The sequence below is a fragment of the Macrotis lagotis genome, chromosome X (genome assembly GCF_037893015.1).
Source record: "Macrotis lagotis isolate mMagLag1 chromosome X, bilby.v1.9.chrom.fasta, whole genome shotgun sequence".
Taxonomy (NCBI): Eukaryota; Metazoa; Chordata; class Mammalia; order Peramelemorphia; family Peramelidae; genus Macrotis; species Macrotis lagotis.
The window spans coordinates 75,144,467-75,283,998 of NC_133666.1; the positions used below are offsets into that span (position 1 = coordinate 75,144,467).

The 139,532-nt window shown below is 47.9% G+C and overlaps 7 protein-coding genes across 17 annotated transcripts in view; 1 reads left to right on the plus strand and 6 right to left on the minus strand.

Moving 5' to 3' along the window:
* Positions 1–522: 522 nt before the first annotated feature.
* On the minus strand, positions 523–47,897 carry TAF1 (TATA-box binding protein associated factor 1). 4 transcript variants are annotated; one of them, XM_074207193.1, is made up of 38 exons: positions 47,619–47,897; positions 46,126–46,243; positions 45,913–46,029; positions 45,243–45,362; positions 38,762–39,003; positions 33,468–33,686; positions 32,879–33,097; positions 32,272–32,473; positions 31,660–31,836; positions 30,851–30,978; positions 30,653–30,760; positions 30,363–30,536; positions 30,062–30,235; positions 29,724–29,828; positions 27,313–27,513; positions 27,031–27,172; positions 26,750–26,880; positions 25,318–25,398; positions 24,141–24,290; positions 23,866–23,985; positions 23,447–23,622; positions 22,690–22,931; positions 21,993–22,194; positions 21,241–21,406; positions 20,373–20,584; positions 18,444–18,552; positions 18,201–18,299; positions 17,012–17,189; positions 15,169–15,236; positions 14,781–14,903; positions 10,465–10,557; positions 10,297–10,381; positions 5,490–5,557; positions 5,306–5,422; positions 4,218–4,343; positions 3,013–3,163; positions 2,342–2,519; positions 523–2,072 (listed from the first exon to the last, which is right to left on the minus strand). In XM_074207193.1, exons 1-38 carry the CDS (start codon positions 47,880–47,882, stop codon positions 1,787–1,789), a joined length of 5,871 nt encoding a protein of 1,956 aa, XP_074063294.1. In that variant the 5' UTR covers positions 47,883–47,897; the 3' UTR covers positions 523–1,786. The 4 variants fall into 4 exon arrangements, with proteins under 4 accessions (XP_074063294.1, XP_074063295.1, XP_074063296.1 ...); XM_074207194.1 differs by having other exon boundaries at positions 22,753–22,931; positions 38,762–39,006; XM_074207192.1 differs by having other exon boundaries at positions 1,606–2,072; positions 38,762–39,006.
* A 3,250-nt stretch (positions 47,898–51,147) lies between these two features.
* On the minus strand, positions 51,148–57,558 carry LOC141497804 (rho-related GTP-binding protein RhoG-like). The gene is made up of 2 exons (XM_074200628.1): positions 56,599–57,558; positions 51,148–51,845 (listed from the first exon to the last, which is right to left on the minus strand). Coding segments are annotated over exons 1-2 (600 nt in total). The 5' UTR covers positions 56,601–57,558; the 3' UTR covers positions 51,148–51,247.
* A 3,330-nt stretch (positions 57,559–60,888) lies between these two features.
* ITGB1BP2 (integrin subunit beta 1 binding protein 2) lies at positions 60,889–65,617 on the minus strand. The gene is made up of 11 exons (XM_074206675.1): positions 65,032–65,617; positions 64,776–64,825; positions 64,647–64,703; positions 64,429–64,559; positions 63,784–63,887; positions 62,706–62,764; positions 62,514–62,584; positions 62,324–62,423; positions 62,008–62,121; positions 61,851–61,913; positions 60,889–61,640 (listed from the first exon to the last, which is right to left on the minus strand). The coding sequence occupies exons 1-11, from the start codon at positions 65,093–65,095 to the stop codon at positions 61,410–61,412; spliced, it is 1,044 nt and encodes a 347-aa protein (XP_074062776.1). The 5' UTR covers positions 65,096–65,617; the 3' UTR covers positions 60,889–61,409.
* Positions 65,618–65,683: 66 nt separating this feature from the next.
* Positions 65,684–77,030, minus strand: NONO (non-POU domain containing octamer binding). 2 transcript variants are annotated; one of them, XM_074206673.1, is made up of 11 exons: positions 76,926–77,030; positions 72,917–73,067; positions 71,513–71,706; positions 71,061–71,362; positions 70,017–70,112; positions 69,628–69,824; positions 69,089–69,173; positions 68,711–68,813; positions 68,029–68,068; positions 67,432–67,541; positions 65,684–66,608 (listed from the first exon to the last, which is right to left on the minus strand). In XM_074206673.1, exons 2-11 carry the CDS (start codon positions 73,056–73,058, stop codon positions 66,474–66,476), a joined length of 1,404 nt encoding a protein of 467 aa, XP_074062774.1. In that variant the 5' UTR covers positions 73,059–73,067; positions 76,926–77,030; the 3' UTR covers positions 65,684–66,473. The 2 variants fall into 2 exon arrangements, with proteins under 2 accessions (XP_074062774.1, XP_074062775.1); XM_074206674.1 differs by lacking the exon at positions 76,926–77,030 and adding an exon at positions 76,900–76,918.
* Positions 77,031–84,756: 7,726 nt separating this feature from the next.
* ZMYM3 (zinc finger MYM-type containing 3) lies at positions 84,757–97,791 on the plus strand. Of its 2 annotated transcripts, none has more exons than XM_074206668.1 (25): positions 84,757–84,906; positions 85,614–86,270; positions 86,888–86,931; positions 87,126–87,198; positions 87,893–88,184; positions 88,339–88,513; positions 88,644–88,865; positions 88,965–89,115; positions 89,275–89,390; positions 89,489–89,575; positions 89,727–89,877; positions 90,366–90,538; positions 90,626–90,791; positions 91,081–91,175; positions 91,274–91,430; positions 91,537–91,652; positions 91,737–91,911; positions 92,041–92,187; positions 92,816–92,919; positions 93,136–93,304; positions 93,658–93,809; positions 94,282–94,396; positions 95,104–95,358; positions 96,203–96,320; positions 96,402–97,791. In XM_074206668.1, exons 2-25 carry the CDS (start codon positions 85,631–85,633, stop codon positions 96,592–96,594), a joined length of 4,086 nt encoding a protein of 1,361 aa, XP_074062769.1. In that variant the 5' UTR covers positions 84,757–84,906; positions 85,614–85,630; the 3' UTR covers positions 96,595–97,791. The 2 variants fall into 2 exon arrangements, with proteins under 2 accessions (XP_074062769.1, XP_074062770.1); XM_074206669.1 differs by having other exon boundaries at positions 84,758–84,906; positions 87,126–87,195.
* A 10,389-nt stretch (positions 97,792–108,180) lies between these two features.
* On the minus strand, positions 108,181–115,654 carry GJB1 (gap junction protein beta 1). 4 transcript variants are annotated; one of them, XM_074206678.1, is made up of 2 exons: positions 115,515–115,654; positions 108,181–109,593 (listed from the first exon to the last, which is right to left on the minus strand). In XM_074206678.1, the coding sequence occupies exon 2, from the start codon at positions 109,575–109,577 to the stop codon at positions 108,726–108,728; it is 852 nt and encodes a 283-aa protein (XP_074062779.1). In that variant the 5' UTR covers positions 109,578–109,593; positions 115,515–115,654; the 3' UTR covers positions 108,181–108,725. The 4 variants fall into 4 exon arrangements, with proteins under 4 accessions (XP_074062779.1, XP_074062778.1, XP_074062780.1 ...); XM_074206677.1 differs by having other exon boundaries at positions 115,532–115,653; XM_074206679.1 differs by lacking the exon at positions 115,515–115,654 and adding an exon at positions 115,389–115,470.
* Positions 115,655–137,366: 21,712 nt separating this feature from the next.
* The window catches only part of NLGN3 (neuroligin 3), a 15,496-nt gene continuing 13,330 nt past the window's right edge, over positions 137,367–139,532 (minus strand). For all 3 annotated transcript variants that reach the window (XM_074206672.1, XM_074206671.1, XM_074206670.1), the window contains one exon: positions 137,367–139,130. In XM_074206672.1, the coding sequence (XP_074062773.1) occupies positions 138,287–139,130 (844 nt within the window). In that variant the 3' untranslated portion in view covers positions 137,367–138,286. The remainder of the gene's footprint in view (positions 139,131–139,532) is intronic.

Consider the following 139,532-nt stretch of genomic DNA (forward strand, 5'->3'; position numbering starts at 1 on the left):
TTGGAATGGGATTGTGTTATGCAGACAAGAAGGGTCTATTGCCTTGACAAGAAGGGTCACTTCATCATGGGAGACAGAATGAAGGACACAGGAGTAGAAGGTACCTAGATGAAGTGAAATAAGGAGGAGAAAAGTAAGGGATGAAGTCCCAAAGTCGAGGGATTGGGGGCAAGGAGGGGAATGAAAAGGTTTGGAAGAGCCTCGGTGGAGAGTGGGATAAAATACCATGAACTTACTGGGTTCCGGGCTCTGTGTTGAAGACTTTACATATATTACCTCATTTATTTATTTTTATTTTTTTCAAGGCAATGGGGTTAAGTGGCTTGCCCAAGGCCACATGGCTAGGTAATTATTAAGTGTCTGAGGTTGGATTTGAATCCAGGTACTCCTGACTCCAAGGCCAGTGCTCTTTCCACTGCACCACCTAGCCACCCCCTATTACCTCATTTAATCTTCACAACATCCCTGGAAGGTAGGTGCTATTATCCCCACCCCACCACCGCCACCATTTTACCAGTGAAGAAAGCTGAGACCAGGTGCTTGATGACTTGGATTGACTTGACTTAGCTCAGGCCAGAGGTCTGACATATACCCATACACAGGAGTTGCCTCAAACTGAGTACTGGGAAAGGCAAAAAATGTAGCCGCTTGTTGAGGATGCTAAGCATAATGGTACTGTTCATAGACACAGACCCAGCTTGCGGAGAGAGTTCTGTTTTGGACACAAAAAAAGAAATGATTCCAGGCATCAAGGACCTGTTCTCGTAGCCTTAGCCTAAACCCAGGCAGACGGAGCTAAGAAAACCTAGATTTGGGTCTGTGGTTCAGCTGAAAGTACCATCTCCTTCCCAATCAGGGCAACATCTCTCAGCTTCAGGTGACAATTACTGGCCTGGGTCTTGGTAGAGGTTTGCAACCGAGAGAATTGGAAGTCCTAAGCCTAAGGGAATGTCCAAGATTACTGAGAGAGAATTGAGTGAGTCTGAGGACAAAGCGGAGAAGGGCATCTGACCTTTAGGGAGCTATAAAGGGAGAGACAGAATTCAGTATCACTGAAGTCAAGGGAAGTATGAGTGCTCAACGGTGACAAACGGAGACAGAATAAGCAGAAAGCAGGAGGACTGGGAAGAAACCTATGAATTGGCTAAAAGGAACATTGTCAACCTTTGAGCGAATGGAAAGAAGTGCATCTGAGATGGTCCTGCTGAGAATCAGAGGGATTAGGAGGGATGGGGTGGGTGGACACTGGAGTGAAAAAGCTCCGGTGGAATCAAGTCAGGAACAACCATTCTGTAGAACGTGTTAAGGAATGAAAAGAAGTCAAGAAAAGGCTAGCCTTGCCGGTGAGGGTTATTTATGTGCCAAGCAGGAAGCTATATAATTTGAGGTGAGGGGGAAGCTGGAATGTATGAGGGCAAAGGAGGCTTCATTTTTTTTTTTCAGTTAGTTAGGGACAAAAAAATCCCTAAAGCAAGTGAGGTTTTTGATAAATGGACCCTCTCTCTTCCATTCCACTCCACCCCCCACCCCCTGCTTCAAATGGAAAACTGACCAATGAGAAATGAAGTCAGAAGAGAAAAGCAATTTTGAGACAAGGTAGGAAAGGGATTTTTGGAAAACAATGCCATTCAACCTAGTAGAGTCCAGAAAGATGCTTTATTATTACTTATGGGTAATTTAAAAAGGAAAAAAGCCAACATTTGCATCTGTTGGCTCAATCAGATACTGTACATGATATGTACTTCTTGGGGGAAAACTAAAATCTCAAGGAGGACCTAAGAAAGACTCATTCGTCAGAGTCTAAATCACTATCTCCAGCAATTGAGTGACAATCCTCACTGTCCTCCTCATCCTCAGACAGATGAACTTGGCTGAGGACACTTGGCCCACCACGTTGCTCTTCTTCTTCTTCTTCATCTTCTTCTTCCTCTTCTTCCTCTTCCTCCTCCTCCTCCTCCTCTTCTTCCTCTTCTTCTTCTTCCTCCTCCTCCGATACATCATATCCACCTATGCTGCTAAAACTTGTATCCCGAGTATTCGATTTGGGGTCAGGTTCCTCATAGCTCCCATAACTGAGGAGATAAAAGTCATGGCCTCATCTAAGTTTTTAAACTCAGATTATGTGCTCCCACTCCCACTTTCCACTCCCAGATGAGCAAAGTGACTTCCCCTCGAGACCCAAAATGCCAGATCTGACCCCAAATGCAGCCCTGCTTGCCACAACCCATTCATAACTAGTTGGGAGACTTCCTGGTCAAGGAGTTTGTATTGAAGCGATTACTCTGCCACTGTGAAGAAACCATAGTGTATGTTGGGGCTTTTTGATGCTGATGTCTATTACCTGATGTTGCTGTCCTCCATCCCATGAGAGGCCTCCCCAGTGTCTCCTTCATACGACATCATGCTCTCTTCATTATCCATGCCCATTCTTGTGTTCTCTTGCAGCACGTGGGGCTGTTTGGGCCTCATTCCACCAGATTCCATGTCAGAGTCACTGCCACTCTCACTCAACTGGATAGCTGTACAAATGGAAAGGTACTGGGGTTCATTGGCCCATATCTCCCCTACACCGTTTCCCATGCCTTGGCCTCAGGATAAGCTTGACAGAATCACCACTTCTTATCCAGCCTGGCTTAAGGGGCCTCTCCTTAGGGATGTGTCTCCAAAACAATTATTCATAGATAACTTGTTTCCATTTCTTCCTTTAGGGCTCCCTTGGGCTAGGCTCCTAGTAGACAACTGCAAGATCTGAAGTTTGAAAATTGAAGCTGAATTGATTTCCTTTCCCCCAATAAGCTATTTTCCATCTGTTTTACCATTGTCAACATCATCTCCTCTTCAACATATTCGACATACCATGCACCTCTCTTAGCCCTGGCCAAAATTCAGATTAGGCTTATCTAATCACCCCTTTTGTCCCTCTCTCTTCTGCAGCATCTTCTCCTGGACTGCTACAAGCTATCTAATTATGCATGGTGAGGTTCCTATGCATGGGAACAGACTGTAACTTACAGGAAAAAGGATTATCTCCTTCATCATCACTCCCTGCATCTTCTTCCTCATCTTCGACATCAGACATAAGCAAATCTTCATACAAGACGCTAGACTGAGGCTGCTGAGCGGTCCCTTCTTCATCTGCAAGGTCACCATCCCCATCTTCTTCCTTATATATCACACAGATGGACCAAAAACTTCACACTAAGAGATGTAAATGACATAACACCAACCACCACCGATTCCACCTACCATCTCAGAAAGAGTAAAGTGCTTTGGAAAACAATGCTTGTCGAGCTGGCTACTCTGTCCTATGATCTGGGTTCAGCTTGCTTCTGTCACTTTGGAGGCAGACCGGCCCACCCTGCTGCTGATGGAATTCCCATCATTAGGACACAGGCAATCAGAGGCTTTCTACAATCATACTCACTGGGACTGCAGCCTTAGGTTTCCAATCCTCCTACTCCTACCTTGCAATCTCCATATATCAGAGTCTTCCTTGCCTAGCCTACCTTGGTCCTGGCCCATCTCAATAAGTACCACAAACAGTACACCACCGAGGGGACTTGCCAGCAGGAGTACAACATAGCAGGAATACTCAGAACAGATGTACATCATGGACTGATCAGTCAACCGAACTACAAGTGGGGGGATGTACATGGATCTTAGGGTCTGTGAACTTTGCCCTGAATTCCCTCTCTGGGATAAATCCCCAGGTTTAGAGTAGAACCCCAGTCTAGTCCATTCCCACTACTTCTTCCTACACAACATTAGGTAGAAATTCCTTTTTAATCATAAACTTTAGGCTGAATTATCCAATTCAGGTGACTAAGGAGACCTTTTAGGTTTTTCATTCCTTTCACTGTGGACCCCTAAAGAAAATTAGAAGAATTCCTGGCCTCCTGCTGCCACCTAGAGAGAAGACTGTTTTGTCAGCTCCTGAAATGAGTTGGGTCCTTACCAAGTGTGTTCTTCCCTGAAAGAGAAACCAAACTATAGTGTTTCCTTTGAGCTGCCCATAAGGTTACCCCGACATATCAGATACTTCTCACAAACCCAAACCTTTCTTGCAGCTCTGCTATGGTATCCATATGGGACCTAAGATTACGGGGCCATGGACCTGCCCCTTTCTTGTTTACATTTCAGGCCCTCTTTGCAGAGAATCAAAGGGTGAATAGTTCGTCATGGCTAAGAGCCTATTTTGAAAGGACAGCAATTCTCACCTGTACCCCCTGCTTCTCTGGGGTGGTGGTTGGTGTGTCCATGGTAGATATATTGCTTTCATCTTGGTATACTGAGGCGTCTCGAGACATACTTAGGGATGTGTTTGTATCATAAAGGTCGGGAGGCTGTGATACAAAACAAATCCCATAACATTTCTTTAGAAGGGGAAAGAAAGGGGCTGCTAGGTGGCACAGTGGATAGAGCACCAGTCCTGGAGTCAGGAGTACCTGAGTTCAAATTCAGCCTCAGACATTTAATAATAACCTAGCTGTGTGGCCTTGGGCAAGCCACTTAACCCCATTGCCTTGCAAAAACCTAAAAAAACCCAAAACACCCCCCCCCCAAAGGGGGAAAGAAAGTAAGACGAGTTTAGGGAACCCAATAGTAGGAGCATTCTGAGAAGAAAAAGGCCCAGTAGCCTGCTTCTGAAGGGCATCAAGGTAAAAAGAGAGCCAGGTTTAGAGGGATTAGCAAGTTTCCAGCTCTCCGAGCTCACAGTAGGGTTTCCTCTGTGTGCCAAAGAGCAAGCAAGTTGCTGGGGCTGGGACTGAGCTGGCATTGGCACTGCTCTGATTCACTTTTAAAATATAACCAATAATCAACATAAACAAGAAAACTAGTATAACCAATTTCTTTCTTTTTTTGGAAGCAATAAGGGTTAACTGACTTGGTCAGAATAACACAGCTAGTAAGTGTCTGAGGCCAGATTTGAACTTGGGTCCTCCTACCTTCAGGGTCAGTGCTCCATCCATTGTGTGACCTAGCAGCCCTACCGTTTAAAGTATAGCCATGCCTCTAAAAACATCAGAAACTTAAAATAACTCGTTTAAAACTCCAGAAAGAGAGCCAACATCATTCTGCTAATTCCTACCCACCAAGTATGCCAGCCTTCTGGCATTACAGCTTAGCTAAGTATAGTCGAGGATGAGTCAAACCAGGGAGGCAGCCAGTTCCCTGGAAGAGGAGCGGATCATCTTCATCCCCATGTGACATAGGCAATGTTTCAGCTAGCCAGGATTCATGGTGCTTGAAAAGCCAACTGTAACGTCACTTCTCTGAAAAGAGAAGATTCCAGGTCCTTACTCACCTGAGGAGTATAAGGCCCTGGAGTCATTGGATCTAGACTTTCTAAGTCAGCCTCTTCCAAAGCGGCTTCCTTAGCTGTGCAGATGTCTTTCTCAAGCTGGGTCAAGTGTTCGTCATACTAGAAAAACAATCAAAATGTAATTATCCCAAAAATGGATCTCAGGGGAGCAAATTTTGTCACTTACTTCAGCCAAAGTCTGGTGACAGATGTTCACAATCTCCTGAGCAGTTTTGGTATACTGACTATCAGAACCTACAAATAAAAAGGAAAAAGCTATTGCCTTGACTGCCATCAGTTCTGGAGTTTTCAAGGCTGTCACTTCACCACCCAAATAATGTGATTATCTTAGTACCCTCTGCTACTAACTACTTGTGTGGCTCTGGACAACTTACTTCTCTCAGGGCCTCAGTTTCCTCCTCTGCCAAAAAAAACAATTGAACCAAGGGACCCCTGGGGCCCCTCCGGTTCTAACCCAGTGAGACTCTGATCTCAAGTTTGATATTTGGCTTCATTATTTGGAGGTGCTTGTCAACTAAATAACAAAATTTTCCACAACTGTAGATGCTATCCCATCATCCTGTATAAAAAGACGGCAATATCTGCCTAAAACAATAACTGCTGCATTGCTCTCCAGTAGTTACCAGAGCATTAAGCAGAGATAGGGTCTGGATAGGTGAACCCCAAATCCTGTATCCCCAATGATCACAAACTTCTTTGAGAACAGAATAGTCTACTAAGATAATGGACCTCTCAGACATTCACTGAAACACGTCATAACAGGAACTGTCCGCTCCAAACTCAAATAACAGAAGACAATGCCATCAATTCCCAAGTCAATGGTTCCCCAGTACCAGCAGTCTCCAGGACCAATAGGAATCCTCTAAGTGAGGAGAGGCTGCATCTCTCATGGTCTTATTTCACCCTCCCAGGGGGCCCTCAAATACTTGGATGCAAAGAGATGACAATGAAGACACTCGGTGATAAGAGACAGACTACTACAGTTAGCAGCAGATGCTACAGGTCTCTAGCAAGGGGCAGAGTAGCCATGAGCTTCTTAAAGGATCCTCTCTATTACTTGGGTCAGATCCAAAGAGAGAATGAAGCTCCAGCCAGTGAGAGCACATATCTCAACCCACTTTTAACATGGGAATAAAGACATATGTTTGTCTGCAGATTGCCAAGCCTTTTCCTTTCCATCCAACAACTCTGAAGGTGTGCCTCCTCCAAGAGCTCGGAGTGCAGGCGCCCTAGCGATTTACAAATATTTGTTGACATTCATCACAGGAACAACTATAGTGGCCTCTTCAGTTCTTGGTAAGAAATCTACCCAGCAAATTCTTGCAGAAATTCAAGCTGATAAATCCCCTTGGAAAGGCCTCATAATTCTTTGACCTTAAAACAAACAGTCCCAGAAAGGGTAGCAAGCGATTGGAAAAACTGAAAAAAAGAGCCACCATGTTGCATCCCAGTCCTTCTCTAGCTCTGAAACTCTGAGGCTTTCTGGCCCAGATCTGCCTTTTGACTGCATCACTGTATCTTCTTTGGGCTTCAAGTCTGAGTGGGGTGGACAAGCAAATTGTTGCAGTGTTTCCTATCCAGGCAGAATTTGCTCTTAGGGCAGATCTGCAGGGTTTCTTAAGACTCCCACACTGACTCAGACCCACCCTAAGGTGAGAGTTGTTCAAAGAATAATAGGTTCATTTGTTTGAGCCCATATAACATGATCTCATTTAGAAAGCAGATTCATAGCAAATAACCCTTCCTTGACCCCCCCATCAGTATTATCACAATGTGCTTGAAATACAAATAATAAACATCTTCCTTTACAACTCATTATTTGAAGGAAATCATTTGGACTCAAAATCTTGGGCTTAGTCTAATTCTTTTTAGATTTTTGCAAGGCAAATAGGGTTAAGTGGCTTGCCCAAGGCCACACAACTAGGTAATTATTAAGTGTCAGACCAGATTTGAACCCAGGTACTCCTGACTCCAGGGCCGGTGCTCTATCCACTTCGCCACCTAGCCACCCCTTAGTCTATCTAATTCAATAGTTTCCTAGTTTGCTGAGCTGAACATATGGGGAAAGCCTGGGTCACTTGGCAGCATCTCGATTCTGATCCTGCTCCAGCATGGTATTTTCAAAAGTGTTGGCTCCTAAGAGTCAGTGAGACCTGAATTCAGAATCTTGTCTGTCACCCTTCTAAAGTGAAATTGTACCCCAAAGCTGCCCATTTACACTGCAAGAAGGTGTTCCCCGAAAGGGCGCTGCCACTGAAAAGAGGTCAGAACCATTACTTTTATAGTGACTAGAAGCAGATGACCATTTCTCTGACTTGGGAGTTTGAAACAACATCATCCCTTTGGTTTCTTCTCTTGGCACCAGTAGCTTTTTGCTCCAGATCTGCCTTTTGACTGCTACACTGTGTCTCCTTTGGTTTAAGTGAGCTGCCTTCAAGTCTGAGTGGGGAGCACAGGCAAACTGTTGCAATGTTTCCTATCCTAGCACGAGAGGTTACATTGTTGAAAGCAGGCCCATCTTTGGTTTGGAGACCAAGTTGCAATTTACAATCTTTCTACAGGAAATGTGGCTACTTGTGGATAAAGAAAGAGCAACGGAGCTGGCCTAGGAGAGATTTCAGTAAGTGCTGGGCACTCTAAAGGCCCACCAACCCCCCCCCCCCAGTTCAAATCCTACCCGGGCCACTTGCTCCCCGAGTGACCTCATAAGTAAAATGAGGGAGTTTGGCCTAGATGGTGTTAAGAACCCTTCTATTTTTCAGAGATTCTGTATTAATTTGGGACAAAACCCTCATTTGTGGGGTTGCTCTACTGCTTTAGACTCTGAGGTCTCAAGGTGCTTAGAGAAGCCTCCAGGCTGTCCCTCAGCTCTTCCCCTTCAAAGGAAAAACTTAGTGAGGAGACTGCCATGAAATGTTCCTTGGCACAAGAAAGCAAGATGGCTAACATCTTGTTTCTTCCTGAAAATTAGATTCTTGAGCCCCTGGTGGTATGGAAGGGCCCAACATTGGAGCCTAGCAATGAAGGCTGTCTGAAGACCAGCCTAGAGAGACAGGTTTATCACCAGATGGGTGGCCACATGGGGTAGGGTATGAATCCCACCCACCCCAAAAAACAAGGATAAAATCATCTACTAAGATCATCAAGGGAAAATGACTCTCTACACTAGCAGGCCACTAAGTGATCTAGTGGACATTTGAAGGTAAGAAAAAATCAGAGTGAATCTTGCCTCAGACCCTTCCTAACAAGTCACTCAACCTCTGTGCCTCAGTTTCCGCATTGGTAAAATCAGCCTAACAGCACCAGCCTCAAATAAAATAATGCATAATACACAGACAGCACTGCCAAGGTGTGCTACTGTGTAAGCAGTAGTAACAAGAGAAAAGAGAGCCCACTGAGGAAGTCACAGAACTTTAGAAGTAATATCTTTGTTCTTGTCTATGCCTGCATAATTTCTAGCCATCCCAAATTTGAGGATACCTTAAGAACTTGGGTTCCCACATTTTAGGGAAGCATTCCCACTTCTTGGGACTCCCTGGGTAAAAGTTCAAGAGAGCATTGTGATTTGTCTCCTAAGCCCTGATGACCTTCACACCTTAGTGGTTGTCTCTGCATCCATAAAATCGATGGAATGGAAGGTCCCTGAGGACATGGATGGGCAAGTTTCCTGGAATGGATTCTGACTCTCTAACCAACTTTAGAATTTTTTTTTTTGGGGGGGTTCTTTTGTACAGTCTCTCCTGATGACTTCTGGAAAAACTGTCTGGGTTCTGAGGGGCCTGATTCAGAGTGGGGGAAGGACCTATTCTCAGCCTTCTCGATTGGGATTCAAGCTCGGCCTCCAGCCCCCCCCCCCCCCAGTAACGAAGGGATTCCTGTCAAGCACAGCTTCCTTTCTTGCCACATTCATGATGGAGGGATTAGTAACCTTTAACTTTAATTGGTTTTGTTCAATTTATAATTAACTGGCCTTTCCAAAACCCATCAGCTATCTGCCTACAAGGCATGCTTAGAAATGTTGCCACAAGATTGGTGGAGGGGAAGCTGGGACCCTAGCCGGGGGAACAAACCAAAGGAATCCATGGCATTCCTGTCAGCTGTTGCTTTCTTTTACCCAACTACCCTGCCCTGGGCTGACGAGGTCAAACCTGTATCTCTGGAAAAGTTCCCAAGAAAGCACAGTGAACTGCCACCTGGCTCCCCAGAAGGCTTCCCATTGCTGCCTGAATAAGGTAGGTTGAAGATGGACAGAATGGTCCATTTCCTGGGTCTTCAGGCAGAATGGCAGCATTCACAAATACAACTTTTAATCAAATGAGCTTCTTGCAATCTGCTGCCTATCAGCAGTGAAAGCTCTCATTTGTCCCTTCAGCTCTTATCCAGAATCTTCCCCTCTTAATATACACTTTTGAAAGTATCTTTCCCCAGACTTTTTTTCCCTGTTTACGAGTTGATGTAGAACTAGATGGCTTTTGGGAGTTCCTAAAAAAAGTTATTCCGAGTACACCAGGTGACTCCTTTCTTCCCCCTGGTAAACTTCTCTAGCCTGCTTTATGTTAACCCTTACCTAAGGGGTGAGTCCATCCTATTCAACAAGGTTAGGTGGCCACATTGGTCCCATTATCCTCAGGTCTGTCTACTTTCCCACTCTATCCAATGAAATATGTCACTGGATTCCAGAGTGCATCTGAACCGCAGGGTTCAGATATGGTCTCAGGTGATGCTGAGGTAGAGTCACAAAGAACCATTCTTATTTCTGGTTTTCACTAAGCAAGACAAGCATGCAGAGGAAAATGGATCTTTCCATCAATACGGCGAAGCCCAGGCAGAAACAAGATTATCTTGTTCTGTGGAGGAGAACACCACACTCGGAGGGGCTTGGGGCTCCTGCCTATCTCTAACAACAGAACAAGAGAGCAGAGAGCAACTGAGACCTCCCATCTCATAGGAGAGCTCCAGCAAGAAATACTTGCCATTGTACTTGATGCTGTTGGCTAGGATAAGGTTTACATCATCCAGGAAGGCCTCCCGATTCTGATACTTGTGCTTTGAAATGTTCTATAATTAGAAAAGCCAAACAGTTAGGTGATACAAACTTATAAACAGCAAGTGCCAAAGATCTTGCCCACTCAAACCCTCACCTTGCGGATGGTTTCCAAGTCCATTGGATTGATGATCACTTTATAATAATCTGGAACAAATTTCTTATTCACCGGGTGATGAAACGGCCAAGACTAGAGGAAGGAGAAAAGTGAGTAACTTGATGAGATCTCCTGCTCCTCCTGTGCCCTAATCTTGACCAGCCCTCCTCCTCTCAGGTTCACACTTGAAAACAATCTTCCAGCCTAGGTGAGGATTTCAGAAGAACAGATGCTTAGAAGGAACAGCCCTGTGAGCTAAGAAGCTCAAAGGGGAAGGAAAAAGCAAACCAAACCTTAGTTCATCAGTACCAGAGTAGTGTTGGAAACAGGAGCTCTGAAGTGGAAGTCTCTTCATCGGGATGCTAGACCCGTGTACCAGGGATATTACCTGCTAATAAACCATAAGAACTGCAAATGCAGGGCTACTGCAGAAGGGTTGCACACCTCAGGGAGGGTCACCACCTAGCAGGAACCTTCGTCCTCCACTTCCATACCATCTACATTCCAAGACATCAGGAAGAATTATGTAATCTAATCTTAGCATTAGAAGGAATTTAAGAGACCCCCTCGCTCAATCCCTACCTATCTACCTACCTGCTCTAAGAGTCTTCTTTAGAACAATAGTCCTGGCTAGGTGGCCAGTTAGCTTCTGGAACACTTAACAGTGCCAGGGATCTGGCTATAACACAAACTGGCTTCATATACTGAGACAAAAATTCATCCATTGGACCTAGTTCTCTAAGGCTAAAGAAGAATTCTGCCACTTCTTCCAAATGACAGCTCTTCATGTATTTGAAGACAGGTTACTATTTCACTTGTTTTCTCAAAACAAGGATTCTCACTTTGGTAAAACTCAGCCTCATAAGAACATGGTTTTATATGCTCCCCTCACCAAACTGCTCTTTTCTGGGCATGCTCCAGCTTGCCAATGCTGCTCATAAAATGGGGTGACCAGAACTGAACCCAGTATTCCAAGTGTGGGCTGACTAGGGCAGAGGACAATAGAACTAGAATAGCTTGAATTCTAGACTATGCCTCCATTAGCTCAGGCTAAGGGCATCTGACAGTCGATCAGACCCTTGGCATCTCCTTTTTAGACAATTCTGAGAATCTCCTAAAATAGTTTCCCTTCCTTCTCATTTTCTGCCCCTGCATACACATCTGCCAAAATAATCTAAAGGCCCAGTTCTGGCTCCCTCAGATGAAACAAAACCTATTGGATCCCTCTTACCTCTCCAAAAAAATAGACACTAGCATATAATACCCACCATCAACTGACTGCAAGCAGCCTTTCTAGCCTTGGCTCACATTCCATCCCCTTCACACACTCTGTTGCAGTTGTTCCCCACACCTGGCATGGCATCTATCATATTCTCTGAAGTCCCACCAGCCTGGAATGCACACTCTCTCTTCAGAGACACCTTTTAGAATCTCTCCTATCCTTCAGGGTTCAGCTTAACTGCCATCTCCTCCAGGTTGTCTTCTTCAATTTCCTCATTTGAAAATGTTCTTCCTCCTCAAATTTTACTAGAGAATTTTGTCCAGAACTTTCCTTTATACCTATTATGCTCATCTCAGTAGAAGGTAAGCTCCTTGAATGATCATGCCATTTTTGAAATTTTTGATCTTATGAATCATGTAGTCAACTGAAAACCTGCAGATCTTTTCCCATGGAAGTATTTTAGCTCTTTTTCCCCATCCTACACCTGATAGTTGATTTTTTTTTAAACTGAAGTGCAGGATGATGTTAATTAATGGCTATTCAATTCTGTCCTGTTAGATTTAGACCATAATTCTAGTCTTGGATCTCTTTGGATCCTGATTTTGTCAAGAGTATGAGCTACTTCTCCAAGTTTCATGTCAAACACAAATGTATAAGCAGTCCATCCACTAGCAAAACAGCAGGAAGACTTAGGTTGGAATCCTGCCTCAGTTACTAGCTGTGATTCTAGACAAATCATAGGACCTCTTGGTGCCTCAGTTTTTCTTCATTTTTAAAATGAGATGACTAGGGGTGGCTAGTGGATAGAGCACCTGCCCTGGAGTTAGGAGTACCTGAGTTCAAATCTGGCCTCAGACACTTCATAATGACCTAGCTGTGTGGCCTTGGGCAAGCCACTTAACCCCATTGTCTTGCAAAAAATAAAAAAACTAAAAACAAATTAAATGAGATGACTAGACCTGACAACTTCTAAAGGCCCTTGACCTCTGAGTGAAAAGCATAATGATCAGAATAGCAGCACCCCTCCTACTCCTACCACCAGATGACTAGTGTTTCTCTTGAAATCAGCCCTCAATCATTATTCAAGGAGACAGCTCTAGTGAGAAGGTGCCAGCTCCCTCCAAGTGCCACCTACAGAACAAGTTAGCTAGCCTAGCTGAAGCCGCCAAACACTTTGAGAGGGGCAATGGGAAAGATGTGCCAAGCAAATCAAACCACCACCACCACTGACCACCATCAGACTAATGGAGATGGCCAAAGATCCTGAACCCAAGAGCCTTGGAAAGAGCCAGGCTTTCAGTCCTTACCAAAGACCCAGAAAGGAAAGGTAAGACTTGGCTACCAAAGTCCTTGACCCTGTCCACTAGCTCCATAGCAGAAACTGAGATGGCTGTCAGTGAAAATAACCTTTCAAAAGAGATCTGAAAACAGTTGCTGGGTATCTTATTATTGGCCCTGAGTGGGATAAGCCTATTACCCCAGTGTGTCTCCCAGGTAATAAATTCTATCAGTAAATTAGTATAGGTGTGCAACTCTAACAACTTGGGGGGGTGGCTAGGTGGCGCAGTGGATAAAGCACCGGCCCTGGAGTCAGGACTACCTGGGTTCAAATCGGACCTCAGACACTTCATAATGACCTAGCTGTGTGGCACTGGGCAAGCCACTTAACCCCATTTGCCTTGCAAAAACCTAAAAAAAAGGGGGGGGGGAGTTGTGAGGAATGAAGGACTTTGTTGGTCTTCACAGGGTGTGGAGGGGGCCCCTCTGAATTCCATTACAAAGGGGAAATGGCCCCAGTCAATCACAAAACTGAGAGAGTTCTCCTAATCCCATTCCAAAACCGACAAACTAGATTAGAATAGCCCAGTCTTGCCCTTCTCCTTTGCACGTGCTCAAGGAGATCTATCTGTTCTTGCTCATTAGTATAATGAGCAGGGCTGGGGAAATGTATAGGAACCAATGTATCCATTAGATCTGTGACCCCAGCCTATGGTTGGCATGAAAGGGGCAGGAACAAAGCCTTTCAAAGTGCATAAAAGAGCTAGTATGTTGGGGTTTTCCCTCCCCCTCTCCCACCATGAGAGGTTCGCCATTTTGTTAAGATATCTTAATAAAAACCATTTTAATCACTCTGAAAAAATTAAAAAAAGAGACCTGAACACCTGCTTTTGCTGCTCCACCCTAAGGTCAATAGGACCTTCACTTCCACATGATGTTAGAAAGTGAGCTCCTCAAGGGCAGGGCTTACCCCAGGGCTTGGCTCATCTCTCTCTAGGCTGATGACTGCTTGCCCAAACTCCTCATTCCATCTTCCACCTGTGTGCCAATGCCAGACTCTCCCTCAAGGTTCACTTTTTTTTTTTTTTTTTTTTTTTTTAAGGATTTTGCAAGGCAAATGTGGTTAAGTGGCTTGCTCAAGACCACACAGCTAGGTAATTATTAAGTGTCTGAGACCGGATTTGAACCCAGGTACTCCTGACTCCAGGGCCAGTGCTTTATCCACTGTGCCACCTAGCTGCCCCTCAAGGTTCACTTCTACCTTTCAGAACCACTATCTCCCTAGTAAGGCTTAAATGAAGTGGAGGCCTTTCCTCATTACCTTAGAGGTCTGTCCTTCCACTCCCAGAAGTTACCTTTATGGGGGGAAAGAGGGGTATTTATTTTGCAGGTAGCTTGGATTTACTTATCTGCATACATGTTGCTTCCCCCAGTAGAATGTAAGTTTCTTGAGGGCAGTTTGTCTGTTTTCCTAGTACAGGGGCCTGGCACCCAGTTCATATACAGGGTTAACAAATATTTGTTAAATTGAATGGGCCTGAAGATACAGCCCTGTATGGAGCACACCAGTAGAAACCTCCTTCCAGGTTGAATTCAATCTGTTAATCGACATTTTTTGGTTCAGTCATTCAACCAATTCCTGAATCCATCTAACTGTACTCTTATCCAGTTACCTCTGCCTCTTCTGCTTTGAGTGATGTCGTTGGGCCAATGTTCTAATCATCTTTAAGATTGAATTGACCACACACACACCTCCGTGCGACAAGCCCCTGACCCCTGCACCATCCTCACACTACCCAGAACAGAGGTCACCTACGTCTGGAACCACCATCATCTTCTGGGTGACGATGTTATCCAGAATGAAAGAGAATGCCACCTGGTCATCATCATCCAACAAGGGGTTAATGGCCTTCTCTAAGCGAGCCAGTTTATCTTCTTTCTGAAATGAAAGTTATTGGGATGTCTGAAATAGTAATGGCTCAGGTGCACAGCCTGCTTGCTCTCATCCTTCTGAAATTTCTCCTCATTGAGTTTACCACAGCAATTGCTGATTTCTGGTATTCATTGTCCCTGTCCCTCCCTCTTCCCATTGGTCCCCCTCTCCCCTCTCATACCTTCCCAACTTTCCCACCCCTTTGGCTTTCTGCATATAGATTCCATTGCTCCTTCCTCATTTTGAAAAACATGGGACAACGATGGCTTACCTCTTTCAGTTTTTCATCACAAAGATCCAGCATTGACTGAGAGATCTGAGTCAGTGAATGCTTTGGCCCTACAATCACACCAGGAGAGTTATAAGAGTCAGGATCATTACAATGCAGGAACCTGATGGTACTAACACCCTGAGGAGCCATACCACATGGCCTACCCATTAAGGCAAGAAAAATCTATCAATATGTAGATGTGCAAAACATTTCACCCCTTAGTTCACAGCCTGGTTTCTATGTTACTTCTCTCACTATGATACAAAGGTAATACCACTAAGGGTGATTATGGATCCAACTAAATAGACCCTGTGGGTGATGGTCTGACTGAAGATCTTTTCTTTCTCCCCATCCAAGACTCCTGCACCCTGATCAGATCTAAATTGGGGATCTTAACCTGGGCTCTGTGAACCTGTGTTATAGTTTTCTTTTAATATTCTGATAATGGTATACCAATAGAATGGATTGCTTTTGTAATCCTATGTACTTTGGGCATTGAAAAACATGATTTTGAGGAGTCTACTGGCTTCTCCACCAGACTGCCCAAGGGATCCGTGACACAAGCAAGGCAAAGAACCCCTGGGCTAGATGCTACAGTGCTTCCGAACTATTCTCAGTACCAATAGCTTCAAGGTGGACTTCAGAATATCCCTGAAGTAATTCCTTTGTACTCTGAGCTTGGTAATTTTTCTTTAGCTTACTTGTCACCTATTCTTCGAAAAGGCCTAGCTAGCCCAGTGAATAACACTCAATTCAAGCCACTGTTGCTCATCCTGTCTTGCCACTTTGTGGTCAGTCAAGTTTAACCAAGACATTAACCAAGACGTTGGGTAGGATGGCAGTGGCCGGGTCTGTTCTCATAGCAATCTATGGCTCTGGCATAGGCTCCTTAGAATATATCCCTCTGGTATACTTGGAAGTTTATCTTAGGACGGTAGATATACTAGGAGAACAATGGGTATGAACAATGCCGTTGGGGAACCTTCCACAGCTGATTTGTGGGCAGCACACAGTGAGGCTGAATCTCCAGCATTGGTGCTTCTCTCTCAAGGCTTTCTTGGCCATGGTGAGGCTACAAGATGCTGCATTACTAGCAACACTTGATGCTAGGCTTCAAATCTGTAATGAACAATGTCGCCTAGATGTAAGAGTGCCAAGTTACAAGCTCACATATGACTTGACTTGACATCAGGATCAGCCATGAACTACTGGGCTAGCTCTGCAAAACAGTCCCTGACACTGGAGAGGCTTTAGTTCAGAGCATCCAGAAACTGTTACATGAAGAATCTCAAAGAACTTATTCTTTTATGCATAATAGGCTCCTAAAATCTGTCTGAAAATGGAGTCAATGAATTCTACAAGGCACCCAGGGGCCAGAGAGAAATTGTATCAAGTCATCTTCATAGTGACTGCCCCCTATTTCCAAGGCCTTAGGTCAGATTAACTAGGCCGATCTCACAGTTTTCTGGGTAGACCCATAATTTCATCAATTGGATGAGTTCCCAATATGGAAATACCCTCCACCAAGGCAGCTCAGCAACTTGTCTCTAACCTCTTATTCTGAGTTTGTTGGTGCCCTGAGAGGCTACTAAGTTTCCACAGACAGGACCTGAACTCAGGTCTTCTGGATTTGAAGGCTGACCCTCCATCCGCTCTGCACGCTACCTCCTTACCCTAAAGCAAGACTGAACATATCACATAGTACACACTAAATCAGCAGTCTCAGTGTCACGGTTTCTTTCAATTTGCTGAGATTGGGTCTGGGCCCAACCTTCTAGATGTATAAGATTGGATCAGTCAACCTAGCCAAGTCCTTTCTAGTCAAGAAGTTGCTGTTCCTTACCGTTGTATGTTGCACTATTTTTCACAATCAGTTCCAAATGCTCTCTGAATTCCTCCCGGGATGGGTAGAGGCGCTTACGGACATTTTCCCGAAGTGTCTGCAGATCCATGGGTCGGGTAATAATTTTATAATAGTCCTTTACAACTTTTGCATTCACTGGTGTATGGAAAGGATAAGTCTGTGCAAATGAGGAGCAACAATTTCAGTTCAACAACATTTAAGGCACTGACAAGGCAAAAGACATGATGCTGGGGATGGAGGAAATCCAAAGACAAGAAGAAATGAGTCCTGCCCTTAAAGAATTAATAGCTAAGGTAGGTCCTACTGCTCTTTGAAAACAGACTGTGCTCAAGAGAAAACAAATAAGTGGTATCAAATGTCAGGAGAAATTTGAGAAGAGGGGAGAGAGACAGAGGCCTGAATGGCACTGGGAGAAAGGATGGGGGAAAAAAGAGCATCTGAGCTCTGGCAGGGAGGATTATGTAAGGAAAGGCGTAGGGACAAGACCAAGGGGCAGTCTGACTAAAACAAAAAGGATATGAAAGATGAGATAAAGATTAGCGAGAGTAGAGCCACATGGGGAAGGCCTTGAACACCAGACTGGAGTTTCCACTTGGCCTACTAAATAACAGGGAGCTAATGAAGTCAAGTAGAAGAGCTTTCAGAACCTGAGCAATGAAATGGAAGCTCAGAGGCAAGAAGACCAACCAGGAGACTATTACCATAGTCCTGTCAAAAGACGAGGATGACCTCATCCAACGGGGGAAAAAAAACAATGCAAGTGAGAGAGAAGCAAGATGAATTCTGCCCTAAGGTCTCTCCATCCTCTAGAAGCCTAATCACAATCAATTTTCCTTTCCAGAGGGAGAAGGTTCTAGATAATACCTCCCCCAAAATAAATTACTGGAGAAACATGTCCATAGTGCTAAAAGCTAATCTGGAAAATCCAAGCAGCTAAATGTGGAATCAAATCTTCCCACACTATCCTCTCCCCCCTGGCCAATTTAACCCACTTCTCAAAGAAGTCTGATGTTTTTAAAGCCACTTGACTCTGTCCCTGGAAAAACATTATCCAGGTTCATTTATGTCCTTTTATAGAAACCACCAGCTACCAACCTCCACTCTCCATGAGGTCACACAGAAGAAAGATGTTATGCCATTTTTACTCTAGTAAATACAAAGTACTCACATTGGGAAGATCTCTCATATCATTGATGATGGACTCCAGGATAGATGACAATGTCACCATAGGATCTGTCCGGCGTCGATGGATAGACTTGTGGGGTCGCTGGAAATGAACAGAGTAGAAAGCTGGTTACACCTATGCTGCTTTGGGAAAGCAATAGTAAAACTGAGGAAGGCATTCTCTCAGGCCAAGCCTGAAGGGTCAAATCTAAAGCAATGTTAGGGGGGAAAGAATACAGGAACTCACATTCAAATAATCACAATGAACAGTAGTCCCAACTCGTCGTTTCTTCTTGGGAGGAAGTTGCTGTTTAGGGAACTTAAGAACCAGCGATTTCCTTCTAACCTCATCTGCACTATAAAAAAAAAAAGCTGCAAAGTACAGGCCCATTGCAGCCACCCAGAGACCATTTCCTCACCCCCAAGAAAAGTTTCTGAAGTGCCCCCCAAAAGGGTCTAGGGTTGGGAAAGAACTTAAGTCAAAAGCCCTGCAGGCATCTCTCTTCCAAGGCTCAGCTCTCACAGGACCTCACAGTACCTACCTGTACCTAGGGCAAATTACAGCCTCTCTAGGCCTCAGTTTCTTCATATGTAAAATAAAGGAGCTAAATCAGATGACCTCCAAAGTATTTTTCCAACTCTAGGATCTCTGATTCTAACTTAGGAAAAAAAAGCCTGGCCACATACCTCAACCTGCATGGAAATAAAAGAAGAAATCCAAACTGGTGTTGGAGGATCTCAAAACACACTCTCCCCCTAATCCCAGCAAGTCGAGCCTCACAGTCCCTGCTCTCCTCCTAGAGGTGGCTCACGATTGCTCTTATTTCCCTTCCTACCTACAGTTGTCCCATCTGGCGACATTGGGCAAAAGTTATGCTTCAAACCAGTAATGACACACCTGAGAATGTGTAGCCCAAGGCAAACAATGCTATGTTATACCCAGATCTTCAGACAGTGCTATCTAGAACTAAAAAGCAAAAATTGGAAACAAGCCAAACTATCCACCAAAAGGGAAATGGTTGAGCAAACGATGGTGTATAAACCTAAGGGGTGCCACAACACTGTAGCTTTGTCAGTATCAAGCATGTGGATGTGTATTAGGAAATAGTCTGAAATGAAAAAACAAAACAAGGACACATTCGCATCGACTGCAGCTGTGGCTGATATGGGTATAGAAACGAACCAGAAGGGAGCTTGAGATGGTGTAAATAATTTTGGATAGTTGGAGTTTTCTGTGGAGATGCTGAAGTTGATTTAAAAAAATGCTTAACTTACCCCCCCACTCCAAACCCCAAACCCTGTTAAGTATATCGATATTGATTTACGGTTGCTTCAGTTACCCCTCCATCTGGCTATACAGCTGGCCTGGGTGAGTTCAAATGCCACTTCTTGCTCAAGAGTCATCATTAGTAATAGGCTGCAGCCTTCCTCTGAGACTGCAGGATTCCATCCTTCACAGTCACATAGTGTCACCAGACAAACATAGGTGTTAAAAAAGATGGTATTTTGTTTCAGAGAGAGCAAGGGATAACAGATGGGCTAGCCTGAGAGCTGGCTCAGGGAAGGCCTCCCACATGCTGGTGGGCTGCCGACAGAGGACACAGATGACTTGGGATTTGCAGAGAGCACCTAAGATCGAGGAGATCACAGGTCAAAAAAAAAAAGGGCTGCTTCTCCAGAACACACTCTTTATTCAATCCCTGGGGTAGAAGCCAGGTGGAGAAATGCACTGGAGTTCTTTAACAGAGGTGTGGCTCTAGCCTGGCCTACTCAGAGGTGGTGGAGGGCAGGGGCCCTTCAAAACTGTAGGCAACTGTGACATGTCTCAAATCACAGAAGGTTAGAATTAGAAGGAACTTCTGAGATCACTGAATCCAATCTTTTCTTTGGACAGATGAGGAGACTAAAGCTCAGAAAAAGGAAATGACAAGTTCCAAGTCAAAGGGAAGCTGCAATTGATTTAGCAAGCCCAGGGCTCCTGACCTATATCTACTCTAGCACCTGCCTCTTCTGGCATTTTGGTATGTAGGAAAGGTTCAACAGAAGGAAGGAAAGAAGGGCAGGAAGCTGACCCCCACTGATCACTGGGCACAGCCATCCAGTCTGGGTCCAGTACTGACCCACCACAGGAACATAGCGCTGACCTCCAGGTACTTCCTGCTTTGCCACCCCTTACCTCTCAATTAGCTGCTTTCCCAAGACAATTTTAGTTCCTTCCACCTTGATAAGCTCTTCATTATCATTGGGAATGACAGTTTTTTCCAGTTCTTCCTCCTGTTCCTCTGTCATGGCAACAGGGTTGGAGGGTGGAGCATTGGTTTGGTAATATAGAGGGCAGAACTTGTTTGTCCTCATGTGCCCGATGGCACCACAAGCCCCACATTTTAGCTGTGAAAAGAACAGTTACCTGTCAGAGGGGAGCAAATTCCATATTTATTGGTGCCAAGTGACTGTTCCAAAGCAAGTAATAAGCCAGGTAGAACCTCAGATTTTTTATCTTAGACCTGTGGATACTGAATCTGTCATTCAAAGGCCCCATGAGCGAGTATGAAAACAACTGTGCCAAGTTGAACAAAACTACAGTGCAAAATCCAAAAAGACAACCAGAGAAAAGATGTCCAAGTCAAGTGTGAGCTAGATGGAACTGGGAAGAAATTTGAAATAAGGGCAGGGAGCAAACAGGATCAGAATAACCCAGCAAAATCGTGAACATCACATTCCAGAAGGAATGACAAAGTAAAAGCTCAATTGCTCCACACTGGCAACCAAGTCTAGCTCGAATGGCCTAAGTCTACTTCATCTGGAAAATGGGGTTTGAAATTGAACCTCCCTAGAGGGCACCCAATAAAATTATAGTTTATAGATTTATATAGACAAATGTAAATTCATACATGCATCTATATGTACACACACAAAGAACTAGCAAATGGCTGAGGCAGAATCTGAACTCAGGTCTTGCAGACTTCATGCCCTGCACATTATTTACTGTGCCAGCTGGCAAGCCTGTCATGCCACGCATTACTGTTTTGGATGCTTAAAGTTACCTTCAAGTCAGGACGTTCCTTCATTTTCTTGGGCTTCTTTTCAGGAGGACCCTTGAGCTTCTCCTTTTCCTGGTTGCGTTTGAGCCGCCTCAGCTGTTCCTGGATCCTTCGTCGTTCCTTGCGCATCTCTTCCCGGTGTTGCTCATCAAACAGGGCAAATTTCCGACTGAAATAAACACATTCCCGGCAGGCTCTCTCAGAGTGTTTTACCAGCAGCCCAATGACGGGAGAATCTACCCAATACAATGGGTCTCGAAAGCAATGATGGTACACACCACAGGGCCTCAGGCAAGCCTAGACCCAGAAAGCCACAAATGCAACAAACCTCCCCTTCCAAAGAAGTTTCTTTCATTCACCTACAGAGAAGCTGCTGTTATAAGGAACATTCTCTTCTCATCTTACGGCAGCTCAACACCATCTCCCCAAGGACCATCAAAGCTGCCAACCAACCATCATTGGGAAAAAAAATCCACAGATGAAAATGAAAATTTCACCTTCCCCAATTTAGTAGAGGTGTTGTCATCATTAAGTCTACTCAAAGCATCTGAAGTTTGCCGAGAAAACCCAATATAAATCAGTTCTCCCAAGGAAGTGAAGGAGAACTGGATGACCTGAGCTCATAGCTCAAAATCAGTACTATTTCCACTTTGTCAATGAAGCTGAAGGTCAAACTGAGCCCCAATCCTGCCATGCTTTCCATTTCTTGTAGGACAACCATGATCCACAGCAAGGCCCAGGACCCACACACTCACATGAATTCTTCATCCTTCGTGGTCCGTATGCGAACATAGGCATCAATGACAGCAGGCTTCCGCACGGTCTCACAACGGACATACTCCTTCCCATCCTCATCTCTAAAGGTACGATAAATCTTGAGGCAGCGACCCGTGGCTGAGGAGTTAAGACTGGTCACAGAGGCTGTGTCATCATCCTTGTGAGAGCCTCCAGAACTCACTGTTGATGAGAGAAAAAGCCTTTCAAACCTTCCCCCTGTAACCCTGAGCAGCTAGCATTTTCTCTGCCTGAGTGAAGATGTGTAAGATGACAGCACATAACAGTGGTTTGGAAGAGAGTATGCAAGGGAAGGCAAGGGAAATAAGAGGTTCTGTTCATCACAACGTCAGTCCATCACTCTCACCAAGCTACCTTCTCCCTGGCCACCCTCATGCTGTTGTACACCTGAGCTAGAGAGCAGCTAAGCAGCTTTCATTTCAAGTCGATATAAACTATTGGAGATGGCAAGTTCCCACCATTCCCAATAGGGCACTGTCTCTCTCGGGTCTCTCTCTCTCTATGTGTGTGTGTGTGTATGTCTGTCTCTCTCATTTTTTCCTTTACTGAGCTTCAGAGTCCAATTTGCCTTTTTACCGACCTTCTGGCTTCTCTAATCTCATCCCCCACTTTTCCTGTTGCGCCACACTCTGCCGCATATCATGTTGTGTTACGTACACAGTCCCTTTTTGTCCTTCTTCTCTTTCTTGCCCGTTTCCTTGTCATTGGCACCTTCCTCACCCAGTAGCATTCGCTGTAATTCCTTCCGCTCCTGTTCCTCCCGTTCCCTGGATAGCTGAGAACTGGTCTTCTTGTTCTGTAGCATATTCTCAATGTTCTTTCCCATTTCTTCAAAGTCACTGTCTTCAGCTGAGCTGCTGTCGGTGTCAGTTGACAAAATTTCAGTCGATGCCAAAACTCTGAAAATAAAACCAACATGAGAACCAGCAAAAACAAAACCCAACAAAAACTAACCAAAAAACCTCAAGACAACCCACCAAGGTATAATTCATTCCAAGAGCTATAGAATTTGATCAGGGAAGCCAAGCAATGGGCCAGGAAGGGCCCATTAGCAACCATGAAGTTGCTAAGATACCCCAGGGACTCAACCAGAAAGACTGCCCAAAAAAGCACATCTGATGAAATGCTAAAGTCCTGTACCAGTTCAAGGGGGAAGCAAATCGAAGGAGACCATTGGTAAACCAATCCTTCCACCAAGTCATTCCAAAAGCCTGCCTGAATGCCTTACCACTACTTCCAGACCCAAAGAAGCCACGAGAATAAATTGTCCTGGCCCCTTGTGTCCCTGCCCTGAGATGGCTTATTCTGGTCCCTGAGACTTTTGTCTACCCAGTTACATTTCTGGGAGGCCCTGAGGATTGGTGCCCTTCTCCCCTTTCCAACTTTGGCCACTGACAGCATTTTAGCAACACACTTGTTTTGTAAGTCGAAGATCCGTTGACATTCTTCTTTGTAACGTTCCTGGTGTTCAGCCACTGAAAACCTTGACCCCCGGGCAAATTTACTCATGGGCCCCTCTCCGGAGCGAGCCTGTTCTGTTGACATGGTGCGCACAACATCAATTACTTCCCATCGAGATAGCTTCTTGATCTGTGACAATATGCACACATATACAAATTCAATGCTTTAAAAAATTCTGGAAATAGGATGAGGAACTGTGGGACCACAAAAGCAAGTGGATGAAATGGAAGACTTTGGGGAAGCTAAGCCCTGAGAAGAATATACAGAGACTCCTGCTATCCAACCTACCTTAGGAATCCCCAGGCTGCCCCTCACACCTGACTGCTGGCTTTACCCTCCACACAAAGCCCAGTCAGCCTCCTCCACACCAACCTCTTCCTCCGGCACACCAAATTTACGGAGAAGTTGCTTGGCATTTTTTAGAGAGAGGCGACGGAGATCTGCATCGGTTCCCGTGACTGTCTTCTTCACTGGCTGGGGTTCCTTATCATCCTAGCTCAAAACATAAAACAATGAGAAAACCCCAGAATATGCACTTACTACTAGCCTACCACTCTGAAGGTCACCCTCTAGCCAAGCCTGCAGTCAATGTCCCTCCCAGTGGTGGCACCTGGCACAAGCCCTCACAGCCCTGGCCACAGTCTCACCTTCTGCTGAGTTGGTTTGTTTGGAATCTTCACATAGGAGAAGCCTTCCCCACACCCTGTAGGATCTGCCACCCCAGTGACTTCCAGGAGGCACTTGCCCTTCATGGCTGCAATGAAAGCCCTCGTAGTATTCCACGGGGCAGTACGCACCTGGATCAGAAAGGAGGGTTTGGAGTGACTGTGGCACGACTCACAGGAAAGGCTGAGATTTTCCACTCATCCTCCTCCCCGTACCAATCCCCCCAAAAGATCAACTTTTAGAACTTTAAAGGACCACAGAACATTATCCTCCTTTTTCCTAATGTTTTAATGGGGAGTGGGTCAGCTGGCTAGCCATGGGGAAGACATGCTCCTCACCACTGGCCTTCCTCCACCCACAGAACCATGAGCTACTGTTCCACATCATGAAACAAATTGAAATGAGAATGTTTTCTTCTCCAAGGTGTTTTGGGGGCAGCTAGGTAGTGCAGTGGATAGAGCAACGGCCCTGGAGTCAGGAGTACCTGAGTTCAAATCCGGCCTCAGACACTTAATAATTACCTAGCTGTGTGGCCTTGGGCAAATCACTTTAACCCTACGGCCTTGCAAAAACTTAAAAAAAATGCTTGCCTTCCCCAAGCTTTTCCAATGTGAGCAGTCAGGCTAGACAAGTCAAGGCCCATTAGGTTCTTTCCAGTCTCCCCCGTTGATAAACAGTCTAATCTTCTCTGGGCATTGAAATCATTTTCCTAACCACATCTGACAGTTTGGGCAACTGAGGCCCTAGAGTGAACTGGTTTGAGGGGTTGGGTATCAAGAGGCAGAATGTACAATCAGGGGCTAATATTCTGGGCTCCAGGCTCTTGATCAAACCGGTTCCATCATTTTTCTAAGACAGCAGCTGCCCCTCTGCCCACTCCCTGCAGCATATGACCAGTCGAGAACACTTCCCTCCAGAACAAGGCTACTTTCCCTCCCTTTCCTGCTTCAGCTCTTGGCCAACTTCTCTATGCCCTCCATTACAGGCTGAAGCAGCTTCTCAAACTCACTTTTTCAATGGGAAATGGCATTCCCAGTACAGCAGGACAAAACGGGGCAATGAGGAGGCAGCTAAGGAACTAGCATGCTGGTTGCTAAGGGGGAAAAAGGGAAAGAAAAGTGGATGAGATGAGCTCCCAGGAATCAGCATAAGGGCTACCTCATCATCAATCTTCATCTGGAAATCTTCTTCATTTTCTTCTTCAGGAGCAAAGAAAGATTTTTCCCCATAACCAGCATCCTGGAGAGGGCAACAAAAGTGATGACAAGTCACCCACCCAGCAGAACCACCCTACCCTATGCCCTCAGGGCAGAGACAAAAGTAGCCACTTGAGGGCAAGCCCCTGGGAAGCTCTGCAGCTAAGTCAACAGATGCTGGAAGTCTCTGGTCTAAGTCTAGGTCTTAACCTAAGTTCCTCATAACTGCAGGTCTATGGGACAGGAAGCCAGCTCAAGGCACCTGGTCCTTGCCAGTTCTGGAAGAAACACAACTGGAAACAGCTCCTAGGCTTCTCCTCCACACACCGCCTGTAGGCCGCTGATCTGCCTGGTTAGATCCAGGTTAACAGCCCACAGGGACTTCACTGCTCCTTACAGAGATGAGCAGAACCAGAACTGTACACTATTAACAGCAACATAGGGGCGATGATAAACCTTGATGGACTCGCTCATTCCATCAGTGCAACAATCAGGGACAATCTGGGGCTATCTGTGATGGAGAATATCATCTGTATCCAGACAAAGAACTGTGGAGTTTGAACAAAGACCAAAGACCTTTAATTAAAAAAAAAAAAACCAAACCCGTTATCTTATGTCATTTTTCGATCTCTTATACTTTATTTTTCTTCCTTAAGGATCTGATTTCTCTCTCATCACATTCAACTTAGATTAATGTATACCATGTAAACAATGGAAAGACTACCAGACTGCCTTCTGTGGGGGATGGGGGGGATTGTAAAATTCAAAATAAATAAATAAATTTAATTATAAAAAAAAGCCCAAAGAAGAGAGATGTCAATCAACACTAAACTGGGGAAGCAACCCTTTTTATTTTTTTAATTTTAAAGATTTTATTTGAGTTTTACAATTTTTCCCGTAATCTGACTTCCCTCCTCCCCACCCACCACAGAAGGCAATCTGTTAGGTGTACATTGATCGAAATTGAATGTGATGAGAGAGAAAGAGTATCCTTAAGGAAGAAACATAAAGTATAAGAGATAGCAAGATGGCATAATAAGATATCAGGGTTTTTTTTTTCTAAATTAAAGGGAATAGTCCTTGGTCTTTGTTCAAACTCCATGTTTCTTTCTCTGGATACAGATGGTATTCTCCATTGTAGAGAGCCCCCAAATTGTCCCTAATTGTTACACTGATGGAATGAGTGAGTCCATCAAGGTTGATCATCACCTCCATGGAAGCAACCCTTTTTCAAAACAAATGCCTCTGAACACAGGAAGCACGCCATCCATTCCAAATGTTTTCCACACAAAAAAGCAGGCAGCCTCCCCTACCAGGGCCCTAGAGTTTTCCTCTAGAGTCAAGAGAAAACACAGCTCAGTAGCAGCGGAGGGAGGAGAAAGTAGAGGAGTTACCTTCAGCCGCTGCTCTGCAGCTATCATGCTGTAATAAGCACAGCATTGCTCTGGAGACACCATGGCTCTGATCTCTTCTTCAGTTGGCAAACGGAAATCTGTCTTCAGCACCCACCAGTTGGAGTCCATTCCTGGAAAAGACTCAGGAGGTGAAATCCTGAGAACTTGGAATCCCCGCTCGCCTGACACCATGCATGGCCTCCGACAGGACAGCCAAAGATTAAGAAGAGGACTTCAAGGGAGGTTAGGTCACAAGCACAGCTGCCATCACCTTGGTTTACCTGTGCGCTTGAAATCAGCACAGAGCTTTAATCTCTTCCGAATGCTGCTCTCTGAATGAGAAGGGAAGGCTTTCTTGATATCCTCCATACGGATCCTCCGTGGCCGGTCTCTACTCTTCCAGAATAAGCGGTAAATGAAAACCTGCCAATTGGAGCACAGACAAATGAACAATTTCATCAACAAATCTCCAGGGTCCAGGAGGAAGGTGAGAAGAACTTGCCTCCTAGAAGCCCAGGCAGCTAAGCTCCCTACCATTCCTGCCACACCCCACCAAATCAGACCTGCAGAAAGTCTCTAATGTGAGTGTTGGCCCGTTTGGAGTTGGGACCAGGAACTTCAAACAAAGGGCACTGTTGGCCAACAACAAAGATGTCAACCAGCTCCCGAATATAGTAACCCTGCCGTGTTCGAATAATCAGGAAATCTGTCTCCGGCATCTTATGAAGATAAATTGGAGCCCGGAAAAGGTTGTTCTCAAATGCCTATCAAAAAAGAAGACAGGTTCTAAAAGATATAGAGAACTGAATCAAATTCATAAGATAACAAGTCATTCCCCAGTTGATAAATGGTCAAGGAATATGAAGACATTATTTTAGTCACATATTTATGTGTCATAAAGTCATATGATAAAATGCTCCAAATCATAATGGATAAGAGAATAGTAAATTAAAACAATTCTGAGGTACCTGTCACCTCACACCTATCAGACTGGCTAAGATGACATGAAAGGAACATGATCAATTTTGGAGAGGATGTGCAAAAACTGGGACACTAATAAACTATTGGTGGAGTTGTGAAGTAATCCAACCTTTCTGGAGAGCAATTTAGAACCATGCCCAAAGGGCAATAAAACTGGGCATCCCCTTTGATCCAGCAATACTACTACTGGATCTGTATCTCAAAGAGATCATAAGAAAAAGAGAAAGACCCACATGTCTAAAATTACTTATAGCAACTTTTTGTGGTGGCAAAGAATTGGAAATGGACAGGATGTCCATCCAGTGGGGAATGGCTGAACAAGTTATGGTATATGAACGTGATAGAGTATTACTGTTCTATAAGAAATCATGAGCAAGGGGCGGCTAGGTGGTGCAATGAATAGAGCACTGGCCCTGGAGTCAGGAAGACCTGAGTTCAAATTTGGCCTCAGACACTTTATAATGACCTAGCTGTGTGGCCTTGGGCAAGCCACTTAAGCCCATTGCCTTGCAAAAACTAAAAACTTAAAAAAAAAAGCCTAAAAAAAGAAATCATGAGCAACCTGGAAAGACTTGTGATGCTAAGTGAAGTGAGCAGAACCAAGAGAACATTGTAAGATGATCAGCTCTGATGGATGCAGGACAATTCTGAGAGACATGCTATGGTCAATATCATTCACATTCAGAGAAAAACCTATGGAATCTGAATGCAAAAACTTCTATTCCTTTCCTGTTTTTCTCTTGGGCTTTTTTTTGCCCCTTAGTTCTCATTCCTCTTTCACAATGACTAATATGGAATTATGTTAAACACAACTGTACATATACAACTTTTTCCAGATTGTTCACTGCCATGGGGGCAGGGGGGAGGAAAATGAGGAACTCATAGAACTTGCAAATGGATGAATGTAGAAAACTACCTTTTGCATGTCGTTGGAAAAAATAAATAAAATTGCAAGAAAAACAAATAAAAAGAATGGGAACCCCCCCCAAGAATGAGAAATGAGGCACAGAAAAGCACTTGACAAGGAGCCTGTTCAGAGAAGCTAACCAAATCTGTCTGCTCTCTATTCTCTGTGATGTCAAAGTTGTCTCTAGCATCAATAAAAATGCCAGAATGGCAAAAGAAAATAGTGTTATATACTCAATTCATACTCGGTAGCCCATGACGGGAACGAAACTCACCCTTTAGGGACCCAGATGCACAATTCAGTCTCTCAAAAGTCAAGCTTCAGAGATTAACTGTCCCTAGAAGCCTAGGACTTGAGGGATAATTGGCTGTTCAAAACAGCAGAAGAGGAAAGCTCTTTGGCATATTGATATGGGAAAAAAGGGGAGTGGGGTCACAGGCTAAAAAGATGCTCAATGCTGGAAGTATACAGATGAAAGAAGCAACAAGCTTTAGTGGTGAGACAAAGTTAACCCAACAATTAGGAAATCTCCAAAAGCAGGCGAAATGACAAAAAATCCAACAATGATGGCAAGGATAGGTTAGTGACCAAAAGAGGACCCTGCAGCAGGACTGTCAGAAGGTTGAGTTTGAGGCAGCATCTGCAGCTCTTTGTCAAGTCTCAATTTTCCACATGTAGCAGATGCCCTTAGGGGAGTGACCATGGCAAATTTTAAACTCCACACTGATGACTTTGTGTCACTCAGATGTTTTTGAGCTCTCTCTCCCCACCTGTGCTTAGGAAAAAGGAATTTCCTTTCATCTTAGCCTAAGAATCAGATATTTAGAAGAAAAGTTTACCCCCTTAAAAAAATCCTACACTATATTCGAGACCTAAAGCTAACTTAGCTTTGATTATCCTCTCCACTGTTAGCCTCCCATGAAGGTTAGGAACAGAGGTTGATTAGAGTTGCCTTCATATCATCATTCAGAGCCTCCCATGGCTGACCCCTCCTGGATGACTAGCCCTCATCTTTACTTTTCTTTAGACTAGAACTAATATGAGGAAGGGAGGGGAATGCAGAGAATGGGGAGGGGAATTCCTTACCTGCAGAAGCTGGCCAGGGTGGAGAGAGCCCAAAAAAGGAGATGTGTGGCAATAAACTGTTTCTCCATACTTACAATCAGGGGCACCAGGGTCTTTCCCAGGTTTCTAGGAAGAAGAAAACACATCCAGTTAGGGTAAGCAAAAATAGATGGCATACCACCCCCCCAAGTGTGCACACAACCATACTGTTCCCACAGAGATATGACAAGAGTAGGTAAAAAAAAAGAATCCTGTCCCCAAAAGAGCTCATGGGCTAAAGGAGGAGAGGACAAATACAAACCTATATTATCACATCATCACCCTATGCAACAACAGGCAGATTCCCTAAACAAACTCACCCGTTTATAGTAGTTTTTTATCTTGGTTGCCATGCCAACCTGCATCATTAAGGGACCATTTTCCTCACTGTACTCAGCAAGAATCAGATCTCCATCTTTGCCTGTCAGGTCCTGGGGGGTGCGCATGAAAAACATCTCCCCACCACCTGAGGCCTGGCGTTCTTGTTCTCTCATCTGCCCAGCACAGAAAAAGCACAGGCCATATCAGAGCAGAGACAAACCCAAGGCACTTCATTCAAAGACAGAGAGACATACCCTTTCCTACACCCTCTCCAACAATGCTGCCCAGAAAAAGGCTTACCTTGGCTTTCTTCTTGATGTGCTTCAGCAGAGGCTGGACGGCATGAGGACCTGGCTGAGATAGGGCCCCAAAGGAGTACTTTTTCAGAGGTGGCCGATGGAACTGCCGGAGTTTGACAGGACCCATGTGAGTGGGGAAGAAGGGCTGCCGAAGTTCCACCGCAGGGATTGAATGCTGAAAGAGGAACATGCATGTTCTGCCTGGAGAACTGACTCCATGCCAGATGATAGCCCCCAAAGACAGGTGTCAAGGACCCACCCATTTTTCCTTCTGAAGAAAGTTGCTTTTACCTGTATAATGTTCCCTCCAAAAGTGCCTCGGAGGCCCTGCTGCTTAGGGTAGTAAAACTCATCGTTGGACAGGTTCCAAGGGTCCTTCACCTCCGGTTGGGACATGTTCTGATCATCCAGCAGCAAAGGGCATCTTTCAGAGAACTTCTCAGCTACCCAGAGACCCCCACACCCAAGCACCTGAACCCCTTCACAGACCTGCTGTGGCTCTTCCTTGATAACTCCTGTTTTCCCCAAGAGGATGCGACTCTTCTTTAAAGAAGATTCCTTCTTATTCTCTTTTGAGGGGGAATTCGATGTCGTCTCTTCCTTTTCATCAGGTATTTCTGACAATCAAGCAAAGTTGACTCAGGAAGATCCATCCCCCTTCCTGAGGGAGAACTCTGGGGTTCTAGATTAAACCCCAAGAAAACATTTCATCCATCCCTTATGTTTACACATGAGGAAAGAGGTTCAGATAAGCAGAATGGCTGACCAGTTGTTGATGAGTTCTCAGATATCTAAGATTTAAGGAAAACTGGAACTATTTCTCTGGGTTCCCTTACTAGGCTGACAAGCAGGCAGACCATAAAGAGCAACCTTCTGTACTCAGCAAATGTGGGCTCAACGAGCTCCAATTCCACTCCAGAAAATTCTATCCCCATTACCTTTAACTAATCAACCAACAACCCTGTATGTCTGTTTGGGTGTGTGGATGCCTGTGTGTGTGGTGAGTGTATATAAAATCACGTGTAAATACTACTCAAATACTTGATGGTGTCACAAAAACCATCCTTAAAAACTAGGAACCAGCAGCCATAGCAGTCACGGTAGCCATTCTAGTTTAGTCATTCCTCACCTTACACTGTTCTTCTGAGCACAATAGGAAATGGCCACTTCCAACCACCAGCCTGTAAGCAAGGAAGGCAGTATTCCTTCCTGCTTCCTCTCCCAGCGCTTCCCCCACACTGTATCCTACAAGTCAGCTACACAGATGGGAAGAATATTGTTCACAACCACTGTCATACCCAGGATGAGATTCTCATCATTGGGATCAAGGGTCAGGACGGGAGGTTCCAAGAGTCGAGGCATGGCCAAGGCATCCCAGATGATGTTGTCCTCCCAGCGGCCATACACCAATTCTTCATTGTCAATTGGAAAGATGGAGTACCAAGGCTTGTCATCATCCAGAGTGGCAGTAAAACCTATTTAAGACAGACAAGTGAAGAATGGTCACATGCTCACCCGGACATGAAGAAGGAGAGATGAAAAGAACAAGTATTATCAGGAGAGTTAGCTAGCTATCTGCATGAGGAAAAATTAACACGTCTCTGATTTGGATAAAGCAGCATTTTTCACTTTTTATTTCCTAAAGCAAACCTGATAACTGTGATTTTGTGAAGGAAAACATATTTTATAATGTTTTTTGTTTTTATAAACAAAGCATTCAACATTCAGATAGATTTCTACAGTAAAAACCTTTGAGTTTTGTTTTTAGTGAGAAACTTGAAGTCCTTACTAATTGCTTAGCAGAGAAAATACAAGGGCTAGGCCTGAGGCTACAATCCCTACAACTCCCCTGACTTTCACCATCTCCAAGGTCATAACCATACCCCAAATGGAACCTCTTTCCCTCCTACCTTGCTGAGCATTGTATGCCATGGCATTCCTGGTCATGCTGGAAGGAAGCCAGCCGGCAAGGCTGGCCCGCTGAGGCTTTGTCCCTTTGTGTTTGATGTCTTCCCCATCCCAGATGATGTCATCCTCCCAGTGTAGCTGGGTAACCATCAGAAAGTTCTCATCGGCCAGAAGATCGTCTGTTTCCTCCAACACACTCAAATCCTGCATTAGTAGAGAAGGCATCAGGATGCTGGGGTCTGGTGCCTAATATCTGGGCCAAGCAACCACCCTGCCTTCAACATCCATGTTGTGAGAGCATGCTCACAGGATTCCCATCCCATGCCTGAAGAACACTCAATTTATAAAGCTGAGTGGAAAAGGACAACACAAACAAAGCAGAGAAAGAACAAGCCTCTTCCCAACAGGAAGTCAAGCAGAGCACTCTTCTCTTTGCCACAGCTCCAAAACAAGTCAAAGATTCCCAGGCAAAGGCTCAGAGACTGACCCCACCACTAGATGAATTCCTCTTATCACCTGTTATTGAATAGCTGGCAAAGAAAGGTCAAGGCACAATGAGCCATGTCTTACAGTCTGTCCCCCTTGTCTTCCCACTTCAAAGAACCTCACCTTCTTCACCATCCCTGACTTCGTTGATAGTTCATCTGCACTTTTGAGTTTGAAGCCATAATCAAATCCACTGCCATCTTCTGGGACACCCAACATGTCATACCACAAGCGGGCAGGTCCATAACGCCACTCTGCCACCTTTGGCTTGGTATCTGTAACTTTATCTATGTCTCCAGATGACTGTGAAAATTTCGACTCCACAGGAGCCATCATTGTGATCTACAGTAGAAGGCAAAAGAGATGGAGAGGTATTTCTATATTGGCAATGCCTTTCATCAACTGAGGAAAAAGAACCCCAGCCTTCCTGTGGCTGTTGAGAGGCAAGTCACAAGGGAATGACTTTAGAGAATTTCAAAGAGTGTTTAAGCAAATGATATCCTTGACTAAGGGCAAGGATAGAAGACAGAGTGACATTTCTAAGAACACCTTACCTATTCTTTAAGATCTTCAATTCAACAATCTTTGAATTCAGGTTTGCCCTCCCCCTTAGCATATTCCTCATATCATCTGTGAGATTAAGTCAGGATTCTCCCCTGGTAACTGTCAGGAAACTCAGTTCACTGAGATGTCCAGTCTCTGTTATGCCTACCTCATCATCTGAGAGACACTGTTCTGGAGGGGGAGGGGGAGCAAATTCATAGGCCCATGGTGATTTTCTCTCTGCCTCAGAGTCACCTGGGCTCTCGCCCTCCTGGATTTGCTCTTCTTGTGTCAGTTCTCGATGTTTTTTCTTCCTCTTTCTCCGAGCACTCCGCCAAACAGAAGGAACATTCTTTCCTGGGCCAAAGAGACGAAGGAAGCGCAACACCTAGAACAGAAAGAGCATTGCAGCATCAGTGTCTCAAAGACTGAGATTGAGACAGGAGTGCATTGGACAGAAGAGTCCCCAGACTTACACAGCTGCAGAGGAAAAATGCTGGTCCAGTGTATCTACAAACAGAAGGAAAAACAATCACACCACCCACCTCTATTCTTCTTTTTTACAACTAGAAGAGCGGAGCCAAAATGGTGGCGTGAAGGCAACATTTCCGGGGAACTCCTTCCCCTACAAATTCCAAAAAACAAATGACTGTAGCCAAAATTTAGAGGGACAGAACCCACAGAAAGACTGAGTGATACATTTTTCCAGTGCAAGATAAGTTAGAAGTTCTGCAGGAAAGGCGTTTCACCAGGACCAGGGGTTGGAAAAAAAGCCACGGCAGCAGTGCAGCACAGCCCAAAGATCACCAGCAACAGTTTGAGGGGGTGGTGAGAGAACTCTGCTACATCAGAATGAGTGTGGAGTGAGGAACACAAGCTGCAGAATGCAGCGAGAATCTGGAGAAAGCAGCCTGCAACCCCAGAGACTGTAAGGGAAGTGCAGAGATTTCTCTGCTCTCCTTTGGGGTAGGGCTCTGCTGTTTGCCTAAACTCAGATCCAGGTTGCAGATTGGGCTTCCACACTAAGACAGCAGGATCCTCCTTGTAGCTCCAAGGCAGAGGGAAGTACTAGGGCCATCTACATATCAAAGCACAGGCAAGAGAGCATAAGACCTTGGAGGAAAAAAGATCCCAGTGGGTGTCACCTCCCCCCTCCAAAAAACCCCCAAAGCCTTGGGCTGAGGAAATGAGTAAACAATAGAAAAAAAAGAATCTGACCATAGAGAATTACTTTAGTCCCAAGGAAGATCAAAACACATACTCAGATGATGACAAAATCAAAGCTTCTGTATCCAAAACCTCCAAGAGAAATAGAAAATGGGCTCAGACTATGGATGAGCTCAAAAAAGACTCTGAGGGGCAGCTAGGTGGCACAGTGGATAAAGCATTGGCCCTGGAGTCAGGAGTACCTGGGTTCAAATCCAGTCTCAGACACTTAATAACTACCTAGCTGTGTGGCCTTGGGCAAGCCACTTAACCCCACTGCCTAGCAAAAACATAAAAAAGATATTCTGAAAAGCAATTAAGGGAGATGGAGGAGAAATGAGAAATCATGAAAACCAAATCAACAGCTTGGTGAAAGATAAACAAAAAAATACTGAAGAAAATATGTTAAAAAAAACCAGTTTTGGCCTAATGGAAAAAGCAAAACAAAAGGCAAATGAGGAGAAGAATGTCTTAAAAAGCAGAACTAGCCAGCTGGAAAAGGAGACAAAAAAAAAAAAGCTCTCTGAAGAAAGTAACTCCTTCAAATGCAAAATGGAACTAAAGGAAGCTGATTACTTTGCAAGGAATCAGGAAGAAATAAAACTCTTCCAAAATAGTCAAAAATTGGAAGAAAAAAGAAAAAGTTCCAGGAATATTATCCCAAATTATCCCCCAATATTATCCCCAAACTCCCAAATCAAAGAGAAAATTCTAAAAGCTGCCAGAAACAGACAATTCAACTACCGAGGCTCCATAGTCAGGATTACACAGGATCTGGCAACATCTACATTAAGGGCTCATAGGAATTGGAATATGATATTCTGGAAGGCAAAGGATCTTGGTTTACAACCTAGAATCAACTACCCAGCAAAACTGAGGATACTCTTCCAGGGGAAAATATGGACTTTCAATGAAACAGGGGACTTTCAAACTTTCCTATTGAAACAGCCAGAGCTGAACAGAAAGTTTGATCTCCAAGCACAGGACTGTGGTGAACTATAGAGGGAGTGGAAGAGAGAGACTAATTATGAGGAACAATGATACTGAACTGTTTGTATTCCTGCATGGGAACAAGACACTGATAACTCATATGAACTTTCTCATTTGTAAGAGCTGTTAGAAGGAGCATTATATAGACAGGACATAGGAAGGAGCGGAATATAATGGTATACTAATGTAAAAAAAGAGGGAGTCAATGGGTGATAAAGGAAAGTACTGGGAGGAAGGGAAAGGAGATGAAGAAGAAGCTGAGAGATTTCATGTAAAAGTCAAGAAAAAGCTTTTTTTTCTTTTTAGTTTTTGCTAGGCAATGGGGCTAAGTGGCTTGCCTAAGGCCACACAGCTAGGTAATTATTAAGTGTCTGAAGCCGGATTTGAACTCAGGTCCTCCTGACTCCAGGGCCGGTGCTCTAATCACTGTGCCACCAAGCTGCCCAAGAAAAAGCTTTTTCAATGGAGTGGAAAGGGGGAACGCAAGGGGTAATGAGTGAGCCTTCATTCTCATCAGAAATGGCTCAGAGATGAAATAACATAGACATTTAATAGGGTGAGGAAATCTATCTTACCCTAGAGAGAAAAATGAGAAGAAAGGGATGGGATAAGGGGGAATGGGGGAGGGAAGGGGGAATAGGTGATAGAAGAGGGAAGATTGAGGGAGAGGGTACTCAGATTCAACACACTTTTGGACAGGGCTAGGATGAAAGGAGAGAGAGAGAATAGAATAAATGTGAATGGGGAGGAATAGAGTGGAGGTACAGCTAGTAATAGCAACTGTGGGAAAAATATTGAAGCAACTTCTCTGATGGACTTATGATAAAGAAAGCAATTCACCCCAGAGACAGAGCCATTGTAATCTGAACACAGACTGAAGTACAATTTTTTTTTCTATTTTTGAGGTTTCTCATCTACTGGGGGCAGGGGAAGGGGTTTATGTTTACTCTTATAACACATTCAATTTACATCATTGTATGGCATGGAAACAATATAGAGACTATCAGATAGCCTTGGGGGGAGGGGAGGGAGAGTGGGGGAAAAATTGTAAAAATCCAAAACCTTACAAAAAAATGTATATAATTGGCAAACAAATAAAATGTTAAAAGAGAAAAAAAAAACCTAGAAGAGCATAAGTCCACTTCTCTCATCAATCTCTTCAGCTGCAAAAAGCCAGGAATCCTGAAGAGCACCTTGCTACTGTAGAAGTACTATCCCTCAATACCCAGAGAGCACAGGCCCATATGTAGTGTGAAACACAAAACCACTTAGAACCCTGCCATTATTGATACATCATTTTGACAAACTTTGTATCCAACCAAGGTTCACTGTGTCCTTGACCAGCCACTAGTGTGGAGCCTCGGTTCCATTTATAATAGCTGGATTGCTTTTGCTCTAATCATCTACCTCAAATGCTACTTTCATGAAGCCTTCCTTGTTTCACCTGGGTCAGTTCCAGCCTTTTCCTGCCTCTCCGAACGCTGAGCTCCGCCCTTTGTAATGCACTTACCGTATAGCTTCCACTTAAAATTGCCTTTGTAGCAACAGCTCCCTTCTGAAGCATCAAGAACAGCAGTGGAGTGAATGAAATATAATGAACCCCAGTCTTAAAGTCAGGAGGACAGAGCCTAAGTCCTGTCTCGGCAACTTACTAGCTCCATGTGGTTCCTTTTGTCTTTTTTAAGTCTTTAAATTCATTTAAAACTTAATTACAAAATAACAAAAGAACACAAGAAGAACATAAGTGAGGATTCAATATAAAGCAATAAATTTACATTTCAAAGAACCCAATAATAAATGCTACCCATTGTTTTCAAAACTGTCCAACTTTTGTTCTCCACTGCGTACTTTTTACTTAATCCCCCCCAACAATTAAGTATCAAGAAGTGTGGGTTTAGATATTTTATTTACAGGCACACAAATACCACTAACTAGGCATATACACATATGAAAAAATTATTAACATAAGACCATACACTACACTTATTTCCACCTGTCATCTATTTCTTAGAAGGGAGAGAGCATCCTCCTTCAGAGTCCAAGTCTTTCCATGCTTTTCTTTATTAATCAGCTCATCATTTCTTACACCACAGCAATATTCCAACCCATTCACATCCTATCTGAGAGACTGTCTGTGAAAGGTTTTCCTCAATTCTCTGCATTCCTTCTATTCTTGGTTGTGTAGATTTTACAAGAAAATTTTAATTTAAAATGATCAAAATGATCCATTTTACACTTCAGCAATGCTCTCACTTTATAATGTTTTCATCCTGCTACATCTGCTTCCTTTACACCCTTTTCTCCTGATCTTTTGTTCTTCCAAATATACTTTGCTATTATTTTTTCTAACACTGTAAGATAAGTTTATTTTTAATTTTCATTCTTTAAAACTTCACATATATTTTTCAATATTCATGTTTTGTAAGTTTTTGAGTTTCACATTTTTCTGCCTCCCTTCCCTCCCTTTCCCCATGGGTAGTGAACAATCTGATATAGTTCATACAGGTACAATCATGCTTAACATATTTCCATATTAATCATGCTGTGAAAGAAGAATCAGGAAAAGGGAAAAAAATAAGGAAAGAAAGTCACACAAATTTTAAAAAATGAACAGTCTGCTTTGATCTGCATTCTGTCTCCAAGTTTTTTCCTCTGGATGTGGATGGTATTTTCCATCACAAGTCTTAGAATTATCGTTGCTTACTGAAGTGCTGAGAGGAGCTAAGTTTATCCCAGTTGATCAATTTTTTTATTAATTTAATTGGGATGACAATAGATTAATTAGGCAAAATCATCATCTTTTTTATTATATTAGTTTTACCTAGGTATTTGCAGTACTGCTTAGTTATTTGAAAGGGTCTAAAACAATACTGAATGACCTGGATGACATATAGTATAGTTGCTGTATTTTTGACTTTTGATTAAATCCCATTTGATTCGATAGGGTTAATCATAATTTGGCTCCTGCCCATTTCAGAGGGGTGTGTGTGAGCAAGGAAGACTTAAAGCAGGATCTAAACAGGAACTGTTAGACAGGTTACATCATACGTTATGAATTAATGTATTAAAATTTTAAAGAATTTCCAGCACTTAAGCTAGAAAGAGTAGACAAAATAGTAAAGAAATACTTGATGGAACTTTGTTTTCCCCTTGGTTTCCCTAGAAGGTTGAAATATCAGAAGAAACACATGATTCTTCTTTCCCAATGGCCACGTGCCCTCCAATGCTTTTCTTATAAGATTCTAAAAATACCAAAAATCACTGTACCTTGCCCGGCCGAAATTCAGGAAAAAGCTCAGTGACGCTAGGCAGTACTTTTGTGGAATCACGTTGCATGATCCCAGCCAAAGGGAGAGTGAGCTGGCCTTCCTTCGACTCTGTCTGTCTTGTTTCTTGTGGGCCCATCTCAGATTCTGAGTCTGAGGAACTACTGAAATCAACCTTCTCTGAAGTTGCCGAGGAAGAAGCAATGATAGAGGGCAGAATGATGCCATCTCCATCCTCCGATACTACTGCAACAAGAAAATGAAGTACCTCATCATTTAAACCAAGGATATATCTGAGCTCATTCACAGGATCCCCATCTCTGGTACAAATCCAGAAACCCATGTCATACCTGGTATCCCTAAGGTTGGAACAAGAGGATAAAACACAAACCATATTATCACCACACTCCTCTCTGTAAGTCCAAAGAAGACTGAGAAAGAGGCTGAGACATGAAGAAAAAGTCAAGTTCTATTACTCTCCAGGAGTTAGGCTACATTGTATCCTGGGCAGCAATACCTAGAGACTTTGCAGAGAGATGAGTATGACAATGAAAATGCCTGCAAAACCTAGACATATGAGGAAAAGTTAATGGAATTGCGGATCATTTAACTTACAAACTAAAAAGCCAGAAAAGACAAAACCAAAGCAGCGTATTTTTCTATTAAGAGAAATGGGTTGAAAATGGAAACATGAAGATCTGAAAGTTCAAACTGAACTTGTTATCAAAAGAGGTCACAGGGAGCAGAGTCAAGATGGTGGTGTGGAGGGAAGAATTCCCAGAAGCTCTTCCCTAGGAAATTCCAAATGCCATAAAATTATGACTCTAATCAAATTTTAAAGTAGCAGAACCCAAAGAAAGACTGAAACATTTTTCCAGCCTAAGACAAGTTGGAAGATTCACATGAAAGTTCTATTCCACCAGGACCAGGGTTGGAAAGAGTAGCAGCAGCACAGCCTGGGCCACAGTTGTGCCATGCTCTAGGGCAAACCAGCTCCAGCTTTCTAACAGCCCACAGGGCACCTGGGTCCATGACATCAGAAGCAGTTTGCAGACTTTTTGGTTCAGGGGTCGCCAGGGACAACTTGGAAGGTCAGCAAGGAAACTGTGACCCATCAGAGTTAGCATGGAGCACAGGTCAGTCTGGGTCTTAGAGCAGCCCTGCCCCAGGAACCTGCACAACCACCCAGCAGCTGCCTCCAGAGCAATCGGCCCACAGAAGGTAAAGGGGTAGGGGAGAGACTGCAGAGGTCTCTCTCCTATCCCTGGAGCAGGACTCTGCTGCTTTGCCCATACTCAGATCCAGGGCACAGTCTGGGGTCCTATACCATAAGGGAGGACCCAAATCACAGCAAAGGCCAGGAGAGCTGTTTAGAGCCTCTCATAAGACCTTGGAGGAATTACGGGTCCCTGGGGGGGTCCCCAAAATCCCCCCAAAGCTTTACAAGTATGTTAAAATCAGGTCATAGGCTAGGGAAATTAGCAAAAAAAAACCTGACCATAGAAAATTACTTTGGTCCCATAGAGGATTCAAAATATACACTCAGAAGGTGACAAGTCAAAGCTTCTGTATGCAAACTCTCCAAGAAAATAGGAATTGATCTCAGGCTTTAGAAGAGTTCAAAAACAGACTTTCAAAAGCAAATAAGGAAGTAAAAGAAAAATTGGGAAGAGAAATAAGAACGATGCAAGAAAATGATGAAAAATCATGAAAGACAGCAGCTTGGTGAAGGAGATTAAAAAAACATACTGAAGAAAACATGTTAAAAACCAGCTTAGGTCAAATGGGAAAAAGCAGAACAAAATGTCAAAGAAAAAAAGAATGCCCTAAAAAGGAGAATGGGCCAGAGGAAAAGGAGTTAAGAAAGCTCTCTGAAGAAAACAATGCCTTCAGTGAGGCCAAGGAGAGCATTCACTTGCCTGGTGGGCCCCTGGGGCCTCAATCCCCCCCCCAGGGCCGTGGCTGCCCCACCCCGGAACTGGCCCGTGTTTCCGCAGCCGAGGGGGGGGGCTGGAGCCGAGCTCCCCCCCAGGGCCGTGGCTGCCCCGCCCCGGAGATGGCCCGTGTTTCTCTGGGGCAGCGGACACGCCCCCAGGCTCCAGCCTTCCCCGGCCTCCCATCCCCCTCTCAGACCCCTCCCCAGGGGAAGCAGGGCAGATGGCTCAGGGGCCAGGCCCGCCCCCAACGCCCCCCCCATGCCCGGGAACGGGGGTGCGGACAGAGCCCCCCCCCCCGCGGGGTGGGGTGGTGGTGGTGCCATAAATCAAATGACCTCAGGCCTGGCCAGTTGCTTTTCCCAGCTCCACTGACTCATTTGGGGCGGACTGGCAAGAAAGACAAAAGCACCAAAAGGAGACCCAAGCTCAGGATCCTTTGGGGGAGGAGAGGGTGTCAGGACAGAGCACCTCTCAACTAAACAAAAGAAGCTGCAGCGCACCTTTCTATGGGTTCTGCAGATTAGTCAACCTGGACTACTCCTTTGTTTCTTATAGAAGATAACCTGCCCCACCCCCACCCCACCAGCTGTACTTGACAGCCGCCTTCTCATCCCTAACTCTTACACTTCCCATTTCCTTTGAAAGCTCAACTCAGACACCTGTATAAGATTTTTTTTCTGCTCTCCTCAGCTATTAGAGTTCCCAAGTCCTAAATGTCTTTTTATTTACTTTGAGTAAACTTTCTACATATTATACTTATATGTGTACATACTGTCTCTGCCAATAGACTGTAAGTTCTTTGACGGCAGGGAAATCTTTTTTTCTTTGTATGTCCAATGAATGTAATACGTGGCTAATAAATGTATGCTGTTGCCTGGAATAAAAAAAAGAAAATAATGCCTTCAAATGTAGAGTGGAGCCAAGGGAAGCTGATGACTTTGTGAGAAATCAAGAAATAATAAAACAAAACCAAAAGAATGAAAAACTAGAGAAAATGTGGAATATCTCACTGGAAAAACAACTGACCTGGAAAACACATCCAGGTTAAAAATTATTGGACTACCTGAAAAGTCATGACCAGGAAAAAAACCTAGACATCATTTTTTAGAGAAATTCTCCAGGAAAATTCCCCTGATATCCTACCAGCAGAGGGTAAAATAGAAATTGAGGGAATCTACCAATCACCTTCTGAAAGAGATCCCAAAATAAAACTCCCAGAAATATTATAGCCAAATTCCAGAACTACCAAGTCAAAGAGAAAATATTACAAGCAGCCAGAAAGAAACAATTCAGTTACCATGGTGCCATAGTCAGGATTGCACAGCAACTAAATTAAAGGCTCAAAGAGCTTGGAATGTGACATTTTGGAAGGCAAAGGAGCTTGGATCATGACAGAGAATCAACTACCCAGCAAAACTGAACATTCTCTTTCAGGGGGAAAAAATGGGCAGGGGACCTTCAAATTTTCCTGCTGAAATGACCAGAGCTGAATAGAAAGTTTGATCTCCAAGGACAGGACTCAGGCGAAGCATAGAGAAGGTGGACAAAAACTGTAAATTATAAGGGATTTAATAATATTGAACTGCAAGTATTCCTGCATGGGAAGAAGACACTGACATAACTTATGAACCTTCTCATTTATTATGGCAGTTAAAAGGAGCACATATATAGACAAGGCACAGGAGGGAGTAGAATATGAAGGTATAAGAGGGAGTCAATGGGTGAAAAAGGAATGTACTGGGAGAAAGGTTTCGAAAGGAAAGGTAGAATGGACTAAGATATTTCAAGAAAAAAGACAAGAAAAAGGTTTTGTAATGGAGTGGAAGTGGGGAAGGTGAGGGGGCACTGAGTGAGCCTTCATTCTCATCAGAAATGGCTCAGAGATGAAATAACCTACATACTCAATAGGGTGAGGAAATCTATCTTATACTACAGGAAAAATGAGGAGAGATGGGAGAAAGGGGACAGGGGAGGAGAGGGGGAATGGAGGTGACAGAAAAGAGGGAAAATTGTGGGAGAGGACAGATACAACACACTTTTGAGGAAAAGACAGGGTGAGAAGAGAGAATAGAATAAATGGTGGTGGGTAAGAATAGTACGGAGGGAAATACAGTTAACAGCAACTGTGGGGGAAAAATATTGAAAACTTTTCTGATGGACTTATGATAAAGAATGCAACCCATCTCAGAGACAGAGTTGATGGTATTTGTACACAGACAGAGGTACATTTGTTTTTTCTCTATTTTTTTGAGGTTTCTTTATCATTTTGGGGAGAGGATTATGTTTATTTTCACTAGTTTATTGTAGTAATGTGAAAACAAATTTATGAGAAAAAGAAAAAGATACAGATACTGACTAGAATCAATACTAGACTAGTCTTTGTTACGGTTTACAGAGCACTTTACATACATTTAATTTGACACTCACAGCAACTCGGAGGTAGGTATCCCTATGTTGGGGGGGGGCTAATATTATTACCTACCTCAGGCTGAACTGAGGCCCCAACGTGAGATAACTAGCTCAGACCAAGAAGTGAGGAAGGATTCAAACTGCAGCCTTCCTGACTTCTAGTAACTCCACTAAAATGCCTATGAAGATCATCTTTTAAGGATTCTGCCACCTTGTGAAATCTCTATTTTACCCTCATTCCAGAATTGTTGGCCCAGTAAAGCCATTTCTTTACTACGGCCATTCAATGGAGTTAATGAGCAAAAAAGGAAAGGAGAGGTAGAATGGGCTAAGTTATTTCAAATAAAAGAGAGAAGGAAACTCTTTTGAAATGGAGTGGGGGGGGAAGTTGTGGGGGACTGAGTATCTTACCCTGAGAAGAAAGGGAAAGCCCCTCCCCCCATGTAAGTGATAGAAGAAGAGAGGGAAGATTGTGGGGCCAGGGTAGTCAGATACAACATACTTTTGAGGATGGATAGGGAGAAAGGAGAGAATAGAATAAATGGGGGGGGGGGAATAGGATGGAAGGAAATAGAGCTAGCAAACAGCAATTGTGGGAAAAAATTATTGAAGCAATTTTTCTGATGGAGTTATGATAAAGAACGCTCTCCATCTCAAAGATGGAAATGGTAGTATCTGAATACAGACTAAAGAACATCTTTTCCCCTCTCACTTTATTTTTCTCGAGATTTTCTTTGTTTATTTATACAATATGACTACTGTAGTAATGTGAACAAAAATGAAAGTGCTTTAAAAATAGTTAATAAAAAGGAGGTGGAAAATGAAATGCCAATATTTCTTTCAAAAACTATTGAACTGTATAATGATCAACTCTAAATGACTTGGTGTATTCTTAGCAAACAGATTCAAGACAATTTTGAAGGATTTTGATGAAAAATGCTGTCCACCTCCAGAGAAAGAACTGATGAAATCTAAAATGCAGGGGGCGGCTAGGTGGTATAGTGGATAAACCACCGGCCCTGGAGTCAGGACTACCTGGGTTCAAATCTGGTCTCAGTGTGGCCTTGGGCAAGCCACTTAACCCCATTTGCCTTACAAAAAAAAATCTTAAAAAAAAGAAAGAAAGAAAGAAATCTAAAATGCAGATTGAAGCATTAGATTTTTTTAACTATATTTTTCCTGGTTTTTTTTGGTCTATTTTCTTTCTCAATGTGACTAATATGTAAATGTTTTGCATGATTATACATGTATAACCTTTATCAAATGACTTACCTTCTTAGGAAGGGGAGAAGGAGTGAGGATGGGAGAGAACTTGGAACTTAAAATTGTTCAAAATAAAAGTTTTAAGTTGTCTTACATGTAATTAGGAAACAGTACAATATTAAAACAAAAACATATATTGAAAGTAAAGCTATTATTGAAAAGAAACAAAAAAAAAATATATATATATATATATATTTTTAGGTTTTTGCAACAAACCTTAATAAAGACTAGTCTAGTATTGATTCTAATCAATATCTGTATCTTTTTCTTTTTCTCATAATTTGTTTTCACATTACTGTAACAAACTTGTGAAAGTAAATATAATCCTTTTTATCCACTATGCCACCTAGCCGCCCCCATAAAAAATATTTTTAATAAATAACACCACAAAAAAAAAGCTAGCCTGTCTCGTATTGACTTGAGCATACTGGAAAAATCATATTCCGAGTCTTTGGAATGTCTAACTTCATATGACAGTGAAGCTCTGGATGTTTCATGAATGTACATGAATATCACCCTAGGGAATCAAGAACAAACTCAGATAACTATGATGCATATCAAGATGTATCCAAGGAATGATTTTTTTTTAGATTTTTTTTTCAAGGCAATGGGTTTAAGTGGCTTGCTCAAGGCCACACGGCTAGGTAATATATTAAGTGTCTGAGGTTGGATTTGAACCCAGGTATTCCTGACTCCAAGGTGCTCTATTCACTGTGCCACCTAGCTGCCCTTGAGGAATGATTTCTAACTAGTCCTACACTCATTCCCAGCAGTTGAGTTCTGCTGAGTAGCCCCAGGCCTTTCTGCTCCAGGCTGACCTGTTCAGTCCTGGAGCAATTCACCAAAGAATGGTGGCTTTGAGGTGAAACTCACCACACACTGCAGGATCCTGCCCATCCTCCTTCCTCACAGGTCCTGGTGGGGGAGGGGGGGGAGGCATCAGCTTGGAATCAATGTCCTCACAATCTGCATCATAGTCATCTTCATCATCATCTAAAAAAACAAGAGCTCAGTCAGGATGCCTTCCCTGGGGTCAAGGACCAGTCTGATATCTTTCCCAAATACAGAGCACCCAATACCCTTGCAGTACTCTGCAGAATACACAGGAGATGTAGGCAGTGCCTTGAGCATAAGATGGAATGTCCACATGGCAAAATACCATACCATGCACACATGTGTGGAATATTACTTGGGATATGGGGGGGGGCGTACCATGGATCACATGTGTAATTTTTTTACCCCTTTTCCCCTGATCATTCTCAGCCTCCCCTTTCCATCCCTACATCCTAATATTTCTAAAGCTCTGAAATGCATCTGACACATCTTTTTGACCTGTATTTCTATATCGTGCTCTCTCACGTGGGCCTTTCTCTTAACCATTCCTTCTGGTTTTCCACTGACTAGCTTTCTTCTTCCTGTTCTTTAACTCTGATTGTCTCAAAAAGTGTAATGGTGAACCTACTGCTATTTTCTCTCCCTTGCCTCCATCACCAGCATGCTGCTGACTTTGAAAGCTATATTGCTGTCAGATCCCATGAATCACCTGAGGGGCAGGATGGCTGCAAGCTGGTCATTGCCTGGTGGTACCTTCGGCTTTCATCTTCTGCCACCTCAGTGATGTCAGAATAGTCTACGGCATCTTCAGTGCTCTTAACCCAACCTGGAGGGAAAAAGGGATATCATATGGAACACAACCCAGCTTCTTCCAGGTCATTCCTACCACAACATTCCCCATCGTCCAAGACCCCAATTTCACCTTCTTCATCCAGGAAGGCACCGTCAGTTCCGGGCACTTCCTCTTCACTTGCAGTGATTTCAGTGATCAGATTGCCAAGACCCAAAGCCCCAAGTCCTGCCAAGTGCTTCTTAGACTCCTGAAAAATGAGATGGCAAGAGTTGAGAACCCCTAAGTAGATACCACTCTCCCACATTTAAATTTACATCCCTATTCCAACACAAAAGTTTATAAAACAACAAATTGGGCCCTGGGGCAGCTAGGTGGTGCAGTAGATAGAGCACCTTAGTTCAAATCTGATCTTGGACATTTAATAATTGCCTAGCTATGTGACCTTGGGCAAGTCACTTAATCCCACTGACTTAAAAGAAAAAGATAATTTGGGGACAGACTGGTGGCCCGGTGAATAGAACACGGGTCCTGGAGTCAGGCATTCAATCCGATCTGACACTTTGTAATGACCCAGCTGTGTGGCCTTTAGCAAGTCACTTAAACCCACTGCTTTGCAAAAAAACTGAAAAAAAAAATGATTTGGTCCTCTAAAAGGTTAAAAAAAGGTCTATTAAAAAAAAAGGCTGGGAAATCATCTTTCTGCTCTAGTCTGCTCTCTTTGTTAGGAGTAATGTGTCTATTTCCAGTCAAAACTTTTAAGGGGGTGTGAAACACCTGGGAAGAATTCAGAAGGCAAACCCCTTAAGATAACTAAAGGGGAAGAAGATTCGGAAAACTCCTATGAACCTTTTCTTTTATGAGAGTCATTCGAAGGAGCATATAGACAAGGCACAGGAGGGAACGGAATCGAATGGTACCGTATAGTATATAGATGGAGGGGAGGGGCGATAAGTACTGGGAGGAGGGAAAAAGGAAGAGAACAGGCTAAGGCGTTTTTCGTAAAAGAGGGCAGAAAAAGCTTTTGCAACAGAGTTGGACGGGGGAGGAAGGTGAGGTTAGAATAAGTGAGCCTTCCTTCTCATCAGAACTCTCAGGCACTCAATAGGGTCCGGAAATCTCTTAGGCTAGGGAAAAAGGAGCGCAAGGGGATGGGCTGGGGGGAGGGGCAGGTCGAGGTAACTGACTGGAGAGCAGGGCCGGGGCGGAAGGGGAGACTAGGTGAGGGGGAAGGCCAGCCAGAAATCACAGCTGTGGGTTAATCTCGCAGCAGCTTCTCGGGTGGACTTAGGATAAAGAAGGCAACTCACTCCCCGGGGCCTGCTGACGGTATCTGAACAGACTGAAGCATACTTTTTTTTTCCTCTGAGGTCTATCTTTTGGGGGGGGGGGGGAGGTAGGTTTACGTTTACTTGCACGACCAGATTATTGCAAAGTTGTGAAAAGAATTAAGCCCTAAGGGGAAAACAAAGAGACAACTAAAGGGAGAGCAAGGTGCGGCTCTGCTGACAAGGCCCGGCGCCTTCTAGCCTGCGGAGGAGCCGCCGGGAGTTGCACCTGAGGGAGCCAATCCCGCCAGGCGGAACTCCCTGCCTGGAAAGGGGAAGCCGGGCCGCCGTTCTCACCTTGTCCAGGACGCTGTCCCCTTCCAGTTGCCCGGCCTCGTTGATGTTGCCGAAGAGGAAGCCGGCTAAGGAGAAGGGGCCGCTGCAGTTGCCGCCGCCGCCGCAGTTGCCGCCGCCGCCGCCACCACCATTGCCGCCGCCGCCGCCGCCGCCCCCGCCAGCGCCACAACCGCCCACGCCGCCCACGCCGCCCACGCCGCTGCAGTTGCCGCCGGCTCCGGCATCGCCGGCCGCCGGCTCCTCATCACTGTCAGAGTCGGACATGAGGCCTCGGCCCGGCGGGGACGGCCTTCCGCGCGGCCGGCCGAGGAGCACGGCCGGCTCCGGCGGCCCCTCCCTCCGGAAGGGCCGTGGGGACGGAGCGGAAAGGCCTGAGGGAGGCCGTAGGGGCCCCAGGGCTGGGCAAAGCTCTGCTTCTCCGAGCCTCCGGAGCTCGGGTCCCCTGGGCAGCCACGGCTCAGACCCACCGGGGCCCAGACTCACCGCGCGGGCCGCGCAGCCTCTTTCCCCGCGCGCCGCGCAGGCTCTGTCCCGGCAGCCAATCAAAGAGTGTAGATGGGGCGGGGAGAGCGGCCCCGGGAGAAGCGGGCGGCGGGTCACGTGGCGGCCGCCGGCGGGTCACGTGGCGGCCGCGCCGCAATCTGGCTGTAGCGGCGTCTCCGCGCCCGGATGGTGGGGGCGGCTCCGCCCCCCCCCCCCCCCCCCCGCCCCGGCTGCCGTGTGGGCGCGGCCTCCCTGCTCTCCAGCTCCAAAGCGCCTCGATGGGCCACCCCTAGGAGGGGCTGGCGCCGGCCTCCCCTACCTTGGGGGCCTGCCACGGGGGGTGGGGTGGGGAAGGCCGAGGCGTGGGCTCCTGCGGGGCCCCCGGGACAGGTGCGGGCCAAAAGAAAGACATCGGGGAGATGGGGGGGGGGCTGGGGAGCTCCTCCACGTGGCGACTCCGGGCCTCAGATCACCAGACCCAACAATCAGGCCTGCCCGTTCCCTTCCGGGGATCGCTAGCCAGGGAGAGGTGGGAGCCCCTGGGCTGGTGGGCCAAAGGGGAGGAAGAGCGGGCTAGACCAAGCCGCAAGGGAGAAAAGAAATCGTGGCCAGGGAACCCCTGGGCTGGGCCACAATAACGACTCGGAGGCCGGAGATTAGCCAAGCTTTACTGGCATTTAATTACGAATAATTTACAAGTGACTCTAACATATTAGTCTTCATACAAAATCCATTGAAGTGTACAAATCAAGTTACCAGTGTATGTTACAGTACCACATCCCATCAGCCACGGGCACCGCCCAAGATGAGCAAGTCCATTTTCATGGGAAACCAGAGTTCGCCCAAGCAATACCCACATTGGAAGTGAGAGGATGGGAGGGAAGGCACCACAGGATTAAAAAAAAAAAACACAAAAGAGCTGCAGTTGTAAATCTCAGTATGCCGTTGGTATCGAATACCCCCCCACTCCCCCAAACCCTGCCCTACCGAGTAAACCAGAGTCAATTCTTTGACCTCACTGTTCAGAGGGCATCCACGAATGCACAGAAACCAAGTAACCTCCCTACCAGATAGCTTCATATAGTGGGGAAGAGTATTTTTCTGGAAGAAATATTCAAACCCCTCAGTTTGATGAGATGTCTTCAATTGGAGAAAAACCTGGGAAGGATCACATGAATTGATGCAGAATGACACAGGCAGAGCCCAAATCAATCTACGAAAGAACCGTATCATGAAGAAAATCAAGACTTCCATCCACCTCCAATAAACACTCGGAGTACACACTGCGGTATATTTTCTTTTTTTTCCTACTTTTTTTTTGGTGGGGAAGCAGAAGGGCAAGAGAGAAGCATGGCTAATGTGGATTTATATGACTATACATATTGGTGATGGATTTTATTTTTCTTGACTTCTCAGTGAGTCAGGAAAGGAGAGAATTTGTAACTGCAAATAAAGTTGAATTGGAAACTTTTCAACTTAATGGTTAGGCAAGTCAGAATTCAAAGACCCTGACAACTTTGATTCAGCAAAATAGCTATGATGCACCTTTGAGATTTCATTTGGCTGATGGTGGGCAGATATGGCGATAGTTGGTTCTCTACAAGGGGCCACACGTTCCCGTCATTATAGCAGTCCTTCCCCCCCCCAAAGTGCTAATGTACCTTAGCTAAGAAGATCCTGCCTCTACCAAGAGGCAGCCCCCCCCCATACTCCCACAGTGGCTCACACATATGAAAATAGGCATGGGTGTGCAAATAGAATTGGAAGCCACTGCATGGACAGCAGTCCTATTCCCTGGGCCTTTCTTTCAGAAATTCAGTCTACTGGCACCAACCCCTGTGAAAACACCAGTAAGAACTGCCCAAAGATAGGCACCAGGAAACCTGAGAAGTTTCATCTCATGATCTCATGGCACGTAATAAAAAAGAGAAGAGAGAAATTACTTTAGGTGAAAGAGGAAAGACAGGTTGGTGCAAATCCCAATACCAAGCCCTAATATTTACTTCTAAACTGGGCTCCTAGTCTCCTACAAAACTCACTCAAATCCCACCCAGGCCAAAATCCACCACCCTGGAGGAATGCTGGAATCACAAAAGGCACGTGGTCATCACTGAAGGGAAAGGAGAGAAGGCACAAGAATCTTTTTTAATTCCATTTCCCAGATTCCCAACAGCCTCCAGAGAAGTTTTAAAAGTTAGGTGTGTAGGAGAAAGTCAGCACCACATCTAGCTGTCCCTCCCATATCAGAGCCCAGAATCAAAAATAAGAGTGAGTTCTTTCTAAGGAATCACAAAATTCTGTAAGCTCAGTTGGAGGGGAGAGGGAGAGGAGAGGGAACAGAATAGCTAGCTAACTTATTTTGGCGAGTCAGACAAGGGAGCCCCCATCCCAGGCTCAAACTTCTAAAAAGTCATAAGGAGGGAACAGCGGTCAAGTCTCAGAGGGCAGGGACGGAGATTAAAAAAAACAAAACTGTCCCTATCAAGTAGTCTCAAAGTTCAGCCCAGAAGAATGGAGAGGAGGAAACCCCTTAACTTAAGTGTTAAGAAGTACAATAAGCATGTCTTTTCTAGTTCTGTCTTCCTTTTTTTCCGTCCTCCTATTCTGAGAAGAAAAGGGCAATGAAATGCTAAGGCTACCACCACCCCAACTAATGTTTGCATTTAGGAGGTGTTTACTCTGGGCCAAAGTGGAAATGTCCAGTGAGGCCCAGAACCAAGTAGGACTTGGGAGGAAACCAAAAGAGATACAAAAGGCTGTGCACTCCTTCTGCCCCTCTAGCCTCTCATGAACCTTTCAGATGAAAAAGCCTAGTCTCAGGGAGAGGTGGGAAGAAGGACTAATCACATGTGTGAAACAGAAAGGAGAACATTTTCAAAAATTAGGACATCAAAATTTAAAAAAAAGCAAGAAAGAAAAGAAAAACTTTAAGGCAACAGCTTCATGCAACCACACCTGCCTTGTCTCTTTTTTCTCCACAAAGCCCAATGCTCAGCACCAAGGAGCAGGCAGTCACACCAAGCTGTGGCCAGCTCCCCCTGCCCCCTTCCCCATTTCCCAATCAGGCCCCCAGGCCTGGGGGGTGCGGTAAGCTTTCCTAGCTCTGGCTGGCCACTCTGTATGGTGCCTAGGCATTGTCCTTGGAGCTACAAGAGGATGCATTTCTTTGTGTTCTTCTTGGTGACAGGGTACAGCACAGCTCTCACGGCCTCTGCAAAGACCTCCCCAACTCCATCTTGCATCAGGGCTGAGCACTCCAGATACTTCACAGCACCCACCTGCTTGGCCAGGGAGCTCCCTTGCTGAGGGGTAGTAGGGGCTAGGCTCTGTTCTTTCAGCCTCTTCAGTGTTGCGAGGTCATTTCGCAGGTCCTTTTTGGTGCCCACAAGCAGAATGGGTACATTGGGGCAGTGATGAGAGACCTCTGGATGCCATTTGTGTCGCACATTGGCATAGGAAGAAGGGCTGCCAATGGAGAAGCAGATGACAAAGACATTGGTCTGAGGGTAGGACAGGGTCCGGAGTCGGTCATACTCCTCTTGGCCAGCTGTGTCCCACAAATTCAGGCTGACCGTCCGGCCATCCACAGACATCTGGGCACTGTAGTTGTCGAAGACAGTGGGAATGTACTCCTCGGGAAATGCATTGGTCGTGTAGCTGATGAGAAGGCAAGTCTTCCCCACAGCCCCATCCCCAACCACCACACACTTGATTGTCTGCATCGTTCCTCCTTCCTCCAGGATCCTGTGTAGAAGGAAAAGGAAAAAAGGTTCAACTGAGGCTTTGTCATCTTGGGGAGCATGGCTTCTCCTAAGTGAGGGGAGCCTTCCTGTTCCACTGGCGTTGAGCACAGAGCAAAACTCCAAGGAATAGCAGAATGAGTACTGAATGGGGGCTGCCACTGGGTGACTAAGGCTACTTAGGCTCCCTGAACCTGTTCCCCCCCCCCATATCCAAAATCTCCCCAGATGCTCTCAGCTCAAAATCCTACAACCTGTGATTCCCTCAGAATGAAATGGAAGGAAAGGTTTAAGGTTACAAATTCAACAAGAGGAACCCACATTTCTAACACATGATCAAATTCTCATATCACTGCTCAATGGTTCAAACAAGATAAACTCTACCCTGGGCCAAACTACTGAACAGACCTACATCTTCCTTCTCTCCTCTTTCTATCTTTAAGTTGAAACCTAGGAAATAACCAGTGCAGGACAATCTAGCCAAACCACCATACTTTAGGGCTCCAGTATTGAGAAAGCAGATTCCTCCATAGAAGCAAGATCTCTGGCTTCCATGTTCAGGTACTTCCACATATGAGCCTCAACTTCAGGGTCACACACTGTCCTCACAAAGTCCAACAGACATTCAATCAGTGCCTACTCTGTGCAAAGCACTGTCTAAGGTGATGAAAATACAAAGATGAAACAGATGCTGCTCTCAAGAAGTTTCTAGCCTACTGGGGGATTCAAACACAAAGTAGATTAAGAAGGGGGAAGCAGCAAACCCTGAGGCTCAAGGGGAGGGACCAGGGAAGGGTGTGACCAGACCCCGGCCTTGAGGTTTCTGTGGCAGCTGGAGGTAGGATAGATTGACAAGAAGAGAAGACAGCAACAGGCCTCTGTTATACTATTCTAGGCAAGAGGCTATGAGGCTCTCAGACCATATAGATGGAGATGACCTAGTAGTGGGGAAAGGACCAGGGCTGAGATTGACTGGACAGTTAGGGACTAAAGAGAGGCCGAGCTAGGCAGTACTGTCAAAGTGTGGAGGAGGGGGAGAGGGAGTCTTGTTTTGGGTGTGTTTGAAATGTCTGCTCTGGCTTGAAGTTCCAAGAGAAGAGCTAGCTATGAAGGCGTAAGAGCTCCCTTCCTCACAGACCTCACACACCCTCCATACAAATCATGAGAACGAATGAGATCCCTCCTCGGGAAAAGAAGATTTCCAAGAGAAAGAGCACTATAAATCCAGGACCTCTGCATCCTCATCTGTAAAATGAGGAGGGCTAGCTCCGTTAGATGGTCTGATAATCAAGAAGCCCTGTTCCCAGGAAAGGAGACTGATAAGGTTTTCTTTTGCAGTCTTTCCTTCACCAGAAGGGACAGGTAACCTGGGAAAAAAGGGTCAAGTCTACTGAAACTCCTTTAAATGGCAAAGATGGTAGAGATTCGATTTATACCCCAAGTAACTTTCTTTTCACCTTTTGGAAGTTACCGATGGAACAAAATTCTATTTTTTACAAAATAAGCTGAAACAAAAATCATTCTGAAAGTCAAACTCAAGGCATTAAAGAGAGTTCCCATGTTTTCCTCAAAAGATGGACCTGAATATAAATAGGCACTGAAGAATCCTGGGGTGTTTTAAACAGACGAGGGCCCTGAAAACAAGGACAGTGCTTCTAATGTGGTCATTTCCCAACTATAGAAAGAATCTCATTTCTGAAGACCATCACTAGGTGGTTTCCCCTACCTACTAATTTTCTTTTTTTGCAAGGCAAATGGGGTTAAGTGGCTTGCCCAAGGCCACACAGCTAGGTAATTATTAAATGTCTGAGGTCAGATTTGAACCCAGGTACTCCTGACTCCAGGGCCAGTGCTTTATCCACTGCGCCACCTAGCTACCCCTCTACCTACTATTTTCTAAATTGATGAGGGCAAGATGGGCCGGGACTAGGAGTCAACTGATGAACTCCTAGAGAAAAGAAGTTAAGGATAGTGTGATGGAGTGAGCCAAGCCGAGGTGAGGAGGCCTAGCTGGGGACTGTGGGGTTCTCTCTCCTGAGGCCATTCAGGCCCCTTGAAGGTGCTCAGAACTCTGCTCCCTCCCAGCAAAGGAACTTTGCTTTCCAACAACAACTGCACAGCACCCATACAGTCCTATCCAAAAATGTTCTTCCTATGACCTCCACCTTGGCTCACAATTCCTGAAAGGCAACAGTTCAAGGGTTGATAGGCAAGAAAACCCTGAGGAATAAGGCTTAGGGCAGCTAGGTGGTACCAGCTGGAGTCAAGAAGCCCTGAATTCAAATACAACCTTAAATACTTCCTAACTGGGCAACCACAGGCAAGTCAATGAACCTATCTGTGCCTCAGTTTCCTTAAATATAACAGAAGGCTAATAAAAGCACCTGCCTTCCAAGGCTATTATGAGATCAGACTTGTCAAGTGCTTTGCAAATCTTTAAGCAATCTAGAAATGCTGGCTCTTTGTAATAGTGGTGTTATCCAAAGCCTGGGCCTGTAGTTTATCTTCACAGGTGAGGAAAGCATTCATGGAAAAACCATTTTCCTATGGCTTAGTGGGGGGAGGGGGATCTTTTGCTCCTTCCCTATGTAAGAGGGTCTGGGTAAGACAGAATCAATCAGGGTACCCCTTTGAAGTAAGAGAAAACTCTAGTTCTAATACCTTCCACAAATGGAAACACCTCTAGGGAATCAATGTCTCAAAAGCCCCGGGATGAAGGCAGTGGCTTGGGAATGGTTGAGAGGAGTCTGCTGTGCCTGTGTATCCTCCAAAAGCAACAAAGTAGCACAGAAGTCAGAAACTAAAAAAGCAGGCCAGTAGAGACCAGCTCCAGACCATGCTCCTATAGAGAGAAGAGCCAAGAGACAGTGAATCAGAGATGGAGAAACTGAGAGGAAGAAGGGAGACCTCAAGAACTGAGGCAAGCCAGCCCAGGGGGCAACAGGTCAAAGAATAAAAAGTAGGCCTGAGCTGTGGAGGAGAAGGGAGAAACCAAGGCCGGCTGTCTGTGTAGCAAAGTCAGGCTGAGGTCCCCAGTTGTACCTGGTTATTACTAGATCCTGGCCTGTATTATGTTTCCTTCTGTGTCAAACGTTTTTCAGTCATCTGAATTTTTGCCTAAATTAAGGCAGAGGGCTCAACTTCTGCCTAAATGGCAGGGCTTTTCCTAACTGTATCACTACCTTTTCATTTACTATAATGTCTCAGAAGTGGAAAGCATGGGGGAGGAAGCCAAGCCAACCTGAAGGTCAAAAGAAGGAGCTCATGTTTGCCCCAGGATATATGACTGCTGAAATGTCCGAGTCCTGAGAAGAGAGTCCAGGAGCTATCTCTGCTTCCCTTCCCCTTCCACAGGGACCCCTGTCCCTCCCAGGGCCATGCTAGTCACAATTTTTCCAAATTAATCATTTTACTTGAGTGATTCAACTTTTAGGACTAGAGACCAAATGGGAAGGGATCTCAGGTCACCAAACTGAGTCAGAATAGATGAATAGATAACTGGCCTTTGTCAGAAAAACCACCTCAAAATAGTGTTATCTTCCTGTGTCCCTCAATACAACTTTGTCACTTCAAAGGACAAATTCTTGCCCTGGCTTCTCATCCAACACTACTTTGTACCATACCACCCATAAATGTCTTCAGAGGAAAAGTCAAGTGTTAGAAGGAATGTCTACCCAATTGTCTTGAAGATAGAGCCAGATGCTTTTTAAAGGGCTTAGTATGGCCAGGTAGTGAGGGAGTAGAGATGCCCCTGGGCAAGGCAGTATTCTGGAAAAGCTCCCATGATTCCCTGAGAGGGTAGTAGTCAACAACTTCCTTTCCTCTTTTCCAAGGCTGGGTTTTGGCTTCTAGCCTCTGGCCTCAATCATTCAGCTCAAATTGCTGTCTCCAACATCACCAATGATCTCTCTCAATTGTTAAATTGAGGGGCCTTTTGTCAATCCTTATCATTTTTGACCCAATTGTTCACCCTCTTCTGGATACACTTTTCTTCCTAGGTCTGTATGACGGAGGCTGCTGTCTCCTTCATCTCCTCCTATCTGTCCGAACACCTCTTTTCTGTTTCTTTGGCTGGCGCTTCAGGTTCCATCAGCCAAGTGTGGGTCCATCAAAGCTGTCATTGGTTCTTTTTTTTTTTTTAAGATTTTTCAAGGCAATGGGGCTAAGTGGCTTGCCCAAGGCCACACGGCTAGGATTGGTTCTCTTTCTTTATGAGATACCAGGGACTTAATTATCCTCTCTATGCTAATGCTTTATATGTAGCTTCACCTCTCTGGACTCCTAGTATCCTATCTCCTTGTGCCCACTGGCCATTAGCAAATTGGATGTGTTTCATCTAACTCTTCACTTTGCCCACCTCCTTTCTATGTCTCCCCTTTTCCACCTTTAGTTCCCTTGTCTCCCAAACTCGATGGCATTGTGGATTCCTCACTCTTCTTTGTCCCCTCTGCCAATCTTTCAAGTCCAGTGACTAATCTTCACAATATATCTAATGTGTGGTCTCTCCTCTGACAGACACCCCTCTGTGGCAAGCCCTGAACAACTTACTCAAGGACTATCCCAAAACCTGCTGGGGGTGGGGGTGGGGTGGCTGCCTCAAACCTCTCCCCTTTCAATGATTTTACTTATACACGGGTCTGATCAAGTTATACCCTCACTTCCACCGCATCTTCCTCAATAAACTCCAATAGATTCCTATCACCTCCAGGAGCAAATACCAAATCATCTCCATGGCCTTCCACCTTATTTTTGCTTACATCTTCTTGGACCTGGGCTTTCCAGCCAGTGCCTTGGACAAGATCTTCTATCTGCTGACTTGAAGCATTTTCTCTGGCTGTCTCCCAGGCCAGTAAAATGCTCCCTGCTCAACTCCAGCAAGGATCTCAGTTTAAATGGTAACTTCGGCAAGCAGCTTTTCCTGCAGTTGGTTTCAGTGGTGGGCTCGTCCTTTCTCTTTTTGAGCTACCCACTTGAGGGTGAGCCTCTGGAGGGCTGAGTATGACACCAAAGTTTATGACTTGCGGAATGGGCACTGGTGATGATCTCAGGTGACCAGGAGCCTCTCAATCAAGTCCCTTCAGAGGAGCAAATGGTTATTTACCACCCAGGATGTGGCAGACTTGGTTCTAAAAACTTGGGCTTAAAAGAGAAAAAAAAAGGCACCTGCTGCTGATATCTGCAAGCTGCCATTCTCCTGGGGGATATAGAGAAGTAAAGGGCAGAGTTCAGGCCCTGGGGAGAATGGAGTTTTCCTGGGTAGGAAAGGAGCAGGTGGCTAAGAGGAGCTCATTGGAGGCCCAGGACCCCCTCCTCCTCCCCCCAGCCAGGCTTCTGAGAGGAGGCAAGCCCTTGAGCCAGAATGAGCCAGAAGGGCATTGGGCTGGCCAGGAGCCTGTGCCAACATATGAAAGGGGGGGGGTGGCGTCATGATAAGTTCAAAGAACATCAAGTGGGCCAGTATGGTTGACATGCAGGGAGGGCCTTCAGCCCAATCAGGCCTGGGCAGCTGAAGCTTTCGATGGCCAGCTGAGAAGGCTCTCGAACAGGGTGGGGAGCGCTGTCCTTAAAGGAGCATTTGGGGAAGATCACTGGCTGGCAGCTAAGTGAAAGCTGCAGAAAGGTGGGGAGAGGCAGGGCATCCAGGAAGCTTCTGCCGCAGTCCCTGGGGCCTTGTGGCTGCAGCACCTCCCAAGGCTCCCCGGCCAGGGCCTGCCTGCGGCTGGCTGCTTTCTTCGGCTGCTCCACGGTAACGGCAGCGGCTCAGGCTCCAGCCCATCCGTCCTGGTCTGTCGGCTTGGCGGGCCTCTCCCCAGGGACCAGGCCACGGCCCCCCTCGCTGGCCAGCCCAATGAGCCGCCAGGGTTCCCCGGCTTTGGCGTGTTTGCCCCGCCCTTCAGCTCCCTGTGCCGGGGGAGGGGAGGAAGGCCGGCCGGTTTCGCTTTTGCATCTGTATCCGCAGTAGGGAAGGTCTTGGGGGGGGGTCTGATCCCGGGGCTAGCGAGTAGTCTCCAAGCTCCCGGGGCACCCATCTGAGCACCCCGCCTCTTTTCTAGCCCGGTTCCTCCCCCTTCCCGCCTCCAAACACCCATTCCAACTCCCTGCTCCCCACCCCCACCCCGCAGTCAAGCGATCCGAGCCCGGGCCTAGGCCCGGCCCACTGCGGGTTCCGCCCGGGGCCGCCCGCGCCACCCAAGGGAGAGCCAGGAGCGGAAGGGGGGGGCAGCCGAGGCCCAGAGGCTCAGGCCGCCCCCGCCCGTCGCGGCCCAGCTGTCCAGGAGGGCCCCCTCACGTGCGGGGGCTGCACGTGCCCCCCCCGCCCGCCTCCTCCCACGCCCCCCCGGGCCGCCCGGGGGGGTCTCCCCCGCGGTTTCTCACCGTGGCCCGTGGCCCGCCGGCCGCCGCCGCCTGACTCCTTGCGGCCACTTCGCAGGCTCCGCCGGCCCGCAGCCCCAGCTGCACATCCGGGAACTCCCCGAGGCTCCACCCCCCCGTAGCCGCGGCCCCGTGACCTCCTGGGAAAGCTCGCGGGGAGGGGGGTGTCCCCGCCCCGCCCTGGTTGGCCCCACCCTCGCCGGGCCCCGCGATTCCAGAGTGCCGGTTCCCTAAGCGAGCCGCGAAGCTTCGCACCCCACCTCCGCCTCGCAGCCTCTCGGGTCTCCGGCTCCCGGGACCGACCCCTTCCGGGGCACGAAGGGGCCAGTTCGCGCCCTGCGCCCATCCCTCGGGCCTTCAGGGAGCCGTCCGGGGCCTTCCAGATCGCGGCCTCGGTGTGGGTGGCCACCTGACCACGGGCCGGCCAGAGGCCTCTCTGGGCCTTGGGGGGCGGCCAGCAGGTGGGGGGGTTGGACAAGGGCCGCCATTTGGCATCTCGGCGACCCCAGCCCCACCCCTAAAACCAGGGCAGGCTCCAGACAGGGGCAGAGCCAGCCACAGGCTCCGGCTTCTCCCAGGCACATCCCGGCCCTCTTCAACTTGCTCTTTGAAACCGTTTGGGGGTGTCCACTTTGGCACCCAAAGAATCACCAAGGGAGCAAGGTAGGGAGGGAGGCCCAGACTGCAGCCGATGGCACCCCAAGCCTTCCTAGAGGCTCTGGGCCATGCCCGCTCTGGCAGGCCCTGGAATGTTGGCAGCTGTGGGCTTTTGGGGGCCGGCTGGCCAGGGAGCCCCACTCTAGTGGTCCTCCTTGCCAAGCGGCTCCCCAGGCTCCTGGCAAGGAGGAATGCCTACCTACCTAGGGTTTGGGATGCAGAACCTCTGCCTTCTGTGCTTGGGCCAGCCAGGACTTGGGGACACTGGAGGAGGAGGGGTCACCTGCTCCCTTGTCCGGGGGACACTGTCACTAAAAGCCCAGATTCCCCCAGCCCCTCCTCTTGGCAGGCGGGGAAGCTTGGGCCTAGGCTGCCTGCCTGCTTTCTGGGGGCAGCCTGGCAGCACTAGGGGCCCCCATTCCCCACAGCAGGGCATTCTGCGCCCCCTCCAGGCGGGCTTTGGCTTTTCTCTGAGGTCAAATGGCAGACACTTCGGGAAGGGATTGAACCCAGCAGCTCCTGCGCACCCATCCAATCCCAGCCTGCTGCAGCCGTCCTGTCCCCTCCCCTATCCTCCCCCCCCCCCCCCATGAAAACAGGAAGTCTGCGCCTAAGAATGCCAGGAGGCCTCTGCCTAGAACCAGATCCTTGAAATCCTTCAGTGGGGTCCCGTGCCCCAGCCCAGTTGGGGAACTGAGGAAATTCCCAGGTGGGTGGGAGGTGGTGGGAATGGCAGTTGGGGGGGCAGGTAGGGGGCACCACAGTAAGGGCAGGCTGAAGGACGAGCCACAAGGCCCGAAAGCCTCTGGGCCACTCTAAGCCCTGGCTCCACAGTCTAGACCACTCCCTTGGGAACAGATCAGAAATGACTGAACCCAAGGAGGACGAAGAGAAGGTGCAGATGGCTCCAGGATGTCTTTGACTCTGACACCCAAGGCCCCCACCCCCAGCACCCCCCTCCTCACCCAGAACCAAGCTGTGGCCCTTGCCTGCTCTCTGCCATGACTGGAAATCACAAAGAAGGTGCAGCTGGGGCAGTTCCCAAGGGGCTTGAGGGAGTCAGCTCCTAAGGGAGCCAAATGGAGGGGTCCGACCCATCTAGCCCTCCCCATAGAGAGCCTGGGAGCTCTCCTATGGCAAACATTAGCAGCAAGCCCAGCTCTCGGGACATTGGGGAGCTTCTAACCTTTTCTCCTCCCCTTACGGCCCAGCCTGGTGGCTATAGGCGAGTGGCCGAGTTCGCCAGGCTGACCAGGTTCACCTCATCCAGAACACTGGGAGATTACCCTTCCTATCAAGCTTGCAAGGTCATAGGGATTCAATGAGGGCACAGGCAGCACCTTGCCAGCTTTAAACCTCTCATCACCATTCTCCCTGTCATCTCCAAGGTGTCTCCACAGTGTCTCCCAACAGCCTGAGAGGACTCCTATTTGTCCTTCATGGTTCACAAAGACTGTAATATCAAGAAGGTGATGCCATGACAAGCATATGAATGGGATTGGGTGGCAAAGACTGTGCTTATTCAGCAGCCTCACTTTGTCCTCCAGAGTTAATTGGAATCCAGGGACTAGATACAAATCAGGATGACTGCAGATGGCCCTGGATGGCAAGTGATCTAGGGGTCACCCAGCTAGCATCAGAGACTAGATCTGAACTGTGCAGAGGCACTGAGGCTGTCCCAAGCTAGTACCACAGGTACATCTAGGCATCTCTCCAGTTTGGTGGAGAGTCTGATTCTCCACCACTCCAAGACAAGGCAAAAATATGAACTCAGGAAGGCTCAGGCAAGACAAAATGACTGACTTAAGGCTGTTAACAACTCTATGAGATCAAATTCAATTTACACTAATGCACCAATCACCCAGTAACAGCCAAGTCCCATCCCAAATGCTTGCTTCCCATTTCAGGCTCCATTTAGACACAAGGCAGCTCTACCACTTCTCCCCTCTGTTGATTGGAGCCTTACAAGGATGCAGAAGCAGGAGAGCCCTGGGTCTTCAAGGCCCCAGATTGAGAAAGCCCACATCCAGCTGACTCCTGTCAACCCCATTGCTTCCCAAGATGTGACATCCATCTTAGTGCAAGACCCAAACCCTACTTTACAGGAAGTACTCACTATTGATTTGCCTCTTATTTCCACAGCCAGGAGACTCTCTGGGTAATTCTCCCCTTCCCCACCCAAGGTAGCAGAGGCTTGGGCACATGGCTTATATGAAATACAATGTTTATGTCAGAGACCCAGGGATGGTTGTGAGGGTTGGTTGGTTTGTTTTTATTTCAACATTGGCATTTCTTGTTCGGTAGGTGGGGAGAAGGCCAAAAATGCTGAGACCAGGTATTGAGTGAATCAAGCCTCCATGTGTTGTCCTTGGAATGAGGGCAGAGCAAGTGAATGAGACAGTATGAGCATGAAAAATAGCATGGGAAGGGCCCCTTCTTAGGTTTTCCTACAGCCCAGTCCCCAAGAGCAGCATGCAGCTGACCATGGATGGCCCTGACTCCCAAGTGCAAGGGGAACCGCTAAGGTTCTCTCTGGAGGTCACTGTCCCTCCACCTCTTCCTCCTCTTCCTCCGTCCAGCTCAAATTGTCATCTGAATCCACAAGCTCCTCTCCACTCAGTCCAGGTCCAACAACCTCTCCAACCTTCTCTGCTGGCATCCCTGTGCCTGGCTGCTCCAACTGGGCCCAAGGCCCTGGGTCAACCTTGCTCAGGGAGATCTCAGCCCGGGATGGCATGAGGGAGACAGAGCTCTGCTCCACACTTATGACCTAGGAAAGAGAGAGACAGATAGAAGAACTTGGGAAAAGATGAAAGGTGAAAAGAAGGAAAGCAATAGAGGGCTAACAAGGGACAGGAAGTAATAGAAAACAGCTATGAAGAGATAACAAGGAGAAAGACAGAGGTAAGAAGAAATCAAAGCAGCTGGAGAGAAGCTCCACACCATTCTCTCAAGGCCTCCCCCCCCCCACCATACTCACCCCCCAAAGCTCCATATGTTCCTGGAAAACCCGGTTGCCCTCAAATGATATATGGATATGAAGCTGGAAGGGAACAGAACAGATTAGGACACAAAGGCAGGAGGCCTGACCCAAACAGTTCGGTTTGCTTTGCTCGCAGAATCAGCAGCTCATTCACCTTGGTCGGACTGGCTTTCACGAAGCTGAGTGCAGGTAGCGGTCTCTGGCCATACACAGTCACCACTACCACAGAGGCTGTCTGGTACCACTCCCGGCGGCAAGAGACCTGGCTCTGGGGGTGATATAACAAGATGCTTGTTATTGTCTCAATTACAAGGATGCTCAGTAGAATCCCAAGGTCATATAATAGCCTCCTATCCCACTGAGGAACACTATGGCACTGGGACAGTGCAAAGAAGGGGCAAGGAAAACCCTGATTATGTTGGCTTCTGCCCAAGAGCTCAAACAGGAAGGGAGCCTGAGGGCAGGTTCACCTGTTTCTGCCAGACATGGGTTCCAAGGCTGCACCCTGGCTGGGCCAGGAACATATTAAAATCCACAGTTGTTACACCACAGCAGTTCCAAGATTTCATCCTGGAGTGAGAAAGTCACCAAGGTGAGCCCCTTCTCATTCCTCAATTCCCCTTTTGTGATCAACAAATCCCACCCCCCCCTTTCCCTTACCCCTCATGGAATCTAGGCCCTCCAGGATGGAAGTTGCAGGGGCTGGCATCACTCTCAGAGCCTTGGAACACCTTGGAAGGAGTGGGAAGGAGGGAGAAAGGCAGAGAGGGATTAAGGGACATTGGAGAGCATCCACGCTGCCACTTTCTCAGTGATATGCCCCCCCACCCCGTTTCCCCAGGTTTCACTTACGGCCCCACATCCTGGGTTCTGGCAGATGGAACCAGGACGGACTTCAGCAGTGATGAGTCCTAAATAGAGAAGGGGAGGTCGGAGATCAAGGACCATTCTCCCCACCTTGAAATGCCACCTGCATCTCAGGCTAGGGGTCCCATAAACATCAACTCCACATATGCCAAATGAAAGGCCTTTTCTTTCCTTGAAACTCCTCCTCCTCTTCCTATGCAATGACTATTAAGGCACCCACCTCCCATTTATCTAGGTCTAGAGGTCATCCTCCCAAAGCCCCCACACCCAGTCAACTAGATATTACTCTTACCACTATCAATAGATCAATCCTGCCTATTTCCCCTTCCTATCTCCCAGATACAAGTCCTCCTCTCCCCTCTGCCCCTCCCACAAAGACCAGGCTCCAATCTTCAGCTGCTAAGGTGCTTTCCCCATATCACTATTTGCCCTACTCAACAAACTCCACCCCCATCCAATAAACACCAATGACTCCCTAATCCCAACCTCCAGGATCAAAAAGAAAACCCTCTTTTAAAGCCCTTCAGAATGTGGCCATCTCCCACTTTTCAAATCTTGCCACAATTTACTACCCCCATCCCGAGTCTTCCATCCAGTAACCGTAGCCCCCTTGCTATTTCTCCATCTCGGGACTGCATTTTCCTAGTTTATAAAAGTTTATTTTCAGTTCTAAATTATCTCCTTCTGACACCTTTCCCTCTTACTTATACATTCCAGCACAGCACATGCCTCCATTAGCCAGGTCCGCCACAAGAAATTAAGAGGACATTGGCTTCAGTTGGCACTCTGAGGTAATGAGTATTTTCATCCCTAGTCTTGTGGAATTGGACTTGATCACTTAAAAGACTGTGGCCATGTCCCATGTCTGGAACTCCCCTCCCTTTCTCATCACCTCCCAGCTGAAATCCCACCTTCTAGAAGCCTCTTCCACTTAGCCTATTGCTGTCTGGTAGGACCCTTGGTGTTGGCATGCCACCAGAGATCCTCAAGAGCAGGTAATGGAAGCACTTCGCACAGAGCCTGACCCAGAAGAGAGTTAACAAATGGTAGATGATTTGTGAACCTGCTCCAGGCTCAGGGTCCTCTAGTGCAAGGTCCTTCTGTTCCAAGGTCATCTCCAGGGCACGAGATACATTGAGTGGCAAGAGGCACAGGTTCAGCTCTTTCCTGTGGAACATGGGAGGTTCGGATCCTAACACCCAATGTAGGCATCCTGGCTTCACCAGGAATGATCCTGACCCAGCAAACTCCTCCTTAGACCCACATTTAACTAGGCACAGGCCTAGTTAGGAAAACACTTGAAGCAGGGCCTGACTCTCCCACTAGATCACAGAAGTCATTTAATTGCTACGTGGCTGTAAAATGTAAAATGAATGACCCTGCGTAAAGGGGTGTAATGAATGCTGTTAGGGCCACCAAGAAATCTTACTGCCCCACCTTCCCAGATAGGCACCCACTGCCAGGCATCCCCAGGGTTTCCACCCAGATCCCAGATGTCCCACTCTCCTTCCTCCAAACTGCTGGCCCTCACTCTCTTCCCTCAGTACCAAACCCCAGTCTATTATCACATCTGTGCCAGATGCCCAAGATAGAGCTCCCAAGCCTGACACCATTGCCCAGCCTCTTGAAACTTCTGAGAGGATTTTTAAAAAAACAGAAGTCTCTCCACACACACACACATACAATCCTACCCCATACCCTCCCTCACCTAGGCCTTTCTTGAAGAAGCTTCTCTGCCGATTTCGGAATGCTATCCAAATGCCTGGGCCCCTGGGGGGCATTTGTGGTACCTGGGCTCTCCAGAGGCTTCTGAGCACAGTGTGGCCCCAGGGTACAGCCCTAGGAGCAATGGTATCATGAGCATCAGGGACAGATTGGGCTGCATGAATTGAACAGGGTGAGCAGTAAGGGCAGTTTGGGGCATACCTGGATGTTTAAGAATTCTGAGAAATCTGTTGTTCGCTTGTGGCAACAGGACCAACCCTAAGAAGAAAGGTTCTGTTCGACCTAAACATCTCAGTTTGCCCGCCCCCCCTTCCCAACCCCCAGGCTCACCTTAAGGGCGTCATGGAAGATGGGCACCCCAGGGTGATGGCGACAGCCATCTGTGGAGCAGCCAAGATCGAGTATGAAAGCAAAGAAAGAGAAGGTGCTGCCTAGCCACCACCCCTGCACCCTCTCCTGGAAACAAGTACATGCTCAAAGCTTTTTTCAAACATGTCAATTAAGCCGGGTGGGGAAAGGGCTCCAGTTTTTGAATTCACCATTCTGCCCAAAATGTAGCTTAGGAAGCATCAAAGTCACGACTCACCTGGATGGTTGGCATCTGGGTCGAAGTGCTGCCCACAACCTTTATTAAAGCAGAGCACGGACATGGCAGGTTGTGATAGAAGAGTCTTTTTCAAGGGCCTGGCAGCCACATATGCAAGCACCTCTTACTAAACTGAAAGACATAGCCATCTGGAAGGCTCGATGTCTATCTTTAGCTTGGAGATGACTCCTAAATTGGGCAAAGCTCTACAGGTGGCCTTGTCACTCAATGGAGGTAGCCATGGCACTAGTCATGGAGAGGGTGTGGGTCCAGGACCTGAGGCTTCTGGGAGAGTTGCATATAGGCCAATGTGACTACACCCCCAACAACACCTCAGAACCTTAAGCAGGAGCAGCAGGGGAAGTTCCAGAGTACCTCCCACTGGCATTTCCTTTCTAATTAGGGTAAGCTGCCTTGGGTTCAAGTTGGTGCCCCCTCCATAAAGGTCAGATGGCACTACTGTGCCTGTGTTTGTGTATGTGTGTGTGTGTGTGTGTTTATTTTCAGGATTAGACTCCCAAGATTCTTTCCAACTCCCAAATCAACCACACGGTATAGGATAAGGTCCACTCCCCTCCCTGTATCTTTCCAGTACACTGAACACACTCTCCCTGCCGCCCTCCCCCCCCAACAAAAGAAACAACACAGAAGGTGGAAAAAGGCTTAAAATCTGATTTTAATAATAATGTTGCAGCTGCATTCCTGTCTCCTTTCTCAAACTCCAGACTGTGAGAGGGGACAGGCAAGCCTTAAGAGCTACAGGCATGGATAAGAGAGCCCCAGCCCCCAGCAGCCCCCGCCTCCAAGCTCGCACCTGGACCAACAAGAAAGGGTGTTGACAATGACACACCAGCACTTCTCTGAGGGAGGCAAAGCTCCTCCATTCTGGGCTGCCCCCATCCAAAAAACAGAGAAGGTAAACAAAAAAACCAAAACCAAAACAGATAATGGAAACCTAAAAGCAGAGAATAACAAAACCTTCTCAGGACATCAAAGGAACAATGGGTTGGGAAGAGGGAAGGTTGTCTACTGGTATTGTTGCTTCCTGAGGTCCTACCTAACCAGAAACCAGGAAATGGGGGTGAGGATTTTATCTAAGTTTACTGAAGGAGCAGTGAGTGAGTGAGTGAGTGAGTGAGTGAGTGAGGGGAGAAAGGTGGAATGGTCAAGGGAAACAGGGATTGAGCCGGGTCTTGCGCCATGGCCTCCCCCCATCCCCTCTGTAGCCTTCACATTGAAGTCTTAGGAATGCGCCACATAGAACTGCTTCACTAAACGCTCCTCAGAAAATTTCCTACCTAGAGTAGTTCAAGTGGGGAGGCCTAACTAGGAGAAGGAGTGGAACCATGACACCCTGACACCCCTCTAAGATAGAATCCTGGCTAGTCCACAAAGGGTCCTTATCTGCAGGGTCAGGGGACACTCGCCACACCGGGACTCTATTAGTATCTGCGACGTTTGTTTGGGCCAAAGTCCCCTCCAGGAGTTCCTCGGTTGAATGCGGGAGGGTTTCCACCCATTGCCCCAAGTCCTTCCATTGTACCACCCTGGCCAAAGCGGTCACTGGGTGGTGGGGTCTTCGGTGCCAAAGGAGAAAGGGAGAGAGGTGTTAAAGCACATCCCTTAGCCCTGAGCTTCCCCACTCCCCAAAGCCCCTCTCCCCTGCAAGGCTAACAAAGGGCCAGCTGCCCAATGGGTCTTTGCCAAAGGGTGTCAAAGTTATCCAGGCCTCTCAGCTTTAGGGGACCGAGACTGTGGTCAAAATCCCTTCCCTGATGGCTCACCCCAATTTCATCACTGACAAGAATCCAGACACCATCCAGTTTACTAAATTCCTACATCAGTCTCGATATGTATACTTGGACCAGCTCAGCATTCTTCCAGCCTAGACAACTGAACTGGACCAGCCCAGGCCCCCAGTGATTACAGACCCCGGCCTACACCATACTGCCCCCAGTGGCCCACAAGCGAAGCACGTTTCTAGATCATTCGGAGTTCATTATAGCAACCTTTTTTCCTAGTCTTTCTCAAAGAAAAACCATCTGACCTGCCCCCCACCCCCCCCCACCAAACAGCTGAACAATCAGCTCCACTAGATCCAACCAAACACTGTCTCCTCGAGTGAGCACCAACAGCTCAGTGCAGTCTATCCGCACAGTCTGAAAGATTGTCATGAGGCATGAAGCCAAAGGATTGACTCTGGTGCTCACCACCCTATGAACTCTGGGAGTGAGTCCTTTATTTAACTGTTTGAAACTGTGGAGGTTGGACTAGCAGTCTAGTACTATGACCCTACAAAATGCAGGAACGAGGGCCTAAGAAAGAACACCCCACACAACACAAGCGTTGCCTCCCCCATGGGTCCAAGTACCCCTAAGGCCAGCCCTGCAAATATATTACCATTCCCATGGTTCCATCTGGCATCATTGGACCAGGCCCTGGAGCACTTGGGGCACCAGCTGGCACATTAGCACCTCCCAGGGATCCTCTGTTGTTTATGCCCATAGCACCTAAAAACAGCAATGTAAGGAGCTGGGGGGGACTGGGGACAAGGACACCATCACAATCATAAACACATTCATATTCCACGCACTCCCCAAGCTAGATGTGTACCAAAAGGAAGCTTGTACAAGCCTCTAAGACTAGACAAAGGATCAATGCTGTGGCCTCTCACACCCAGAGCCAAGTCAAGCATGGGGAGGGCATGGGATAAGAAGGATAGCAGCAGCTACCTTCACTGCCCATGGCCAACTCTCAAGTCACACAAGGTAGTGATCACCTTGCCCATTTCTAATTACAGACACCAATTGCTTCTATGTCATGCCAGTTGCTTGTTTGCTCGTGTTTTTAATATTTTCTTCTCGTTGTCCTAGGCCCGGGGAAGTCTTGAACACTAAACCCCAGCAATGCTGCTGCCCGAACACAGCAGCCACTGGAATCTGGGAGAGGTGACAGGGAAGGGGAACAACTGCTGGAGCTGCAGCCTCAAGTCCTTACCTCCTATACCCATCTGGCCCATCCGCATCTCCTGCTCTCTCTAAAATAAACAAAATGGCACAAAAGTTCACCAGAGCCTGTTCACGAAAACCTCCTGAGACCCACCTCTGGTTTTGTTCTCCTGTAAGCTGTCCTTACCCCCTCCCATCCCTGGGATATAGTTCTAGAAGCCAAATAGAGGCCTACCAAAAGGCCCCCCCAGCACTCTATGCTGAGGCCAAGCTGAGGAAGAGGCAAGATCACCCCAGAGCTGCTGAGACATGAGCTACGGGCTCTCCTGTTAGAAAGGGATGCTGGGAATGTGTATCACTATCACCCAGGATCCCAGACCAACAATCTGCCAGAAATACTTTGAGGGCATCAGTGTCATCACAAGACTTTAGATCATGAACTAGAACCACAAGGGAGGACAGCGGCCCTAATTTTCACACTGGATTCAAGTCTGGGTCTCAGCTAAACAGTTTTTTCCTGCTTTGGGAGTTGGCCCCAGTCTGAAACTAAGGTGAGTCTGCTCCCAAACCCAAGCCTGGCTCCTAGGGCTATTTGTCTTCCAAAAGGCCCTTTCAGTGAGCAAGGGCTGGCCCTAGTGTCCTGCAGTATCCCAGGCACCAGTTTCTAGTTGGTGTGTTATGTCATGAATGAGCAGCCCATCTGGGGGATCCGGGCCTAAGGCACTCCGTACCGCATCAGGGAAGTTTCCTTTGAAGCCCTCCTGCTGTCGGCGCATCATTTCTTCCTGCTGCCGTCTCATCTCCTCCTCACGCCTCCTGCGTTCCTCCTCCTGCCTATGAGGGAGTGAAGGGAGTCAGTCACCAAGTTGGTTAGAACACACAAGAACAAGGCAAGCTATCCCACACCAGGCTCTATTTCTTCATGGGAAGGTCCCCCCTCCTGTCCCTCAGGTGCCTCTGGAGACCAACACTTTAGCAGCTTCCAGGCTCACCTGACCAGAAAAAGGGCCTAGGAACAGCAGAATCTCAATCAATCTGGTGAGGAGTCAATTAGGAGGTTTGTGCCTAGAAGGATTTAAGAAGAAGGGGAGAAGGGATTGCTAAAGTACCTGAGCTCCATTTGCTTGCGTTTCTGCACCTCCTGGTTATGCAGCTCTTCCATCCTTCGAAGCTCTTCCTGGCGTCTCATCAGATCTAGAAGAGGAGACATCAGGCAACTGACACCCACAGAATTTTTTACAACCAATATTCCCGTTCACCCTGCCATACTCGTTTCCACATCAGAGGCTCAAAGATACCCCATCAGAAGTCATCTATATTGAATTTTCTCATTTTAAAGATGAGAAAACTGAAGGGGAGGAAGGAGATGCCCCAGAAGCTAGCCCCCATCAGAAGCAGGACTGGAACTCGGGCCTTCTTCCTGACACCACTGCACTAGGCTGTCTCCCATGGCTCGAAACATCCTCCAATGTTATTCCATGAATCAGAAAAGAGAAGAGAAGCACTCAAATTCAAAGAGGCTCACTCGCACCCAGGATGAGGGGGAAATCCACAAGGCAATAGTAACAAGTCCCCTGGCTCTCTTCAGTTCCCACATTCTTCCCCCCTTCTGTCCTGTCTGGATGCTCTCCTTGCAGGCCTCACTCACCCTGCCTCATCAACATGACCTGGTGCTCATGGCGAGCAGCCTCCATCTCCATCTCCAGTTTTTCTCGGGCCTCCTTGATGTTTCGGTCTACTTGGTCCTGTTGCTGCTTCTCCATCTCAATGAGGGCTTTCCAGCGCATAGCATACTCATATTCAAAGGAGCCAGGTTGGGCAAATCGAGGTGGCTGCTCTCGTTCCCTGGTCACACAAAGGTCACTCATAAAAAACCCCTGACCCGTTTCATCTAGCCCAAATCACCCAAAATTAGAGGCTCAGCCTGCCTGTCTCTCATGCGCACAGAATCTAGATCTAAGGCACCCATCCTTCTCCCTTCTTTCTTAGAAATGAATGTGCAAACACAGAACAGACTCATTGTCCAGGTTCACATACTTGTGAAATTGTTGGTTCTTGATGACCAACTTCTCAGGCAGTCCTTCTTCATCATCAAGCTGGTCCATCGGCTCCACAGTCACTGGCCTGGGAAACCTGGGAGACAGGAAAATGCATTAGAGTTATTCAAAAAGGAAGCACTTTAGCATTAACAAAATGAACTAGAGATGGGGGGGGGGGGCGCCTTAGGACTGGATTTCCTAGAGGAAAGGATCCAAAGAAAGGTCTTAAGAACTTTTCACACAAATTACTAGGGAGCCAAACCCTTAGCGAAGAGCACCCCAGAGGAGCCACAAAAGATTCACAACAGGCAGACACTTATGCCAACTAAGAGTTCAGAATGAGGGTTTCAAGAATACTATAAAGTACCTGGGGACAACCCTGACAGGTACAGGAAGTGTTTCCATAGCCCACCCAAAAGAGAAGGGACATAATCCTTAAACCCATACCTCAAAAGCAGGTAGAGGTGCAAATGGACTGACAATCCGCTGGCAATGTCTGAGCACATGCTATCTTTCTACTATGCCAAGTCAAGGGTCAACCACACAGCATCTTTACCAATGTTAAGCTGGCATCACAGCTTAACTGTACTTGAATAGCGATTTTACATGTATAATCTCTATCAGATTGTTTGCTGCCATGGGGAGGAGGGTGGGAAAAAGAGCAACTCAAAAGCTTGCAAATGGATGAATACTGAAAACTATCTTTGCAAGTAATTAGAAAACACATAAACAAGGAAAAAAAAATCAAACAAAAACAAGACTTGGGTGCTTAACATTCAAAGACTGGCTTATCTGTTATTCTCTTGTTTTCCCATGCTTAGAGAGAAAGGACCCTTCATTCTACACAGTCCTAAAAAAAAGACTAAGGGAAGAAGCCTTAGAAAACAAAGAACCTGGCTCTTCAAGGCTTATCCTCCAAACCCACACCAAGGAAGGAAAGTCAACTTTGAAGAGACAAAACAAGAGCATGTGAAGCCCTATCAAGTGAAAAGCAGAGAGGCTGCTCTCCTAAAGGTCACCCACCCTTTTCCCCTCTACTCACGTGGTCAGAAGAAAGGATCCTTCACTGCATCTGTCCAGAGCTTTCCGGGCAGCTGGTTTCCCTGAGAATTCCACAATGCCTTTCCCTGAAGGTCTGCCCCGATCATCCACAATGACTACAGCCCTCTCCACCTGGCCAAAGACAGAGAAAGCCTCCTCCAACAGTTCATTGGATACGAACTGAGGCAGGTTCCTAACGGTCAGAGATGCACTATGGCAGGCAAAGCGCACTCGCAATTGCTTTCCACGTAAGGGCATGTTGTCCAGCTCCACTTTAGCAATCTCGGCTAGGGTGCGGGTTTCCTACGGGCAGAAGAGAGGATGTTACAGCCTGACACCCAGACCACACTGAAAGGAACAAATTCCCCACAGTCCAGGAACCAGCAACTAAACTGCATGCATCTGTTCCCACCTCCCCACCACCACCACCTCAGCAACTCCAGAGCTGCTCACCAGGCGGATGAAGCCAAAGCCTTTGTCCTTGTGAATGAACACCTCGCCTGCCTTTCCATATTTCTCAAACAGTTTCCTCATCTCCTCTTCAGTGATGTCAGGAGGGAGATTGCCCACAAAGAGGCGACTACGCTGGGTAAACGTCTTCTCCCCCGGCTTCCTAAAATTCTTCAGATCAATAGTCAGGCCTTCATCTGTGGAAAAACAAGGTACACAAGTGCTCTGGAGATTGGAGGCTAAAAAGTCCCTGTGAAAACAGGAACAATCAAGTCCCAAAGAGAATGGCTCTCTCCTAAGCCACCTCTCAATTGCCTCATGCACTATGGACACAGAGAAAAATCTGGAAGGCCAGGGCACTTGCACTTTTTGCTAGACTCTCTCCCCTGCTGGCAAGGAAAAAGTTAAGAAAACATGAGCCAAATCCCCAACACAAAACTATATATAAAATAGGATTCTCATTTATTATGTTGAAGGCGAATCTCATTTCTCAGTGCAAGTCCTCAGGAGTTAGCAGCAGACACAGCATCTAAGGGGACACTGAGGGAACTAAAGTCTCCTATTATGCCTACTCTTACAGGTTGAGTTTTTATTTCTGCACTAAATCCTTGCTTTTTTGTAAACAGATAGTAATTACACCACACCACAAAAATACATTCCCCACAATTAAGTGGTTTGAGAAGCAGAATGGGAGTCAGAAAGAAATGTCCGCTGCTCTCAAGACTGGCCACGGTGCCAAGTGAGATGGACCTGCCCCTCTCCCCAAGGGCTTACAGAGGCCAAATGAGCATTTGAAAGGGACATAGTAGAGGCTTCTCATTCCAACTATAGCTTGGCCTCAGTGGCTTTTCACCTAGAGACTTTCAATTTGCTCAAATTCTCTGGAGCTGCAGCTTTCCATGGAGAGTCAAGCTTCTCCACCTGGGCTGGGTCAAGGACTCTCCATTTTGGCATGGTGAAATCTATGAACTTCTTCAAGTGATGTTTGTCAATGCAGAAAATACTTCAGATTACAAAAGAAATCAATAACAACAACTCATGGGCTTTAGCTAGGAAAGCCCTCAGCCAGAGGTGCATAGCATGAACTACGCTCACACTGCACTAGCCCAGGGGAGTTGGGGCAGCAGATCAGTGAAGGATGTAGCACCCCTAGATGCTGAAGGGGCACTACTCCCACTTGTTATTCAAGCCTGAAGGATTTGTGTTCTAAGGCCATTGTTAAGTATGCCTGTAGCTTGAGGCAGGCTACCATCCTAAGGAGAAGCTGGCTGGGAAGAGATGAAGAAAAAAGACAAAGGGAAAACACCAGCCAGGTAGAAGAAAGGTTCTTCAGGCACCCAGCTAAATCAAGACATTATTGCCAAGGAGAGGGATCTGTTCCCCCACCCAAGTGCTAGAATTACTCACTCTGGCTGTTGGCCTGCTGCCCATTTGCAGGTATTTGTGGTGGCGGCGGCTGCTGTGGTGGCTGCTGCTGGTGCTGGTGTTGATGCTGCTTCCTTGGAGTATGGTTCTGCTTATCCAGGCTAAAGCTTTTGTTGCTCTGCATTTTTGCACCCTACAAAATAGAACAGCGTGGTCTTATAACACATTCATTAAGGCAGGCAGTCACCTCCTTGATATCTTCATCACCTTTGGAAAGTGGAAGTCCCTGCCAGAATCTCCTTATAGATAATGGGATAGAAGGCAGGAAGGAAATAAGCATTTCATCAGCACCTAGTCTGTGCAGGGCTCACTTGGCCCTTCCAACAAGCTGGTCCCATTTTACAGTTGAAGAAATGGGATCATATGGTCAGAGTGGGAGGCGAGATAGAAACCAAGAGCTCCAGTCATTATCCCACCTATGACTGTTCCTTAGTATGATCCAAAACCAAAATCTCCTGTGCCACATCAAGAATTAAAACTACATAGCAAACACACCATTTGATAACTAGAACACATAACCAAGCAGAGTGACACTGGGACTGTATTTCTGAGCCTGTACAGCCCCTTTTCAAGTTCCAATATATTCCAATTAAGGGCTCCAAAAAAATCTTGTGCCTGCCTCTCTCAACAGCAGGTTTAGGATTACTCTGGTGACCTGGCTCATTCACCAAGTTTGACTTTCAACGGTCAGTATCCAGCAGCTCTTTCAAGTAAAACCACCATTTCTAAACAGTAAATAGCCAGCTGAGCTCCTTTCTGCCAGCATGAGCTCTATATGAAATAAGAGGAGGCAAAGCCAAGCCCCCCCCCCCCATGGTCCAGCTGAAGGGGAATGAGCTTCTCACAAAATGTGACTTCTATCATTCTTGTCATTTCAGAGACCAAGATCATCCCTAGTCAAACCTCCCGACTTAACAGTATTACAAGAGTCCAAGACAACTTTGTCAAAATGGAGTGATGTGGTGCCATTAACAGCCCCTCCCTTGAACTTTCAACATGAATACTAGATGAATTACACAGGGCTTTGAGGTTTGGAATGCTCTCTTGTTCACAGAAGTAATTCAAGTCAAAATCACATTACTTGAGAGCAGTTAAATGCCCATAGACCCCAGTTAGCTCACTGTATGCTGGGGATACAAAGAAATATACGGGTCCAGATCCTGCTATCCAACAGCTCCCAGCCAAATGGGGAGACTAGAAGGCAACAACTCTGTACAAACAAGCTGCAGACAAAATAAACTGGGGGCAGTCTGCAAGGGAAAGTGGCCTGAGAAACCAAGGTAGAGGAGGAGGGAAAAAACTCCAGGCAGGAGGGACAGCTAGTTAAGACATCTGGAGTTGGAAGACAGAGGAAGGGACAGCAAGGAAGCCAGTGTAGATGGAATCCCAGCTGCAATACCTCTGGATCCCGCCCCAGGCAGGATCCAATTTCCTAGTCCTCCGTTGAAGCACCTGTCCTCAGCAAGAGAAAGATGGTACTGGAAATCTTTCCCTGCCAAATCAGGAACTGATTGCAGAAGGGCTGGCACGCTGGCTTCCTACAGCAACTCCAGCACTAAATCAGTTTCACTTTGATAGGCCAACCTCACACGCTAGGGAAACAGGATTCGTGGTCTTTTGTAACAATAGCACACAAGGCTGACAATATTTCGTTATTATTTATAGAAAAATTTCCTCAAAGCCTTAACCACTCTCCTCTGTGAGCTTTTCCCATAGTGCCCTTTTGGGATACCAATGTCCCCCTCCTTCCCTCATACAGCTCAAGGGCAAAGCCCCATTAGATATGAAATACAGTTAGAGCAAACTGGGACAAAACTCAGGGTTCTGGGTACAGGTTTAAACACCAATGAGGCCCAAGTGGTTTGTCACTATGGCTAGTTTCAAGTCAGAGGCCCCTTTTTCCTTTGGACCAGGCTTTTTTGGCTAACCCACTCTATTTCTACTCAAAGGATTTAAATCCATTGCTTTTTGTTATCTCCCTCAGCAACTCAACTGGTATGCCCCAGCACCTCCATCAGCCCCGGTTTTCCCCCTACCTCTCTAGAACACAGATCTAGAACACAGGCCCCCTATCACTAGTCCAGTAGAACATCCCAGATCCTCCTGGAACAATATCCCCATTCAGACATCCACAATACACATTTGCATGTTAAAGGCAGCCCTGAGGACTCATTCAATACATTTAATGCTCAAGGACTTCACTGGGAAATTTCACTGACACTCCATTTAAAGGAAGCCATTTTAAAGGACAACCACCACAAGGGGGGAGGCACCCTTTCAGTATTTCCTACACTAAGGAGGGATTCTGAGATGAGCTGAGAGCCAGAACTTCATTTCTAACCGCTCCAGGAATAGGATATAGGTCATTGTTCGACGGATGGAGCCTGGCCAAATGGAACCTGCCGATCTCCGAATTTTTCTTTCTATTGCTGACCCCTCCCTGCCGTTTCACACAACCCTTAGGTGATGGGAGGTGGGGGCAAAGAATTAGTCTAGAATCTCTCCAGTGGGGGATGGGAGGGTGGAGAGCCCGTGGGTAAAGGAAGGGAATAAGGAAGTAGAAATAACCCAGTTTCCAGCCCACCTCCCACTTTCACTCCCAGATTCTTGGCGTGAAACATTCTGCACTGGAACAAGCAGCTATTTTAGAGAATCAACAACACAATCCCTAGAGTATATAGCAAACAGGTGACTGCTCTCTATTATGGCACCAGGACACCAATGTAAGGCAGAGTATAAAAGGCACATTTTGGGTTGCAGTTTTGTCACCTAGGTAAGAGGTGGGATAGACCACCTTGCAAGGTGCCATCTACCTCACCCTCTAGGCTTGGATCCTAGCTGCTGCACCCTAAATTCTGACCAGTCTAGAACAGCAACTCCTACCAAGAAAACGTCAAAGTATGGGCTATTGCTCCTGGAAGTCTGTATTTGGATATCAATTAAACAGCTATTCCTTGTCCTCCCTTTCCCTCAAATGCCATCCCTGAGGAAGTTCTTTTGAGGCTCCCAAGCTTTCCGCCAGCACTAAGCAGCGCTCGGAAGTTTGGGAAAGTGCTTTCCGGAGCCAAATCCGCCTCTCTAACAGCCTCCGTCCCCAAAGCTCCCAAGGTACACGAAATATTACAAAGACTGACAAATTGTCTGCTGGGAGGGGCGGGGAGGGAAGTAAGACTGGGGGAAAATGGTAAAAGTCCAAATAAAGCAGATCTTTAATTAAGATAGGCCCAGGGCTCCACGTTCCAGAGAGGGGAACACGGGGCTGCTCCGTGAGAACATCTTTCCGAAGGCCTTGGGGTGGGCACCTCGAAGTCCAAGCCGCCCCTCCCGAGCAATCCCCGAGGCCAATTTCACCCCAGGGAGAGCTTTTCCAACTCTGGCCCAGACTTTTCTGAAGAGAAACTGGTTCAAACGTGAGCAAGGAAGGAGGCGGCGGTGGGGGGAGGGGCGGCGGTGGGGGCGGGGGAGGCCTCGAGCTCCCTGGGCCGCCAAAGGGGCCCGCACGCCTGGGGCTCGCCATCCCGGCCCGGTCCGACCCGGCTCGGCCCGGGCGCCTCAGAATAAAACGTGGCAGGGCCCCCGGCGCCTCCCCCCCCCGCCCCCGCAGAGCACAAAGGAGGAAGGCCCCGGAGGCCAGCCCCGGCCTGGCCCAGCCAGGGCCCCGTTCCGCGCGGCGGTACGGGCCTCGGACCGCCCACGAGCGCGCGCGCGCCGCACACTCGGGCCGAGACCGGCCGCGGGCCGGGGGAGGAGCGCGCGGAAAGCAACAGCGGGAGGCTGAGGCCGGTGCGTAGGCGGCAGCCCCCGCCACCGCCCCGCTCCCCACCCCCCTCCCGCCTCGGCTTCTCCCCACCGAGCCGCTGCACCTTTCCGCGGCGCGGCGCTCCGGTCGCCACCCAGCCCAACGCCGCCCCCACCCCGCATTTTTTCCCGCTCTGCCCCACCACGGGTTTCCCGTCCCGCCTCACCGGGGTCACCTCCGACCACGACTCACCCGATACCAAGCCGTCTTTCCCCGGCGAGTGGCGGCAGCGTTCCGCCGCCTCTAGCGCCTCAAGAAAAGAGCGCGCGGCCGCCGGAAACCACTCAACCTAGTTCGGTACCGCCCTGGGCTCGGAGACCCGAGACGCTTACTGGTCGGTTGTTCTGTCACTCCGAGATCGTGTTAGAGGCGGAGCCACACTTCGCCGAGGGCCTCCCGGCAATTGGCTCTTCGGGGCCCGGGCACCGCCCACAGACCTCGCTGCTCAGCAAGTTCGCCTGAGCAGCGCGCGGGGGACAAAGAGCAGGCCCGCGGGGCTCACTGCGCCTGCGCCGAGTGAGGCGCGTGAGGGCTCGGACCTTCCCGCCACGGCCGCACTGCGCATGCGCCCGCACTCGCACAACCGTTGGCGCAGCGCCGGTGGACGTTACGCGCTCCGCAGGAGGAGGTCGCTTTCGTTTGTGCCTCGAAGTGCCGGGCAGCGTTTTCACACCTCCTTGTGCTCAGGCCTGGCCCAGAAAAGTCTTCCCTTCCCAAACAAGTACGAAGCAGGTTCCACTCGTGGTACTAGAAGCAAAAAAAAGGGTTGTGGCCTTCGGCTCCGTGGGGGGGGGAGGCCAACCCCCCCCCCCAAGCTGGGCTGGGAAAGATCCTCAGGTTGGGAATTTGGACCTCCAGGGCTGTCCCTTCCTAAAAGGAGACCTCAAACCCTGTGATCCCTCCTACACCATGATCCCTAAAGTCAGGCCCTTGGCCTTGGACCCTGTGATCCCTGAGGGCCCATGATCCCCGAGGGCCCTTGGACACCATGATCCCAAGGGCACTCGGACCCCATAATCCCAGAGGGCCCTTGGACCTCTAGGAGCCTAATGAAGATCTTGGTTTCAGTCTATACCATTTCTATGCTAGCCATGAAACCTTACTAAAGATCTTGTTTGTATGATCTACCAGAACCCACAGGGTACAGAGGGAAGTTGAGGTCCCAAAACCATGCTGGCTGCCTTCCAGGCTCACCAGCAAGTTCCAGGAGGATTACGAAGGTCTGATCTTATTTCAATGACTATACAAAGCACATAGAGGCCAGCCTGAGCCTAAATCGGAGACTTGAGTTTAAGTTAGCCCTAATATGCTTCCTAAGTGGATGACCTTGGAAAAGCCACTTTACCTCTTTATACTACATCTGTAAAATGAGGATAAGAACAGCACCAGGGTTGTAGTAAGGATCAAATGAGATATTTGGAATGTACTTTGTACAGAGTAGGTGTTTATCCCCTTTCCTTTATGCAGTCTTCCAGGATTCAGAGCTACACAAAAACCCAACTGAGCCCTGTCATGGCATCACTGGCTTCAGGAAATCCCAATTGATAGCACTTTTCCCATGATTCTCTAGGAGCACAATCCAAACTATGTCTTCTGAGTTACTCTGCTACTACTGGACTTCCAATGCATGTTAGATTGGTGCTGAATGGCTATAGATACCCCCAAATGGATCTGGTAGAGAATTTTAATAACTAGTGCATAAGGTTTACAATAGTTTTACATGCAATTTCTCCTAAATCTGACCAATTTTTGTATCTGATTTTTTATTCTTTTTACTGCTGAATGATACACCTTGTCCCTAGCCCTGAGATTGGGACAAAAGTAAATAAGTGAAATATACCAAGTCAGAAGTCCTTGGTTCCAAGCTTTCTCTCCAAGGTGAATGCAACTCTCATACAGCAGGGGGCAGCTGCTGATCTGGGTTGAAATTTTCTGGGACAAGTGAGGACTGTTGAAACTATTACTCCATTACAGTTTTATAATTGCAAAAGATCTCTTCTCCATTCTTTTGCTTTGAACTCCTTTCCAGAATGGTTGGGGTGGGGGGAGAAAGCGGGGAGAAGGACAATAACCCTTTCCAGAGCACCTATTACTAAACAGTTTTGATACAAGAACATTTTGAGATGCCATTATTATAATTGAAGAAACTGAGGCAAACAGAGGTGAAACGATTTACCCATAGTCACTTAGCTAGTTGGTTCTTCCTGATTCCAGACCCAGCACTCTATTCCCCTCCCCTCCTGCCAACTGCCTTGGGAAAGGCCAGAACTGGCTGCTTTTAATGAACAATTAAGTAAACATCATTTTCCCATAACCAAAGAAATCTCGTTTTTTTTCAGACTTGCCAGAACAAAAATCATTGTAGCTTATCTGAACCAGTGATGGCTTAAACATAGCAATGAGCCTCCACAGCAGACTTTTTACCAAAACTGCTCGCTCCAAATTTGTGAAATTACACCATATCTCCACATCTGGATTCTGGGATGCTGTTCTCATGAGGAGGGGTAACCAGAGCTTGAAAAGTCTAGATTTTTCCCAGTGGGCAACTTTGTTATCAGGATTGTTAAAGGTTCATTCAGAAGTTAGAAGATACTGATTTCATTCAGTTTCATTTACCAGGTTTTGCCTTGCAAGGTCTTTGAAAAAATGGCATCGGTGTTATTGGTTGAATCTTCCTGGATGGGGCAACTTTTTGGGAAAAGAGCATTTTCTGGTTGGGGGGGAGGGGAGGTTGCTCTCTCCCCAAATCAAGTAATTTTTTATGGTCAACAAAGAAAAAAGTACAATGTGATCTCAGATTTGTTATATTAAAGTTAATTGTCTGTGGCTCCTATGAAGTATCACTTGCACAAAGTCTTCCTGTTCCCTTCTAACAGTCTCATCGTGGATGGCCTTTATGCCTATGTAGCTTAAGCTCATGATTTTTCTTACATAGCAAAGTAGTTATATGGATCATTAGTTATTGGGATTCTCTTAAGGTCACAGTAAGGTCTGAGATTTTAAGAGGTTGCTGGTAGTGCAAAGGATAGAGTCAGGAAGACTTGAGTTCAAATTTAGCCTGAGACATTTACTAGCTAGCTGATCCTAGTCAAGTCACTTCACTTCTGTCTGCTTCCATTTTCTTAGCCATTAAATGAGACAAATAATAATAGTAACTATTTCCTAGAGATTTGTAGAATGCTGAGTCCAGGGTCTGGCCCCAAATACCTGTTATTAAAATGGTAGTGATTATTTTGGGGTGGCTTCCCCTCCTTCCTCTACCATGAGAAGCAGTTCTTCCTTGCCCTCCACACTGGGTTGTCTCCAACATTCACTTCCTGGAGGTGGGATCAGTTCAGCTGCTTTTCCTGGCTTTGTTTTCCTCGGGGCCATTGCAACATCCTCTAGGCATAGTATGGGCACAGGGATAGCAGAGGCCTGATTCCACTGCTCTATTGGGCACTGCCATGTGATGTGGACAGCCAGATCTCCTTCCTCTTGTGGAGCTGACATGAGTAGAGGGCTAAGTCACCTAGAGGGGTTTTCAGGGGGAACTGAAGAGGCTTCCTGGAGACAGGGCATTTGAATGGGGCTTTAAAGACTCTGGAGGGAGTGGACAAATGTGTGAGTGGGGGGGTGGCACATGGTATGACATGCTTCCTCTTGTCTTTGTCTTCCCAGTACTGCTTACATAGCATAAGCACTCAGTGCTTGTTGAATTGAACTATGGGTAGAAATTGCAGAGGCAGAGTTGGGCTTGATAGAAAGAAAACGTTCTTCCCAATGACAATTGTCCCAAAAAAGAATGAACTCCCTGGAAGGTGGATTTTCCCTCCCACTAGCTCTTTATTTTTTTAAATTTAAGGCAATGGGGTTAAGTGACTTGCCTAAGGTCACACAATTATTAGGTGTCTGAGGCAATTATTAACTGTCTGAGGTCAGATTTGAACTGAGGTCCTCATGACTGAAGGGCCTGTGTTCTATCCATTGTGCCACCTAGCTGCCCCCCCCAGTAACTCTTTAAGGAGAAGCAAGGCCCACTTGTCATAGGCATGGCAGAAAGGATTCTTGATCAGACATAGGCTAGACCAGATGACCTCTTTTGAGTGAGGAATGTGACTGAGTGAATGAATATAAGTTTGTTCAGTGTTTCCTATGGGCTGGGCTGGGGGTGGGGGTTGAGGTACAGATGAAATGTGAGGAAAGTGTCTGTCTTCAGGGAAGTGCCATTCTAATCATCACAATAGCCAACAATCCTGGGAAATAAGTGTTTTTATTAACCCCATTTTATAGGTAAGGAAATAGAGGCAGATAGTGTTACCCACCTAGTAAGTGTCTGAAGCTGGACTGGGACTCAGGTCTTTTTAACTGCGCATTATACCATAATATAGACCTGAATGGTGATGAGGGAAGAATTTGTTGGGAGAGTCTCAGGGCTCATCCATAGGAGCAGCAAGGTGTGCAGTAGGCAGAGTGCAAGTCTGGAATTAAGAAAACTGGAGTTCAAATGCCACTTAATACTCCTAGGCAAATAGTACTTAACTGCAGGTAAATCTACCTCAATTTCCTCAACTGTAAGAGGGCCATAATAATAGCAGTTTCTTCCTCGAATTACTAGGAGAATCAATTGAGATCACCTAGATTGTGCTTAACAAACATGTATTTCCTCTTTCCTTCCTTCCTTCCTTCCCTCCCTCACAGTTGACAGGAATTTTCCAGGATCAGTGTATTAGTGTTGATTTGATTACTGAGCCCAAAGTAAGAGGTAAAAAGGGATTGGGGGGGGGGGGGTTGGGGGGGTGACAGTATGACAACATAGAATATGCTCCAAGGCCTTATTTGCTGATCCAGGCAACTCCCATTGGGAACAGCCTTGGGAGGTGCTGGTATGGATGGATCGGACAGGATGTGAAGTTTGATGTTATAAAGGATCATACATTTAACTGGAAAGGGACTTAGAAATCAGTTAATCCAGTCCTATCATTTTGCAAATGAGGAAACTGAGGAAGCTCGGGGAAATGACAGAGCCAAGGATCCTGGTTCTCCCATTCCCATTGCAGCTCTTTGCACTGATCTGCACTGCCTTCTTCCTTAGTTATAGTCCTTGACCATGCCCATGGGGGTTTCTCCTCTCTCCACTCAGAAGCACCTTAAGTAAGCATACTATGAGTTTATTTATTGCATTAGCTCTTCTGGGCTCTAGTTGGAATGCTAGTCCTTTGCCTACCAAGTGACCATCCAGGAGGGTGCAATTTGGTTTCTTTCTCCAAGTTAAGAGTCTGCAAGATTTTTCTCTTGGTGATTTTGGAAATTATTGAATTTAGAAAACATTGTCATTGGTTTGGCCTGATTACCATTGGTTAGAGTCCTTCCTCCCTTTTTCAGAATTCAACAAAATAGAGCTTTAAGCCTATCGTGCACTGACCAAAGAAGCCCAGCCAGGGGAGCTCCAAGGTGACTGATTTCCCTGGGTTTGTGAGACTTCCATACATTTTAGTCAGACATAACAGTTGTTTTTTATTTATTTCTTTATCTTTTTAAGGAAGCAACGTTCCTGGATTTAGATACATTCAAGACACATTTCTATTTGTCTTCTCTCAAATTCCCTCAAGTAAAGCAGTGATTAAGGGCAGGTATGTATCAGCATTTGAACAATGAAGGGGTAATCCAGGGCAAAGGTGGGGTGAATTCCCTCAAGGGCATTAGCCTCCAGAGGATGGGGTCCTCTGAGGGCCCAGGGTTGCTTCTGACTTGGAAGGGAGGAATGGTCGAACGTAGGAGGGCATATAGGATCCCAGGATCAGGGATTTAGAACCAAAAAGGAGCCTGTTCTTTTCCAGATGAGGGAGGAGACTAACCCTCTCGGTAAGGTGGAAGGCCTTGGCCCCAGTCAGAGAATAATGGCAGAGAGGCAGGCTCTGGAGTCTTCCTTAGCCAGCAGTTTTGTGTAGTGGAACACTGTGCCTGGGTTCAGCCTCCTTGGTTTTTTTGTTTGTTTTTTTTATTTTTGTTTTTTAGGGTTTTATTTTTTGTTTTTTTGCAAGGCAATGGGGTTAAGTGGCTTGCCCAAAGCCACACAGCTAGGTCATCCCGAAGTGTCGGTTGCATTTGAACTCAGGTCCTCTTGACTCCAGGGCTGGTGCTCTATCCACTGCGCCACCTAGCCGCCTCTAACCTCCTTGTTTTACAAAGGAAGAAACAGGTCCCCAGCAGTGAATTTAGAGCAAGTAAGCTTTGGGGGAGGTCACTAGGTGGTGTGGTAGAGTGCTGCATTTGAAGGAAGACAGACAAGTTCGAATCTTGCTCTGCAAGAAACAACCTCTGTTAGCCTCAGTTTCCTCATCTGTATAATGAGGAGAATAATAATAATTGCTTGCCCCACAGTGGTGGTGTGTGCCATCATTTGAGATTTGATGAGGAAAGGACTGTGTAACTCTTACGAGGGCAAATTTTTCATTAGCTCTTCTTACTGAGCTGGAGGGCCGAGGTCACAAGTGCAGATTCTGCCCTATACTGCAGCATTGTCTCCATGACACTGTACTCAATTCACTGGTAGCAAAGGTGCTCCCACCACAAATGCCTGGTGGCCCTAAAATGCCATAGAAAAACAGGGACTTGAAGTGGTGGCCAGTGGAATGAGTTGCTTTCCTTTTGGGGGTCTCTTTCCTCAGGTGAGAGGTGGGACTGAAGGTTTCTGAACCTGGAATCTAGCTATTGGCTTGTCCAATCCCTAGATCTGATTTCCTTTGTAACTTGTGTGTTGGATTGGAATCCTATCAACGTGCATTTGTGGGCCTGGCCCCAGAAAGGTTCTGAAAGACTACCCTTGGGCAGGGGGTCCCCAGTTTTCTTTCATTCTGAATGGTGGGGGGTGGTCGTAGAGAAGCCCTCCAATGAGCTAATAATGAATGGAGCACCTGGCAAGTGTGCCTCCGGAGATGGTGTTAGCCTTAGCTTCCCGATTCAGGGGGGTTGTGGCCCTAGAGAGAGGAAGGGGGTTCCACGCAGGGGGAGCACAGGCCAGAAGTGTGCAGGGAGGGGAGGGGAAGAGAAAGGAGGAGAGTACATCGGGTTAGCATGGCCAGGCCTCGCCGTGACCCTTTGTTCAGGGAGAAAGACGATAAGTCCCAAGGCCAAGCTGGGCCCGGGAGGCCCCGAGGAGGGTACGGGGGAGGAGGCCTGGCCTTGCAAGAGATCTCGAGGGTGGGAAATAGGGCCTGAGGGCAGGGAGCAGGAGAGGCCGAGGCCGTAGAGATCCGCCCCCCTCCGTCCCCTCCCCCCAGCTCGGAGCATTGCCCAGATGGGCTGTTGGGGCCCTTCCTATCCCCCTTGGGGGGGCTCCCGGGGTACGTTTGGCCCTGACTCAGGGGGGCCTCCGCCGGCTCGGGCTGGGCTCGCCTTTTGAACTTGAAGGGGACGCCGGGCTGTCCTTGGCAGGCCCCGCTGCCCCTCTCCCGCCCCGGGCCATTCGCACTGAAGCTGCGGCGGGAGCCTAAACCGCTGCTACCCTATCCCTGCGGCCCGCCGGGCCCGGCCTAGCCTCCTCCCTAGCGGGGGTGGGGTGTGTGTGTGTGTGTGTGTGTGTGTGTGTGTGTGTGTGTGTGTATACGTGTGTACGTGTGTTTATTTGTGTGTGTGTGTGTGTGGCATCTATCTGTGTGTGTACGTGAAGGCGAGGGCCCCTAACACGGTCCCCAAGTTCAGGCGGGCGGGGGCGCCCGGCCCCCAAACTGCGGCGCCACGGGGGGCCACGTGGGCGGGGGGGTAGCAGGCGGGGGGGGCTTCTGCGCGGGGTCCCGGCGGCGGCAGCCAGGCGCGGGCCCGCGCCCCGCCGCCTCCCCGATCCCCGGCCGGGCCCCGAGCGGGCGGGCGGGGGCTCCGCTCCGGCTCCGCTCCGCTCCGGCCCTGGCTCCGCTCCGCGCTTTGCAGGCGGCCGCGGGGCTGGGAGTCTCGCGCCGGGGGCCGGCGCTGTCTCGCGAGCCCCCTCCCCGCGCCAGCCAATGGGCTCGGTCGCTGGCGCCGCCCGCCCGCCTGCTGCAGAGCTCTGGGCGCTGCGAGCGGCGCTGCCATTTAAAGGGGCCGCGACCCCCGTCCCGGCTGCTGGGGAGGGAGGGAGGAGGAGGAGCTCGGGGCCGTCGCCGTCTGCAGCCCCTGGCTGGGAATCGCCACCCTAGCCACACTAGCCCCGCCGCAGGTAGAGGCAGGGCCGGGCCGGGCCGGGCCGGGAGGGGCCCCCGGGGGTGGGGGGGAGCCGGGGAGGGAGCGCAGGGCCAAAATGTCTTCCTGGAAATGCCCGGGGTCGAGGGGTGGGGGGGGCGGGGGGGGCCCGGGGGAGGGGCCGCCCCGAAGGAGAGGGGAGGGATCAGAAAGGGGGGGCTGGGGGCCATGCGGGGAGGGATCAGGAGGGGTGTTTCTGAGGTGGGGGCGGGGGGAGTGAGGAGGAAGATGGGGTGGGGGGGAAGCCGTAGGGAGTGGGGGGGCGGGAGCCAGGAAGGAAGGTGGGGGGGCAGGAGCCGCCCCCGAGGGGCTCACGGTCGGGGTCAGGGTGGAGGCGAGGGTGGGGGGGTTGAGGAAGGGGGACTTGGAGCTGGAGCCGTTGTGGGGGCGGAGGGTTCGGGTCCGGGTCTGGGTCCGGGTCCGGGTCTGGGTCTGGGTCCGGGTCGGGCTTTGGGGTCCAGGGTCCGGGAGAGCTGGCAGGCGCGGGCACGGGTCCAGGGTGGGGACCTGCTTGTCCCACAGGGGGCGCTACGCGGTGGAGGAGTGGTCAGCCAGGCGAGACTTGTGGGAATGCATGTCGAGGAAGGGGGGTGTCCAGAGGAAACCCAAGTCGAAAATGGGGTGTGTCTCGGAGGCGATCTAGGGAGGGGGCCTGGCTCACAGCATCCCACTTCGGCCCCACAGCCCAGAGCTCGTCAGCCATGGACCCCAGCGATTTCTCCAATTCCTTTGACTCCCTGGCCCTGCCCGAGAAGCCCCTGGCGGGAGACCTCCCAGTGGACATGGAGTTCGGAGAAGATCTGCTGGGCTCCCAGACTGCCCCGAGCCAGAGCTGGACTCCTCCTGGCCCACCACCTACCACTGAGGCCCTTGACTTGCTGGCTACCCCTGCTGGCCTGGAAAAAGACCCTGGGGTTCTAGACGGGGCCACGGAGCTCCTGGGCCTCGGGGGGCTCCTCTACAAAGCACCCTCTCCTCAAGAGGTTGTACACAGTCCCGAAGGCCCATTGGGTTGGGCTTCAGGGGAACAGCCCCTCGAAACTGCCCCCAGAGGACAGGCCCCTGAAGTAGCACCACCTGATCCCGGGGCTGAGGCAAACCCTGCCCTGACAGAGGAGCTCCTGGAGCCCATGGCTTCTGATTCACTGCTCCATCTGGAAGAAGAGGCCCCCTCCACCACTGCTAGAAGAAAGGGCCCCTCAGGGCAGGAAGAAGAGCTTCTGCAAGGGCAGCCCCCAAGCCCGAATGCTCCACCTAGCCCCTCTGTGGGGGAAGCCCAGGGGGATGGACTCGGTGGCTCCAAGACCCAGCCCAGCCCCGCAGCACACCCCTCCTTGCCAGGTAGGTCACTCTCCTGGAGAGAGAAGCTTCAGGGTCGGGGAAGGGACATAGGGAAGGCTTGGCTTTTGAGTCTCTTCCCCTGCCCCAGTTGGCTTCTCATGGTCTTTCTGGGCCTGAGACCTGTCTTACTCTGGTGGTAAGAACCAGAGGCCCCAGCCCCTGGTATCCCCCCCCCCCCCAGGACTTATGAATGCAAGAGTCTTTGTCAGAGAGGAGAGGCAAGGTTCTAGGGCCTAACTTCACTGGCACAAGACCATGGTGGTGGGGGGGGGGTGCCTGCTTACAGCCAGGGCCTTGAGTTCCAATATTTGGAAGCTCCCTTCCCCCATGTCCTTGGATAGCTGCTTTTCTTCTTGGGGAAATCTGGGGCTTTGCAGAAAAAAGGGGTGGGAAGCCTGTGTCTGCAGTCCTGAAGTCTGGGTAGATGTGAGAGAGAGAAGCTCGGGGTGGGGACCCCTTTTGGGGTCAGTAGTCCAAGAACTGAGGTACAAGGAACCCTGAGTGGGGCCTCATGTGGTTACAGACCCTGGAGTTTTCCCTTTCAGTTTTGAGGAAGTGGCCCAGGAATAGGGGGTGGGGGCAGTTCCAAGCTCAGGCTGCCTTCTCTTGCCTTGCAGGGGATGGCCAGACTGAGAAGAACAGTGAACAGCCTCCTGAGAAGGTGAGCTGGGGAGGGCACTAGTGACCTCTCCTTATTGGACTCCTTTTCTAAGGAGGCTTCCTCAGGAACAGACACATTCTGCTGGCCTCCTTCCATACCCCCACCCCCCACCCCCTCCTAGGTCTGGACTCCCGAGGCTGAACGAATGACCAGCCCCCCTTGGGGTCAGCTTTCCTCCTCTCTCCTCTTCCCAGGAACAGAAGAGAAGTGAACGTGCTCGCAGAGTGGAGGCACCCAAACCAGAGACAGTGGACTCTTCAGAGAGTAGTGAGTTCGTTCCAGGAAGATTTCGACCTTTGGGGTAGCAAGAGCCAGCTTAGGGAAAGTGGCTTCTAGCTTCTCCAGTCTCCTGCCACATGCTTGGGCCTACTCTGGCTTGGCATGGGGATTCTGGGCTGAGAATATTCATAATGTATGGCTATGCCCAACCCTAAGCAAAGCAGGGGCAGGGGAGAACAACCCCTTCCTCTGGAGCCAGTCTCTCTTGGGGAGGGGGAGGGGAATAACCCTCTGTGACTCTCTAGCACCTGCTGGCTGCCAGGCCCCGGTCTAAGAGCTTTTTACAAAGATGATCTCATTGGATCCTCACAACAGCTTTGAGAAATGGGGGCTGTCATGCTTGTCATTTTACAGCTAAGGAAACAGAGGCAGACAGAGGTTGTAAGTTTTGAGGCAGGATTGGACTTTCTTCCACACCCCCACCCTGCTCTGCCCACCTGGCACCACCAGCTACCCTGGGGCAGGACACTTAACATTTCTGAGTTTCTCTTTCCTCCTTTAGGTGAACTATCTTCATCTTTCTTAGACTCTCCCCAAAGAAGTTTGTGGGGCAATTCAGCTAGAGGAACAGCACAGCCTTAGGGGAGGAGAGGAGGGTTTCCAAGGTCAGGCCTCCAGGCCCTGCTGAGGGCCCTGGCTGGCCCCGGGCTGTCTGTCAGCTCCTCACTTTTCCTTTTGACAGTCCCAGTGTCAGATGAGGACTCTGACGCTATGGTGGATGACCCCAACGATGAAGACTTTGTACCTTTTCGGCCGAGGCGTTCTCCCCGAATGTCCCTGCGGACCAATTTGGCACCCCGGACTGCCCGCTCAGCAGGCACCAAGATGACCTGTGCCCATTGCCGGACCCCACTACAGAAGGGGCAGACTGCCTACCAGCGCAAAGGGCTCCCCCAGCTCTTCTGCTCCTCTACCTGCCTCACCACATTCTCCAAGAAACCTCTCGGCAAAAAAACCTGCACTTTCTGCAAGAAGTGTGTGGAGGGGTCAGGGGAACATGGGCCTGGTTGGGTGGGCATGTTAGGGTGGGTCGTGGGAGGTGAGGGAGGGATTAGAGGTGACAAGGGCCACTGCTGCCACTGCCCAGCCCACTCTGTGTCCTGTCACCCCTGCCCCCTGCCCTTTTAGGGAAATCTGGAACACCAAGGACTCAGTTGTGGCCCAGACTGGGACAGGAGGTTCCTTCCATGAGTTTTGTACATCTGTCTGCCTCTCCCTGTATGAGGCCCAGCAACGGCCAGTGCCCCCGGCGGTTGATGCATCGGATGCCACCCGCTGCAGCATCTGTCAGAAATCTGGAGAGGTGAGAGGTGGAGTGGGCGGGTGGCTCAGCGGTGAATGGCTGAAGCCGAGTTCCCCAGGAGGCCTGCCGGAACCTTGGGATGCAAGGCCTACTGTGCAGGCCCGGCTTAAGGCAGGGTTTTGCTTGGCAGATCCTCCATGAGGTCAGCAATGGTAGCGTTGTGCACAGACTTTGCAGCGACTCATGTTTCACCAAGTTCCGTGCCAACAAGGGCCTCAAGACCAACTGTTGTGACCAGTGTGGAGCCTACATCTACAGCAAGGGAGGGGGTGGCCCTCCTCCTGAGCTGCTCTTCCATGAGGGTCAGCAGAAGCGCTTCTGCAGCCCAGCTTGCTTAGGGGGCTACAAAAAGGTAGGATGACAGGATGGGGAGGGAGAGACCTGCAGAGGGGGAGGGATTGGCCTGGCCTGTGGCTGGACTTTAGCGTCACCCTTCCTCTCATCACCCCAGAAAAACACCCGAGTATACCCGTGTGTTTGGTGTAAGACGCTCTGTAAGAACTTTGAGATGCTTTCCCATGTGGACCGGAATGGCAAGACGGGCCTTTTCTGTTCTTTATGCTGTACCACCTCCCACAAAGTGAAGCAGGCTGGGCTGGCTGGTAAGAAAGATGGGATGGAGGCATTAGGGCCTGCCTCCTTCCCTGCCCACCTTCGGACCCAATGGCTTCCTTTTGGGTCTGCCCCAATCCGACAGCTCTCCCCTCCTGTCTACTTGTCTGTCCTTTGCCCTCACACTCTTCTGTCTTCAATCGACCCAGGCCCTCCCCGCCCCTGCAGCTTCTGCCGTCGAAGTCTCTCTGACCCCTGTTACTACAACAAGACCGATCGAACGGTCTACCAATTCTGCAGCCCCAGCTGCTGGACCAAGTTTCAGGTACCCCCTGTCTTGACTTGGGGGTCCAAGGATGGCCTGGGGTGGTAGGTTTCAGGTGGAGGGTAGAATCCCTCTGACCTCCACTTTTGTCTCTACAGCGTACAAACCCCGAGGGGGGCATCCATCTGAGCTGTCATTATTGTCACAGCCTGTTCAGTGGCAAACCCGAGATCCTGGATTGGCAGGTGAGGCCTCCTGGTGGCCCCCTAGAATGCAACCCGGTGTTGGGTTTCCTCTCCCTCCCTAGAACCAAGTGTACCAGTTCTGTCCTGACTGCCTGCTCATTTTCTCTGGCCCACTTCCCCCCGGGGGGGGATCCTCTCTGCCTCACTCCAGGACCAAGTGTTCCAGTTTTGTTGCCGTGATTGCTGTGAGGACTTCAAGAGGCTTCGGGGTGTGGTGTCTCAGTGTGAGCACTGTCGGCAGGAGAAGCTGCTTCATGAGAAACTGCGCTTCAGTGGGGTGGAGAAGAGCTTCTGTAGTGAAGGTTGGGCCCACAGGTTGAAGGGGGAGGAGAGGGAGCTCCTTCTAGCCCACTGCCCCCATGGTTCCCAGTTTCAGCTGGCAGGATTCCAGTAGAATTTTAAGCCCCTTAAGTCCAGGGGCTGGTGTTCTTTGGCTCCATCACCAGTTATCTTGTGCTTATTGGATAAACACTGGTGGAATTGGACAACGAGGGGTAGAAGAGGGTGGGCTTTGAGGTGGCATCCGGCTGTTGTAGGTGCTGGGTCTTCCATGTCCCCCCTTCCCTAGGGTTGTTGGGGGTAGGGGGTGATGAGGAGGCTCTAGTGCCTTGTGATTGCTCTCCTGGCTATGGCCTGTGTGAGGTAGCTGCTGTGGGTTGTCTTCTCCCTTTTGACAAGTGAGGAAACTGAGGGCAGTTGGAAGGCAGTTGGCTTAAGGTACTCTTGCTGAGTCGCATAGTTGGCCCTCCCTCCCCGGACTGGCCCTGAGGGTGCTGCCCCTCCCCTGCAGGCTGTGTGCTGCTCTACAAGCAGGACTTCACAAAGAAACTAGGCCTGTGCTGCATCACCTGCACCTATTGCTCCCAGACCTGCCAGCGTGCGGTCACTGAGCAGCTGGACGGCAGCACTTGGGACTTCTGCAGTGAGGACTGTAAGAGCAAGTACCTGCTCTGGTACCGCAAGGTGAGAGAGTGCCCGGGGGGCCAGGGGGCCAGCGGGGAGGGGCGTCTCAGGCTGGGCTGAGGGCTGAAAGTCCACTGGTGCCCTCAGGCTGCCCGCTGCCATGCCTGTAAGCGCCAAGGGAAGCTGCTGGAGACAATCCACTGGCGGGGGCAGATTCGACACTTCTGCAACCAGCAGTGTCTGCTTCGCTTCTACAGCCAGCAGAACCAGCCCAACCTGGACACTCAAAGTGGGCCTGAGAGCCTTCTCAACAGTGAGTGAGAGAGAGATACCAGCTGATGAGCCCAGGCACTCTCCTCTACCCCTGTGCTTTAGCCCTCCTAGGGAAGGGGGCGCTGTGGGCCCTGGTGGAGCTGCACTTTTCCTCAGAGGGAAGCCATATTGGTGCCACGCCCATTTTCACTCTGAGAAGAGTTGTTGGTTCTACTCCAACCACCCTCTCCCTTCATAGTCCAACTCCTAAGGCCCTTAAACTTTCATATCTCCAATTTGGGGCACAGATCCGTCCACCATGAGCAGAAAAATCTCTTTTCGGTTCTCAGGTCAGTCTCCAGAGCCTAAAGCCCCTGGACCCTCCCAGCCCAAAGCGACCAGCAGCACCACAGCCTCGGCCACAGCCACGGCCACAACTGCAGCGGTGAGAGACCAGGCCCTACCGGAGTGGGGTCAGTGGTAGGGAGGGGGATGGGGACTCAGGTTCCTTAACCACCCTCCCTCACAAATCTGTTCCCACAGGCTAGTACAAAAAGCCGCTCGGTCCCAACTGAGCCCACCCCACCACCACCACCACCTTCTATGCCCCGCAAGAACAAAGCGGCCATGTGTAAGCCCCTGATGCAGAATCGGGGTGTGTCCTGCAAGGTGGACATGAGATCCAAGGGGTGTCAGACAGGTGAGAAGCGGAGAGTTCTAGAGGTCCAGAACTCGGGGGAAGGGCGGTTCTGTGAGGCAGGGAGCTCAGTCACTAACTGCTGGGATGTCGGGTCCTGTCTCCTCAGACCAAGAATGGAAGCCACAGGTGATTGTGTTGCCCGTCCCAGTACCCATCTTTATCCCAGTGCCTATGCATCTGTACAGCCAGAAAGTTCCGGTGCCTTTGTCACTGCCTATCCCAGTAAGTCACTGTGGCCGCCAAGGCCTGGGCTAGTGATTTTCCTCTCTCCAATTGCCACTGCCTCATGGGTCACCGTGTCCCCAGGTTCCTGTGCCCATGTTCCTGCCCACAACTCTGGAGAGCACAGACAAGATTGTGGAGACTATTGAGGAACTGAAAGTGAAAATTCCATCCAACCCTTTGGAAGCTGACATCCTGGCCATGGCAGAAATGATAGCAGAAGCTGAGGAGTTGGACAAGGCCTCATCTGACCTCTGTGGTATTCCAGGGAAAGGCTCTTGGGAAGGGCAGACAACCTCAGGGCTGGAGACTAATGAAGCCAGGTGCAGGGGGAGTGGGGAAGAACAGTAACCAAACCTGTGGCCCTTCCCCCTTCCTCTCCCTCCAGACCTGGTAAGTAACCAGAGTACAGAGGGACTGCTGGAAGATTGTGACCTATTTGGACCAGCAAGGGATGACGTTCTTGCCATGGCAGTGAAGATGGCCAATGTCCTGGATGAACCAGGGCAGGACCTAGAAGCTGATTTCCCCAAAAGTGAGTGTTCCCCCATCTTGGTACCCCCAGAGAACAGGGTAGAAACTAGCAGAGCCATCCCAGTGAGCTCTAGACAGCCAGAGGCAGCAGAGAAATGGGACCAGAGAGTGGGATCGGCCCTAAGCATTCTCACAATCGCTTCAACTCTTCGAGGCTTTAGATAGCCTAGTTCAGAGGTGCCACTGACCTCTACTGAGACCAAGATTGGCGTGGCTAGGTTGCTCAGTGGATAGAGCACCAGCCCTGGAGTCAGGAGGATCTGACTTCAAATTCGGCCTCAGACACTTAATAATTGCCTAGCTGTATGACCTTGGGCAAGTCACTTCACCCCATTGCCTTGCAAAAACAAAAACAAACAAAAAGACCCAGACCAGATAACTGAGGAAGCTCGTCCATAAAAAGGTTGCCAAGGGATACAACAGCACAGACAAGGGAAGGGAAGCAGGATGGTGGGACTGAGCTTTGAATGCAGGTTCTACCAATTGAACTTCTTCAAGCTGGTCTCAGTTTCCTCCTCTGTAAAATTAGGAGGTTGGACTAGCCAACCTCTCAGGACCCTTCCGCTTCTGAATCCCCAGTGACCTTAAAGAGGCCCACTAACCACCTGCTTCCCCTGGCTCTTTGCCAGATCCCTTGGACATCAACCCCAGTGTGGATTTCCTCTTTGACTGTGGCCTGGTGGGGCCAGAGGACGTCTCCACTGACCAGGACCTGCCCCGAGCCATCCGGAAGGTGAAGCAAAACTGTACAATGAGAAGCCACTTGGGCAGTCCCAAAAGCTGACCCAAGTTTAACCATCCCCCTGTCACTGCCAGGCTCAATGAAGAGCCCATGACTTGGGACCTCATGGCCTGAAGAGCCTTGCTTCTTCCCTCTCTCTGAGTCTTGGGAGGGGGACACTTACCTACCTCGGTTCTGTGGCCCTGAGTCCCTTCCTTCTCCACGCAGGGCCAGAAGCGGCTAGTGCTTTCTGAAAGCTGTTCCCGGGATTCCATGAGCAGCCAACCCAGCTGCACAGCCCTTAACTACTCCTATGGTGTCAATGCCTGGAAATGCTGGGTGCAATCAAAGTATGCGGGTGGGGAGTCGAGCAAGGGCGAGGAGCTACGCTTTGGCCGTGAGTGACCAGGGGGACAGCAAGGGCAGTGGGCTCCCAAAGAGCCAAGGACGTCTGCCCTTCCAAGGGTGCCCGGGGACTGAAGATACTCAGCCAGTTATCAGGGTCCCAAAGCTGAGGGCTCTCCTTCAATAATGGTTGGAAGAGAGAAGTGTGGCACATGGGTCATCATTTGGTTTGGTTTTGTGTGTTTGTCCATGCCTCAATTGGTTTCCCCTTCCAAACTCTCCAATCCCTTTGGCCTGGGTGGCAAAATTTGTTCCTGGAGAGCCTGTCCCAAGACCTATAGACTCCTGCTTCCTTTGGGGCATCCCCTCTCCCTGTCCCACTCTGCTCACTGTCCTTCCCTACAGCTAAGCCAATGCGAATCAAAGAAGACATCCTAGCCTGCACAGCTGCTGAGCTCAACTATGGATTGGCCCAGTTTGTAAGAGAGATAACACGGCCCAATGGAGAGCGATACGAACCTGACAGCATCTACTATCTTTGTCTCGGCATCCAACAGGTAACCAGTGGAGCCCATCTGCTTGGTCAACCCCAATTTTGACCCCTGCCCCAGCCATTCCAGAGTAGGCAGATTCCTTCTAGGCCTCTCTAGCTACCGGCCCAGGTGGGCCCACAGTCAAGTCTCTGTTTTATCCTCTCTGGCCTTAGAGATAGGAGATAGGATAGAAGCTGTTTGATCTGTGGGTGGAATGATTTGGGTTTTCTGGAGAGGGGTTTCCATCCAAAGAACAGAGCAGGGAGATAGGAGACTTCCATTATTAAATAAAGAGCTACTACCGTGTGACCCCAGTTGCCAGGCTCTCTGCCTGGGCCTGGACTGGGGCCACCAGCTGCTGCTGTCCCTTAGAACCAGATTGCCAGGAGGGCCCATGTCGCCCTGGAGGAAGCATCAGGGCCACCCCATCACCCAGCGGGAGTTCTGGATGGGGGTGGGGGGAGCAGATTTTGTAGTTGCAACTGTCCTCCTGTAGTACCTTCTGGAAAACAACCGAATGGTGAACATCTTCACGGACCTTTACTACCTGACCTTTGTCCAAGAGCTCAACAAGGCCCTGAGCAGTTGGCAACCCACGATCCTTCCCAACAGTAAGGAGTGGCAACTCCCTGCTTTTGCCCATCCCCCATCCACCCTGCCCCCCCCACAGACACACACACACACACACACACACACCCTCCTACCCCCCCCCCCCCACTGTGTTCTGGGATTTTCTCTGGTAAAGAAAACATTGGAATCTTGGAAGTGGCTTTTTCAGAATTGAGAGGGGCCAGGTTACAGCACCCACAACTCAAAGTGGACCTGGGAGGGGGAGGACTTGACTGATGGGAACAGCATCTTCCCAGAGGGTGTCTAATCTACATAGTGTTCTTCCCCTACCCCCAACCCCCACTCCCTTGCCTTGAACCCTTATGATAAGTAGATAGGACTGGGCAAAGAGATGAAGACAAGACATGGAGACTTGGGGCCAACTCATCCCATCCAGAGGTGGAGGAAGGAGTTTTAAGGCTTAATTCTCTCAAAATGAATTTGCCTTGGAGGCTCCTGTTTTTTCTTTCCCTGTCCCTGTCCCTCTCAGGTTACACTATGATACAATTGATAGCAAAATAAAAGCTTCCATGTCACTCTCATGAAACAAACCTACCTAAAAACAAAAATCTGGACTGCAGACTTCCAGGTTTTGGGGCCTCACTGATTGCTGAGTCCTTGCCAGGTGGAGTCAGGGCTGCCTCCCCCCCTCCAGGACCCAGCAGCCCAGCTCCCCCTGAACCTGTTTCTCTTCTCTCTGTCCCCTCAGACTCAGTGTTTTCAAGAGTGGAGGAGGAACACCTTTGGGAGTGCAAGCAGCTGGGCGTCTACTCTCCCTTTGTCCTGCTCAACACCCTCATGTTCTTCAATACCAAGTTCTTTGGCCTACAGACGGCAGAGGAACACATGCAGCTGTCCTTCACTAATGTAGTGCGCCAGTCACGCAAGTGCACCACCGCTCGGGGTACCACCAAGGTAGTGAGCATCCGCTACTACGCCCCTGCCCGCCAGCGAAAGAGTCGAGGTAGGTTCGGTACCCACAGTGCTCCCTCTCGGGCTGCCCCCTCTTTTTTAGGTTAGCCTTGCCTAGGTGAATGGCATTCCTTCTTGGGGGGGGGGTGGCACTGTATGTGTTACCTACATGTACACAGATGAGGTAGAGAAGGAAGGAGAGAGCAGAGGAGCAAGGTTTTCCTCAATTTCCTGTTAACCTTTTAGATCCATTTCCTCCTACCTGAATTCTTGTGTCATCTGAATGATGGTCAGGGGTGGTTGCCATGGCTGCTTTTTCATACGTGTGAACTGGGCATTTGTGGATATGTGTGTGACCAGGCTGATGTGAGAACGGCAGCTGGGTAGGCAGTGCTGTTATTGAAAAAGTCTTCCAGCAGGGAATGGGGAAGGCCTGATGGATTCTTCCCTAAGCCTCTTGAACTTCCTCAGACAGCCTGCCTTTCAGTGCTTGGGACACATTTAAAGGCCTAAAACAAACTACACACGGTTCCAAAGGAAGCAGATTTTCTGGAGATGCCATTATCAGACTGTTCGGTTGGTTCATGGAGTCCCTGAAATCTCTCTCCCTGGATTCCTCAGTTAAGAAGCCCTGTGCAGTCTTGGTCCTAGAACTTGGCCACTGGCAGAGGGCCTTGAAGAAAGTCATCTGAGTCAGCCAGGGGCTCTGCACTTTTCTGGTAGTGGCAGGGCCCCTAGGGCAACAGTCCCCTGAAACCTCTGAGCCTTTCTCTGAATGCAGAAAGTTAAATACACTGGATTCCAAAAGAAATGAATTTGAATGAAACAGAGCTAGGAGAATTTGGTTTTTAAGGTTAAGAACCCCTTCCCTGAGCTGGCTTGCACTCCCTCTCCAGATACCAGTTCCGGGAAGCGGAAGAGGGAAGAGGAACTTCCTGTCTTGGAACAGCGTGAGAATCGTATGAACCCTTTGCGTTGTCCTGTCAAATTCTATGAGTTCTATCTCTCCAAATGGTGAGTAGGGACACTGAGTGCCTGGGGCCAGGCTGGGGTCTCAGGTCCCCCTCTCCTCACTGGCCCACTCTTCTCCCCCAGCCCTGAGAGCCTGCGGAGTCGCAACGACGTGTTCTACCTTCAGCCTGAGCGGTCTTGCATTGCCGAATCTCCCCTCTGGTACTCTGTGATCCCTATGGACAGGAGCATGCTGGAAAGCATGCTCAACCGTATCCTGGCCGTCCGCGAGATCTACGAAGACCCAGGTCGTCCTGGCGAGGAGGACCTGGATTGAGTGGGCCATGAGTCCCCACTTTCCACACCAATGTCTGTCCTGTGGCCTGCCCCTGCCCTTGAGAGGGGCTGGCCCAGGCTCCAATGCTGCTCATTCTGAAGGGCCCTGCCCACCCCTCCCCACTCCTTCCCAGTGAGGCCTGGCCTGGGAACCACTGGCTTTCTTGCCACCTTCTTCCATACCACTTGTTGATGCTGAAGATCCTGTTCCTTTTGCTCAGGGGCTCCTCTCCCAGTGCTCAGCCCTGGGTGGGGCTCTCTTCTAGGCCTCAGAGCAACATTCTTCTCCCTCCTGCCAGATTGGGGGTGGGGGGTGGGGGGAGGCTTGGGGACAGGCAGCACAGTGCCCTGGTGCCCTTTCCCTTTTCTAAAGGTTCCACTCAGGCCCTCACCACAAGAGATCCTGGGGAGGGGGGAGGAGGGGAGAGGACCATTTCCCCCAATGCACAGGGGGCTCCAGGGCTTCGCCACTACTTCCTCCACCAGGCCTTCCCTGGCTGCTGGAGTCCTCGCAGCACTTCCTCCCTCTAGGGCACCAGGGCCTCATGCTCCAAGTTTAGTGATTTTTCCCAGTGCTTCTTCCCTTTCTGCCCCAGGCAGAGAATGCCTCTTGAGTGCAGGGTGCCCACTTCTGCTCCCTGTGTCTGTGTGTCCATTTGACTCGGCCAGCCACGGCGTCACCGTGCTTCCCCGCTTACCTTTACCCCCTTTCTCATGGCCTCCCGCCTGCTCCCCCTCGAGCTTGGTGGGCAGAGTTCCCACAGCAATAACCAGGCCTATCCCTGGCTTGGGATTTGATTCCCCCCACTCCTGTCCTACCCCCTTTGAAGAACCAGGCTGAGCCTGTGGGGGCCTCTTGACAGTTTGGGTGGCATCTGTTAACAAGATCTGACTGGGGAAGCTGAGTAGGGTGGCACCCCCTCCCCCGTTGCCTTGTTTTACTTCTTTCCTTTCATTGCCTTGTTGTTCCAGGTTAGCTGAATGAGGTCAGGAAAAGGGGTGCCCAACTTTACCCCAATGGCTTTGCTGTTCCCTGGCCCCATTTCTGTGTTTTTATAACTGCTGTTTAAATTGTATATATTGTTGTGAGGCGCCTCGCCTGTCCCTGCAGTGATGCTGACGCCCTCGTGTTGTAGTGAGAGAAGCCGTTGTCACAACTAACCTTCTGTCCCTGGAACTGTTCGTTTCAAATAAAGATTCAAAAGTACTGCTACTTGCCCTCTTTGGGGAGCTCAGACCCAGGGGGGTGTGGTCTCCTTGCCTGAGAAGGGGGGAAGTGGGGGTGGGGGACAGGGGGCTGGGGGGAGAGCCAACAGCAGTCGGCAGATTCCCACTTGGGGGAGGGAGGCCCTCAGCTGGGGTTGGGGGGGACATTGAGGGCCAGGAGCAGCAGACAGGATCCTGGGGCGGGCAGGCTCTTCTTCCCTCCCAAAGCTGAGAAATCATGGCAAATGGGATGCTAACTGCCTCGTCTGTTTGGCTCAGGTTCCAGCCAGTAGTGGGAAGAAAGGCAGTTAACTAGGCCTCCTAGGCCCCCCAAGTGGGCCCAGGCCTTTGGGTGGGGGCCTCTCCCCACATTTAGCCCTGCCCAGGCCCTCCTGCTCCCTTCCCCACCCCCTCCCAGTGCAAGCAGCACTGAGTCACAGGCTTAGTAAGTAACTCATGTTGGCTTGCTGAGCCGCCTTTTTCTCCCTAATTGAGGCAGCAAGGCTCAGCCCCGGTGCAACTTGGGTTCCAGGCTTCCACAAACAGGCAGGTGTGGGAAGATGAGGGGTAGGAGCTGCCAGGAGATTGGCTTCATCGAGGCCTGGAGAGGGCTGATCCAGGGGAGATGGGCCTTGTGCTCCAGGATTCCCCACTGCTCTTCTCCTCTCACTAAGCCAATTTGTTCCCTGCCCATCAAGCACCTGGCAGGGCAGTGTCTCCTGCATTGTTCCGAGGGGTCACTGCAATACCCCCCCCATATTGGGCCAGCTCATTTCATTGCCTGAATCAAAGGGCTAAATCTTAGATGGCTTTAGAGCTGTCAAACCAGCCTTGGGTTAAGTGACTGATTGAGTGAAAACTGTTTTGTTTTGTTTTAGATTTTTGCCAGGCAATGGGGTTAAGTGGCTTGCCCAAGGCCACATGGCTAGGTAATTATTAAGTGTCTGAGGTCGGATTTGAACCCAGGTACTCCAGACTCCAAGGCCGGTGCTCTATTTAGAAAGCGATTTTTTTTTGTTTTGTTTTGAATATTTTTTTTTAGTTTTTTGCAAGGCAAATGGGGTTAAGTGGCTTGCCCAAGGCCACACAACTAGGTAATTATGAAGTGTCTGAGGCCGAATTTGAACTCAGGTCCTCCTGACTCCAGGGCTGGTGCTCTATCCACTGTGCCACCTAGCTGTCCCTGATTGAGTAAAAACTGGACTCGAACACGGGCCTCATGTGTCATGGCCACTCCTCCAACACTGTGGTCATGGACTTCAGGAAGGAAGCGGGCTGAATGTTGATGAGCCGTGTTCACTTTGATGCAATTTGAAAAACAAAAGCTGGTACAAGGAGATTCTGTGCTGGCCTCCCCAGAAATGGTTTGCATAGTTTTATTATCTAATTCATCTTGGCATCTCAGGACTTGGAAGGGCCTCAAGTCCAAGTACCTGAACAGGAATCCCATTTGGGACAGGCCCAATTGGGGGCCCGTTGAACTTCCCAAGGCAGCCTGTTCTGCTACTTAAGAGGAGCTCTAATTGCTCACAAGCTGTTCCTGACTCAGTCGGCCCCCCTTTCACTAGCTTAGCCTCTAGAAAAGCCCCCTGGCTAAGTGGCCCAGGGATTACCTTTTATCGGATCTAGTCTGTGGTCTCAGGGTTATATGCCTAGCCAATGGGGTCTTGGAAGATTCTGCAAACAGACTCACCAGCAGGCCCCTGACCATGCAGTGATGATTAGCATACTCATGTAGACATGGCCTGAGAGTTTGGCAGTTTTCTACATTTTCTACATTTCTACATAAACTGAACCTCCTTCCTTTTACAAAAAAAGACATGGGAGCCTAGAAAGGATCAGTGACTTCCTCAAGGTCACACGGGTAGCAATGATCAAAGTCCAAAGTTGAATCTCATTCACAGTTGTTTTCTTCACTCCCAGGGTTCTTATTATATTTCACATGTTTAGTCTGGAATTCTAAGGGGTGTCCCATTACTGTCATAATGTCATGTAGTTGAATGGAATCACCCCAACCAGTAATGAAGAGGAGCTCCCTCCTGTTAGAGAAACCAATGGGAACAAGTCTGGTGCCTTGCTGGACAGAATGTAGCCAGACTGAAGGAAGGGCTTCTTTCCTTGGCTGAGAGGCCTTGGGGATAAAAAAGCAAGAAATGATTCTGTTTAGGATCAGTTGCTGTTTGTCCTTCATTCTCAAAGAAGACACAATATCAGCGAGGTGAGCCCATGACAAGCACATGGATGGGATTGGGGGGTGGGGCTGGGATAAGTCACCAGCCTCTCTCCTCCAGAGTCATCTGGGTCCAGTGGCCAGATAGGAATCAGGATGACTGGAGATGATTCTGGATGCCAGGCAGTCAGGGTGAAGTGACTTGTCCAAGGTCACACAGCTAGTAAGAGTCAAGTGTCTGATTCCAGATTCAAACTCCTGTCCCACCATGACTCCAAGGTCGGGGCTCTATTCAGCTGTCCCATTTAGGAGTTAGGTAACTATTGGAGAATCTTCCTGTTTGGCAGTTTGTCGGAGACTATTTAGGGCCAAAGAAGAAGTCCACAAATCTCCCTCAGAACTCTGGTCTGGCTACCCCTCCCCACCCCAGACCTTGCTAACATCCAGCCTCCATTTGAAGACCAGTAAGTGTCCATCTTTGGACAGTTTTACTTCTTAAGAAAGGGCAGATTGGTGGAGATGTGTAAGATAAAGCACTAAGTTTGGAATGAGGAAGACTTATCTTCCTGAGTTCAAATATGGCCTCAGTCACTTACCAACTGTATGGCCCCGGACAAGTCACTTTATCCTGTTTGCTTCCATTTCCTCATCTGTAAAATGAATTGGGGGAGGAAATGGCCAAACACTCAATTATCTTTGACAAGAAAATCCCAGATGGGGTCAGAGAGGTCCAACTCAACTGAATAGTAACAACTTCTTAGGAAGGGCCTTCATAATTATATTGACCTAAACTGTATCCCACCCCTTTCATTTCTACTCAGAGCTCCCCAGCTGACTCCATTCAAATGCTACCCAACTACGCCTACTCTGACCAAAGCCCTGTGCTCCACTTTGGTTCGTCCACTAAACATCTTGAATCGGATGTTCCATAGGTCTCTTAAGTCTCTTCCCAACCCAGTCCATCCTCCCCTCAGCTATCAAAGTGAATTTCCTAAAATACAGACCTGACCATGTCACCATCCCTACTTTGGAAACCCCAGTGGCTCCTTCTCACTTGTGGCATCAAATAGAAAATCCTGTGTAGCGTTCAAAGCCCTTCCTAATCTGTTTACCATCAGCTTTCCAGTCTTATATTATTCTCTGTCCCCTGCTTCTTCTGTCTCCTGTCACTTGTGGCCTTCCCTCAGCAGATTGGGAGGGCCAACTTTTATCTATGCCAATACAAGGCATGATTTCCTGCTACCAACCCAATCTGCCAGCTGAGATGTGGAGAATCCCTTGTGCAAAAAAGGAGCAACCTTCCATCTCTTGCTTTGATAGTCCCTTGAAGAAAGGGAAAGAGGAGAGTCAGTGGGGAGCAGGTCTTCTTTCTCCTGCCATGCATGTTTCTTGGGGTTTGGTTTTTTTTGGGGGGGGACTTGCAAGACAGTGGGGTTAAGTGACTTCAGGGCTGGTGCTTTAGCCACAGTGCCACCTAGTTGTCTTCTGCCATATACATTTGACTTTCATCTCCTGCTGCACTGTCTCCTGCCTAATCTTTTTTTTTTTTTTTAGGTTTTTGCAAGGCAAATGGGGTTAAGTGGCTTACTCAAGGCCACACAGCTAGGTCATTATTAAGTGTCTGAGACCGGATTTGAACCCAGGTCCTCCTGACTCTAGGGCTGGTGCTCTATCCACTGCACCACCTAGCCGCCCCTGGCCTAGTCTTTTTTAACCTTCAGAAAGGAGCAGTGATGGGGCAGCTAGGTGGTATAGTGGATAAAGCAGCAGCCTTGGAGTCAGGAGGACCTGGGTTCAAATCCGGTCTCAGACACTTAATAATGACCTAGCTGTGTGGACTTGGGCAAACCACTTAACCCCATTTTCCTTGCAAAAAACCTTAAAAAAAAGAGCAGTGAAACAAGACATAATGTGATCATCACACTGTACCTTCCATCTTGTGCTGTCCTTGTCTCCTATGGGACCCCCAGACTCCTTTGAGGATATAGGAACAGTGACTTCTAGTCCATGATAACATTCTCATACCTAGTCGCCCCCTACTTCCTCTCAGTGATTCTGAACTCCTGAAGCTCAAAATCCAAACTCCATTCCCCAGTTCTACCACCCAATTCCTCATTCCAACCTCTATCACTCAACCCTCCCACCCCAAAGTTTTCAGCCTAACTCCATCCAGCCCTTCCACTGTGCCTCTGGGATGCTTGTTATATAAGCAACAAACTTACCCTTTTATCCTAAATCTTTTCCTCTTTCATTGCTTCCAGCTTCTAGCTATAACTGAAACTTGATTCCCCCACCCCATCCTCAAACATAACACAGCCACTCTTGTCAGTACTGCCTTGCACCTTCACTCATTCTACTCCAATCACTGGTCCAATTAAGGGGAGTTGGAATCCTCTTTGCTCCCCATTTGCACGTGTGAGTTCTCCCACTTCCATCACTCAGTAACCTCCCCTTGGGACAGCTAGGTGGTGCAGTGGATAGAACCCTGGAGTCAGGAGAGTAGGAGTTTGAAACCAGCCTCAGACACTTAACACTTACTAGCTGTATAACCTTGGGCAAGTCACTTCACACTGATTGCTTGGCATCCAGTGCTATCTCCAGGTGTTCTGATTCCTATCTGCCCACTTTCCCCAGATGTTATCTGGAGGAGAAAGTGAGGCTGGTGACTTAGCACAGCAACTCCCAAACTCCACTCCAATTCATGTGCTTGTCACAGTATCACCTCCCTGATGTCATGCTCTTCTTCTAGAATGAATGACAAACAGCAACTAGTCCTTCCCTTGAGATTAATGCTATTCATATCTACCACCCAATCCCATTCCTGGTAGCTTTTGTCTACAGACCTCTAGGTCACTCCCCTTCTTTTCTCAATGAGTTTGGAACCTGGCTCACCAATTTTCTCTTTCCTCAACTCCTGCCCTCATAAGGGACTTCAGCCTACTTAGTGCTTCTCCTTCAGACACCCTAAATATTCAGTTCTTCGGCCTATTCTTGTCCCACGAGCCACTGCTCTATTTCACCTCAGCTAGACACAAGTATTGGTCATACCCTTGATCTCGTCATTGACCACAAATAGACCACTTCTACATTCAAGAATTAGAAAATCCCTTTATTTGATCATTACCTATTGGCTTTCTACTTCTCTCTTTCTGGCTTCCCTTGTCAAATCCTATTCTTTTTTTCGTACCATGACCTCCAGTCTCCTGGCCCCTTAATTCTCTTCCAGGTCATCTCCCCTCTACTACTCATTCTCTCCTTTTTCCCTTGTCCTCCTGAATCTCTGAACCCCTTATTTCATCAATTGCACCCTGCCAAGCCTTAGCCTTCAATCACTTCTGCTAAACCTTCTGTCTTATACACATGCACACATGCACAGACACACACACACAGCACTGAATAAAATAACTCAACTGTTCTGATAGTGTTCTACAAATTTATGTTATGCAACCTCAAATGGGCCCTCACTGCCACTAGGCAATCTTATACTTCCTTCATCAACTCGTTTTCCCACTCTCCATAGAAGCTCTTTCAAATCTTTTCATTCTTCCTCAGGCTTCCTATAGTTCCCCTTTTCCCTTTTCTCACCACTAGAAACTTTTCATATTTTATAGAAAAAAAATTGAGCCAATTTACCATGACCTCCCCCTTCTGTCTTCCTCATTTCCCATCACTCAGGTGCCTTTGGCTACTATCTCCTCCTTCACTACTGTCTGGCAATGAAGTGGCCTTACTCTTTACCAAGGCTACCCCCCCCCCCCCACCTGTTCAAGTGATCCCTCTATCCTGGCTCCTCCAACAGATTGCTGTCTTGGTCATCCCCACTTTATCATTTACTTTCTTTCTCTGTCTACTGGCTCTTTCCCTACTACCTACAAATAGGTTCATGTCTCTTCTATCCTCAAAAAAATCCTCAGTTGATCTTTCCACTCCCATTAACTATCATCCTACACCTCTTCTGCCCTTGTAGCCAAACTACAATTGGTGCCTACATTTTCTCCCCCCTCACTCTCTTCTTAACATTTTATAATCTGGCATCAGAACTCATCATTCCACCAAAAGTTTTCTCTCCAAGATTATTAATGGTCTCTTATTTGCCAAATCCAATCTCAGTCCTTATTCTCCTTGCACTCTCTCTTTGTAGCTTTTGATACTATTGATCACTCTCTTCCCCAGATACTCTCTTCTCTCTAGATTTTTAGGACTACCCCCTTCTGATTCTCCTCCTCCCTTTCTGATCACTCCTTCTCTGCAGTCGCTTACACATCACACCCTCAGTCTAACCCTAGGTGTCCCCCAAGGGCTCTGTCCTGGGTCCTCTGCTTTTCTCTTTCCAGATTACTTCCCTGGGTGATCTCATCAGCTCTCATGGACTTAATTAAGCTGATGATTCTCAAATTTACCTATTCTGCCCTAATCTCTCTGCTGACCTCCAGTCCTGCATCTCCAACTGCCTTTCAGACATCTTGAACTGGATATTCAGCTCCCTACTCCTGACAACTTCCATATTACTAGGGAGGGCAACATCATCCTCAGGTTCCCAACCTAGGAGTCATCCTGGACTCTTCATTCTCTCACCACCACCACCCCCATAACCAAAAGATTGTCATGGTCTATTAATTTTGCCTTCATAGCATCTCTTGAAAATGTCCCCTTTTCTCCTCTGATACTGTCAGCCCTCTGGCACGGACTCTCATTACCATGTGCCTGGACTACTATTAGCCTTCAGGTGAGACTGCCTGCCTCAAATCTCTCTCCTTTTCAATCAATCCTCCAATCACTAAAGTGATTTTCCCAAAGTACAAATCTTACCAGGTCACTCTCCTCAATAAGCTCCAGTGGCTCCCTAGGGACTCCAGGAACAAATACAAGATGCTTTCCTTGGCATTCAATGCCCTTCCTGCCCTACCCCCTCCTCCCTCCCCACCACATCTGCTTTCCTCCAGGGTCCCCAACCTCCTGGCTGTCCCAGGAACACACTCCTCCACCTCTGGGCTCTAGGCACTCTCTCTGGCTGTCCCCTGTCCCTGGAAGGCACTGTCTCCTCTACTCTACCTCCTGGCTTCCCTGACTTTCTTCAAGTCCCAGCTTCTACACGATGTCTTTCCTGATCCCCCTTAATGCAAGTGATTTCCTCTAGTGAACACCTCCAAATGATCCTGAATAGAGTTTTTTGGTATATTCTCTCCCCCAGTGAGATTGGGAGCCCCTAAGGGTAAAGCCTGGTTGGGCCTTTTGTGTGTCATCTGCACTTATCATGTTAGTTGACTGAGGACAGGAAAATGAAAGATGATGGTGGCCCCTGTCTTCTTTGTGCTCAGGTCTCTCCCTTCTTCCCTGCCCCTATCAGTAGAATAGAAGAAAAGTAGAACAGGGACCCCGACAGTGAAGGGGCCAACACATCCTTGGATGGAAGCAGCAGCTCAAAGTAGGCTTCCCAGAAGCCTGTGAGCCTGAGGTGAGTCTTCTCAGAAGGCAAGGAGATTGATGCCCGAGTGGTAACCATGGCCAGGCCTTGTGGGAAATGCCTTCCCAGGGAGGCTGGAGAGGGCAGCATAGTATCAGAGAACAGTAAATGGCTTGTTTGGATTGTATCACAAGAAATGCAAAGGAGAGCAATGAGCAGGAATTAGCTTGGAAAGGGAGCTGAGAGTCTCCAATTGCAGGGCCTAAATTGGGTAGTTGGTCCTAGAGGACCAATGAAGGGCTAGATGAAAGTTAGAATGGTCTGGCCAGCTCTGGGCATTGATTCTGTCTTTGTTCTTTTTTCTGGGCTAAGAAATTCAGGCTTCAGGTGAGAAAATCTTTCTAGTGGAGTCAAAGATAGGACTGTTCTTCTCCCTTCCTGTGGGTGGAGGTGGAGGACAATGAGAAGGCTATGGAAAATCAACAGCCCAACATGCTCTCAGCTCTCTGAGAAGTGCGGATTTGTTTCTTACCTGTTCTAATGTCACAGATTTTGCAGTAACAGAGACCATCAACTCCAACTATTTTAAATAGAAGAGAATTGAAGCCCAGAGAAAAGGTAAATGACTTGACCACAGTTCCGCTATTCAGTGATCCATAATTGAACTCCTCATTTCTCAGTCAAATCTAGAAGGATGTCAGAAAAGAAATTATTTCCCTTAAATTGGGTGACCAACACTCCAATTCTCTGCCCTCAACTATGGCACTTCACTCATTTCCCACTATTATGCCAACCACTCTCCCAATTCCTCAAGGCTGTTCCTACATCAGTTCATGGTCAGATGGCACAAGGCTAACTAAATCTCTCTCTCTCTCTCTCTCTCTCTCTCAAATACACACACACACACACACAGAAAACTAGTCCAAAAATCTTCCTGTCAGTCTTCTTATCAGAGCTATGGGACTGGTCTCCTATAAGAGGGAATTTTCTAACTCCTGCCCTGGGAAGAGATTGATTGGGCAAATGCTTTTTTGATGAAGGTTAAATACTTAAAGAATAGTGAAGATATTTTCTTTCTGAGAGATGGGTTTCAATATGGCCTCCTCTCAAAGATGGTATTAGAAGAAAAGAAGGAGGAACCCTCTGAAGATGGAAAAGCTTTCCCAAGCTCCCTTGTTTCAGCTGATCAGATATCCCTTACTTTGAGGATGCGTGGGAGTTTAATAAAAGGGGCAAAGAGGAGAATATTTTTTTATGGGCTTGAAAAGCCAAATCACCTCTGAATTCTTAGAATTCTCAAGAGATTTCTTTGAACAAGTCCCCAGAAGGGTCCAGAGGCAGTTCCTGAGAAAGAATTAGGAGAATCCTCTGCCATGCTGCAGAGGAATCTCAGAGAGCTTTTGATAACCTAATTGATGAATTAAAGTGGACCATGGTGGTTTGAGCAAGATGACCCATACATAGGTGAATAGACTGTAGCCTTCATTCAGCAATGAAGGCGTTTCCCATCCTACCAAGGTCTCCCCCAAATAGAGCTAGAAATCCTGGTTTAGAATTCTGGTTTAGCTGCCTACCACCTGGTGTCCTTGGCCAAGTCACCTCCTCTGGATTCCCTTCCACTCAAATTCCACTCCCAGAAGGGAAGAAAATTCTGGGAACAGTAAAAACACAACGGGGGTGTTCCTCTTCTGAGGAAGAGGAAGGGAACAAGCAGCTACTCTGTAGCAGGCACTTTATAATTATGATCTCACAACAACCCTGGGAGGCAGATGCTCTTATTAACCGCAGTTTACAGATGAGGAACCTGAGTCAAACAAAGGTGGAGTAACTTGCCCAGGGTCACACAGCTAGGAAGTATCTGAGGCTGGATGTGACTCCAGGTCCAACACTCTATTCACTCACTATACTACCTGTCTGTGAGGAGTGTTCTGAATTTTTTCCCTTACATTTAGATTGCTAAGGAATATAAATTAGGGCAGCTAGGTGGCGCAGCGGATAGAGTATGGCCCTGGAGTCAGAAGGACCTGAGTTCAAATCCGACCTCAGACACTTAATGATGACCTAGCTGTGTGGCCTTGGGCAAGCCACTTAACCCTATTTGCCTTGCAAAAAAAAAAAAAAAGAAAGAAAGAAAGAAAAAGAATATAAATTAAAGTTCGAACTCTCTTCCAAACTTTATTCAGAAGGCAATAGAAAGAGCCCTCTGTTTGGAGGGAATGGTCCTGGTTTCAAATTTTGGTTTTGCCACTTACGTGTGTTCTTTGGGGCAAGTTGCTCACCTCCCTGGGCCTCAGTTTACTTATCTGTAAAATGAGAGGTATGGGGGAGAGGGTCTCTGAGGTCCCTTCCAACTCTAGAGTCAAGACCCATAAACTTGGTGTCAATGAAGGGAGAGACAAGGTTCTTCTGGCTGCCTGAAGCTTTGAGGAGGCATTTGCCTAGGGCTGGGTGGGAGAATGGGAGAAAAGAGGCCACCAGACACAGGAACTGTACCTTGAAGTAGGGCCTGCTGAGTGGTGGGGGTGGTGGTGCGAGGTGGGGTCAAGAAAAGCCTGGAAAAGCTCCTCCCTGATTTGGCACAGCTCTCAAGCAGAGGGTTAAATTCGAAACCGAATCCCACTTGTGGGGATTTGCCAAAGGCAGGCAAGGAGGTTCATGGGGTCCTAGGGGAGTGGGAGAGAGGTCCCTGTTCCATAGCTTCTACTGGTTAGAGAACTGCTTTGTCAACTTCATTCCTTTCATCAACCAAGGCAAAGGCAAAGCCAACTCAGCTGGGGGAAGGCGGAAGTCGCAGGGGAAAGAATTCAACAAATATACAAGTCACAGTCACATTTACTGTAAAATCCTGTTTAATGTGTAACATTGCAGGCCCAGGCCTGGGTCCTAGAGTCAAAGGTAGTACTGACCAATCCCCACCCCAAGCTGATCAGATGAAATAAGAACCTGGTTCTTCCCAGCCATCCAAGCCTTTCCCAGGTGCCAGCAACAACCCCACCTCACCCCACCGGTAGGATCCCCAAATGTTGTCAAGGTTAGTGTCATCAGTGGAAGTGTTGGCAAAGCCCTCCCCCACCCCTGACCCCAGAAATACCCAGGGGTCCCAGGGAGAGGAACAGGAATTGAACTCTAGCCTCCTTTGTTCCCTTATGTTCAGGGAGGAGGGGGCTGAGATCTGTCCCATACCCCCCCCCCCATGCCTTCTCCTTTCCTCCCTACTTCCCCCTCCTCAGAGGGCTTGGGGCTGGAGGGGAAGTGGGGGGGGGGTTCTTGTGCTGTGGTCAGTCTAGCACACTGGGAGACTGACAATTGACTAAGGCCAGAGCTGTGGGGGGAGGTGGCTCCAACTATGCCCTCAGCAGGCAGAACAGCGGTCACTCTTCTCAGCCAGGCCAGCCCCTGATCCAGGGCTACGTCGCAGGATGTCTTTGAGCGAGCTGTCCTGGTCACTGAGCAGCTTGTTGATCTCATTCTGTTTGCACTCGTGGGACAGTCGGTGACCGAACCCTGAGCCCTTGCGTGAGGGAGGGTTGGAGCGGCGCTGAGCCCGGCGGGCACAGGCCCGGATGATGAGGTAGACCACCTCGGCCACATTGAGCACGATGCAGATCCCTGAGGCGGCCAGCATGAAGACAGTGAAGACCGTCTTCTCAGTGGGCCTGGACACGAAGCAGTCCACCACATTGGGGCAAGGGTAGATGTCACACTTGACCAGGCGGACCATGGCATAACCTGGGTAGAGCAGGTAGAAGACGTACATGAAGACGGCCTCAAAGAGCAGACGGAAGAGCACGCTGATGACATAGGTCCACCAGAGTGTGCCTGAGATGTGCACCTTGTGGCGCTTGACCTCCTCCAGGTGCAGGGGGTCCCCGTGGCCCTCCAACCGCAGCATCTTCTTCTCCATGTGCTGCTGATGGGCCACGTGCATAGCCACGAGCAGGGCTGGCGTGGACACCAGGATGAGCTGCAGGGCCCACAGGCGCACATGGGAAATGGGGAAGAAGTGATCGTAGCAGACGCTGTTACAGCCAGGCTGCAAGGTGTTGCAGATGAAGGAGGACTTCTCGTCACCCCACACGCTCTCAGCAGCCACCACCAGCACCATGATACGGAAGATGAAGATGACCGAGAGCCAGACGCGCCCGATGGCCGTGGAGTGCCGGTTCACCCCGCTGAGCAAAGCGTACAGGCCCGTCCAGTTCATCTCGCCTCACTTTGACCTGAAAAGACAGTAGCCCCAGTGGGGCTGTAAGCCCCACCAGCACCCACTCCCACAACAGCTCCATAGAGCCACTTCCTACTCTAGGTTGCCTCAGTTTTCTCCTCTGCTAGAGGAGAAGGAGATCAGGTTGAATGACTTCTGAGGTTCCCCTGCCACCTTGAAAGCCCTGATGCTTGCATCAAGCTCTACATGGGGCCAGGGGCTCTTTGGTAAAGTGAGCCCCCTCCCCCAAGCTCTCCCATCACCTCATCTCCATCCCTTTCCTCTCTTGCTGGCCCAAGTCTGATCTCTACTGAGTTGCCTGGGCTCCAGCCCCACCAGGGAGTCCTCCCTCCCTCCCTCAGATGCCATGCCCCACTTCCCCACCAGGTTTGGGCTCCCCATCCACCCCACATATTACCTTGGGAGTGCCTATCCCAGAGGCCGCCCGGACAGGTCCCTATGGTTTCATACCCGTGCTGGGGGGGGGGGGGGGTTGGGGGGTGATCCCTAGGTCCGCGCCTGCGTCCCAATTCCTCACTGCCGGGTGCTGGGGAGTCATATGCTGCCTTATACCCAGCATGGACACAATAGGGGCTTTGTGGGACTCTGAACAACGCCCTTTAGAATTCAGATCAAACGCCCTGACTTCCGCCCACCCTGGACACAGAGCACTTGTGTCCCAGAGCCGGACACCCAGCCTGCACCCACCTGTTCTGTGCTCGCCCGGTCCATCCCCATACCCGCCATAAAGCCAGAAGAATGGCAGGGGAGGGGGGGAGGGGAAAGGCAGCCAGGGGATCTGGCCAGGGGAATAGATTGGGAGGGCAGGAGGTCCCTCCCCCTTATTACCAGGATCCCCTTGGATCTCTCATTCAGTTGCTTGGGCTTCTTAACTCTTATACACTTGCCCCTGTGACAACTTTAGTTCATACTGAGGTTCTCCTAGGCAGGGCAAAGTTGGGTCTTCTCCCTCACTGGTAGACCAGTGGGGTCCCCAAAAGTGCCCTTTCTTTTCCTACTTTTCTTGGGGAAGCCAGGAGAAGACCCCATGGTCCCATGCTGAGCATCCAGGATCACAGCATCATTGATATGGAAAGCACTCAAAAGAACCCTTATTTTACAGATGGAGAAACTAAGCCCAGAGGCGTTCAGAGACTTGCCAAGGTCTATGTGGTAGGCAGTGGTACAGCCTAATGTGGAACCACTCTCCTCCTCTGAAGAGCTGCCTAGGGCAGGCAGCTAGGTGGTCTTTGCTGCTCTCTCCCTCCCCCACCCCCAAGCTTCTGGGAACACCCAACCTGACTTCCCAGTTTGTTGACCTGAAATGTCTGCCCCACATAAAAGAATAGCCTGTTCTGTCCCTATCTATTTGTTGCAACCTCAGGTCAGTCACTGGAGGGCATAGACTCCACAGCCCCCTGATAAGCTCACCTCTCTTGACTGTTAGTGTGAGCTAGCAGCTGAGGGCTCTGGGGAAACTAGAAATCGGGATGAGGGGCAACTAGAAAATAAACACAGAGTCAGCCTGTGCCGACCCCCATCAAACCCTTGCTAGAGACTTTTGCCTGGTTCTAGTTTCCACAATCCAAAAAAGACTCAAAGAGAAGCCTCGGAGCCCAGAGAAGATACTGGGAAATGATGTTAATGGGGGAAAGAAGTTAAGGTTCATTTAGCCTGCAGAAAAGTGTAAGTTGGCCAACACAAACTCAGAGGACCTGTGCCCAAGTCCTGCTTCCACCAGTCACTTCTAATTTGTGTGACCTTAGGGACAGACTGTTACTTAGAGGCTGTAGAGAAGTGTCTTCAGAGCTGAGCTCAAGTCCATTCTCTGGTATATCCACCCACACACCCACCCCTGAAGTTTCAGACAAAAGAATGATCAGTCCCAACCAAATAATACACATCACCTAACTCTACAACCAGGCAAGAAATTGGGAGTTTCCATTGTCCAAGAAATCATTTTCTAGTCTAGTATGAGTCTTTTTTTTTTTAAGTCTCTATTATGTGTCCCTAGGAAGTCACTGTGGCATACCTAGGAAAGTGTTGCCTTGTCTTCAGAAAGTGAAGGTTCAAATTCGGCCTCAGGTACACACTGGGCAAGTCACAAGGAGAGCTGAAGGCCATAGCCACAGCTATGGCTGTCACAGATGAATTGCTCATCTGCATTAGTGCAGAAAATTTTCACAATGAGTTCTCCCCACACAGGTCCAGACCTCTTCCCTTTCATCATCATCATCATCATCATCATCATCATCATCATCATCATCATCATCATCTTCTTCTTCTTCTTCATCTTTTTTGTCATCTTTTTCTTCATCATCATCGTCATCGTCATCATGATCAGTACATTTTGTCTAGTCTAAATGAAGTCTGAACCCACATCATCTGGGGACACATAGACTTTCAGCCTTGGGAACAGAAATAGGTCCAACCTCTTCCACATCCCAATCCTGTTTCTCTTTCTTGCCAAGTGGGAATGGTGGGAAATTGGATCCCTGTTTTCATTTGTGCTTGCTGCATTTGAAGTCAAAGGACCCAGGCATAAAGTAAGAAGGAGGGAACTGGGGCAAGGAGTGGAGCAAGGTCAGAGGCAGAGCAATGAATCCCTGGTTTGTGTTTGGGGTTATAAAGGTCTCCACATGTGACTTTTCCTATTAGTAGGAACTTCCAAGTAACCAAATTGTAATTATGGTGGACATTTAGGGACATTTAAGCTTTGCAAAAACACTTTGCAAATATTCTCTTATTTGATTCCCACAACAACCAAAAGAGGTAGGTGTTATTGTTATTCCCATTTTACAGATAAGGAAAATGAGGTAGACAGGAGTGAAGCAACTTGCCCAGGGTCACACAACTGGTAAGTGTCTAAGGCAGGATTGGAACTCACTGGACCACCTAGCTGCCTCTAATGTGAGCTGCCTTTCCCTTCAAGATGTGGTTGGAGGTTTCCCTTTCCCTGAAGGCTTTGTTTTTTTTTTTTAAATTTAATTTTATTTATTGAAGGCGATGGGGTTAAGTGACTGGCCCAAGGTCACACAGCTAGGCAAATATGAAGTGTCTGAGGACGGATTTGAAGTCAGGTCCTCCTGACTCCAGGGCTGCACTCTATGCACTGCCCCACCTAGCTGCCGCTCTCTGAGAGCTTTGAAGTAAAGAGAGCCTAGTTCAGGCAGGAACTATGGATTAATAGTCATTGAAATCCCTTTTAAATCTCAAATTCTGTGTTTTTGCAAAAGTCCCTTCCCAATCTAGGTTGTTCCTCTCTAAAATGAGAAAGTGGGTCTGGAGCATGGCTGAGGTCTTCTTCAGCTGGATGGCCATCATAGCTGGTAATCGACAGAGCAGAGACTTGATGCCGGAAATTCTTCCTAGGGGCCCACCCAGCCTGGCCAAGACAATTGTACTGTGCCTTCCTGGGCAAACTGGCGTCAATTGTGAAATTCATAATGCCAGTTAGTGGAGGTAGGGCCGGCCGGGCCGGGCTGGGCTGGGATAGCTTCAGGAGCAGATGATCAAGGAAGGTTCAGAAATGCCTTTCCTTAGGCAAAGGGAGACTGGCTTGACTCCTCTCTTGTGATCTCAACTCTGAGCCCTCCATTGCTTTGTGCATCCCCCATTCTCTCCAGTATTTCCCTGGATTTAGCTTTCTCTTTGATTTTTACCTGCCTCTCCTTCAGCTCTCTATCCTGGAGGGAAACAAAGTCAGACCTGTCTTTTGACTCTTGAACCTGAAGCAGACGAACACCCTTCAGTGATCCTCTTGGAGAAGTCCAATGTTGCTTTGTTTCCCTCAGGTCTTGGGGTGCAGAAGGGGAGCATTGATGACCATGGCCTCCATCTAAGATGCTGGCCTCCCATTCAAGTCTTCCTTCCAGGAACTCCAGTTGAGCCTAGCCAGGCCCCTGTGGAGCAGCTGCCTTTGGCGCTGCCACCAACTGGCCAACTTTTCCTTTGGAAGTCTGGCAGCTATCAAGGCTTCAAGAGGAGGGACTTGATTTTGAAATCCAGACTGGTTGAGTGAGATTTGTTTAAAGTCCAGCTATCAGTCTGGTTTTGGGGCACTTCCAGGAGGGGGGAGAAGGGACAAGAGAAAAGCCCAAAGGGCAACTCCACCAAGACCCCTCTCCTGGATCTGGCCCCACCTAGCAAGCAAAGCATTGGCATTCCAGTTGGAGGTCTCATGTGTGTCCCACCTTTTCTCCTATACCTGGTGATCCCATACAAACACAGCAGAAATCCTTTAATCTATGCAGCATATGAAGAACCCAGGGGAGATGATAGTGGAGGGGGCAGGGGACAGGGGACAGTTCATTTGTGCTCCATTTCCTCTCCCTTCCTCTACCCTTATACCATCTTGCAGGTGGGGGGGAGGGGAAGGAGGAATTAATACCCCACAACAGACAGAACCACCACAAGTAATAAGGGAAAACAGAAATACTGGCCCTTCAAAAAAAAAGGGAGATAGCCTGGGACACTGGCCCCATGGGAGAAAGCCACTTACCCTGTGGAGGAAGAGACCTGGGAAACTGAGAGGGCTGCTGGGTGGGGAGCAAAGTGGGACCAACAAGGGCAAGGGAGCTCATATGGGAGGTGGCTGCTGTAGAGGAGAAAGTTCAACACCCTAATTTCTTTTTAATTTATCTAATTAGTTTTACTAACTCCATTTTATGCTACCGAAGGAATGCCAGTGTTGTCAACTATGAGAGCAACACATTTTAAAATACCATTCTCTTTTAAAAGATTATTTGAAAATTTTGAGCCCTTTAAATTTTGCTGCTCTGGGAGCAAAGCTCTATTCCCCTGTCCTGGTTCTGGCTGTGCCAACAAGTATCTATTCTGGGAAAACTGAGGCCTGCTTTTCTCTTTCTCTCTAGACATCTCTTTCCCAGCTCCATGGCCCCAAAATGGTGAAGGTAAAGGTGTCTCCCTTTGTCCCTTGCTGCCATATTGAGAAAAGAATTCAGTTACTAGTACCTGACTGATTAGATGACTCCCTCTTCTCCAAAACCCTTCTCACTAGTGAAGCTGTCTCTTGAATCTCTGAAATGGGGATATCTCTTTTTGACCTCCCCTGGCAGAATCTTTGGCCAGGCTCAGTTTCCCCAAGCCCCTCATGTGGCCTTTCCCAAGATTCTTCACCTTACCTCCTGTTTGGAGCCCACCCAAGTCTGGACTTTTCCCAACCTTTAGTTCCATTGTAGTGGACCAACCTTGCTTGTTGAGCCTTAGTCCCACAGAACCCAAGGAAGCCCAGCCCCTGCTCTCACCAACTTGGCAGTTTGATGGAGGAACTAACAGCCTTGCTGACTTTCCTGACTGGTCTCATCTCCCTTGCTTCTGGGGAGCAGATCTCAGATCTCAAAGATCTCAAAGACCTCTACTTCCTCCAATGTCTCCACCAGCTCCTGGAACAGTTGCCCACATCTGGGCTAGCCTCATTTCCTTTGAACTCTAGGACTCCAACTACATGGTCAGGCTTGACCTGAACCTCCTTGGCTCCCACCTCCCCACTTTCCAGGCTCTGGAAAGAACCTCCCTTCCCCCCACCCCTCCCATGCAGGCTAGAGCTCTTGTTTGGCTTGGAAGCCAGCACTGCAGCTAAATAGCCCCTGGCAGCTGTCACACTGAGTCCAAGTCCAGGACAAACCTGCTCAGGTGGGCAAAGAATACTGGCCAGCCTGAGCTCAAGGAGCCTTCAGCTTGGGGCTGGGGGGGGCTGGGGCAAGTTTCAAGGGGTGGCCACCCCCATGTCTGGCAAAGGGGCCTGACAGGAGGCAAGCCAGGGAGTCCAGAGCCTGCCAGGGGACTCACCTCACTTCTGTGTGAAGGAAGAGATCCGGTAAGCCTGACCTGAGGCTGAAAGACAAGGGTCCTGCCCCCTCCCCCACCTACACATATAATTTCCCAAGCCCCTTGACCCCCTCACCCCCTCCTCACCTCCCTGGCACACTGACCCTGTGGCTGCTGGTGCCCTTCCCCAGGGAATAGCTGCAGGGGTGTCTGCCTGGTGCCACTCGATGCTGTCAGCCTGGCCCAGCCCAGCTCAGGGGAGGGACGATAGAGTCCAGGGCCAGTGGAAGATATGGCCCAAAGCCCAGGAGGAACCCGACAAATATTAACCAGCCCCACCTCCTCCTGTGTAAGCAGTATTCCATCAGGATAGATCGATTGATGAGTGACCCTGGCTCCTCCTGCCTGAGGTGTGCCCAAACTTTGGGTGCTCGTCAGGGGTAGCGTCTCTGTTGCCCACATGGTCAACCATACCCCATCCTGCTCCCTGGCCCATCTGCCACCCCTAGTTTCCTCCTCCAAGCTGGGCTATCTGTCCTACTGGAACTTTAACTGGACCCTGAGGAGGCGACTTGTCCTCACCAGCTTGCTTGCCTTTTGGATATCTAGGAATAGAGAGCCCTTGGACCTCCCCTGGAATTGCCCTGTTTGGGGGGACCTCAGTTCAGAGACCTGGGTTCTCATATCTAGGCTCTGGGGATTCGAATTCAGAGGCTTGGCACCTAGGGTCAGAGATCTGGGTCCAGGGTCCAAGGGTTGAAGAAGAGGGGGTTGGACTGCTGTAAGCAGCACCCACCTTTGGAAATCGTTAAGATACAAACTGTCAACCATTAACTGACTGCTTAGCTCAGACCCAAGGGTCTGCTGTTGAGGGTGTGGGCTGAAGCCCCTAGAGACAACCAGGCCCGACTGTCCTAGCTGTTCTAGCCCATGGCGAGGAAAAGCCAAACTTGGCTTCTAGTCCCTGACTTTCATTCTCTGTTCCAGCTCACCTTCCCATTGGGCTGGGGAGCGGGAGAGTGGTCTGACCCTCTGTTGGCCCAATTTGGGTATGGACAGAGTTCAGAAGTATCAGCTGACCACATGAAACCCACCCAGTGATGGGCTTAGAAGGCCTGGAGCTATCTACTTCCCAGTCCCTCTTCCTCCCTCCCCCACCCCCCAAGGAAGCAGGACTTGGGGTCAGGGTGGGGGTCATTTTCATGAAAGCTCAGAAGTGACTTGGGTAGGAGCCCACAGTGAGGGTGTGTGGCTGAGTGGAGGTGCCAAGGCTCATAGCCTGTGAAGGAAGGATACAAGAGAAAGGCCAAAGATCAGCACCTCAGGAACTTGGAGCATAGAATAGTGGCTAGAGAAGAAAGGCTTGAGGCTTTTTGTCCAGGATCCATCTTCCACAAACAGCTGACCCTCAAGAAGCAGTGGGCAGCTGGGAGCCCCAGGAAGCTACTCTCCCCCTCCTCTTTGGCTATGCCCCCCCCCCCCCCCCCCCCATTCCCCAGGAGAGCAACCTTTCTTGGCCAGGTGACCCAGAGCAAGTCTCTCCCCTACACTAAGCCTTAACTGTCATCAGTTAAATAATGACACCCAAAATGCCCCACTCCCCACAAGATTATTTGGACAATGAGCCAAAGTTAGCAAGTGCTCGGTCACCTGTTGGCTGTGATTCCTACAGATCTGTAAAGGAACGGCCCAGCCTTTGGGAGCCTCCACCATCAGGCACTGTCATTACACACTGCTCCATCTCAGACTATGGAGGCCCCAGCTGAACTGCTGGGCCTCTATCTTGGCTTGCCTGTGCTGGCCCTGGCCAGGACATCCTCTAGAATTTCTCCTGCTGAAATTTTTCACTTGTTCCAAGACCCAGATTAGGGGCCAACCCTTCCAGGATACCTCAAAGGGCTACCTCCCTCTTTTCATCTTGATTCCCTTTGTCTTTCACTTGTCTATACAGCACTTGGACTCTAACTTGGCATCTAACTGGGAAAAAGAGTCAGTGAGTTATTTGGGTCCTCATCTCACCTGCTCCCCCCTCCCCCGCAACAGCCCCTCAAAGACAAGACCCTGTATCCCCAGCAATGAGGCCATAACCTTACTTGGAAAATGTTTCTTCAACCTTTCTTCTTTCTCTTTCTTTCTCTCTCTCTCTCCATCCTTTCATTCATTCATTCTTGTTTCCCTTTCTTCAATTTTTCTTTCTTTCCTTCTCTTCCTTCTTTTTTTCTTTCCTGCTTATTTTCTTGCTTTCTTAAACGAACAAATAGCAAACAATAGTTACATATTATACATATAGGTTCTAAATGTATTGATTTAATAATAATAATAATAATAATAATAATAATCACTAGCATTTCTATGTCACCTAAAGATTTGAAAAGCACTTTACATTTGTGATCTCTTCTTTCAAAAAAGGAGATTATTGGGAATTGGACTAGTTGAAGGAGCTTTTTTTTTTTAGAGTTTTGCAAGGCAATAGGGTTAAGTGGCTTGCCCAAGGCCACACAGCTAGGTAATTATTAAGTGTCTGAGACGGGATTTGAACCCAGGTACTCCTGACTCCAGGGCGTAGAGGAGCTTTTAAGGAAGAACTGAACCCTCAAAGAATGGGTGGAGTTTGACGCGGTGGAATGAGGAGGATCTTCTAGGTAGAAGGAAAGTTGTGGAGGTAGAAAGGTGGAAGGCCTGTTTGGGGAATCATAGGACTTTGAGTTGGTTATAGTTTTAGAAGCTATAAGTGATTTGTCTAAGGTCACCCAGGTAATAATTAGCAGAACTGGAACTCAGATCCTCTGACTTCAAATGTCATGTACCATGGGAACAATGGAGGAGTAAACCAGTTTTCCTGAATTAGGAGGTTTCTGTTGGGGAGGAGTGGGAAATAAGATTGGAAAGGTAAGTTGGGGCAAGATTCAGGAGCACTTTGAATGGAAGGCCAGGGAGCTTGGACATTATCCTACACACAATACGTGACAACTTGGTTCCACCAAGAACAGGCTGTACATTTCCAGGAAGGCCTCTGATGTAAACAAAAGACATCAATAATAAAAAAAAAAACAAACAGGTCACACTTGACTTACCTCATTTCCTTTTTTGACAGGGCTACCACCCTGGTAGGCCAAAGACAAAGCTGTGGATATGGGTTACCTAGATTTTAGCAAGAAGGCAGGATGGTATGGTGGCTAGAGGGCAGCCTGGGGTTCGAGTTCTATCTTTGATTCATCCTATCTGTGGAACTAGGCAAGTCAGTTCTCTGAATTCTCAGGAATTCTGGAAGATTCAAAATTGTAGAGGTACCCAGCTGCATTTAAAGAGGGACTTCCTCTTCCTGGAGTTCCCTCTCTTGGTTTATCCATAGCTATTTGATAAGAATCTCATGAAATTCTACTGGTCAAGATGGAAATATGGTGGCTGTCTGACAATGCAACTAAATGGCTTTGAAATTGGTGGAATGAATAGGGGAGAGGTCTGCAATGGAGTGCCCCAAGAAACTGAGCTTGACCTCATATCGTTTCACATTAATGACCTGGGTAAAGATAAAGATGGCATCCTCATCCAATGCGCAGATAATAGCAAGCTCCGCACGAACCAAGAGTGCCAGGCAGATCCCAAACCAAATGTGCTATTAGGCTACACTAAGAGAAGCATGGCCTCTAGGAATAGGGAAGACTGTGTGCCCCTCTGCCCTTTGCCCTGGGTAGACTACAACTGGAGGATCATGAAGAGCATGGGATATCACATTTTAGGAAAACCATAGATAATCTGGAGAGAGTCCAAAGGCCAGCCACTGAGGAGTCCATGCCATATAAGGACTCATTGAAGGAACCAGAGACATTTAACTAGCCATCTCCCTACCTCCACATGCCGTGATAGTCATCTTTAAATATTTGGAAAGCAGAGGGATAAACCTTGCTCTGTTTGGCCCCAGGGGCAGACCCAGGAGCTGGGGGGATCCTGCTGAGGAAGAAGAAAAACTTGCTGACAAGAAGAGCTATCCCAAAATACAATGGGGGGGGGGCCTTGGCAAATAGTGAACTCCCCTTCACGTGAGAGGATGTTATCAAGGGCGTCATGCTTGTTCAGGCCAAGGCGACCTCAATGCCTCTGAGGGCCCTTCCCTATTGCTCTGACTCAAGGGAGGGCCACAGAAAAGATTTTGTCGTTTAGTGTCTTTGAAGCATTTTTGGTGAGACAATTGACCAGACAAAGTTAAGATAGATCAGGGGGGGAAAGAGCCAGAGATGATAAGGACCTACAGAATCCAATTGCTCTTGAAAGGATTTGGAGGAGGTAACTTGGGATCATGGCAACCTGGGTGCTGCTCCACCTAGCTACCTTTCCTTTAGTCATTCCACAAATATTTATTGAGGGCCTATTCCAGGGAAGCCAGTAGGAAATGTGGGGCTGCAGCTGTTTGAATGAAGAGGAGAGAAGAAAAGAGTCTCCCCCCCCACTCCGTGCCCACTTCAGTTTATCCTTCACTCAATTGCCAAAGCAATTTTTCCAAAATGCAAGTGAGAGACCATGCCTCTCCCTTTTTTCCATAAACTGCAGTGGGTCTCTAGGACCACTAGGATAGAATTCAGATTCCTGGAAATCACCTTTAACATCTTCCCCAACCTGACTCCAAGCTACCTTTTAATCCATTTAACATATTGCTCCCTTTGGTATCCTTCATGTTTCCGATGCCCTCCTTGGTCCTCAATCTCCCAATCCTGACACATTCTCTCTTTTCACCTTCACCTTTCAGAAGCTATAATTTCCTTTAAAATCTAGTTCAAAAAACTGGGGCGCTAATTCACTGTTGATAGAACTGGGATCTAGCCATTCTGGAGAGCAATTTTTAACTCTGCCCAAAGGTCAATAAAACTATGCATACCTTCTGATCCAGCAATATCACTAGTAGGTCTGTATCCCAAAGAGATAATAAAAAAGGGAAAAGAATTCACATATACAAAAATATTTATTTTGGGGGCAGCTAGGTGGCGCAGTGGATAGAGCACCAGCCCTGGAGTCAAGAGTCCCTGAGTTCAAATCTGACCTCAGACACTTCATAATGACCTAGCTGTGTGGCCTTGGGCAAGCCACTTAACCCCGTTGCCTTGCAAAAAAAATTATTTTTTATGGTGGCAAAGAATTGGAAATTGAGGGGATGCCTATAATTGGGGAATGGCTGAACAAGTTGTGGTATATGAATGTGATAGAATGCTATAGTTCTGTTGACAATCATAAGCTAGCAGATTCTAGAAAAATCTGGAAAGACTCATATGCACTGATGCTAAATGAAGGGAGCAATATTGTACAGAGTAACAGGAACACTGTGTGATGATCAATTATGATAGACTTAGCTCTTCACAGCAATACTGTGATTCAAGACAGTTCATTTTTTAAAATTTTATTTTATTTTTCCACTTACATGCAAAGGTAGGTTTCAATATTCATCTATTTGCAAGGTTATTAGTTGCACATTTTTCTCCCACCCTCCATTCCCTTCCCCCTCCCCATGGAAGCAAAAAATCTGGGAAAAGTTGTATACTGAGAATCATATTGAACATACTTCCGTATTAGTCATTTGATCAAAGACAATTCTAAAAGACTTGTAATGGAAAATGCCATCCAGAGAAAGAGCTATGGAGTCTGTCATTTCTAAAATACAAACATAGAGATTAATAAGAATACAACTGATAAATGATCAAAGGACATGAACAGGCAGTTTTCAGATGAAGAAATTAAAAGTATAATCATAGGAAAAAATGCTTGAAATCATTATTGATTAGAGAAAAGCCAATTAAAAGAACTCCAAGGTATTATCTCATACCTATCAGATTGGCTAAAATTACAAAAAAGAAAATGATCCATGTTGGAGGGGAAGTGGGAAAATTGGGACATTAATGCTCTGTTCATGAAGTTGTGAACTAAACCAACCATTCTAGAATTCAGTTTGGAACTATGCCCAAAAGACAATCAAACTGTGCATACCCTTTGATCCGGCAATACCACTACTTGGTCGGAATTACAAAGAGGATGCACAGAAATATTTATAGCAGCTCTTTTTTTCTTATTTTTTTCTTTCAATATTTTCTTACATACAATAATAGTTTCTACCTATCATTTTTGGTAAAGTTTTGAATTTTACAATTTTCCCTCACCCTCCCTTCCCTCCCTTCACCCCCCACCGAAAGTAGTCTGATAGTCTCTACATTGTTTCCATGCTTTACATTGATCAAAATGTAATGTGTTGAGAGAGAAATCATCTCCTTGAGGAGAAAATAAAATATTAGAGATAGCAAGATTATAAGACACTTTAAAAAAATGAAAGAAATAGACTTTGGTCTGTGTTTAAACTCCACAGTTGTTTCTTTGGATACAGGTGGGATTCTCCATTGCAGATAGTCCCAAATTGTCCCTGATTATTTATAGCAGCTCTTTTTGTGGTGGCAAAGAACTGGACATTGAAAGGATGCTCATCAATTGGGGCATAGTTGAATAAATTATAATAGTATGAAAGTGACAGATTACTATTGTTCTCTAAGAAATCATGAACAGGGGGTGGCTAGGTGGCACAGTGGATAGAGCACCAGCCCTGGAGTCAGGAGGACTTGAGTTCCAATCTGTCCTCACACACTTCATAATTATACAGCTGTGTGGCCTTGGGCAAGCCACTTAACCCCATTGCCTTGCAAAATCCTAGAAAGAAAGAAAGAAAGAAAGAAAGAAAGAAAGAAAGAAAGAAAGAAAGAAAGAAAGAAAGAAAGAAAGAAAGAAAGGAAGGAAGGAAGGAAGGAAGGAAGGAAGGAAGGAAGGAAGGAAGGAAGGAAGGAAGGAAGAAAGAAAAATCATGAACAGGTGGACTTCAGAAAAACCTGAAAGACTTGCATGAACTGATGCTGAGTGAAGGGAGTGGAACCAGGAGTACATTGGACACAGTAGCATGTGACATGATCTACTATGATGGACTCAGTTCCTCTCAGCAGTTCAGTGATTAAGGACAATCCTAAAAACATTTGTGATGGAAAGTGCTATTCACATCCAGAGAAAAAACTATGCAATCTGAATGCAGACCAAAGCATCCTATGTTCACTTTTTTTTTTTTTTTGGTTTGTTTTTGGCAAGGCAACAGGATTAAGTGGCTTGCTCAAGGCCACACAGCTAGGTCATCATTAAGTGTCTGAGGTCAGATTTGAACTCAGGTACTCCTGACTCCAGGGTCGGTGCTCTATCCACTGTGGCACCTAGCTGCCCCAAAACTATACGTATTTGGACAAAAATAAAATACGATTAACAGGGAGAGAAAAAAACCTAGTTCAAATGTCACCTCCTACAGGAGGTTCAATCTGGCCCTCCTAGGTCCTCCCAGAGGCTAGCACTTTCTCCTCACAAATGAACGTGCATCCATACTTTTATTTAGAGTGCTGCCCCACTCTACAGCAGTCACTCCTGCACGGCCCTCCACCACCATACAGAACATAAATTCCTTGAGGGCAGGGACTGTTTTACTTTTGTCTCTGCATTCCCAGGGCTAGCATAATGCCTAGCACAGAATAGGTCCTTAAATATGTGTGCCTTGATTCATCAATTGGATAGAGACCTCATGACCTTGGTCTCTCTCATACAGTGCTGCCCCTCTTTTGAAGAAGCTCCTTTTCCCCCATACCCCCTACGATGTGGACATTCCCAAAGACACTGTCCCCATCCTTCTCTCTCTTTATGCTCTCACCTTCAGAGAATTCATTCATTCTCAAAGCTTCAATTCTTGCCCCTTTGGGGGCACCTTCCAAAAACTTTATCTCCATCCCTGATGTCTCTCTTCAACATTAAATCCCACCTTTGAAGTTGCCTACTGGACAGAGATGTCCACCTGATGTCATTTTCAACTCAACATCTTTCCAATAATTCCTTCATTAAAGTCTGTCCCTTTCCTAATGTCACCCACTTAGTTTAGGTCCTCATCATATCCCACCTGGACCACTGCAATAGCCTTTCAAGTGACCTTTCCATCTCCAGTTCCAAATTCCCCAGTTATATACGAAAGCTTCCATGAAGCTAATCCTTCCAGTGGTGTCCAGAATGGGTCTCTCCACACCTTATCACATGTGATTCTTGTCCATTTCTTCCCATAAATCCTCATTACATGATTTTATTGTTGCTTGTCCTTCATTTTTTGTAGAGGACCAATGAAGTTATGGGCTGATGTTTTGACTTGCATATGAATTAGATTTAAGTGAAGCAGAGTTGTACAATGCCTCATTCTTTCTTACACAGTCATCTATGGCAAAAATAAGACTGGTGATGACCTAGGATGCTGTGGATCACCTTGAAATTTTTGATATCCAGCCAAGTTATAAGAGCTCTATGGTACCTGTCTCAGTCTGCTTCATAAATGTTGGAACAAATTGTTTTCATCCATCCATTCCACCAGGGTAAGTCTGCACATACTTGGGGTAAACACCCCTCTAACTCATCAATGGATTTGAAGCCTGTCAGTTACCCTCAATGTAGTTTAGCCCATCTGCTGAGACAGTTTTACCAGGATGTGGTCACTGTGCCCGCTACAGCTTCTTTTTTGTTTTTAGGTTTTTGCAAGACAAATAGGGTTAAGTGGCTTGCCCAAGGCCACACAGCTAGGTAAAGTATTAAGTGTCTGAGGCCAGATTTGAACTCAGGTACTCCTGATTTCAGGGCCGGTGCTCTATCCACTATACCACCTAGCTGCCTCCTGCTACAGATTCTTGAAACCACAAGCAAGAGTTGAATGAAAGGTGGACCCCAAGGGTGGATGTGCAACCCTTCCTGAATACCACCCCACAGTGATCTACACAATATACTGAGGGTCTTCCTTTAACTCTTTTTTTTAGGTTTTTGCAAGGCAAATGGGATTAAGTGTCTTGCCCAAGGCCACACAGCTAGGTCATTATGAAGTGTCTGAGGTTGCATTTGAACTCAGGTACTCCTGACTCCAGGGCCAGTGCTCTATCCACTCTGCCACCTAGCCGCCCCTTATTCTTGCTTTTCTTAAAAGTTTATTTCAAGCATAATATGATCCACTCCAGCCTCTTAACTTGTGTGAATCTTGATGTATAAGTGTTTTTCTTATAAACGTTTTGTTGGATTCTGCTTTCTAATCCATTCTGTTAACCTCTTCCATTTTATGGATGAGTTTTTCTCATTCTCATTCACATTTATAATAACCTCTTAATTATGCATTTTCCTCTAGCTTATGCTCCATCTCCCTGTCTTGCTTTTCCCTGAATCCTCTTTACAAAAGGGAGAGGAGGGACAAGTATGTTCAGCACCAGTGCTTCAGGTTTGATGCAATCGGTTTCTTTTTTCTTGTCCTCTTGTCCATACTCAGAAGTCAATCGCAGGTTTTGACCCTTTATTTCTTTCCTTTTAAACTACTCTTTACAATCCCTCTTCCTGGGTTAGAGCTTGTTTTGCCTATAACTAATCCCTCCCTGAATCTCCCCTCCATCTTATTCAGCACCACCCCTCTGTTGCATGAAATGTCTTCCCTTCCTTGTGTCTGTATAGTATTCTCTCCTCTGACAAGTTCACATGAAAATGAGGTGCCTAACCTCCCCCCCACATCTTTGTTCCTGTTTGTGTATTCTTCTAAGGGTATGCACCCCAATTAGATGAGATCATTTTCACCGCTCTTCTCTCTTTTCCCCTCTAATATATTCCTTTCCCTCTCCCTTTCCTTGCTTCTTTTAAGATCATTAAAACATAATAAAACTATTCCCAGGTCCTCTGTTTTTTGATTCTCTCTAAGACTCCTGATAATATTAAAGTTCTAAAGGAACATTTGTATGCACTCTCCCTATTAGAATATAAATGGTTCATTCTTGTTTAGTTTCTTATGGTTGCTCACTTGTATTCACCTTTTATGTTAGGGGGATGCTTACCCCAAATATGTAAAAACTTCCCTTGATGGGAACGGGTAGGTAAGAACAATTTGTTCCAATCCAATTTACACATAAATCAGGGTATCACCCCAGGATATCATTGGTGCTCTTCAAAAATGAAGGATGAACAACATTTTTCCGGTCGTCTTGATCCTTATATCGGTATTTTAAAGATTCTGTTCAGTTGCAGTCTTTTAATAAGGAATACTTAGAAAAATCTCTATTTCAAGAGTCATTTTTCCTCCCTAAAGGATTGTATGTATATAGGAGGTATGGAGGAGAGCTGGGCTGTACTGCTTCCTCCTACTCCTCCATCTTGGCTGGTCTCCTATACATGACCTTGATGAATTCTTCACACACAAATTATCACTGGCCATACTGCAGCCCATGTATACCCAACATTCATTCATCTCACCCTTTCCCTCTGACTTACCTGCAACTTTGGTTCCATGTTTTGAAACCATCATACATCATTAGGAGAATATAAAGATTTTCCGTTGTTTCTGGAGAAATAAAATATTGTCAGTCAAAACCCTACTTTGTCTGGTCTCTGTGTATCTCTCCATTTTTATCTTTCACTTCTACCCTACCTGATCAATGGAGATGCAAAGAGATATGAGTTTACAACCTAATTGAGGAGACAGGACATACATATACTAAAATACATAACAGTGTGATCATGGCCTAGAATCCAAATAGCTCTGGAACCTCGTGGACTTGGGTTTAAATTGTGGGGAATTTTAATGGCATTATTCATATCTAGCTTATTTTCATCCCATCTAGTAAAGAAAAAAAAAACCTGTAAACTTTTGAACTTAATTCGGATTTACACGTTCATTTGCTCATCCCACTAACAGATCTAGGCAAGAGGCGACAGTGAAATAAATAGCAAATCATTTCATTGGAAAAGAAATTACAAAGTAACAGAGGACAGTCTGAGACATATTCCCAAATGGATTGTTTCATTTCCCTTCCCACCAGAGTAGATTGCGAACCAAGTAGCTACAATAGCAAAGGCATGGGTAAATTGCTTTCTGTGTAAAGTCAGCAAGTGGGGAGACATGCTTGAAAACTTCAGTGAAAAATAGCTTTGGGTAAACCTAGGAAAAACCTGTTCATGATGATATCTGTAGTATCTGGTTTGCTTGCCTCTGACAGTACTTATCATTACTAGTCATAACAAAGATCTCCATTAATCCTCCAACCACTCCAGAAGTTTCTCTCTGTAATCCCTAACTAGTCTGTGAGTACATGGCCACATGGGAAATGAAATCTTTTGTTTTCCTCCAATAATTGTTAATATTCTGGGCCCAGGGATCCCGGGAAATATAGACCTTGCCCACCTCAACCATACTTCTTTTTTTTAATTAACAAATTTGTTTATTTTTCCAATTATATATAAAACTAGTCTTCAACATTCATTTTTGTAAAATGTTCTCCCTCTCACCCTTCTCTCTTCCCTCCCTAAGACAGCAAGAAATCTGTTATGGGTTATACATGCATAATCATGTTATACATATTTTCATTTTAGTTATTCTCTGAAAAAAGAATCAGAACGAGAGGGAAAAACTATGAGAGAGAAAAAACAAATTTTAAAAAAGTGAAAATGGTCTGCTTTGATCTGCATTCAGACTCCATAGTTGTCTTTCTGGGTGTATTTTTCATCACAAGTCTTTTAGAATTGGTTTTGAACACTGTATTTCTGAGAAGAGCCAAGTCTCTCATGGTTGATTATCACACATTGTTGCTATTACTATGTATAATGTTCTCCTGGTTCTGTTCACTTCACTCAGCATCAGTTCATGCAAGTCTTTCCGGGTTTTTCTTCAATCAGTCCGTCTATAATTTCTTACAGAAAAATAATATGCCGTAACATTCACATACCACTTGTTCAGCCATTCCCTAACTGATGAGCATCCCCTTAATTTCCAACTCTTTGCCACTACAAAAAAATGAGCTGCTATGAATATTTTTGTACCTATGGATATTTTTCCCTTTTATATAATCTCTTTGAGGTACAGACCTATTAGTGATTTTACTGGATCAAAGGGTATGCAAAACTTTATTGCCCTTTGGGCATAGTTCCAGAATGGCTGGATCAGTTCACAACTCCACCAACAATGCATCGATGCCCCAGTTTTCCCACATCTCCTCCAACATTTATCATTTTCTTTTTCTGTCATACTAGCCAATCTGATAGGTGTGAGGTGGTACCTCAGAGATGTTTTAATTTGCATTTCTCTAATCAAAAGTGATTGAAATTTTTTCATGATAACTTCATTTCTTCATCTGAAAACTGCCTATTCATATCCTTTGACCATTTATCAATTGAAGAATGACTTGTATTCTTCTAAATTTGACTCAGTTTTCTACATATTTAGGAAATGAGAACTTTATCAGCAACATTGGCCATAAAAATGAGTTCCCAGCTATCTGGTTTCTTTTTGATCCTGGTTCCATTGGTTTTGTTTATGCAAAAGATTTTCAAGTTAATGTAATCAAAATTATCCATTTTGCATTTCATATTGTTCTCTCTCTCTTGTTTGGTCGTAATTTCTTCTCCTCCCCATAGATCTGACAAGCAAATGATTCCTTGCTCTTCTAACTGACTCATGGTATCATCTTTATGTCTAAATCATGTCCTATTTCAATGTTATCTTGGTATAGGGTGTGAGATGCTGGTCTATGCCTAGTTTCTGCCTTATTATTTTCCCATTTTCCCAGCAGTTTTTATCAGATGGTGAGTTCTTATCTCAATAGCTCGAGTTCTTGAACTTATCAAACTGTAGATCATTGGAGTTATTCACTACTTTACCTTGTGACCGTAACCTATTCCACTGAGTCATCACTCTATTTCTTGGCCACTACCAGAGAGTTTTGATAATTACCACTTTATAATATAGTTTTAGATCTTAGTCATACTGCTACAAAACCGTATAGGCTCTGTCAAATGAATGATATACACATTTAGTGTAGAGAAGAGGTAACTAAGGGAAAGGGATTATCTCTAAGGGCATGTAGGCTTTATGGAAGAAGTGGGACTTGAAATAAGGCTAGGACTTACTTATACAAGGGGCAAGAAGGGGAAGGGTGCCTTGGAAGGGCAAGAATGTGAACAAAAAGATGGCACCCGGCACGTGTGGAAAGGACATTTGTACCATGACTGTATTCCCAGCACCTAGAGTACCTTGGACCTAGGATATGCTCAATATATAAAAGGTTATTGAATTCAACAATGAATAATAATTAGTTGGCTCCCAATGAATGTATCTCTCTTCCCCAGGGCTTATCAAGGAGAGGGAAGTGTTCTATGAAAGAAGCAGAGAAAAGCTTCATGGAGAAAGGAAAGGAGAAGGATGTGAAAAGGAAAACACAAGGAACCTTAATGTGGGTCTGGAGGTTAATGAGTAAAAGAACATCAACTAGAAAAGGAATGGAAGTAAAAGGTATTAGAAGAATGGACTTGAGGACATAAGGGCTTCTCGCAAGGAGGTGGAACTGGACCATCTGAGAAGGAAGCAGTTTCTCCTGTTCCATGATGCCGAGGGGTCATGGGGGCCGCCAGCAGAGAGATCAGTCAGAAAGGGGGCACAGGAAGAAGAGAAGAATCACAATGTCTGCAGAGGAGTCCTGACATGAAAATTAGGTCTATGAAGAAAAGCCTCAAGAGATAGTGAAACTTGATGATTCCAAGCAGGACAAATGGCAGAGCTAAGGAGTACATACAGCTTTTTAGCAAACAACTACAAACCTTAGGGCCCCAGCGGCAACTTTTACTTCTTCTAATTGCAAAAAGAAAGGTGGGTGAAAATGGAATCTAAAGGGTGTGGATCTGGATTTGAGGGCTAGGGCTTCAGGGAGAGAGGACTTGAGTTGGAGGGAACACCTTGACCAGGGATGGAGTGCATCTAATGAGAGCTGAGAAGAATATTATTTACCTGGAGATCTGCACACCAAGCAGCCTTAAAATTTAAAAAATGGAGGGGGAGGGTGCAAACTTCTCCCATCCAAGAACTCATCTGGGTACCACAGACACTAGTGAGGAGAAAAATGTCCATGGAGAAGCCAGTAATGTAGAAGAGGCAATATCCAAGGAGAGGGGTAGTAGTAACCCACCTGGTATCAGGGACTGTATGTAAATGCACATATGAATAATAATGATGATAGTGATGATGATGATGATGATGATGATGATGATGATGATGATAGCTAACATTTCACCCACAGAGTAAATGCTTTGCAAATATTATCTAATTGGATCTTCACAATAACTTTTGGATGTGGAGATAAAGTAGGGTATCCATGATTCATAAAAGAATGAGGAAAGGGTAGACAGAGGGTGAAGTGACTTGCCCAGGGTCACATGGCTAATAAGTATCTGAGGTCAAATATGAACTCAAGGCCTCCTGACTCCAGATCTGGTGCTCTATGCACAGTGGTGCCACCTAGCTGCTGAAATAAAGTGAACTAGAACCCTTAATGCAAAGCTGTAAATCCACCTTACAGATGTCAGAAGACCAATTAGAGAAGACTTGTGACTAGAACTTGACAATGGTTCTAAACCAAAAGGGATAGTTAGTATTAAAAGAGGAAAGGGAGGAGCATATATTAGTTAAATATATTCTTATAAGGAAATCCATGGACCACAGCAGAGAATTGGAGAGAACAACTGAGTGAAGGAAAAGTCAAAATGATGCTTGTGGTGAGAGAATTCTACATATCACCTAGTCAGAAGAAGAAATTGATATCTTTTAGTGATATCAAACTGGCATATAGTGGTGATTGGGCACTGAACCACCTGGAGCAACTGATCAATTCTTGGTTTGCCTCAATGATAATTTCAATTTTCAGTGAATAAGACAAGGCTAACGGATACAGGATAGAAGTCTCAGTATTCTAATTGCATTTTATTGCTGTCTCTTCTCCCCAAAATAATGAGTTTTGCATAGAAGTAGAATACAAAAAGAGTTTTAACAGAAACCCAATATAGGAGAGGAGATAGTAAGGAAGTAAGTAGTTAGGTGCCCTCAATGAGTTCAAGTCACTAGATCCAAAAGAGTCACATTGCAGAATAATGAAACAATGTGTTCAACTGTGATATGAGATGATCTCGGAAAAATTCTGGTGCATAGATGTGATGACATGATTGGAGAGGAGTAAATATGAGCCTAGTTTTCAAGGAGGGGAAAAAAAAAAGTTAGCCTGGATTCCTATCAAAGTTCTAGAAAACTTTGGTAAAGGAATGGTTTGCAAACATTTAAAAAAATCGTTACTTAAGAACCTTATTGGGGTCTTTAAGAACTGGTATTTCCAGACATCCTTGACACTTCCTTTGTCGCTGACTTTGGTTAAGTAGCTTCGCTTCCTTGGGTTTCATCTGTCCTTTTTCATCATGGAGCTAGACCCTCAGGAGCTAAAGACCTTATCTCCTGTGTGCTCAGTTACCAGAATAGTAACTCAAGGTAAAACTGCAGATTATACCTAGATTTCAAGGAAGTGTTTGACCAAGTGCCTCACAGTCTCCTTAAGGAGAAAAGGAAGAGATACAGGTTAGGAAGATTCAGAATGGAATGACCCTTTCAAGCATTCATGGAACAATGTCAAACTAGAGAAGATGTGGCCCAGGGAAAGGAATCCTGGTTTGTGGGTTCAGAAGATTTGGGTTTGAATCACATCCCTTCAAATGACCACAATTCCCTTAAGTTCTGAGCCTCAGCTTTCCCTTCTGTAAAATGAAGGGGTTTGTGGTTTGTTTTGGACTTCTTTTATTCAGCAATTGTTTTAGTGATCTAGATGAAGTTACAGGTAGCACAAATTGGAAGGGAACTGGGGTTCAGAGAACTTAGATTTGTCGATGATCACACACACCTTAACAGACTTGAATGATGCGGGGCTAAATCTAATAAAGTGAAATTTAATCAGGATAAACAAAAACACCAATTTCACAAGCATCAGATAGAGGAAGCATGACCAGCTAGGATAGCAGCATTCTGCAAAAAGATCTGTGAGGTTTTATGGGTGACAAACTCAATGTCTGGCCAAAGGGAACTCTCTTCATCTTATGCTCCACTGAGATGGAGAAGGATTGTAGTCACTAGGGAAGTGACAGCTCTCCTGCTCATCCAATTGCAGAATCCCAGATTGCTGGAAATTGGCTAAGAATTTTAAGAACCTCAGATCGCTGTGAATTGGATAAGAACCCTTAGAGATCATTGACTGTAGTCACTGCTGAATCCATTTGGGGTATCGTCTTTTGTTCTGGGTGCCACATTTTGAAGAAGAAATTGACAAACTGGAAAAAGTCTAATAGGGCAGTCAGTATAATAAAGGGACTAGAGACTGTGCCAATAAGAAAGGGTTCAAGGAACTAGGGATGTTTAATCTGAAGAAAAGAAGGTTGGTAGGGAGTTAGGGCTGGGATGAGAGTGGGGGATATGATCTGATGTTGCTTTATTGTCCTTTGTTCTCAGAGGATCTTGACATCAGGGAAAGGATGCCATGACATGGAAGTTATTTGAATTTAAGTGAGACAGGGTTGTACAAGTCACCAGCCTCATTTTCTCATCTGGAGCCATCTGGATCCAGGGGTCAGATGTGGATCAGGACAACTGGAGATGGCTCTGGATTCAGTGGGAGACCTTGACCTTTTTAAGCTAAGGTCTTTTACAAGTTTCTCGTTCTTCCTTTTCTTTCTTTTTCTTTCCTTTTCTCTTCCTTGCTTCCTTGCTTCCTTCCTTCCTCCCTCCCTTCTTTCCTTCCCTCCTTCCTCCCTCCCTCCCTCCCTCCCTTCCTTCCTTCCTTCCTTCCTTCCTTCCTTCCTTCCTTCCTTCCTTCCTTCCTTCCTTCCTTCCTTCCTTCCTCTCTCCTCCCTCCCTCCCTCTCTTCCTTCCTTCCTTCCTCCCTCCCTTCTTTCCTTCCCTCCTTCCTTCCTCCCTCCTTCCTCCTGCCCTTCCCTCCTTCCTTCCTTCCTCCCTCCCTCCCTTCCCTTCTTCCTTCCTTCCTTCCCTCCCTCCATCCTTCCTCCCTCCCTCCCTCCCACCCTTCCCTCCCTCCCTCCTTCCTTCCTCCCTCCCGCCTTTCCCTCCTTCCTTCCCTCCCTCCCTCCCTCCCTTCCTTCCTTCCTTCCTCCCTCCTTCCTCCCTCCCACCCTTCCCTCCCTCCTTCCCTCTTTCCTTCCCTCCTTCCTTTCTCCCTCCCACCCTTCCCTCCTTCCCTCCCTCCCTCCCTCCCTCCTTCCTTCCTCCCTCCTGCCTTTCCCTCCTTCCCTTCCTTCCTTCCTCCCTCCTTCCTTCCTTCCTCCTATTCCTCCCTCCCTTCCTTCCCTCCCTCCCTCCCTCCTTCCTTCCTCCCTCCCTCCCTTCTTTCCTTCCCTCCTTCCTCCCTTCCCTCCTTCCTCCCTTCCTTCATTCCTTCCTTCCTTCCTTCCTCCCTCCCTTCCTTCCTCCCTTCCTCCCACCCTTCCCTCCTTCCTTCCTTCCTCCCTCCTTCTTCCCGCCCTTCCCTCCTTCCTTCCTTCCTCCCACCCTCCCTTCCCTTCTTCCTTCCTTCCTCCCTCCCTCCTTCCTCCCTCCCACCCTTCCCTCCCTCCCTCCTTCCTTCCTCCCTCCCTTCTTTCCTTCCCTCCTTCCTTCCTTCCTCCCTTCCCTCCTTCCTTCCTCCCTCCCTCCCTTCCTCCCTTCCTCCCTCCCTTCCTTCCTTCCCTCCTTCCTCCCTCCCTTCCTTCCTCCCTCCCTCCCTTCCTTCCCTCCCTCCCTCCTTCCTTCCTTCCTTCCTTCCTTCCTTCCTTCCTTCCTTCCTTCCTTCCTTCCTTCCTCCCTTCCTTCCTTCCTCCCTCCCTTCCTTCTTTTCCTTCCTTCCTTCCCTCCCTCCCTCCTTCCTCCCTCTCTCCCTTCCTTCCTTCTTTCCTTCCTTTCTTCCTTCCTCCTTCCCTCCCTGGCTTTCTTTCCTTCTATGAGCTAATGTTCTTCAAGTCTTTGAAGGGTCACATGGGAGTGGGATTAGGCTGTTCTACTTGGCCTTGGAGGCCACTGGAGGTTACCATGCAGCAGATTTGGTTAGAAGCAAGGAAAAACTTGCCGGCAATGAAAACTGTCCCTAAACAGGCTAAAGAAGTTCCTGTTGCTGGTTTTTTGAAGCAGACTCTGGCTGGCCTTTTTGTTGTCAGCAACTTCTCTGGGGTTTTGTGGAGTGTCTGCCACATCTCTCCACTCGGGCTCACAGGATTCTGGATATGTCATCAGCTTAGGTTGGCTACAGGTCTGAGCTTCTAGTGATCTTGTACCAGTTCATACCTGCTCTGTGTGAGTCTCTATGTGTGTGTGTGAGTCTGGAAGGGAGAGGGTGTCAGAGAACACGGAAGCTCAGAGCCTGGGAGAAAGGGCAGGCCTGGCCCCACCCTCTCCCTGTGCTGCCATCATTCAGAGCCTGGGCCTGGAGAGGGAAATAGGCTCCACCCCCAGGCCTAAGGGTGGTGGTTGGTTCTAAGGGCCTGGGCAGCATGGCAGCACAGACCTGCTAGTCTCCAATTCTACCACAAGATGACACTAGACTCTGTCCACAGCTCACAGAGGAAAGAGGAAATCATTCTTGAGAACCCTGGAAATCCTCCAGTTCTCTCCTCCTCCCCCTTTCCTTCCACAGCAGGCCTGGCCTACCTGACCTCTAGGGGTCTAAGAAATCCTTCATCTGCAGGCCAAGCCCAACAGCCACTCCTTCAGTTGAGGCCCACTTAGCTTTGAGATACAGCCCTGCCTGGTGTGTGTGAGTGAACCTGACTCAAACTGCCAGTCCCCTGGACCCCTAGGAACATGATGCAAAGGTGCCAGTCATGGCCAAACTGAGCTGCAGCTGTTCTTTTGAAGCCTGGGGGCTCACACATCTCTTCCCCACTGGACTCTGGGTCCCTCCCAACTCTGAAATCCACCCATCATTTAAGGTTCACAAAATCTTCCTTGACCCCTTGGACCAGAAGCGAGCTCTATTTCTTCAGAGTGCACACTTAACTGACTCTTAGCTTTGTCTGTGGGTTTGTCATTGTCCTGCCCCCACCCAATCTTTACTAGATTGTAAGCTCTCCAAAGGCAGGGAGCCTCTCTGCATCTTTGTAACTCTCCTTGGTCCTTGAACTTAATGTTTGATGAATTCCTTCCCAGTGCTCTGCAGGAGAGAAGGTAACAGGGTGACAGAGGAAGGTAAAAGAGTGTAGTGGGGGGAATGCAGGCCTTGGAGCTTGAGGCCCTGGCAGTCTTGACATGGCAACATAATGACCCTGAGGTCTTAGGTTCAAATTGAAAGTTGTTTGGCAGGAAGAGGATAGGACCCACGCTCTTTGCTCATCTCTGCGGTCTTTTGTGAGAAACAGTCTTGGAGAAAAACCTGGTTTTGGTCATGGTAACATGAGGCCTGCAGACTTGACTTTGATTTAGCCCTACAATAAGGGAGGACGAGGAGAATAGTGAGGAATAACTGGAATCTTTCAGAGTGAACCCTCCTCATTGGGCTCGTTTCTCCCTGAATCAAGCTACTTTGCACACTAGGGTCCTAAACAAAACTGCTCCAGTGAGAGATCATCTGCAAAGTGTGTAACCCAGTCCTGGGCCCACAGTAGAGGCTCAATCTGTGGTGATTCCCATGCAATATCCACTGCCCACTAGATGAAACCTTGTACACTTGTCTGTCAAAAAGACTATTTTATGGAGAACTCCCACGGGGCAAGTGCTCACAAGGGGATCAGAAGAAGCCATACTGGGACACCCTGAAGGTCTCATGGGAGAACTTTAGAATGGATCGTACAGCATAGGAGACCCTGGCTCAGGACCGCCCAGCATGTGTGCCCTCATCAGAGAGGGGGATGGGCTCTGGGAGTTAGGTAGAATGGAAGCGACTTAGAGGAAACACGAGACGGGTAAGTTTAAACACCCCAGGTATTCACATGGACGATTTGTGCCCAACTTTGGGGAAGCAGCCTAATCTTGTATCAGTCTGATCAGCCACAGTCAGACTCACTGTCATCTGTCTCTACCATGGTGATGTCATGGCATCACTTCCTTGATGCCAAGGTCTTCTTTGAGAATGAAGGACAAAATAACTGAATCCTAGTGTGGTAGCTGTGGCACTATGGCCTCTCTTCTCAAGCCCAGGGCCATCTTGAATTCTGTTGCATTGCCATATCAAGTGACCTCCAATGGTCATTTGGGCCATCCCTCTGTCTCCAGGCAGGTAAACCCCATAGCTGTTCTTTTGGGTCTATCCCTCTCACTACCAGCAAATTTTTGTTTTGTTTTCAATCTCCCCAGCTTCCTCTGGTCCTCTGAAAGTGAAGGCTAACCCCTCAGTTCTGGCCTTGCCAGGGAAGCAGAATGAATAAGAGGATTAATGAAATCCCTTCTCAAGTTCTAGTGTCTAATCAGTCACATCTCCTCTTCATACTCTCCTCTCTTCATGACTTTCTTGAAATGGAATGACCCAGAGTGGATAGAACAATGAGCAAGTTTAAAACCAGCCTCAGATAGAGAGGGTTGAGATGAATAGACAGGGAGAAAAGGTCTGGCCTCCAATGCCATGAGATCTGAGTCTCAACTCTTATACTCAACAATTGAATGAAATACCTTCCCCCATGCTCCAATTCAGTTTCTTTCTCTAGAAAATGAGGGGGTTAGAGAGCAAAGGCAGAAACACAGACTTCCTTTCACTATATCCCATTGGGACAGAACCTTGACTCTGTTTCCGGAGGGTTCCCCATAGCAAGTATTTTCCTTAAATGTTTCTTTGTTACAAGAGAAAGCTTGATTTGGATGTGGGAAGAGGATGCATGTGTTAAGGGCTGGTGGAAAACCCAGAGGCACTAAAAAATCCTATTTTTAAAAAAAATAAATGGACATTGGTTTAGCTGCTCTTCCAAGATCCCCTTGAATTCTGACATCATTCCATAATGGGTCCTTTCTTGGCTCTCCCATGTCATAGGGATAGTGTTCTAACCCAACATCCAGGTCCTAGGTAGTCACTATTGGTGCCTTCACCACATGGCCCACCCTGACCTCACATCAAACTTGATTGCAAGGCTTATCATGGGGCCTGATAGCTCTTTTTAGATTGCCTTGTTCCCAGTCTGTTATTGTCTTTCCTAAAGCCCTGCCTGGGAAATTGTTTTGGGTTTGGCCCTTGGCCTATTTATCATCTTATGCTTTTACCCAATAGTAGCTTGGGTCCATTCCTTGGATTTGTTAAATCATTTGACAGTGTCATAGTCAAGGTCTCTGAGGAGTTATCTTCCTGGTTTCTAGGATGTTAAGGAACAAGGATGGGCCTCAGGTGCCACAATCTATGGCAGCAGCAGTCTGGAAACTAGTGAACTCAGCACTAAGGTAGCAAGAATGACTCGTTCAAACTGGAAGCCGCAAGCTGGAAGGATGCAGCCCAGGGGTGCCCCCCCAACACACACACCCAGACCTACAGACACCCACACACCCACAGACATCTAGACTCACACACTTCCGCCCCCCCCCCCCAATACTCTTCCATTTCAATTGAACGTCTCTAAGCGATGATTTGAGGATGTTTTTTTGTGTTGCTTGCCCATCTTGGGAACCTTTTCAGAAGCTTGCCACAGGTACAAACCCTGCTAGCACTGCTCTGGCTGGACCCCAAATGAACCTACCAAGTTCCTGGGAACAGAAAAAACCAAGGGTGTCCTTGAGATGAGTACTGCTTTGTCCATTTCCGGGGGGCTGATGACTGTTTTGAAGATTTTGAAGCTCCCAGGACCCCAAAACCTCCAATTTGGTTTCCTGTCTCTATGGAAACCAATGGTCAAGGCCTATGTAGGGAGATTCTAATGTCACTGTGGCTAGAAGTCAATCTGAGGGAAAGCCAAGGTACCCTTCAGGGAGGAAGCTTTGGCAGTACTACTTACCTCTGCCAAGGGGGAAGTGTTCATTTGGGCCATTTGGCCCCTGAGAAGCTCAGAGGAAAAGGCTTCAACTCTAGGGCCTTGGGAGAGCTGAGGAAAGAGCAGCATCACTAAGGATTGAGCCATCCAGCAGGAAGGGCTTGCTGGGGGGCGGGCAGGGCCCAGCCTGGACAAGGGACACATGTTGGGAGTGCTAACCGGAGTTTTTATTTTTATATCAAGACACCGTGTTTAAAAGCTGTACAAAGAACAAACTCCAGGGGTTTTCATTAGTGTTTTAAGAACTAATTTCTTTTTTTTCCTTTTTTTTCTTTTTTTTTTAAAAAGTCCTTTTGAAAGAGAAATGACACAAAAGAGACTCCGAAAAGAAAGAAAAAAGGGCAAGATCCTAACAGCAGTAGCCCAAGGGTGCACTTGAGTGGCCTGCAGCGGGTGGGTGGGTAGGCGACTAGTCCAGGTCCTCAGGGGGGTTTTCCAGGGCCCAGCTCCAGTGGCCCCTGGACAGGTAGAGGTGAGAGCTGACCTGACCCTGCCAGGAGCCAGACAATTCCCATCCCCTTGCCCTTCCTCTTTCCAGCCTATCTTCCTCTGGTCATGTTCTGCCTGAAAGACCCTGCTCCTTGGTCTCTGGCTATGTGAGCAATGGGGGGGGGGGGGGATGGGGTGGAAGGGGCCTTTCCTTCCCCTTTCTGCCTTTCCTGGGAGAAGAAAGCACTTACTCAAAAATCAACCGACAGAAAAACCAAACCAGCCCACCCCAAGATCCAGAAGAGCTCCAGTGTGAGGGTCAGGATCCCAAGCCTAGGCTTGGGGGGGGGGGGGAAGGGGGGGGCCAAGAGTTGGCCAGCACCAGGGAGAGGTACCTGCTGCTTCCTGCCATCCCAGGGCTGCTGACTCCCTGGGACTGCCGGGGGTGGGGGTGGGGGACACTTTCTTCTTCGAAGAGTCCATTCCTGTTTCCTTCTGGATATGTTTATACATGGGGGTGTCTGCATTTGTGCATGGGTTTGCTGCTCTGTGTATGTTGGATGTATGGGTGCTGGGGTGGGGGCGGGGCAGGGCTGGGGGCAAGGGGAAAGCAGGGCTGGTCCGGCAAAGGCTCCAGGTGAGAGCTATACCCGGGTGGTGGAGTGTGAGTGGGGTAACCCAGTACTGTTGAAGCCGGAAGCGAAGGTGTTATAGGGGTGCAGCGTCTGCAGCCCCACCAGGGAGTTGGGGATCATGGTGATAGTGTTGGGGGTCATGAGGGGGATGTCATCGGGGGAACGGCGCAGCGTCAGGGTATAGTCAGGGAGGGCACTGAGGCGGAGGGGGTCGTGGCTGGGGGGGCCCTCACACTCGTGATGTGACTGGCCTAGTTGGAGGGCTGCCAGCTCCTCCTCAGGGGCCCCTATCTCCCCGGGCCCCCCGGGCCCCCGCTGGGGACTGGGCTGCCGCAGGGGCTCCTGCCGCCTCTTGTCCTTGCGGTAGTAGAGGGCAGCAAAGGCCAGCACGTTGAGGAACAGGAGGGAGGCCCCAACGGCAATAGTGACGCTCAATTCTGTGGAGTAGTCCCGAGGGTTCTCCACCAGAAGAGGCCCTGTGTCCTGGTCCCCGTTCCAGGTGCCTTGGCCGTTTTCATTGCTATAGGCTGGAGAAATGGCTGGCCGCTTGGTGCTCCAGGCCTTGCCATTGGGGCGGCGCGTGATGTGGGAGCTGTGGGTGGTGTCCGGGGGCGGCACTTTGGTGGTGGTGGACGTATAGTGGAACATGTCGTGCAGGTTGTACAGGTGGGGCACCAGGTGTTTCCAGAAGGCCACCTTGGTGGCCCGGTAGTGGTCCCGGACCCGGGGTTTCAGCCCGATGTGAAGGTACAGCTGGTCCCGGGGGTTATACTTGGACCAGGCCACTTCCTCGAAGCGGTTGGCCTTGGTGTGGATGAATTTGGTGTCTTGGGGAACAGGCTTGTTGGGATCCCTGAAATACCATATGGAAATCGGGGGTTATCGCCCTACCTTGGGGGCCTACCAAAGTCCAACATCCCTCACATCCACCAGATCCTAGATTTCCCACTGATTCTACCTCCTTCCAATACCCCTTGCTCCCTTCTACTCAACCCCAGATCTCAGGACCCCAGCTCCCTTGGCATCGTGGCTCTCCTCTCCTTCTTCCCCAAGCCCTAGGAGAACCGTAGTCCTGCCTAATGTTCAAGGATGACACAGAGATGTTGGCTTGGTTTTCTTCCCCATGCAAGAACAGGATAAGCTTTGGTAGTGCTGTCAACCCTTGGATGGTTGGGAATCCCCCTATTGCCACTTCACAAGGTCTCTACATCTCCTAGCCTTAGTTCTGCCAGGCGCCCCAGCCCCAAGTCAGAGC

What these genes read in the sequence shown, in the direction of transcription:
- ITGB1BP2 (XM_074206675.1), bottom strand. Translation starts at nt 65,095, where the DNA reads ATGTCCGTGCTCTGCTTTAATAAAGGTTGTGGGCAGCACTTCGACCCA. An exon ending in CCCAGATGCCAACCATCCAG is followed by an intron (nt 64,826 to 65,031) that starts GTGAGTCGTGAC and finishes GCTGCTCCACAG; the next exon opens with ATGGCTGTCGCCATCACCCT. An exon ending in TCTTCCATGACGCCCTTAAG is followed by an intron (nt 64,704 to 64,775) that starts GTGAGCCTGGGG and finishes CTTTCTTCTTAG; the next exon opens with GGTTGGTCCTGTTGCCACAA.
- TAF1 (XM_074207192.1), bottom strand. Translation starts at nt 47,882, where the DNA reads ATGTCCGACTCTGACAGTGATGAGGAGCCGGCGGCCGGCGATGCCGGA. An exon ending in TAAAAAACTACTATAAACGG is followed by an intron (nt 29,829 to 30,061) that starts GTGAGTTTGTTT and finishes TCTTCTTCCTAG; the next exon opens with AAACCTGGGAAAGACCCTGG. An exon ending in AGATGAAGATTGATGATGAG is followed by an intron (nt 24,291 to 25,317) that starts GTAGCCCTTATG and finishes TTTCTGATCCAG; the next exon opens with GTGCGTACTGCCCCGTGGAA.
- GJB1 (XM_074206678.1), bottom strand. Translation starts at nt 109,577, where the DNA reads ATGAACTGGACGGGCCTGTACGCTTTGCTCAGCGGGGTGAACCGGCAC.
- ZMYM3 (XM_074206668.1), top strand. Translation starts at nt 85,631, where the DNA reads ATGGACCCCAGCGATTTCTCCAATTCCTTTGACTCCCTGGCCCTGCCC. An exon ending in CCGCCAGCGAAAGAGTCGAG is followed by an intron (nt 95,359 to 96,202) that starts GTAGGTTCGGTA and finishes CTCCCTCTCCAG; the next exon opens with ATACCAGTTCCGGGAAGCGG. An exon ending in GAGTTCTATCTCTCCAAATG is followed by an intron (nt 96,321 to 96,401) that starts GTGAGTAGGGAC and finishes CTTCTCCCCCAG; the next exon opens with CCCTGAGAGCCTGCGGAGTC.
- NONO (XM_074206673.1), bottom strand. Translation starts at nt 73,058, where the DNA reads ATGCAGAGCAACAAAAGCTTTAGCCTGGATAAGCAGAACCATACTCCA. An exon ending in CGCAAGCAAATGGAGCTCAG is followed by an intron (nt 68,814 to 69,088) that starts GTACTTTAGCAA and finishes ACTCCCTCATAG; the next exon opens with GCAGGAGGAGGAACGCAGGA. An exon ending in CAGATGGAACCATGGGAATG is followed by an intron (nt 66,609 to 67,431) that starts GTAATATATTTG and finishes TTGGCACCGAAG; the next exon opens with ACCCCACCACCCAGTGACCG.